General features: G+C 42.9%; 2 protein-coding genes across 5 annotated transcripts; one reads left to right on the plus strand and one right to left on the minus strand.

Annotated features, from left to right (window-relative positions):
- The first annotated feature begins 11,324 nt into the window (after positions 1-11,324).
- LOC307218698 (ferric-chelate reductase 1-like) lies at positions 11,325-46,607 on the plus strand. Of its 3 annotated transcripts, none has more exons than XM_079981417.1 (16): positions 11,325-11,503; positions 25,290-25,488; positions 27,685-27,821; positions 29,469-29,563; positions 31,212-31,359; positions 32,894-33,076; positions 33,732-33,833; positions 36,534-36,681; positions 37,549-37,665; positions 38,448-38,563; positions 38,846-38,932; positions 40,363-40,460; positions 40,732-40,790; positions 41,836-41,979; positions 43,326-43,387; positions 44,981-46,607. In XM_079981417.1, the coding sequence occupies exons 2-16, from the start codon at positions 25,290-25,292 to the stop codon at positions 45,071-45,073; spliced, it is 1,788 nt and encodes a 595-aa protein (XP_079837543.1). In that variant the 5' UTR covers positions 11,325-11,503; the 3' UTR covers positions 45,074-46,607. The 3 variants fall into 3 exon arrangements, with proteins under 3 accessions (XP_079837543.1, XP_079837542.1, XP_079837544.1); XM_079981416.1 differs by lacking the exon at positions 11,325-11,503 and adding an exon at positions 23,392-23,452; XM_079981418.1 differs by lacking the exon at positions 11,325-11,503 and adding an exon at positions 24,391-24,528.
- A 1,977-nt stretch (positions 46,608-48,584) lies between these two features.
- Positions 48,585-102,864, minus strand: PALMD (palmdelphin). 2 transcript variants are annotated; one of them, XM_079981492.1, is made up of 9 exons: positions 102,742-102,864; positions 72,855-72,900; positions 67,085-67,165; positions 60,527-60,657; positions 56,357-56,471; positions 55,751-55,784; positions 55,544-55,657; positions 51,530-52,633; positions 48,585-48,887 (listed from the first exon to the last, which is right to left on the minus strand). In XM_079981492.1, exons 2-9 carry the CDS (start codon positions 72,897-72,899, stop codon positions 48,844-48,846), a joined length of 1,668 nt encoding a protein of 555 aa, XP_079837618.1. In that variant the 5' UTR covers position 72,900; positions 102,742-102,864; the 3' UTR covers positions 48,585-48,843. The 2 variants fall into 2 exon arrangements, with proteins under 2 accessions (XP_079837618.1, XP_079837619.1); XM_079981493.1 differs by lacking the exons at positions 67,085-67,165; positions 72,855-72,900; positions 102,742-102,864 and adding an exon at positions 62,046-62,175.
- Between the last annotated feature and the right edge of the window lie 41,315 nt (positions 102,865-144,179).

The following is a 144,179-nucleotide window of genomic DNA, read 5'->3' on the forward strand; positions in this document are numbered from 1 at the left end:
GTGCATGCAGGTTTGGAAACAAGAGCAGTCAAGAGGTACAGCCATGTTGTTGTTTAGTCATGTCCGACTCTTTGTGACCTCATGGACCAGAGCACACCAGGCACTCCTGTCTTCCACTGCCTCCTGCAGTTTGGTCAAACTCATGCTGGTAGCTTCGAGAACACTGTCCAACCATCTTGTCCTCTGTCGTCCCCTTCTCCTTGTACCCTCCATCTTTCCCAACATCAGGGTCTTTTCCAGGGAGTCTTCTCTTCTCATGAGGTGGCCACAGTATTGGAGCCTCAGCTTCACGATCTGTCCTTCCAGTGAGCACTCAGGGCTGATTTCCTTCAGAATGGATAGGTTTGATCTTTTTGCAGTCCATGGGACTCTCAAGTGTCTCCTCCAGCACCATAATTCAAAAGCATCAATTCTTCGGCAATCAGCCTTCTTTATGGTCCAGCTCTCACTTCCATACATCACTACTGGGAAAACCAGTCATACCTCGGGTTAAATATGCTTCAGGTTGAGTGTTTTCAGGTTACGCTCTGCGGCAACCTGGAAGTAATGGAACGCGTTATTTCCAGGTTTCACCACTCGCGCATGCGCAGATGCTCAAAATGACGTCACGCGCATGTGCAGAAGTGGCGAATCGCAACCCGCGCATGCGCAGACGCGGGTTACATTTTCTTCAGGATGCGAACAGGGCTCCGAAATGGATCCCGTTCGCATCCAGAGGTACCACTGTATTTTGCTACCTGTGACAGAACAGCAAAGGTCAGACTCTCTTCCACACTCAAGGTGCACAGTAAGTAAGGCCGGTCAAGTTATTTGAAACCAGCAGCAGAAAATCCCACAAACACTTCTTAATAAGATAGAAAATACAAATGAAGCAATTCCCTTAGCAACTTCCTTTCATGACACCCCAAAACCAGCTGTCTGAGGCAGCCACCTCACTCTGCCTAACGGTAGAGGCAGCCCTGTGTTGGAAATACATGTCTGAGATGAGGTGCGCTTCCTCACATTAGGTTATAACTACATGGTACAAGAAACATGAGTGCTACTAAATATAGCAACTCTGCATTACACATGGAGAAGCAATTTGGTTTGGTTAGGATTTGTAATGCGAACCTAACAAATTAGCAGTTTTTGAAACAATATGCAAACTGAAACACATCTAGTTCAAAGTTTGCAGGTCTTCACATTATTCCACCTAAATAAATGTGTACAGAAATTTATAAAATATAGAACAGTGTGGCTTAAAATGCATAATCAGTGAGAATAACATAAAATGCTTGCAAAATTGCTTGCAAAAATGTGTATATACATAAAAATATGTATTTTGGGGTTATGTGCTCTAAAATGCTTCAAATTTTCACGAGGAGTGGAATGGATTGCCAACTGATGTAGAAATGTGGAGAACTAAATTTAAGATTGGAAAGGTGAGAAACTGAGTGGAACAAAAATTGGAAATTGTTAGATTTGTCCATCCTTACTTTGTATCTCCCCTGCCTCTGGTTTTCCCATAACATGAACTTTTACAGTATGCATGGTTTTATATTTCCAAACCCTGCTCTTCTTCACCGGAAGCTGCAGGTAGAATGCTGAAAATTGGAGCGTAGCTGCCACACATGTCTGGGCATCTCTTTCTGGGCAAATGATAGTAAAGAATACATTGTAAAATGCAATTGGCATCGACATCCCTAAGACATTTTGGCACCTGAGGCAGAAAATCCACTTGGTGCTCTCCTTGTTGTTCAATTAAAAAGAAAGACGCTTTTAAGTGTGCCCAAATATCTACTGATGGGGCTGCCTCCTTGTAGGGATAGACCCTCCATCTCCTCTGTGATCATCACAAAATTGAGAATGCACCAATAAATGAAGCACAACTGTACAGTGCCTTAATAAAAATACTTTTTCAGAATGATATGGGCACATCAAGCACTTGTATGAATTCTACTGAAGCTGGGTTTTGGGTATCATGTTTATAAAATGAAGCTATTGTATCGGTGGCTGAAGCATGAGCAAGAAATGAACCCAAGGTGTGACCAGGTAAATGAAAGGGAGAATATGTAGAGAAGGATAAGCTCAGTTCGCCAAGACCTTTGCTGACTTCTGTGAGAGAAAGTACACAGGCTGCTACCATGGGAGACTATAGTTGTGGCGACTTGCCCAGCTCCAAACACTTGAGCAATCCATCATACTGGCGTTTTGCTAGCCTATGAGTAAATTTTGCAATCCAGAGAATTATGACTAAATCTGTATATCCAGTAAGGCTTTGCATTTGTATTTCTGAAAAAAAACCAATGCCACCCTTCCCTTTGTTTAAACCTACACATGCACACAAAGATCTTTTAGAACTTGTAAGGGGATTTCAGAAGCTGTATTTGAGAGAGTTGCCTGGATGGTGATTAAGTAGCACTGGGGCTACCAAAACATGTTGAACAAGCTGGAGCAGGCAGTCGTCTGCACTGGCTACGGTTCGGGTGGAGATATGTCGTTGCTACATGCTCAGCCCAGGTTAGATGAGAAAAACCCCATAGCAAAATGGCAGAAGAAGAAAAAAAACACAGCTGTGGTCCAGTGTCCATGGAAACACTGCCAAACAGGGACTGATGGCAATGAGGCTCACATGGAAGGAGTCAATGGAAGCTTGCCAACAGGAACACAACCCCAGGACATCTTCAATAACAAAGGACACCCACACTCCATGAGCTCCTATCGCATAGGGAACAATGACCCTCTCGCCCTGCACTGAATACAAATATTACCTCTGCGTGGTAGGCTGGTTTCTACACGCACTCGCACGCCCCTCTCTATTCTCCATCCAGGCAAGAAAGTGACAGTATCAAGACAAGTTCAAGGGCAAATTCCAGCCAGGAAAAAAACATCGAGGGGGAGAGGCAAAACAGAGCTGGTGAGAAGTGTGGCCTGGGAAAAGGGTGTGTGGCCGAGAGGCTTGAAGGGTTGCAGGACTCCTGCCTTCTGACCTACCTTGCTCAGTAGCACTGTTTTGGAGCACAGCACACAAAGCAAAGAATGGAGAGGCTCCGGGGCCTGTTCTGCTACTAGGTCTCCTGTGGCAGCCACCTCAGGCAGCCAATGCTGGGGTTATATGTTCCACTGGGGCCTGCCCTTTATCCCCAAAGCTACCCTGCTGTCTTCAAGGGCAACAGAAGTCTCTGTCCAAATGCCAACCTTAAAATAAGATTCCAGCTGCAAGTCCAGTCAGTTTCTATGTACATGGAATGGGGGAGGGAGCAACCTCTTGTCCTTTGACTTGGGCCGTTGAATGCCTTATTAGTCTGGCCACACAACATGGCATCCGCAGAGTTCCCGGGGCATCCATTTAGCCAGCATGCAGTTCAGTTCCCATCGCCTCTAATTAAAACAGGTCATTCGCGAGTTTCAAAACGCACAGCACTTGCTACTGTACTGTGACAGAGTTTATTAAACTCAGAAAAAAACAGTGGCACTTTGTGCTGTAATGATTGGAGATGCGCTCCAAAATTTCTTTCTCACTGAGCGCTTGCTGCACAGAATTTGCTCCCCTGGCATTTTTCAGAAACTATGTGCACAGAAGGATTTGCACAATAGAAGTAGGTGGTTTGCATTTCATGAAAACAGGTTTATTTTTGCTCAGGCAACATTTCAACTTAGAGGACTTTGACACTAAGGATAAAAGTTCAGCTGCAAGCCTATGCGAAAGGGGGGGAAATGCCAACTGGAGAATTCAGGTACAGTATAGTGCTTATATTAATTTGTACATTGTACCAGTCAGGCATGTGGAAATATTAAAATGGATTGTTGTTGTAATTTAAAAAAGGACAAAAAGTTATGCTGGGTCCTTTTTCAGTCCTTTAGCTTTGTGACACTTATACTATGCAAGGCACCTCTGCTGCCTTGCAGGCAACTCCTTCTGGCAACTCCTGCAGCCAAACTGTTGCCAAACGTATTGCTCTGCTACCTTTGGACCACATCAGTGAGGCTGAGAGGGGGGTCTTGTCATCTGTGTAGCCCAGGACCTCCATTCACACTGCCCAGGCTTGCACCCTGGAGAGGTCACCTGGGTGCTGAAAATGCAGTGGTTTCACTTCACCTCTAGAGGGGCACTCCATTGTCTCTCGAGGCAGACAACAACAACAGTAACAACGACAACAGCTGCAGTTGACCCATTTTATAAAAGGACAGCATTATGCTTATTTACAACATCTACTTCCCACTTTCCCTCCTTTCCCCCTCTGTTTTATTGTCACAACAACCACATGAAATAGGTTAGGCTAAGGCTGCATCCACACAGCTATAAAAAACCGCTCTGAAAATGCTCTGGGGAAAAAACGTTGTAAAGCTCACAATGGAAAATTTCATAGTGTTCAGCTCTACAGCGCCATCTGGTGTCACAGTGTTATAACACTTTTATATATATATCTTTTACTATTGTAGCTTAGTCCTAAGAGTCAAGGTCACCCAATGGCCAAGTGGGGATTTGGCCGCCAGTGTCCTAGATTGATACTTGAGTAACCACTAGACCTCATAGTACAAGAATACTTGGCTAGTTTAGATGTATTCAAGTCTCCAGGGCCAGATGAACTGTATTAAAAGAACTGGCAGATGTGATCTCAGAACCACTGGCAGTCATCTTTGAGAATTCCTGGAGAACAGGCGAAGTCCCGGCAGACTGGAGGAGGGCAAATGTTGTCCCTATTTTCAAAAAAGGGGAAAAGAGAGGACCCAAATAATCACCACCCAGTCAGTCTGACATCAATACCAGGGAAGATTCTGGAGCAGATCATTAAGCAAACAGTCTGTGAGCACCTAGAAAGGAATACTGTGATCACCAATAGTCAGCATGGATTTCTGAAAAATAAGTCGTGTCAGACTAACCTGATCTCGTTTTTTGACAGAATTACAAGCCTGGTAGATGAAGGGAATGCAGTGGATGTAGCCTACCTTGATTTCAGCAAGGCATTTGACAAGGTGCCCCATGATATTCTTGTAAAGAAGCTGGTAAAATGCGGACTTGACTATGCTACCACTCAGTGGATTTGTAACTGGCTGACTGACCGAACCCAAAGGGTGCTCATCAATGGTTCCTCTTCATCCTGGAGAAGAGTGACTAGTGGGGTGCCACAGGGTTCTGTCTTGGGCCCGGTCTTATTCAACATCTATATCAACGACTTGGATGATGGACTCAAGGGCATCCTGATCAAATTTGCAGATGACACCAAACTGGGAGGGGTGGCTAACACCCCAGAGGACAGGATCACACTTCAAAACGACCTTGACAGATTAGAGAACTGGGCCAAAACAAACAAGATGAATTTTAATAGGGAGAAATGTAAAGTATTGCACTTGGGCAAAAAAAATGAGAGGCACAAATACAAGATGGGTGACACCTGGCTTGAGAGCAGTACATGTGAAAAGGATCTAGGAGTCTTGGTTGACCACAAACTTGACATGAGCCAACAGTGTGACGCGGCAGCTAAAAAAGCCAATGCAATTCTCGGCTGCATCAATAGGAGTATTGCATCTAGATCAAGGGAAGTAATAGTGCCACTGTATTCTGCTCTGGTCAGACCTTACCTGGAGTACTGTTTCCAGGTCTGGGCACCACAGTTCAAGAAGGACACTGACAAACTGGAACATGTCCAGAGGAGGGCAACCAAAATGGTCAAAGGCCTGGAAACGATGACTTATGAAGAACGGCTAAGGGAGCTGGGCATGTTTAGCCTAGAGAAGAGGAGGTTAAGGGGTGATATGATAGCCATGTTCAAATATATAAAAGGATGTCACATAGAGGAGGGAGAAAGGTTGTTTTCTGCTGCTCCAGAGAAGCGGACACGGAGCAATGGTTCCAAACTACAAGAAAAAAGATTCCACCTAAACATTAGGAAGAACTTCCTGACAGTAAGAGCTGCTCGACAGTGGAATTTGCTGCCAAGATGTGTGGTGGAGTCTCCTTCTTTGGAGGTCTTTGAGCAGAGGCTTGACAACCATATGTCAGGAGTGCTCTGATGGTGTTTCCTGCTTGGCAGGGGGATGGACTCGATGGCTCTTGTGGTCTCTTCCAACTCTATGATTCTATGATTCTATGATTCATTGGCTCTAGTTCTAGTCAGAGGCATACCTAGGGTCCCTTGCATGCTTGGCAAAGAGCTGCATTGGTCCCCCCATCACTTCTTCTGCGTTCAATCTTGCTGCAGTAGTGGCTAATGGAGCAATCTGCTTAGCGCTATGTTGAATTCCTCCTTAGGTCATTGTAAGTGCAACTAACTGCTCCTATGACTAGCCACCTCACATGAACAGTACAGCAGGAAGATCACAGCTCTTTTCCAGGGTCAGAAAAACAACAGCAACAATTACTTTTGTATGCAGCAGTGATGCCATGGCTTTGAACAGGATATTTGAACATACTTTCCCCCCAATAAGGACATAAGAAAAGCCTTCTGGAACAGGCCGAAACTTTATTCTAGTTCCAAATCTGTTTGATTTTCTATGTTATCCTCATCTTGCATCTATTCGCTTGTTCCTTTTTATTTCTGTTGACTGGCTTCATTGAAATATAAGGACTTGTTTTATATTGCATTTTGGTACATGTTATATGCAATATAACAGGGTCTTGAAGGTTCATAAATAAAATGAGCTTGATCAGACTTAACAATCTGATATTGTTTGGGATTTGTGGTATATCTATTTTCCAGTACCTACATAATGAGATAGGTCATTGCAGAGCATAATTACAGTTCTGTGTACTGCTAAAATTCTAGGCTTCTGGAAGATATAATTAAAAAGAAGACTGGATAGAAATTACACAGTATCTGATTTGCATTCTCAATATCCAAACCCCATTCATTGTAAATGACCTCTGGACAGTTAAGTCCAGGCAAAGGCGGTTATGGGGTGCAGCACTCATCTCGCTTTTCAGACCGAGGGAACTGGCGTTTGTCTGCAGGCAGCTTTCCGGGTCATGTGACCAGCATGACTAAACCGCTTCTGGTGCAACAGAACACCATTAGTTAAAATGGACAAGGTTCTTCACAAGCTGTTAAGCGCAACAGCGTGCTTTGCAAATATGCCAAGTGATTTGCTTAACTTAAATGTTTTGAGTGTTCCTGTGTTACAGCTCTCAGGACAGTAACAAAATCAGAATGGAATCAATTTTTCTAATGATGTCTTTGTGTCCCACAAAATATTACATTACCTAGTCTGCTTCCTCTACCATCTATAACCCTGAAATGTAAGCTTTGAGTTTTACCTATATGCTGGGATGAACGTAATCTAGCTCACAACTTCAGCATTTGCTAAGTTTTAAGGAGATCAATAGGCCTCTGCTGCACAGGGACGTAATTTCTATTGATCACTTTGCCAGGTGCAAAGGTTGGAAGTTACAAGCAGCTGGAGAAATATTACCGGACTGGAGCGCACATTATAGTTGCCACAAGGATGCTATCCGTACTGAGTGATGCCTGCCATGGCTAGAACAATAAAATGAGTTCCTGAATGGATAGCTTACTAACATTGGTGAGTTTCCACAAGAAACAATGCAAAGATATGGATTCTCAGAGCAAATTAACAGGTACGCCTTTTCCTTCGAAATTATAGGAAGGGCTCTGTATCCCAGCTTCAACATTTCCTTCATTTGGTTCAGGGATTTTATTTCCCATGTAAACAGACTCCATTTCTGCACGTACACCCAAATCCACACACACCACTTTTAATACTTCTCTGAGATACGGAGGGGAGGAAAAAGGAAAACCAGGAAAAAAACAAACTGGGATGGCTTCTGTAATTCCGGGACTGTGCCTGGAAAATCGGGATACTTGGAGGGCATGACATTAGAATTAAAGAGATTGAGCCAAATGTGTGGTTTGGTTTGAATTAGGCAATCAAAGCCCAGCATCCTTACAAAGGATGCCTCCCGGTGGAGCTGAAAACTGATAAAACTGGTTTTGTTGGCTGTATTTTGAAATGTTGTAATTATCACCAGGAAGCCCTTCCCTGTCTGCCAATGATACTTTTACTGTAAATGTCACTACAACTGTTCCAGCTAGTGCAGAAGAGGACATTAACTTGATTGGCTACCCAAAGCTGGCTCGATAAACTCTGCTGAAACTAGATTTGGATGCAGACCTAGTGGTTGTTGTGATGTGTCCAAGGGAACGGGGGCAATTCGCAGGCCCCCAGCTGGCTCCAGCCCACTGGCCGGCAACCGGGCAAACTCCGGTTCTTTGGAACAGCATCAAACAGCGACTCACAGCTTCAGAAGCCTTCAGAAACTTGAGCACGCCTTAACCAGCAGAGCAGAAGTGGCGGACAGAGGCATATGTAAAGCATATTTACAAGCAGTTTATTCAGCATAGTTCAGGACAAAGAAAACATGTCTGCTCTCTTTCATGTCCAAGAGCAGGAAGCAAAAGCAAAAGCTATACACAAACGGAAGTTCCCAGCAAGCTGTGCTGGAATGTAAACAGACATGTGACACACAACAGCTCCACACATCTGTTTAGCTGCAACAGAACATCAATATCCTAACAGAGGTATCCTTCCATCTCACCTCACAGCCATTTACTTCACCACCCTCCCTGTGCTCCAGTAATATTGAAAGTAGTCCTTGGCACACCACACATGCTGGTGTGCACACAGTGCTGAAGGAAACCCAAAGGGACAGGAAAAAGGGGTGGAAATTCTTCCAGCATCCCTGAAACAGGACTTTCAGGAGACATTGAAAGAAATCAGTAGGCACTGGTGAAACTGGCATGACTTTCTCCTCATTTTCGCCAGAGAGAAGAGATGGGGAATTGTGATCAGCCTAAGTGACAAGAAGAAGTGATTTTTTTGCTACTGGTGATATCAAGATATTTATAAGCAATTTCACTTTCAGTACTGCTTGCATCTGCAATGGTTTGGGTGCAGACATACTGCTCCATTTCTTATTGGTACATAGTTATCATGCTTACCATCATTACAGTATTATTATTATTATTATTATTATTATTATTATTATTGCTATTATTATCACCATCATCATTATTAATTAAATCTGTTTACAGTGGTTCCTCAGGTTAAGTACTTAATTCATTCTGGAGGTCCATTCTTAACCTGAAACTGTTCTTAACCTGAAGCACCACTTTAGCTAATGGGGCCTCCTGCTGCTGCCACACCGCCGGAGCACGATTTCTGTTCTCATCCTAAAACAAAGTTCTTAACCCGAGGTACTATTTCTGGGTTAGTGGAGTCTGTAACCTGATGCGTATGTCACCTGAAGCGTATTTAACCCGAGGTACCAGTGTAACCCGAGCGTATGTAACCCGAAGATCTGAAGATCACAGAGCAGTTCACAATATAAAAACACAAAAATAATAACTAACAAAAACAATAATTCCTCCCCTTTAAAAGGCCATATATTGTTTAATTAGCCAAAGTCCTGGGAGAATAAGAAAGACTTTGCCTGGTGACTAAAGATATGCAATGAAGGCGCCAGGAGAGCCTCTCTTGGGAGTGCATACCACAAACATGGAACCATTGCAGAAAAGGCCTGTTCTCGTGTTGCTACCTCTCATGGTGAAGGCACACATAAAAGAGCCTCAGATGGCCTGGGTTGGTGATTTGCTTTAAGCCACTCTCTGTCCTTTCAGTTCAGGGGGAGGTTGAAGCAATAACTGCCACCAGCCATAACAAGATGAGCAGATAAGCAGCACATTGAGAATTACCAAGATTTTCCAAGCACTCTCTTCTCCCAAGCAGTCTGTTCTGCAGTCATCTCAGCTGACAGCTACTCATTATGAGGTAAAACTAATAACATTAATGCGGGTGAGAGGATTTGAAGGGCAGGAGGGGGCTTAGTTTTTCCCTTGCCCACCATGTCCCTTCCATATCCATTCTCTGACCACTTCCCTTCAGCTCCGTTCATCCAATGAGAGTAACAACAGTCTTAAAGGGATACTAGCAGGCCAGGAGAAGGATAAACCAGCATGCTTTGATTTTTTTCTAGCAAATACCCACTTTCCTCCACCCAGTGCTAACATTAACTTGGCTAAAAACATGCAGTCTGCCAAGGCATACTTTCAGAGAGACACTTTCTCACTCTCCTGTCTGAGACCCATAGAAATGCAGTTTTGCAACAGAGAAACGCAGCTGATTCGCAGGAAGTCTTATAACGTCCATTGCCACCAAATCAGAATGAATGCTCAATAAATAGGGCTCATTAACCTCTGGACAAACTTTGTGCAAGCAAATAGCTAAAGGAACATGTCAGCAAATGGAGGAAAGAGGCAATATCAGGACTTTGCTCCCTGATCCTGAGCAGAGGTAAATAGGACTTGGAAATAGAAGTATTTGCAGCTGTTCCAGTGACTCCAAATGAGTGTTTGAGGGGTTAAAGGGAAGAAAGCTAGTGAAATGAATTGCTTCTGCTGCCCTTGCTCTGTAAATACTTAACAAGCATGTAGTGCCATACACAATTTTTTTGTTGCTGTTAAAAAAAGATTCTGAACTTTATGAATGGCTTGAACATTGACCAATTTATGAAATTGCTCTGGTTTTTTCTCTCTTGGAGGGTTTTAAGGTATTGTGAAGTGGAGGGGAGGGAGTTGAGGTGGCGGCAAGACAAGGGGCTGATCCTAAGCCAAATGTGCTTAAGGATGTCTAGTTGATTTCGAATGACTTTTAGCAGTAAGTGAATACAGGATCAGGGCCTCTTCATTATTTGGTTAAAAGGCAGCTGTAAAACTGGGTGCATATTCTTAGCAGGATTCATACTTTCCAGCATTTCTCTGATGAAAATAGGAATGTCCTATTTAATAATAATAATAATAATAATAATAATAATAATAATATATCCCACCCATCTGTTTGGGTTGCCCCAGCCACTCTGAGTGGCTTCCAACATATATACAAACATAATAAAACATTAAACACTACAAAACTTCCCTCCAACATTTCTCCGATGAAAATGGGGGTGTCCTAAGGAAAAGTGAGACATTCTGGGATCAAATCATTCTGAAAGGGTTTCTGTAAAACCCTGGAAAATAGAGACACTTGGAGGGGCTGCAGGAGGGACTAAAGTTCAGTTACTTGGAAGTGGATCCCACAAGCTTCGATGGGTTTTGTTTCCCTTGGGGGTCACTCCCAGATGTATCTATGAAAGGAGCCCAGCAGCCTGAGCCTATGTATTCTTCCTTGATCTGAAAAAGTAAGTCCCGCTGATTCCAGCGGGGTGTTCACCCACCCACCCAATTCTTCCCCAAAGCTGCTTCAAGGACGAGTTTGCTTTCGCCTTAACTTTGCTTGGCTCCACCCACGTCTGCGAGATGCGATACAGCTTGTCAGAAAGCAGGAAGAGCCTCCTGCAAGATAAGAGCGCGTTTCTTCACTGCAGCCTCCATGCTCACAGCAGGGAGTCGGAACGACTTGCTTGCCAGAGAAATGCCCACCCTTTAAAAAGAAAAAAGGGAAAATCCTGTTTGGGTAAAAGGGGGAAGCCCAGCAGCTGCGTTTATGCCGCACGAGCAGCGTGTTCCTTAAGGTAAGAAACAGGTGTCTTATGAATTCCTTTCTTAAGAGGGTGTGTGCGTGTGCATCTTGGGTGTCTATGCTGTGCTTAAGACACTGTGTTCAGTGTGACGCTTATAAGAGGGGACTTTGTGGCTGGCTGTATGTTGGATGGCTTTGCCAAACCTGTGCCTTCTCTCACCCTGTTCTTCTTCTTTAAAAAAACCCCCAATATATATTGCAGAGATTGGTTATGTTAATTAAGGAAAAGCTGAAGGAGCTCTTAAATAGAGTTATTACTTGATCGGATTCTGTACTTATAAACTTTATTGCCTTTGTTTCAATGCAGTGTGTGCTAATGTAACCAAATATTCAAAGTTGTGGGTGGGTATATTTGATGTTATGAGTTTGTGGGAGGGGCAGACTCTCCACAGACTCTCTGAGTGTCCCTATTTTCCAGGGACAATCCTAGATTTACAGAAGCCATTCCAGTTTCTGATTTGACCCTAGAATGTCCTGCTTTTCTGTAGGGCGTCCCTATTTTCAGCAGATGTTGGAGGGTATGGAGTTATGCGGCCCCTGAGCCAAGGAGATAAGTAACCGTACAACCTTTAGAAGACATCTGAAGGCAGCCCTATACAAGGAAGTTTTAAAAAATGTTTAGTTATGTTTCTATATATGTTGGAAGCCACCCGGAGTAACTGGGGCAACCCAGTCAGATGGGCGGGGTATAAATAATAAAATTATTATCGTTATGGAATAGGTCGTCCCTATTTTCATGGAAGTAATGTTGGAGGGTTTGTCTCCATAATCTCTAGGGTCAGTAAAGAGCTAGAATTTGAGTCAACTCGCAAATTCACGAAGTACACAAAGTTTAGTTAATTAAAACTAAGCCAAGCACGGTTTTGTTCAGTTTAGGACCACAAGTCCAGACATCTGCGTACAGCTAGCAAGGGATAAGCCAAGTCTTTAATGTGACAAAAGGTGTTGATGGCCCGTGTTGAGGGGGAATCTTTGGGCCTGGGCAGACAGAGGTTGCCAAGTGATGGGGTGTGCATGCTAGGTGACAGGAAAAGGGTGGGTTTGGGTCTTAGCAAGGTGTGCTGGGAACAAGAAGGGAGAACAAAGAGTGTTTCTGACTGTAGAGGCTGCAACCCAGAGACTGGGGAGCATAGCTGGCTGCTCTGGACTCAAGCTTGCTGAAGCTATGAGAGGAAGAAGGAGAGACACTCTGAAGATGCAATGCTGCGAACTCTATTCGTCTCCATGTAGATCCAGGTGTAAAATGAACCATATATCTTAAAAAGCTACAACCTCTGAATTCTCAACAGAGTGTTTGGAACTTCCCTGAATCTTGCTGCTGCTCAGCAGAGATTGGAGTGGTGTGTACCAATATAGGGCTTGCTGATCGGAAGGTCGGCAGTTCGAATCCCTGCAACGGGGTGAGCTCCCGTTATTCGGTCCCAGCTCCTGCCCACCTAGCAGTTCAAAAGCACATCAAATGCAAGTAGATAAATAGGTACCTCTCCGGCGGGAAGGTAAACGGTGTTTCCATGCGCTGCTCTGGTTCGCCAGAAGCGGCTTAGTCATTCTGGCCACATGACCTGGAAGCTGTCTGCGGACAGACGCTGGCTCCCTCGGCCTATAGAGCGAGATGAGCACACAACCCCAGAGTCGTCCATGACTGGACTTAACAGTCAGGGGTACCTTTACCTTTAGGAGAGGGCACTTGACAGTGGGAAGAAAACGTGTGTTCACTAGATCCATGGTTTTCAATCTTCCTACCTTCAGGGAGTCCTTTCTGTACTGACAGGTAAATCAAGGCACTCCAGAGCTCCAAGGAGGATTCTAGATCCTGTGTGTTGTTGGGTTTGCACTTGGGTTAGGCAAGACATTGGTTGGCCTGACAGGCTGCTCCATTTGTGTAAAATGTGGGTGAACCTTGGAGGACACCCCAACATTTCCCTGCAGTTGTTTGTCACAAGGCAAGATCAGGTGTTGGGAACAAACCTTGTGGGGACGTTAGTTTTCCTTTTACAGATCATCTTATGATTATCTGAGGGTTTCCTGGAATGTAGGGTTAGGGAAATATGAACTTGTATCCTCTTTCAATAGAAAGCAACATGTTAACAAGATATCATGGCTTCTGGGAAGTTATGTATCAATATGGCTAAAATCCCATTTATTGTGAAACAAGAAAGAATAATGGTGTATGGATCGAGGCAACATAGATTAAATTGTTTGCTATTGGGTTCATTAGTAAGATAGTATATGATACATAGTAATTTGCTGGATACTTTTGGTGATTTTCTTGTGACTTATTGTAACAAAACCAGTGGTTACATATATATTTAAACACATGTAAAGTATTTGCATGAAAAATATCATAGTTTGTAAGTTGAGGGGTGTACTTGAGCAGTGAGAAGCATTAAATTATCTTGGCCAGATACGTAGAAGTCAAACAGTGTGGTGGCAATTTCAAACCTTTCTTAAAATAGCCACCAAAATGTAGGAAGTTTCTTAAGCAGAAGTTCCTGGAGAAGGTCATAGGAAAGATGACTCATGGTGGAAGTGGTTACTGAAACAAATGGCTTCTCAAACTGGCAAATCAAAGCTGTCTATATTTCATAACATGGTGAGATTCTCCCAAATTCTTCACTGTAGTTGAATGGGTGGGGACAGGGCTTTTTTCCAGCCGGAACTTGCCAGAACTCCGTTCCGGCACCTCTCAGGTGGGCGCCATTGTAAGAGAATGAGGGAGCTATTCATGGTGAGTTCTGGCACTGAGGAGAAAATATGTGCATCATGTGTACAACTTGTCAAAATGTCTGACTGTGAAGACCTTAAGCGACTGTTCATAGATACAGGCAGTTAAACCCCATTGATGGCAAGGGACAAAAGATCGAACAGATGAGCTGGTGAAAGTCTGGAATGAAAACACAAATATAAGAAGTCACATCTCTGTGCTTCACCAAACATCTTTCCTAAACCTTTGTAGAATGTGCTACTCCTTTCACAGTGTGACTCTTTGCATATTTACTCAGAAGGAAATTCCACTGAGTTCAATGGGACTTACTCTGAGGCAAGTGTGCTTAGTACTGCAGCTGTATAGCTGGAAAAATCTCACTGTGAGAACTTTCTGGGTTGCAAATGCTTTCTAAATCATTCTTGTCCTAGGTGTCACATGTGGTTAGACTAGGTAACTGCTAAAACTTAGCTTTTCCCGGCTATTTATTTACTGAGCTGATCTTATTAATGGCTTTTTAATCTAGCTTGTTAGATAATATTCCATTGGAAACTCTGGGTTTTCAATGCATTTTTCAAACCACAGATGCCTTTTATAAACTGGATTTGTTGCACTCGGGCACTGGAACACAAAAGCTGTGCAAACCTGCAGTTCTGGTATGCAATTATATCCGTCCTGCAAAATACTGACAATCTGGAGGCACCCATACACAGCACTCAGATCCTTTGAGGAAGGTAGTCATATGAATGTGGTGGATGGATAAATGAAGTATTAGATGTCTACTAACAGCCTTGCATTTCATAGTTACTGTGGTTTAATGGCCATGAAAGTTTGGGTCTCAGTAAATCATAACTTGGAAGGCTGAACCTGAACACAAACTGATGCACTTCTTGTGGGGTGTGTGTGTGTGTACCCCTCTACAATAATTTTCTGGTCCACTTTCAGTTAGATCCAAGTTTCTAAAAGGCTCAACTAATAGTGTCTCCTGTTAGTTTCTCCACAGGCTTATCAGGTGTCAAACTTTGCTGTGGCTTATCCTTGAGTATGGAGCTTAGTTTGCAAAGTCCAAACTGGTCATCTTGGTGTTGCAAGAACTGAATAATCTGGATTTGTTGGTAGCAAACAAATGACAGCATTATTTAACATTCTTAATGTGTTACCATTCATTCATTCATTCATTCATTCATTCATTCATTCATAGCACACTGTTGCTTAGCGTTCCTTACAATTATGCCATTCTTTTTTTTCTTTTGTAGTAGAACGAAAAGATTTATTCTAAAGGCAGTTCTCCTTTAATTAAGCATTTAATGCTGGCACATTCAGGCAAAAATCTTGCATAGATGGGAGAACCAAGATAGGTATGGGATTTCCTCTTGCAAATGCCATCAATGAACTCAAGTGACTATACTTTTTTGTGTCAAATCAGGTCCCTAGGATTCTGCCTAGATTTAAGTTACTACTTAGATGATGGGAAAGGACCCTGCTGTTGAAACCCATGCCAAGGTCCTTGCTGCAGTTCTGCAGAGATATGTGAATTTGTGCAGTTACAGTGGTACCTCGGGTTAAGAACTTAATTTGTTCTGGAGGTCCGTTCTTAACCTGAAACTGTTCTTAACCTGAAGCACCACTTTGGCTAATGGGGCCTCCAGCTGCCACCACGCCACTGCAGCACGATTTCTGTTCTCATCCTGAAGCAAAGTTCTTAACCCGAGGTAATATTTCTGCGTTAGGGGAGTCTGTAACCTGAAGCATATGTAACCTGAAGCGTATGTAACCCGAGGTACCACTGTATTAGACTATCACATGGTAATTTTTAAAGTGATAGTTAAACTTCTGTTATTGTTCATTCTTCTAAGGATGTGGTCAGTTTACTTAGAGTGCCCTAGCTGTCCACATCAACATGACTCTCTGGTTGTGTACACACACCAGAAGGTGTTGACATGATGGGGATATCTTAACCCTATGCAAAGGAGTTCACACCCCAGCTAGAGGTGAATTAGGAAAAGCTTAAGCCAGGGTTTCCCAACCTTGGGTCTCCAGTTGTTTTTAGACTACAACTCCCATCATCCCTAGCTAGCAGGACCAGTGCTCAGGGATGATGGGAATTGTAGTCCAAAAGCAGCTGGCGACCCATGTTTGGGAAATCCTGGCCTAAGGACTCCAAAGCTGGTTTGAGAAACAATGCATGAAACTGTGGCACCTTATAACGAAGTACAGGATGCATATGCATGTTAGATCATGTCATGTGAACATGGATTAAAAACTCAGCACGGGAAACACAGTAAGTGTGCTGTTGATGGGAATGTGGACACAGCCTTGGCTTTCTACCTCCAAGTTGATATTCTTATCTAAGCCAGTGTAGGGTGGCATTCAACTAACTTTTACTCAGGGTCGACCCGTTGAAATTAATGTCCATGACTAAGTTGGGTCCAATCATTTCAATGGATCTACCTTGAGGAAAGGTTAGTTGAATGCAACCCATAGCTTCTCTTGATTGCTTCTTCAGGACCAGTTGTACGTGGTTTGCTTCCTTGCTGATTCTCTTCCTTGCATGGGGAATTCCTAAGCCTTGTCTCCCGAGTGACTTTGTTTTTCCACCCTGATGATTTATGTGACAAATAGTTTTTCACATTAATGGCTGTCTTTTGCCATGACAATGTGAGTCCATTCATCTTTTCACAAATCTTTTGGAAAGATTAAATGTGAAACTAAGCTTGACTGTTTGTATCTGTATTTTGAACAAGAATGTCTCTGTGTAAGGGAGAAAAATAATTACCTCAAGGCTTTCAACCAGTGATGCAGCTTGGTAGCTTTAGTCCATGGACTTAATGGTTTGTGTGTATTTTAGACAGCACATTAACATTCCCCTTTTGCCCTCTGCCACCATTACATGCATTTGCAACTGGTTCTACATCCCTGATATACCAGAGGAAAACAAAAGTTTGCTAGTCCTGATAAAAAAGAAAAGAAAAAAAGGAATATCCCTGAGCGTGTGCAGTTTTGCATTTTAAACTTGTGTGAATCATATCACTACTTTGGGGGGTGGGGGCCAGAGAGTGAATTTGCTTCTGCTGTTCTGATCTGAAATATATTTATTTGGGAATACATACCCCATCTTAAAAAGCAGAGACATCACCTTGCCAACAAAGGTCCGTATAGTTAAAGCTATGGTTTTCTCAGTAGTGATGTATGGAAGTGAGAGCTGGACCATAAAGAAGGCTGATTGCCGAAGAATTGATGCTTTTGAATTATGGTGCTGGAGGAGACTCTTGAGAGTCCCATGGACAGCAAGAAGATCAAACCTCTCCATTCTGAAGGAAATCAGCCCTGAATGCTCACTGGAAGGACAGATCGTGAAGCTGAGGCTCCAATACTTTGGCCACCTCATGAGAAGAGAAGACTCCCTGGAAAAGACCCTGATGTTGGGAAAGATGGAGGGCACAAGGAGAAGGGGACGACAGAGGACGAGATGGTTGGACAGTGTTCTTGAAGCTACCAGCATGAGTTTGACCAAACTGCAGGAGGCAGTGGAAGACAGGAGTGCCTGGCGTGCTCTGGTCCATGGGGTCACGAAGAGTCGGACGCGACTAAACGACTAAACAACAACAACCATTCTTTTGTAGAAGAGATTTTTTTAAAGCTTAAAAATAATAAAACAAGCATTCCTAATGCATCTGCCCTATACATTTAAAGCAGTATCATGCTACTTTAAACAGTCATGGCTTCCCTCAAAAGATCCTGGGACTGTTGTTTGTTAAGGGTGCTGCTACCCACGAAGCTACGATTTACAGAGTTCCTACGAAGAGGGATTGATTGTTAAATGCCTCTGTGAATTACAGTTCTGTGAACAGGGGGAGTCTCCTGTTCAACTCTCAGCACTTACAGCTCCCAGGATTCTTTGGGGGGAAGCCAAGGCTGTTTAAATAATGCTTCAAATGTACAGTGCAGATGAGGCCTAAGTGGCTGCTTCCTGACTATAAAGTTGTATTTAAAAATATGAGGGAAGAGTGGCTGCTGTGGTGACCAGGGACGATCATGGTGGGTCATGCGACCATTCTGGCCCAGGTGCATATACTGAGGTTTTCACTGATCTCCCACTACCAGCTCCTCTCTGGGGTCATTTGCCCCCCGCCCCACAGGGCTCAAGGATCCTGTCCTTGGCTTTGAGGTCCAGCCTTAGCTGCACCATGGCCAATGATAACCAAGGTCAAGTGCAGTTTATGAAGCCTGCACATCAAATTCAGCCCATCCATGTTTCATTAATTTGTGACAATTTCAGCTAAAAGGCCGAATGGTAGTCACAGACTGTGTCACTTTTCCCCTGCTAGTGTAAGAGATGAATTGCTCAACAAGGAGTGTGAAACAAGGACTTCCGGAGGCGGCGCGAACGGCAATGGTGGTCCTCTTCCTTTGGTGAAGGGGAAGCTCCGTGGGAAACGGGTCGTCCGCTACGGCGAAGCGGAGACCCACTTCGGAAACCCACAGGCAGTAAAAGCCTGTGGTCTCGGGACCCAGCGGGCGCTGGAAGCAACCCCTGAAACGTTGAAGGAACCCCGTAAGGGGCTCCGGAACGGGGAGGGGGTAGCGGCGCTGTGGGTCGTTCCGCAAGCTACGGAGTGAAGCCGCGCTACTGCTGCCGGTGAGCGCTGACCTTTTTTCCTGAAACTTTCTGATGTGGAAAAGCAACAACCCGTGAGTAAAGAAGGACTTTATTAAATTGGAGACTAAAATCTATTGAATTTGGCTGAAAGCGGAGCGACGAAAAACAGGAAGTCCGTCTTCCGCTGTCATTGAACTTCAAAGCAAAGAGCTGGAGGAGTAGAGGTAAAGAAAGAACTTTTAACCTAATTGATCTGAGCAACCACTGAACCTTTTTTGTAAGCGAATAAGGATTCTAAGCATTTGATCTTATGTTCTATACTTGCTTCGTGATACCTTTCTTCTATTTGGAAATATAATTTGAGTAAGAAACCCAGGTGCTGGAGCTGCCTGAGTAACTGAGCTGTCAGTTTGCAGATTTGGTTACTTTGAATCAAAAATTGCAACAATCTGAGGGAGTTTGGACTTGCTACTTTGAAGCATCATCTGAAATACCAGTATGCTCTGTTTGAAACAATGTGGCGCTAATACTAACTCTGCTTAAAACCTGTTATTGAAGGTTCCTGGACTTAAAACTTGATTTTAACAATTTTACTAGAATTGATCTCTTCCCTAAAGACATTTTAAGCTCCCCCTAGAGGATTTTGGATTTACAGCAGTGACATTATTTTACTTTCCTTTTCCCAGCCTCCTGCTTGACTGTTACCATCTAGGCTGTTGTTTTCTCATGGGAACAACTCCTTGACCTTGACTCTTAGATAACTCTGGAATGAGTGGCGCTAGAAAAAAGGGACCAAGAACCAGACAAACAACTTTAACAACTTTAACCGCAGCCTCCCAGGCACGTAGATCATCTGTACCTACTTTGCCTTCAGAGTAAAAAGTTGCTTCTCTGCCAAAAGCAGGGGAGGAAGAAATTGAGCAATTACAATTGGAAGATATGGCCTCAGGAGCAACTGCTTCTATTTTAGAGAAAAATTATGAAAAATTGGAATCTCTGGATAAGAGAGCGGAATCTTTGGATAAGAAAGCTGATGAGCAAACAGCTAAAATTGATCAAAACACAGAATGTTTAAATAGACTAACTGGACAAGTATCACAGAACGCACAAGCAATTGGAGAATTGACGGGGGCCATAGCAGAAAATCGGAAATTGGCTGAAGATACTAGTCAAAGACTTGGAATTTTGGAACAAGAGGTAAGACCACTCCGCAAACAAGTAGATGAACATCAGACTTATCTTTCTATGACAGAACTGCGGAATCGGGAGAGTAACTTAAGGATAAGGTCGATACCAGAAGTGGAAGAAGGCAACTTAGCTGAGTTTTTGACTAAAGAACTTTCCAAGTTTTGGAACTTAGAGGAAAAGGACTTTAAAATCGTATCAGCTTTTAGGCTTGGAAGACTTATAAAGAAAGAGAAACCCAGAGACTGTTTGATAACATTGAGATCAAAGGAGGAAAGGGATAAGATTTTGGGCCTACACTACGGAAAGTCACTGGACATTTCGGACAAAAGAATTGAAATTTACAAGGATATTCCTAAACAACTGCTGGACCTTAGATCTGGCTACCTCGAATTGGTTAGACTGTTGAGGAGCAATTCAATTATCTTCAGGTGGGAGTTCCCCCAAGGATTATCTTTCACTTTTAGAGGGAAGAAGGTCAAAATCAGAACATTGGAAGATAGAGATAAATTTTTGACTGCATACGGAGAGGACCTTCAAAAAGGAATTGAATCACCCTCTGGGCCTGGAGCACCAGCGGTACCTGCACCCTTGGAACCGGAAGATCCAGCGAATAAGACACCACCCCCAGGAAAATAACCAGATTTATTCAGGATGTCTCTGCAACTTTTGAGTTGGAATATAAATGGCTGTAATATTGCGGAAAAAAGGAGGAAAATTTTCCACATATTAAAAAAGGAACAATTGGATATTATTTGCCTACAAGAAACTCACGTGATTAGGCTCCACAGAAAAGTGTTAATAAATAAAAGACTTGGCCAGGAATTTATATCTTCGGATAGAGTAAACAGATATAAATACAAATGCAGTGTTAATTTTTATAGATGCGGAGAAGGCCTTTGACAATATTTCCTGGAAATTTATGAAGGGAAATTTAAAAGAAATGGGAGTGGGGTGGGGTTTTGAGAATGGGATTGATGCAATATATTCAGAGCAAAAGGCTAAATTGATAGTCAACAATGTGGTTACAGAAGAGTTTAAAATCGAAAAAGGAACACAACAAGGCTGCCCTATTTCCCCTTTGCTATTTATTTCGGTTCTGGAGGTGCTCTTGAATATGATTAGGGGGGACCGGTTGGTGGAAGGAATTCAGGTCGGAGAGAAACAATATAAACTTAAAGCTTTCGCAGATGACCTAGTTTTGACTCTGCAGGAGCCAGAATCTAGTACGAAAAGAGTATTACAATTGATTCAAGATTTTGGTCGGGTGGCGGGATTTAAATTAAACAAACAGAAAACTAAGGTATTGGGAAAAAACTGGACAGATACAGAGTCAGAACGGTTTCAGAAAGAGACAGAACTAAATGTGGTTAAAAAAGTAAAGTACCTAGGGGTAAACATAACAGCAAAAAATCTGAGTCTTTTTAAGGATAATTATGAAAAATGTTGGTCAGAAATTAAGAGAGACTTAGATAGTTGGACAAAATTGAAACTTTCTTTGCTAGGCCGAATTGCTGCTATCAAGATGAATGTATTGCCAAAAATGTTGTTTTTGTTCCAAACATTACAGATTGTGGACAAGACGGAGTGCTTCCGGAAGTGGCAGAGAGATATTTCTAAGTTTGTCTGGCAGGGCAAAAAGCCCAGAATTAAGTTTAAGATATTAACTGATGCGAAAGAAAGAGGGGGCTTTGCCCTGCCAGACCTAAAGTTGTACTATGAGGCCGCAGCTTTCTGCTGGCTAAAAGATTGGCTACTTCTCGAAGACACTGATGTATTGGATCTGGAAGGTTTTAACAATGCTTTTGGTTGGCATGCATATTTATGGTATGACAAGGTTAAGATCAATAAGGCCTTTAAGAACCATATTGTCAGAAAAGCAGTGTTTAATGTCTGGACAAAATATAAAGACTTACTGGAAAATAAAACTCCAAGGTGGCTTTCATCGCTGGAAGCTAAGGCCCGAAAAAGACCCAATATGGAGGCCAAATGGCCAAAATATTGGGAAATATTAGAAAAAGATGGAGACAATTGGAAATTGCAGAGTTTGGAGAAAATTAAGGACAAAGTGCGAGACTGGTTACATTACGCTCAGATTAATGAAGTTTTTAAAAATGACAAAAAGTTAGGGTTCCAGGTGGAGAAATCGAAATTGGAAACAGAACTGTTAGAACCTAAGACTAAGATACTTTCAAGAATGTACAACTTGCTGTTAAAATGGAATACACAAGATGAAATGGTTAAATCGGCCATGATAAAGTGGGCACAGGATATAGGGCATAATATCATGTTTGAGGACTGGGAAAGGTTGTGGACCAACGGGCTGAACTTCACTGCATGTAATGCTTTGAAGGAAAATGTAATGAAAATGATATATAGATGGTACATGACCCCAGTTAAACTTGCCAAAATATACCATTTGTCTGATAACAAATGTTGGAAATGTAAAGAAAATGATGGAACATTCTTTCACCTCTGGTGGACTTGCCCGAGAGTGAAGGCCTTTTGGGAAATGATATATAATGAGTTGAAAAAGGTATTTAAGTATACCTTTACTAAGAAACCAGAGGCCTTCCTTTTGGGTATTGTTGACCAGAAGGTGTTAAAGAAGGACCGAACATTTTTTATGTATGCAACAACGGCAGCAAGGATACTCATCGCTAAGCACTGGAAAACTCAAGATCTACCCACACTGGAAGAGTGGCAGATGCAACTGATAGACTATATGGAACTAGCCGAGATGACCGGCAGAATCCGAGACCTGGGAGAAGAGAAGGTTGAAGAAGATTGGAAGAAATTTAAGACTTACTTAAAAAAGCATTGTAATTTGGTTGAATGTTAAGATGGAGGCTAGATCATAAATAATTGACCACCACTAAATTAGATGCAATTAGGATGATAAGTGAGATTGAGGGAAAACCTTAAACCTTTGGGAGAACCATTAGATTATATTCTAAATGAATGGGACATAAGAATGTAAACAGGATGATAAATTGCGGGCAAGAATTGACAAAGATGCAAGTGGGAGCGGAAGACGTGAGGGAGTCCAAAGAAGTTAAGAAATTATGTTATGATATATGTTACATTGTTTATTATATTTGCATTTATGTTTAAAAATCTTAATAAAAATTGAATAATAAAAAAAAGGAGTGTGAAACAATTGCTAATATTAAAAGGCTGGATGCTTCCAAAGCTTTAATTCCTGGTGTATCACTGATGCTGCAAGACACCGTGAGATTAGCTTTCATTTTGGGTCTCTTAAGGCAGGTTGGATACAGTTTGCTTGTCAGACAGTTGTTTGCTGTTATCCTGAATGCCATATGCCTTGGGAGGAGCAATCGCTAGGGCAGGAGTCTAATCTTCAAAGCTAAGAAGCGTTGACTCCTCTCCATATTTATGCCTCGACTCCATTGGACTAAGTATCCTGACCGATGATGTCTTTGTTTCCTCAGGTATGAGTTGGTACTTCTATCTAAATTGTTCTGAAATTGTTCTCCACAGTCCTTGAGCTTAGGGTTGCAGACCAGCCAATTGGATCTTGAACGAAGGCAAAGAGACTGCTGTATTTACTTTTCTAAGTGGAAAACTTTTTGCTCAATTCTAGAATTCGGAGTGTGCAAATTACTGCACTAATTACTGGTGCAGTAATAGAATTGCGAGTGCACAACAGCAGTTTGGAAGCCCCTCTGTTTCTCAGCTCATTGCCCAGGGCATCTTAGCTCCTTGTTCTTAGTTTCCTCTGATATTTTCCTCACCTGGCTCTCCTGTTCTAAACCTGTTTACCTGTTTAGTATCCTTTCCTGCAAAAAATATTATTATAATTATTATATATTTATTTTACCCTGCCTTTCCCCCCTGACTCAAGGTAGCTTACAGATAAAATAAGAACAGTTAAAAAAAACCCACCTCCTATTCCTGTGTTATGTGTAAGCCTTTTTCTGTCCAAAAGTTCATGTCCCTCACTGTGTATAGAAGCAGCTCTGTAGGGATTTCGTCACTGATACTCTTGCTCAGCAGTTGAAATGTGTGTGAACATTCCATGCCATTGGATTACCTCTGAAAGGGCTTGGAGATAAGGCTTTATAGGTGACACTTTTAGTCTGTTCAGTCTATGTGCTGCATGACATAATTATCAGTACTGGGAGTAGAGAAAACATCGTGCTTAATGGTCACATCCAGATTGTCTCTATTTTGTGGATGGGATTCCATCACATACCTGCATTTTCAAGTTGTACAAATTCAGGATTTAGTGCTCTTGTGCAACAAACCTGCTCCCAACTCGCCCCCCAATAGTAAACAATAGTTGGTTTAAAAACTATCCATGCTCTGAAATATAAATTTTAGTAACTGTGGCATCACTCACTGGAATAGATTCACATGAAATTTGGGTTCCAGTGCACTGGCTTAGTTCCCGAATATTTGGATGAATAACGGATTGTCTTTCAAAATTAAATTAAAATGGAAATGAGAACAGATCTTCCTTTGGAGTATAGCTAATAGACAGAGGAGATAATGCAAGTCAAAACATGTAGGATTGATTGGTTATTGTGCAGCGCCTGTACCTTTTCAAAATTATTACAGGCAACTAAAGAAAACAGCCACTTTAGGTCTCTAAATCTTGAAAGTGTGGGAGGATGGTGGGCAAAGGAATTGAAGAGTCAGTGTAGTGTAGTGTCATGTCTAGAGTAACTCTGGAGGTATAGGTAAAGGGACCCCTGACCATTAGGTCCAGTTGTGGCCGACTTTGGGGTTGCGGCGCTCATCTCGCTTTATTGGCCGAGGGAGCCAGTGTACAGCTTCCGGGTCATGTGGCCAGCATGACTAAGCCGCTTCTGGCGAACCATAGCAGTACATGGAAACGTCGTTTACCTTCCCGCTGGAGCGGTACCTATTTATCTACTTGCACTTTGACGTGCTTTCGAACTGTTAGGTTGGCAGGAGCAGGGACCGAGCAATGGGAGCTCACCCTGTCATGGGGATTCGAACCACCAACCTTCTGATTGGCAAGTCCTAGGCTCTGTGGTTTAACCCACAGCACCAATCCCAGCTCTGCCATGAAGCTCGCCATCCTCAGCCCAACCTACCTCGCAGAGTTGTTGTGAAGATATACAAAGATGCAGAATAGTCTATAGAAAAAGATCTGGTAATGTAGCTGGGCGAAGCTCCTTCCTTTAAAGAGGGGAGGGGTGCACAGCAATGGCCTGTTTCTCCTAGCCATGGCTTTAAAAAATAAATCTGCTGCTTTTGGAAATGTTTCTGGGGGACTAAAACTTTGTTCCTTTTCTGTAGATGGAGTCTCCGGGAGTAGCCTTGATGCTCTGGGTCCTCGCCTGCCTTTCTGGCCCATCAACCGGCTTCCCAAATGGCAAAGTAACAGAGGCGTGCAAGACTATGATGCCCCTACATGGACACTCTTTGCCTCAGCGCTTCCCGAAGCACACCGTTGAAGTAAATGTGACGGAGTTCAAGCCAGGGGACCACGTGAAAGGTACTGTGATCTTCTTGCCTCGCTACCGTCTGCAGCAAGAAGGACATAACGCTCGCTGCTTCTGTGATTGCTGCCACCGCCTTCTTCACATACTTGGGTGTGGTGCTCAGTCCCATCCCCTTGCCAGTGTCATTCTTGCCCATTTGATTTCCTACTTCATCTGGGCCAGTGCCGGAATTACATACAGTGGTGCCTCGGGTTACAGACGCTTCAGGTTACAGACTCCGCTAACCCAGAAATAGTGCTTCAGCTTAAGAACTTTGCTTCAGGATGAGAAGAGAAATCGTGCTCCGGCAGTGCAGTGGCAGCAGCAGGAGGCCCCATTAGCTAAAGTGGTGCTTCAGGTTAAGAAAAGTTTCAGGTTAAGAACAGACCTCCAGAACGAATTAAATTCTTAACCTGAGGTACCACTGTATAAGCTAAACAAGCTACAGCGGACGCTTGGGTTGCGAACTTGATCCGTGTGGGATGCACATTTGCAACCCGCAGCATTCGCAACCCACATCTGCACATATGTGCACGTGCGGGTTGCGATTCGGCGCTTCTGCGCATGCGCAAGGCATGATTTGGCGCTTCTGCGCATGCACAACTGCTGAAACCTGGAAGTAACCCGTTCTGTTACTTCCGGGTTTCGGTGGTTCGTAACCTGAAAAAACACAACCTGAAGCATCTGTAACCCGAGGTATGACTGTAGAGCTTGGGGCCCCCCAAAAAATGTAAAGAAAAAAACTGGATGTACATTTCCAAAATATAAGATAAAAAACAAAATAAAACCTACATACAGCAACAGTATTTTGTGTTCTGTAGGCTCCTATGATGTAAGTAATGGGCCCCACCTGCTAGCCTGCTCCCTAAAATATCACTGGTTAGATATCTGTTAGGTCCATAAATTACCATATAGAATATATTCAACACAAAAACAGCAACAAGTTTTTGTTGACAAAGGACAGTTGGACATATAAAGGGCCCCATTACCTTCAGTAGCTTAGGACCTCATCAAACCTAAATCCAGCCCTGGTCAGGGCCTAATCCATGCCACTCCTTAGGTGGAGAGAGCAAGGTGTATAGAGTCTGCAGCAGGACATGAGTGGTGCTGTGGTCTAAACCACTGAGCCTTTTGGGCTTGCCAATCAGAAGGTCGGTGGTTCGAATCCCCACGACGGAGTGAGCTCCCATTCCTCTGTCCCAGCTCCTGCCAACAGAGCAGTTTGAAAGCACACCAGTGCAAGGAGATAAATAGGTAATGCTGTGGCAGGAAGCTAAATTGCATTTCCGTGTGCTCTGGCTTCCGTCGTGCCAGAAGCGGTTTAGCCATGCTGGCCACATGTCTGGGAAAGCTGTCTGTGGTCAAACACCGGCTCCATCAGCCTGAAAGCGAGATGAGCACTGCAACCCCATAGTAGCCTTTGACTGGACTTAAACACCCAGGGGCCCTTTACCTTTTTTACTTTTTTTGGAGGCTGCAGCTGCTCCTTCCCCTTGCACTTGGCCTTGGCCTTGTTCATAGTGGGCAGAGGAGACACAGTAGACATGAGGAGACAGAGCCACTCAGGAGGAGCAGAGGCAGGGACAGAGGACCGGTGGTGATGTGGGCCTCAGGAGGCATCCAGCCCTACTCACCTGTGACACCAACCCTTCTTGAGTGTGGCCTGGCTGTTGTTTTTCGTAATTATTATATTTCTCACCAGAAGGTGTCAGTAGTGGCCTCAAGAAAACAACTCGCAGCGGCAGAACTACCAGCACGGCTCCCTCAGCTGATGCCTGTGCTGGTTCTATAGAGAAGGAGGCACGTTTTCGTGTATTTGGAGGCCAAGTCATTTAGGGCTTTAAACACAAATGTGAACAGCTTGATTTGGGCTTGGGAGGTACTAGGTAAGCTGTGCAGCTGCTTCTGAACAGGCATTGCCAATTGTATGGCCCCGCCAACAAACCTGGCTTCTGCATCAGTTGTAGCTTCAAGGGAAGCCCCATGCAGAGTGCATTGCGGTAGTCTAGTCTGGAGGTTACAAGAATATGAGGTACTGAAACGTTTACAAGGCATCTTAGACCAGCAACTCACAGTTCTTAACAGCAGGTAGGGAGAAAGGTACGCCCAGTTCCTCCCTTTCCTGGAAACATAGTTAGAGGCAGGTAGGTGCTGGCGACATAACTAGAGCTTATTAATAGCCATCTCTTCCCTCGTTCTCCTGGTTTCAGTTAGTTTGTCCGGACCTGCGTTTGAAGGATTTTTTCTACAAGCCCACAGTGCTGAGAACCTGGAGGGGCCTGCCATTGGCTCCTTTGCCCTAGCTGACAGGAAAAGATCTCAGGTCCTCACCTGTGGGCGTGTTAAGGTAAGAGTCCCTGCATCTTCCAGATGGCTTTGGCAAGCAGGTTTCTCTATTAGTTCCAAGTGGATTAGCCCTCCCCCCCCCAGCAGCAGAATATGCTGTTGCTACTTTTCCCCACCTGCATCTGCTTGGCATAGCAGAAATAAATTGTATGAGTATGAAAATACCCTTTTCTTTCTCTTTTAAGATTTATAAATGAAACTGGCAGAAGTTTGGCTCGGGATGAATGTTCTCCTTTACTGGCAACAATTAAATGTTACTGCTCCCTCTACTGGGGTATCCACGTGAAAGTGTGTTAATGGCTGCTACTAGACTACAATTTCTAAACTTAGCTTTTAGTTTGTCTTTTCCATAGCATATGTAACTAGAGTACCTTAGTGGACCTCAGAGCAAAGTCACTTCTCCTTTGTAATATACATAGCACAGCAGCCCATCTTGTTACAAATGTATTAAAAAACCAAAACAACGAATTTCTAGGTTTCCTTTTTCAGAAGCTGTTCCAGAAACCGCTTCCAAAATTGTTTTCAAACTTTTTCTAACATGGAGCTTCCTTTGGTAACTGGCATATGCCTTGACCACCAAGTAATCATTATTTTCATATGGGAGGACTACACAAAAACAAAAATCTCAAAGTCTACAAATGAAACAACAACAACAAATTAATTATACCTCACCCATCTATCTATAATCTATAAGCACAAACCATTATGGAGGTGATCCAAATGATATAGTATATCTCTCATATATATCTTATCTAAATCCTACATTATGATTCAAAGTGTACCCTAATCAGTGGTCCATAGTCGATGACAACTTCACCAGAGCCACACCCTTATCACCACCTCTGGTAATGCCTCGTATTCTCCAATGTCCACTGCACACTAAATTGTACACTAAAATCCCATGCCTTTGCTTTTCCTTGTATCAAACATGTGGAGAAAGTAATTCTTTCCCCCCTAATATTGCTATACCATATGTTTCCATACTAAGTCTTCAAAGATACATTACGCAGGGTTTTCCCCATGTTGTACTATTGTTTTTCTAGCTGCCACCAATAAGTGCATTATGAAATCCTTAGAACTTATCTTCTTGTTAGATCCTGTAAACATTGATAAAATAAACAACTCTGGAGTAAATCTATCTGTGCTTTTGTGACCCCCCCATTCAACACGAATCTTTTTTTTTGTTTAAAGCGTTTCTCAAGATTTTGTGTCACTTTCGTGAAACACGTATGCCTGAACTGAGCTTATGTGAATGTACTTTCGTGAAACACCTCAAGCCTGAACTGAGCTTATGTGAATGTACTATGAATTAAAATTCATGTGACTCTACTCTGATGTCATGGCTGGATGTGGGGAAACTTTGGTTCAAATCTTGCTTGGATTATAAAGATCCCCAGATGAGCACACCTAGATTTTTCTCCTGCCATTGGTAGCAGTTAGTGTTGGCAGAGAAATATTTTTCTTCTAATCCATACTGAGCTTCATGACCTCTTTAGTATGTGATGTCAATAAGCCTACGATACAAGCCAAATATTAAAATGCAACTTGTGGTAGACTGCTTTAACCATTTAGATGATTCATGAACAGAGTACCGTAGTTTGCATGATCTCACTGCGCAATGCTTAAATGGGGCATTTGTATGTTACAGAATTCAGCTGTCAGCCATACAAGTAAATCCAAGAAAAGCCACCTAGATGCTTATTGGATTGCTCCTAGAGATGCACCAAAGAGAATACAATTTCTGTAAGTACGAATAATAAAGACAAATTCAGCTATAGCTGGAATCTCCTGACCGAGTGTTCTTAGGTTAGTCTCCTTTCAAAACTTATATACAAAAACAGCAATACTGCTATGAAGAAGATGTGACTCAGTGGGAAATCATCTCCTTTGTATGTAGCAATTCAATTCTTCTTCTTCTTCCTCCTCTTCCTCTTCCTCTTCTAATTTTTGTAGCACCCTTCATCTGGAGAGCACAAGGTGCTCTATAATATAAAAAAATCCCCAGGTAGGGTTAAGAGAGAAACCTGTTTGAAATCTTGAGCGCTGCTGTCGGCCAACGTAGACAACAATGATCTGACTCTGTATATAGCAACGAGTGGCGCTGTGGTCTAAACCACTGAGCCTCTTGGGCTTGCCGATCAGAAGATTGGCGGTTCGAATCCTCGTGACAGGGTGAGCTCCTGTTGCTCTATCCTAGCTTCTGCCAACCTAGCAGTTCGAAAGTATGCCAGTGCAAGTAGATAAATAGATACCACTGTGGCAGGAAGGTAAACGGCGTTTCCATGTCCTCTGGTTTCCGTCACGGTGTCCCGGTGCACCAGAAGCGGTTTAGTCATGCTGGCCACATGACCCAGAAAGCTGTCTGTGGACAAACACTGGCTCCCTTGGCCTGAAAGTGAGATGAGCACCACACCCGATAGTTCCCTTTGACTGGAGGTCCTTTACCTTGACCTTTTTAATAGCAACTTCCTATGTTCCTATAAGTCTTGAACATATTTCTGTTCTGAGTAAAGGGCTTCCCTCTTTTAAAAGCCTGCTTCTGATATTCTGTAAAAGGAAATCAATGTAAATATGACTAAAAAAAAGTAACATTACTGTTGTATCACCAAAACCACTGTTGCATCTATATTCCTGGGGCTTTCAAAATATTTATTTTAGACTTCTCTTTCCTGAAAGCTGTCATGTTTCAGATGTTAAGAGATGACTCACTTCCACTTATTCAATGTTTTTATTTGCTTTTGCAGAGAATTAAGCCCATTGGCGATGGGTTTCCCTGCCTGTGTGGCAAGGCTAGTTGAAACCTCTGCATGACAATCTTGTGGCCTTGTTTTGATTTTCTGCAGCAGCCTTCACCAACTTGGTGCTGTCTAGATGCTTTGAACTACAGTTCCTATCAAGCCCAGCCAGCCTGACCACAAAGCATTTTGATGGTGAAAGCTGTTTGACACACAGAGCTTGCTAATATTTGCAGGGAAATGTACCAACCAAGTCTTCACTGTGCACATCTTTCTCCATTGTCCAACTAAACACCTGCTATCTTCTCCACCAATCTGAAACTCTGGGTGACAGGCCCATGCCACCATGACTGGTGGCAACCATTACTCTCTTGCAATTGTATAAGGTCAGAGATTATTTCCTGGTAACTTAACACCTGAATAAATGTGTAGCAGTCTTCCCCAACTTGGGGCACTGCAGACAACTGCTGTCATGCCTGACCATTGGTCATGGTGGCTGGGACTGATGGAAATGGACCCCCAACTACATCTTGAGGGCATCAGGTTAAAGAAAGCTGGTCCAAAACATCTGTTTTGGATTTCAGGAAGGACTTGTTCTATGCAGAAGAGAACAGTACACAATTTTGGTTCAAATCTCGCTTTTGTCTTGTTTTCAGAGTCACTGTTGTAGAAAAATTTAGAGTCTTTTGGGTAAAAATTCCAGGTCCTACAATCTCCCAGCCCAATACACCAACCTTGGCAACACCTGTGGTGACTGAGGTGACTGTTGGAACTTCCCCGCCTATTTCTCATCTAACCCAACCAGTAAGTAGCGCTGAGCTCGTGAACGGAACTGTTTGGATTTTAGTAAAATGTGACTTCATCAGGGAAGATTGCAGCCTGAAAAAGAGTTGGGATATCCAGTCACACACTCCCCTCTCACTGAGTATAAGTGCCTAGGGTTGCCATATTTCCAAAAGTAAAAACCAGGTTACCCCAAAAGCGTTTTTTAGGAAGACCCCAAAGTTGTTGAAAACGCAAAACCCCCACGATTTCTCGGTTTACTTGCCGAAGATCCAGGACAAGCCACTGCCTTCTGGAAATTCCCCCCAAACGTCACTTCCGCCTTTGAAATCCCAATAATGTCCAGGAAATCCCGGACGTATGGCAGCCCTGTAAGTGCCCCTTTGACCCATGCTGAAGGATAGCCCCAGCTGCACTTTGTATAAGCCTTCTCAGCTGACTGCTTGTTGTGTGCTAAGGAATGCATGGATTGGCTCCAAACCACCATAGCCAGATGACTTTTATACCTCCAGATACCTATCTGCATCTTGGTGCATGGTGTCAGAATGCACCATAACTCCTCACTAGATGTGCTTCCAGAGCTATAATTTTGTTCAAACTGCATGCCCCCCTGCCCCCCCCCCCCGGTGGTGGACATGTGCCACTGGAAGGAGTGTGCAATATGACTAGGCCTTATCACATCTTGGTCACACAAATTATATATTGGCTGATAAGATTTCTTGCGTTAAGAATCTTCATGACAAATGGGGCTCAAGGTGATCTGAAGTCTTATGCCCAAGGCTCAGCGTTTTTCCCTGTTCATTGCCTAATCCTTGGCTCAAACGCAAGTGCAGAAATAGATGCCAGCCTTTACACAGATTTTCAAACCATGAAACCACACTTTTAATCCTCTTCATGAATCTATTGCATCAGTCATCTGCTTTCTGTTGAATCTTGTTCGCCTTTTTGGGTAGCAGCTATAGATTAGATTTCCTTTCAGTCTTCTTGTCTCTTGTCAAGTACTGTATTAACCATCATTCCCACCATTTCAAAAACTTAGATGAATCTTGTTGCCTCCAATACTGAACTTTAGGGTAATCTCTTTAAATGATTATTTGCTGCAGAGTGGGGTTTTTTTTTTTTTTGCACTCGGCCTCCTGCAAAATGAACAGACAGTATTTCATTCTTTCTCCTCATTAAAATACATAGGGACCTCCTTTTTAATCTTTACAGAGCTTGTGTAATTATCTGGAGCAGTTTGGTATGATTCAGAAAGCCTTTAATTATACTCCTGCTAATGCAAAGTTTCGAACAATTAACAGAGCTGCCTGACTAAGACAAGAGTGGGATTGTAGTGTGCACCCAAAATTACAGAGTTTGAACGATGTCGATTTGAGGCTTGCAGCTTAATAATGGCCAGAGAAACTAACTGTAATTGCTGGGTAGAAATCTGAGGTTGTGGGAAACGGTTTCCCGTTAAAATCCTGCAATGGTGCGAGTGCATTTTCCAGAATGTCAGCCATTTCTCAAGTAGTAATCTATTAGGTAATGTAATTTGGCTTCTTGTCTCCCTTAGTTCAGTGCATTGGACTGTGGGAGCAACAAATTCTGTGTGAGAAACCCTTCCGACTGTGATCCTGGAGCCCGCGACTGCTTCTTTCTGTCTTTCAAACGAGACCATGTCGATTTGATTGTGGTGGAAATGAGTGGTCCTAGTGATGGCTATATTGCATTTGCACTGTCTCATGACCAGTGGATGGTTCGTAAACATTATTTTCCATTCGGATCCTACTGCCAATCTGGGGAATTTGCATAGACTTCTGGAAATAAGAATGAACCATAAAAAGCCAGAATATACTTGAGCGAGGGAGCTGCAATTAGCTAGAAGTTCCCTTCCATGAGTATCTAGGGCATAAATACATTTCCAACTGCATGACTGCTTGCACCAGTACTGAATAAGTATGAGATGTACAGAGCACATTTCATTGATAATATACTTTATCAAATCTATTTTGCTTTGTATAGCACCCAGGGATTTGGTTGAATGAAGGGCGTTTTACAAGAGTGGCAAATAAAGTCTTCCGACGTGCTATTCTTTGGGTTGGTGGTAGTACGGATCCTGAGAGCTCATTTTTGTATGTGCTCCCAAACTCCTAGGACCTAGGGGCTTGCATCATGTCGCTACCAGAGTTTGCAGCCCCTTACTACTTGTGCAAGTTAAAGCTGAATTGACTCTAGTCCTGGGGTTGTTATAATAGGAACTTCAGTGAACGTGACCTTAAATGGTGAGCCAGTGCTGGATAGACTTTCATGAGCCTCCATTTGTCTTGGCTGTGTAGCCAGGGCCTGTGCAGGCATGGGGTGCTGCCTGCCCTGGGAATGCCATTTAACAATCTCTTTGACATTATTTGCAGGGTGGTGGTGACGTTGCCTATCTCTGCATTAGTGACAGTCACCACGTTGACATCAAGACAGCTTCTTTAACTGGACGTGCTTATCCAGAGTTTGATTCAGAGGTATTTGTGTCTTTATAGATATAATTTTTATTAAATTTTCTGTTTTGCAATTTAAAATACTCATTTTACATCCTTAAGATATCAGTGACTTCCCTTCTTCTCTTTCCATGGTTCATTTTACATATCATAAATCCCTGCATATTTTACAAAAGTTATATCACTCAGTTTTCCATTACTGCATCCATCAAAACCTGTTTACACTGTAGTTTACACGTATGCTCTTCTTGTTCTCTTGTTCTACATGTTAAGTCTGTGAGTTGTGCATATTCTGTCAGTTTAAGTTGCCATTCTTCTTTAGTTGGGACCTAGCTCGTTTTCCATTTTTGGGCTAACAAAACACAGGCCACAGTAGTAGCATACAGAAATAACCTTTTTTTTTTAACACCTGGGAATTTCAGTCTGAATTATCCCCAACGGAAAGGACTCTGGTTTTTTGGGGAAAGTACTCTTAAACATTTTTCCCCCAATTCATTACGGATAATTTCCCAGTACTTTTACCCTTTTACAAGTCCACCACATATGAAAGAACGTCCCCTCCACCTCTTTGCATCTCCAGCAATTATCTGATTCAGACTTATATGTCTTAGCAAGCCTACTCAGAGTTAAACACCACCTGTGAATCATTTTCAAGTAGCTCTCCTTCAAAGAATAGCATGCTGTAAACTTCAAGTCACTTTTCCAGAGTTTTTCCCCAGAGGTTAAAAATCTACCGTATTTTTTGCTCTATAAGACGCACCAGATCATAAGACGCACCTAGTATTTGGAGGAGAAAAACAAGAAAAATTATTCTGAATCCCAGAAGCCAGAACAGCAAGAGGGATCTGGCTTCTGGGATAGCTGCATGAAGCCTCTTGAGGGCAGGGGGAGCCTTTGTCCCGGTGCCCTCAGGACAGCTTATGGGATAGCCGTGCGTAGCCTCTCCCAGGCAGTGGGAGGAAGGCTCCTCCAAGAGCCGTGCTCCCTTTAAAGAGCACACGGAGCGTGTGCTCTTGGGGGCTTTTCCCCAAGGAGGGAGAAGTGCATCTTATAGAGCAAAAAATACGGTATGTTGTGTCCTATATCAATTTCCCAGTTTGCCACTGAGGCTTCAACAAGCTCGTCTTTTCTTTCCCAAAGAGAGGTATTTGTTCCATGGACCCTTTTTTATTTTTTTAATGCAAATTATAGGATTGAATCCATCATGTTCCTTTGATAGACACGTACACTCCTACACATGTTGGCTTATTTGGCTTCCCCCAAAGAATCCTGGGAACTGGTATGTTACTCACAATTCACAGCACCCTTAACCAACTACAGTGTCCAGGATTCTTTGATAACGTTTTAAGGTCGCACCTATACCAGCGTAACTAGCAGAACAACACAGCAAAGCTTTGGGATCTTTGCCCTTTTCTGCTGTCAGTGCGTTTCAGAGTTGATGTTGAAGAAAACTCTTTGCCCACATAGTTCAAAGCAAAGTATTTTATTGCCGCAAATCAACAAGACAATTATTCAAGTGACATACATGCAGTTAGGAGATTCTGGTGCATTGTAACCTAAACACTGCTAACAAACTAAGTATAGCAACCTTGTCTTAGGAAGTTGAGGTAAGAATGGCAAAGAGACTCAAACCGGACAGAGATCCATGCAAGGCTGCTGGTTGCTTCTGGCCATATATATCAGCCAACATACACACATGCACAAACTCACTTCTCCCTCTGGTGAGAAAGGGGAGGGATGAGTCATGCCAGAATCCTGCAGCCTTAAGCTGTTTCAGAAGGCATCCTAACCCTGAACAGAAATCAGACCCAGGGGAAGGGCAACTTGAGAGACAGACCTAAGCACAGTTAATGCAATTAACACCAATATTTAAATTACACTAACCTTCTTTGGGTCAAGTCATGTGCTTTAAATATATGTTCTGTACACAGCCTGAGGCACCTTTGTGGGTGGTGTGGTAGTCATGTGAAACTGGCACATGCATCCAGCTTTTATTTGCCTCTGATCTCCATTGCTTGCAAAGAGTTCCTCTCTCTTTTTGGAATAATTTTTTACTAGATTTTATAAAGAGAGACACAAAGATTATTATCAAATATCTTTCCTGTCCAAACTGAAACATTAATCTAAGTAAAATAAAAACACTGATGCAGAGGAGAAGAAAGAAAGAAAGAAAGAAAGAAAGAAAGAAAGAAAGAAAAGTTAAGAAACTAAGGAACTTCCGATTCTTCATCTGAATAAACATTTTTCAACTCATCCACTCCAATATAAGAGTTTCTTGCCCACAGAGCATGGGTATGGTGGACTCTGAGCTTTCAAAATTGCCTCTGTTCCTCATGGGTCTTGGTAGGGTGATGTTGAGAAATCACTGTGTAGGTACACCAAATTTAGCATTAGAAATACATTGGTTGTCTCAAACGCACTGTGGTTGCTTCCTAAAAGCCAGCCAGTTTGGATCAGGAACATGGGCCATAGCCAAGGAGGAGGCAGGGAGGGGCAACTGCTCCCCCAATCAATAAAAATACATAGCAAACTGATGTTCTGCCCCCCGTGACAAAAATCCTGGCCACGCCCATGATCAGGAATGTTTGTTCTGATAAACCCGGTTGCCTGTAAGCTTTTGATGGCAGCACTAGGCATGTAAAAAAACGAAACAAAACTATATTTGTGGTCATTCAGCTTGGGAGGCAGAAATGTTAAATTGGCATTAATTTATTTTCCCCACAGCCTGCTCTGGATGAAATGTCATGGAGGCTGGCTGACGGACTTATTCAGTGTTCTTTCAGAAGAAGAATTCACTTTCCTGCTCTTCAAGGGAGGTTTAATCTTGATGCAAACTACTATATATTTATGGCAGATGGGGAAGTCAGTGAAGGTAAGTTTGGAACTGAAAGAAAAGTGACAAAAATCCTTAAGGTTCCATTACTGGTTATGGACTTTGGTTAGGCAGTGGAGCCCTCCTGGAGTGACTTGGATTCAAATCTCTCTCTGTATGTGCAATTTTTATTAAGTTTTCTATTCTGCAATTTAAAATATTCATTAAACCTTAAAATATCAATGACTTCCCTTCTTCTCTTTCCATGGTTCAATCGGCATATCATAAATCCCTGCATATTTTACATAAACTAAACCATTCAGTATTCCATTAATACATCCAGCAAGACTTGTTTACACTGCTGAAATTATCTTAATGCTGCCAATGTTTTCAAGTGTACACAGTTTCCCCCATATATTCAGCAAACATTTTCCAGTCTTCTTTAAACGTATGTTCTTCTTCTTCTCTTATTCTATATGTTAGACCCACAAGCTGTGCATATTCCATTAGTTTGAGTTGCCATTCTTCTTTAGATGGGAGCTCGCTCATTTTCCATTTTGGGGCTAACGAAACACGGGTCACAGTAGTGGCATACATAAATAGCCTTTTTTGACACCTGGGAATTTCCATCTGAATTATCCTCTTCCCCCAAAAGGATTCTGGGTTTTTTTTTTGGAAAGTACTTTCAAACATTTTCCCCCCAATTCCTTATAAATTATTTCCCAATACTCTTCTTACCCTTTTACAGGTCCACCAACTTGGATTCAAATCCTTACTTTGCTGCAAAGCTCACTGGGTGATTTTGAGCCAATCACTAACCTCTTATCCAAACCTACCTTGCAGTCCCTGTTCCTTGCAGGGTGCAGATAATTCTCCCCACCCTTCTTTTGCCATTAACATGTTATCTGTTCTTCATCTCTTGCGCAGGAGGTATGATCCATAAACACTACAGGCAGCCTCTGATCACAGATGGAAAGTTTAACGTTACAGGACCGGCAAAGGATATTGGAGGATCCCGCTCCCCACTTCTCATCAAGATCCATGGCAAGCTAATGCTCTGTTTCATGTGCAAGGATGGGCTAGGTCTCCTGTGGTCCAATGACTTGTAGCTGGGGTGGTGGGGTCTTCTTGCAGCATCTGTAACAGGTGAACTTTCAAAGTCTTGTAGTTCTGTATGGGATGCTAGGGGGGACGACAGAATGCACTGGATGGGACCTCTTATAGACAACATCCTGTGTTTTCTACACGAAAGCTTCTCAGAGGAAGAAGGTGTGCAAACTTTCATACCATCTGAAATATACTTGGAGTCGAGAGTGGATTTCATTCTCTTTATTCAGCTCATAGTGGTGAGGAAGAATGGAAGTTCCCCCAGAATGTCTGCTTTATATACATTATTTACACAATGGGTCCCATGTGATTGGCTAATTCCGGGATTCTCCTGTAGGCCAATCAGGTTGCGGATTCACTTCCACCTGGAGCTGGATTGGGTGGCTCCTGTGGACCAATCAGACTGTTGCATTCTGGGTCCTATTGTTCTAGGTCCCATCAGACTGCTGCATTCTGAATCTTATTGTTCTAGGGCCAATCAGACTGCTGCATTTTGGATCCTATTCAACTCCGGACATAATACCATCTTTATAGGAAGCAGTGTAAGAACAGCTTCTGATATTTCAGGCTAGGGATGAAAGAAACCATAATGGCTCGAAAAGCGCTCTTTGAATGTCTGAAGCTATAAAAGTGACCTTTGATTTTATTTTATTTTTAAATCGTGGCTACTTCACAACTTATAGCTCTTTGCAAGAACCTTTTGTGTCTTCCTTTTTCAGGTGCATTAATGTTCGTTGCATGGATGACCACCGTTAGCATTGGTGTGATCGTTGCCCGATTCTTCAAGCCTGTCTGGTCTAATTCATTGCTGTTTGGAGAAGAGATCTGGTTTCAGGTGGGAGGAAAAGCCAGAAGATGGCCATTGTCTCTATTTAAGTGATGTGCTAGGAATCGTAATAGTTGGAAGGCATCTCTAAGGTCCTGCAATCCAACCTTCTGCAAGATTTCCCTCAAATCCTTTTGTGTATTCCTTAAGAGCATAGGTTCCATTTTTATTCTAAACAGATTGATTTTCTGCCACCATGTTCCTTGTTACTAGAATTTTGCATAAGAATGAGTCTCTGGATTCTATTGAACTAAGCTATTTTCTTTAAAATACCTAACTTTTTATCCATAGGTCCATCGTGCCCTAATGGTGATGACAGTGCTGCTTACAGGTGCATCTTCCATTCTTCCATTCTTATACCGGGGAGGCTGGAGCGATGTAAGTGACATTACATAAGCTTGATGCTTTCATTCAACAATGTAACTCCCCATGTGTGGCTATGTTAAAATTTTTGTGTTCTGACACTGTTCTGTCCCGTTACCTATAAAAGAGTCACAAAGTTCAGAACCGAGAGCTATGTTTGTTCTTGATTTGTTATGTAAGACACCTGATGTGGATGACCAAGTGAAAAATCCTGTATTTGCCGTCTGGTCTTGGCAAACTTGTGCTGGGGTGGAAGGTGTGTGTGTGTGTGTGTGTGTGTGTGTGTGTGTGTAGGAGGTAAATTGCTGTGCCAGTCTTCATCCACCCCTCCTCAAAACCTGGTCCAAAGAAGGTTAGGAATGCACCCTAATACAATAGCATAATTGTCTTCAGAATTTGCTCCACAATGAGAGAATTACTGTATTTTTCGCCCTATAGGACGCACCGGCCCATAGGACGCACCTAGGTTTTTTTGGGGGGGGGGGAATAAAGGAAAAAAAAAATTATCCCCCCCCCAGCCGCGGGAACTCCCGCGGGCTCCCCAGGCTTAAGGATAGCTTCCCGAAGCGCGGGGCACACTGACCCCTCTCGCTCTCCAAGTTTCAGCGAAAGCCTGCATTCACCCCATAGGACGCACACACATTTCCCCTTCATTTTTGGAGGGGAAAAAGTGTGTCCTATAGGGCGAAAAATAAGGTATTATGCCATCTCCTAGTAGCTTTGGGGCCTTTTCTTTGTTCTGGAGTCTTTGTGCATGTGTGTGCTTCTATTTGATACTTGGTAAATAATGGTAATTCTTTATAAAATTCTTTTAAAAAATAAAATAAAAGTGTTCTCTCCAAGTCTGGCTTTCTAAGTATGGAAAATGGTCCCTTAAGTGCAGTATTACCTTGGTTCTCAAACTTAATCTGTTCTGGAATTCCGCTCCAAAACCAAAGGGTTCCAAAACCAAGGTGCGCTTTCCCATAGAAAGTAATGCAAAATGGATTAATCTGTTTTACTATCCAACGAGGCCATTGATCCATAAAATGAAAGTAATAAACAATGTACTGCAGTAACACAATCAGTAGCTGAACTGGGTTCCACACAGTCACAAAAACAAAAAGAAAGAGCCGCAAAAACAAAAATGCAAAATAAATAGCAAAAACAGATAGACCTCAGCATAACACTCAAATTGGAAGTGTGGCACTCGAATCAGAAGCGTAACATTCTGAAATGTTACGGCTTCTGAAAAAAGTTCTCAAACCGGAACACTTACTTCTGGGTTTGCAGTATTTGGGTTCCAAGCTGTTTGAGTACCAAGGCATTTGAGAACCAATGTACCACTGTATTCAAGAACTTGCATAGCATATCCATGCAATGACTATATCCTGCTGTGAAGTGTGGTCTTTGTCAAAAAAGCATTGTTGGAGGGTTGTTCATAACCAAACCCATCTTTTATACAGCAAGCAGGCTTCCATCCATATCTTGGCTGTACGGTGATGGCACTGGCAATCTTTCAGCCCATTATGGCAGGCTTCAGACCTCCACCTCAAGCACCAAGGTATTCTTGCATGCTCAAATATATTCCAATGAGAGTGCGAGGGAATTACCAGCCGGGTTAAGAGTTTTAAAGGGCAATGATCCTGTGGTTAATGGGTATGGAAACCCCAGACCTGCGCCCTCTTCCAGAAATTTGTAACCCCCAAGTTTGCAAACTCCAGTTACAGCAACCCTAATGAGTGTGTGGTGATGTAATCATCCTCTTTCTCTTTTCACACTGATGGTGTTTGGAATCATGCACTGACTTTCTTTTCCTTTTTCTTTGGGAACAGAAGAGAAATCTTCAACTGGTTACACTGGAGCACGGGCACAACTGCTAGAATATTAGCAGGTGAGTGAATAATTCATTCTAGCCTTATCTAAAATGTTGACTTTGTAAGATGGCTAGGAAGAATGGGTATTAATTATGCTTTTCTTAAGTTAATTTGTGTGGCTTTCTACAAGTGGCAGTCCAATACTTGCAGATCTTGCATTTTGTGGTAACTTCACTCTGGCATCTTGCTGACTATAGTGGTACTTTGGGTTAAGTACTTAATTCGTTCCGGAGGTCCGTTCTTAACCTGAAACTGTTCTTAACCTGAAGCACCACTTTAGCTAATGGGGCCTCCCGCTGCTGCTGTGCCGTCGCCGTGCGATTTCTGTTCTCATCCTGAAGCAAAGTTCTTAACCCGAGGTATTATTTCCTGGTTAGCGGAGTCTGTAACCTGAAGCATATGTAACCTGAAGCATATGTAACCCGAGGTACCAGTGTACTTGAAATTGCTTTGGTTTCACATGCAATATCAAATAAATGCATGTTGTTCCGTGACCACAATCTGACCATCACTGGGAGTGCATAGACTACAACTGCTAAACGTTGTGTCTGAAGGCTTAAAGCTCCTCTAGATAGCCTGGTTGTTGGGTATTCATCCCAACTTGCTTGTCCAAAGTTTACCTATGTCTGGTCTTTATTGGACACTTGTTCTGATTTGCTTACACCTTTCCATTAGTCATTTGTTCATCCAACATTTGTCAATGCATTTCCCTGTCATTTCCAAACTGCAAAGAGTCAATTAAAAAAAAAAGATGTGTTGTTATGGGTCCACAATGCTCTAAATGCACAAATATAAAATTCAGTGGTCACTTGAATGACTCCTACAAAATGTTCTGGAGGAAACCTTAGTGTCTGTGCATTGGAAACCACAGAGGATATGGAATCTCTTGCTTTATACAAGTGAGCAGGTAGCCTGTAATTATGTGGGACTTTGGGTTGTATTTTTTATCATGTATTTTGTTGCTAACCACACTGCAGCAATAAGTTGCAGTACTGCCGGTTGAAATTACTTGATCTAATTTTGCTTACTCTCTGTTTTTGTAAACCTGGCCCTGTCCTTTAGTGGTGGTAATATTCCTCGGAATGGACTTGCCAGCCCTCAACCTTCCAGATCCATGGGATACATATACGATGATGGGATTTGTAGCTTGGCATGTTGGCACCGATGTTCTCCTGGAGATACATGGCTACTGCCTCATTCACAAAGGTAGCATGACCAATCTCTACTTTAGCTTGCATTGAAGACAATGCAGTTGCAACAAGAGGCAGATATCCTGGCTCACGAAAGAGATTGCTTTTCACTGTCTAAAGACCTGTTTGCATTATCCTTATCTGCTGTCCCCCCCTGCAGTTTTCACAATTGCTGTGAAAGCCCCAGGTACATATTTGAGTGGAGAAATGTAACATGATATACCTGATAAAATAATTTTTATTCAGGAGCAATAATGTGGCAGAAGTGGCTGGAGGGATGCATATCGAAACTAGCCCATCACACAACGCCTTTGCTTATCAGTTTGAAGAGAGATGGGTTTGAAGGGCAAAGAACTTCTGATTGATTTAAGTTATGGAACAGGGTCTGAGGCTGAGATGGTAAATGCTTCTGACACCAGGGGAGTCCATGGATAAACAGGCATTTGAGCTCTGTTCTCCTGGGACCAAATGGAAATATCTGTCCACACTTCTCTCCCCTGCCCTCTTGTGTCTTCCATTGGATGGCCTTCCCCAGCTTGTGGCCTTCCAGCTATTGTTGGACTCCCAACTTCTGTCAATCTCAGCCAGCATGGCCAATGGAGTGTCAAAGCTTCCATATACCTGCTGTAGAGTGTCTTGTACTAGAATAAGTAAAGTGTGTTCCAGAATGGAACTATGTGAAGGACAGGATTCCCACTTCTCCATCAGAATATGCTCATTTCAAACAGTGTCTTCATCTCAAATGAATGAACGGCACCCTCTTTTTTGGGAACTGGTGGATGAAGCTCAAAACAATCTAAAACAGGGGTTCTTAAGCATCTAGCATTGGATTGTGTCTGGTGTCTTTTAAGATAATCTGGTAAATGACCAAAAACATAAAGGGTAGAGTGTAGCTCTAATCTAGATTTGTAGGCACAGTTTTAATTTCAGAATTTGCATTTTGGGGGATTATATAGCGGGTGGTGCTGTGGGTTAAACCACAGAGCCTAGAACTTGCTGATTAGAAGGTCGGCAGTTTGAATCCCCGCGATGGGGTGAGCTCCCGTTGCTCGGTCCCAGCTCCTGCCAACCTAGCAGTTCAAAAGCACATCGAAGTGCAAGTAGATAAATAGGTACCACTCCGGCGGGAAGGTAAACGGTGTTTCCGTGCACTGCTCTGGTTCACCAGAAGCGGCTTAGTCATGCTGGCCACATGACGTCGGCTCCCTCGGCCAATAAAGTGAGATGAGAGCTGCAACCCTAGAGTCAGCCATGACTGGACCTAATGGTCAGGGGTCCCTTTACCTTTATATTTGTATCTTCTACAGTGCTTTGATGGCTTCAGGCTAAATAAAAAATAACTGTGAAACTTTTATTTTGCAGTTCAAGTGTTGGAAGATGACAGGATACAGATTCTGCAGTCCATTACAACAGCAGAGGCACAGGTAAGCATAGAATGCATGCGAGAGCATAAATATATGCATATATATATTTTCTGAGCATGGAGCTGTCAGCATCGCCCTTGAGCCAGTGTCACCAACTGGACTCATGCACTTCAACCCCGACTGGGCTAGGCGAGCTGGGTAGCACTTCCAGAGACCACCAGGTCAAAGTGCTGTGGACTCACAGCTTAGAGTTGTGAGCACCGGATTCACTTCCACAATACAGTCATCGCACAGCAGAGTATAGCAGAGTCTGGCAGTGTATAAACAACTCGGAGAGCAGCTCTGTAGAATATCTCCTTTTATTCTATAACTACAACTATAATACAAAACTATATACAGAGCTAAATAGGTCTAAGCATAAATGAATGCTGCACTGAGTGTCTGCAGCTGCTCTTAGCAGCAACCTTATCTCTACACACGATCTCTAACACTCAGTCTCTCTCTCTCTCCGACACACTAACTGACTGACTGACTTGGTGCTGGAGCTTAATAAGTAGAAAGCAGAACATTGCTCCTCCTCTCTGGAGAATCAGCAGACTCGTCAGAAGATTCTTGGATATGGGAGGGGTGAAATCTCCTCAGGAGCTGCCTCCTAAGAACTATACTACTTTCAGGGCGTAAGGCTAGCTCATTTGAATGCTCCCATGTGCTTTTAAGGGAAAAGCAAACTAATGCAAAAGGTGACTAGCTTTGTGCACAAGCTTCCTTCTTCCATTCCCATCTCCTTGATGTATCATGTACAGAGGGTTTCTCTTTCAATGGGGAAGCGTTTGGAATGTGTCTTCCCCCCATTTGTATCCTGTAGTGGTACATTCCAGAGCAGCCTTTCCTAACCTGTGGCCCTTCAGATGTTGCCAGACCATAATTCCCATTATTCCTGAGTTAGGAATGAAGGGGAAATTAAATCCAGTTCACATTTAAAGCCGAATCTGTCCAATTCACACTTTCTGAAGCAGTGTGTGAACCAAAACGCAGTTATCCTTCAAAATTCACACTTATCCAAAGTCTGTGATGTAGTTGCCTAACCAAACAATGTTTTACAGAAATAAATAGACCGGGGGAAGCTGTGTGTAAAAATGAATATGTTGGTGAAATAACAAAGAAAAATAAATGATATTAAGGGAAATTGATTGCGAAAATGTGTACCGTAAGTTAGTCAAACCTTCATATAAAAATGTGTTTATTAGGAGAAAGTCCTACAAAGATTTTGATAAATTTTCATGAGGGTTTTCAATATATATATATAAAATCAAATTTGTGCCAAATGGGGAAAATTTTAGAGTGGAAAAATGAGAAACTGAGACAACTGGAAATCTTGTCTACCCCTACACCTGACCATTGGCTTTGCTGGCTAGGGCTGATGGAAGTTGGCTTCTGATGGGCCAGAGTTTTCACCATAGCTGTCAACTTTTTCATTTTCTTGTGAGGAATCCTATTCGGAATAAGGGAATTTCCCTTAAAAAAAGGAAAATGTTGACAGCTATGGTTTTCAAATACCTGCCGTATATCCTCTCCACTCCTTACTTTTGCTGAACTGACTCAACATTTTTACAAATGGTTGCATTCCCAGTGTTTCCCTTTCTCTCTTTACAGGGGCATACATTTAAAAAGACAGTACTGTTCATCTACATTAGTGGCAATGTGGCATTTCTCATCACCTTCCTGACAGCAATTGTAAAAGTATGACAAAGAAGAAGCCTTTAATACTCCGAAGAGCTTGCAATAGAACTGTTGGAGACGTGTCTTGCTGAAGTTCATAGCAGAAGGATGATCTGTAACGTAAACACTGCCAATTCGGGATTTAAGAAACCTCATATAAACCTGGTCCTCGTTATACAGCCCTTGCAGGGCAGAATTAGACCTTTCTTGGCAAATACGTTGTCCCAACTTGGTCAGAACTGCCTTGGTCTCCAGCATGACTAAACGCCTCCCTTCAACATTTGTCTATCTGGATCCTGTAGATTCATCGGTCACTTCAAGGCTCAAGGGAGAGCTTCCATTTGAGAAGTTGGCCTTTCTTGTTCCAGGGTTGCCATTGATTTGAACTGGACTGCCTGCCATTGCACTTGATCAGCTGTCTGCCTGTCCATCTAATAGGTCAACATGTTCATGTCACTCCTAGCTAGTCTCCACCTGCAACCACCACCATTATGACATAGGAGCTCCATATGCTCATGGTCTATAGGCTAGCTAGAGGATGGTTAAAGGTCTACATATCTCTCTCCCCAGCCTGCCTCTAACCTCAGCATGGATACAGATAGTCATTGTCTCAGTGTGATGAAGAATTATGGTCTACAACTAAAGGCTTTTGTGGCTGGATTTCAGACTGCAAGGCATTAGTTTTTAAGGATGCCTCATCCATAGGGATTTCAGCAGTTATATTTGGAAACAATTTTGTGAGTCGAGAGGGAATGAGAATGGAAGCCAGTTAGGGGCCAGATATCATTTGGAACAACTTATTTCAGGCATCGGAGATCCCAAGGATTGTGTTTGGCACAAACGTCTTGGATTTGTAGCTCTGTTGGAAGACTATATGGTGTTAAGGGGGGGGGGACAGCTCTGGTGGAGATCTAACTGCCCTTTCTCCTTTGAAGCAACCAGTGTTTTTGTAGATTACATCTCTCCCCTCACTCTGAGTTTCTTTAACAGCTAACTAGTAGCTGTCCCAGAAAGCTCTCTAGAATTAGTGCCAACATTTGTTTAAAGAATGATTGGCACATGTATATCTAAATATGTGTGTATATGAAAAAAACTGTCAACCTGCAGTCTCTGGGTGAAATCCAATTATCCATTGGATGTCACTGAAAACAGCAGAGGCAGGTGGGTGATTTTTTGACAATGCTCTAGATGGTGTGGGTCCCTCAAGAATAGCATGGAAGATGCTGCCGGTGGGAGGGGGAGGTGCAGGATGAGCAAAAATAATCTGTCCTCATCCATTTGCAAAGGCTGCTGCTAGATGAAAAACTCTTCCCACAGGCAAAAGGATGCAATTGGATTCCACCCATTGTGGTTCATGTTGTCTTCCACACTGGATTGAAATAACTGGATTTCTTACTCCCTGTCCCCTTGTGTAGCTTTCCCTACCTGCTACACCCTGCACAAATCAAGTGTGAGACCATCTGCACTGATTTTATAGTTGTGCATTACATTCCAGTGCTTCATTTTTTTTATCCTATTATGAGAGTGTGAATTGCATAAATTAAAAGAGTTGCTTTGTGTACTCTGTGTACTTTTTTCTTGATACTTATATGAAGAAGCCATCTCAGTTTGTCCAGAAGCAAGTGCCATCCACACATGGAATTGTATTTTCAGGTGTCCCTGAATCACTGTCTGAAAGTTAATGAAATGGGCAATTAAAGAGAACCCCTGGCCTCTCACCATAACTATATGTATTACTTATGCATTGAAGCAGGCTAATCTGCTTGCCAAATCTCTCTCTCTCATTGTCTTTGACCTGTTTGTAGGGAAGATGCAGTCTTGCTGCACTTGGCATTTTCATATAAAACTCTTGGATGCACAGCCAAGCCACTGGGACTGCTGAGACACTGTGGGGTGCTCTTGCTCAGAGTTTAATCATGGTTAAGTTTAAATGGTTGCCAACTCAAAGAAATGAAACAGCCCACAAGAACAAATCTAAATGTTTATCAGAATAGAAATCTGTGCTTTGAAAGCACAATGCCCAAACAAAATTTCAACTATTTTAAATATTTTTTTGTACACATACTTCAGCCTGTTGTCTCCAGAAATTCTCCAAATCAGCAAGTCTTGCCCATTCTGTTCTCTGTCCTGTTTGTGGCCCAGGCTGAGTTCTTGTGAAGCAGATAGCTACGTCCTAAAGCAGAGAACTTTCCTTCTAGCAAATCCTTATGCTGGAGCATGAATTGTTGTGATTTTTCTTTTTCTTAACTTCTTCAGAACTTTGGCCATGTCTACCTGTCTGAAAATGTGTATAGCAGAGGCGCTGGAGGAAAAATGACCACAGTGGGGCAGGGAAGCGCTGTTTAATCTGAAGTGGCTAACGGCACAATCCTAACAATGACTACGCAGCAGTAAATCCTATGGAATTCAATGGGGCTTATTCCTAGGTCAGTGGGAGTCTGTAACTATGGAGTGGAAAAGTGACAGATGGATATAAGCATAAGATGGTGGAAAGAAACCACCTAAACCCTGCTTGTCGGTCTCTCTCCCACCCACCCCATAACAGACTTTTGACCCCCCCGCCCCAATTCTGAATGGGGAAATGCGATGCGGTTGACACAATGCAGGATGCATTGAGCATGAGTGCATTAGCAGATAGTGGCAGCGCTTTCCATCTCTAGTAGGTGTTTTACATATGCATGATGCCTTCACTTTTGAAGCTGCAAACACACTTGGGCAAGTACTGTTAACCATATAAATATATTTCTAAAGTCTCTGCTCTTGCCATTTCCGTGGTCCACAGCTGGCAGGCTGGTGATAGTGGGGCCAGGTGGGATTGTACGTAGGTCAAGGCTATTTGTAGTTCACAGAACTGGCTCTGCTACTGTCAGACGTAGAAATCTATCTTCCAGCACCCCTAGTCGCCCTGTGGGAGATGAATGAGGCCTGACAAAAGATGTGGGTTGGAGTATGTACTGTATTTTTTGCTCTATAAGACTCACTTTTTCCCTCCTAAAAAGTAAGGGGAAATGTGTGTGCGTCTTATGGGGCGAATGCAGGCTGCGCAGCTATCCCAGAAGCCATAGCAGCAAGAGGGATTGCTGCTTTCACTGTGCAGCGGATGATCCCTCTTGCTGTTCTGGCTTCTGAGATTCAGAATATTTTTTTCCTTGTTTTCCTCCTTCAAAAACTAGTAGCGTCTTGTGGTCTGGTGCATCTTATAGAGTGAAAAATACAGTACAGTAGTTCATCCTGCCAGGAGTTTCCTTAACAAGAACCAAAAGAACACATGGAGATAATCTCTAGGGAAGATGGTGGGTTTGGGTAGTAGTAAACATCCTGAAGTGTCATAGTCCCACTTCAGATCCCATGATTTATGGGAATGTACAAATCATGTGCTGCGACACTCCATCCACAATTGGTAAGATTAGGAAGATATATTCTTGCTTGTGTGGTTGGGCATAGAGAATGATCTGAATAGGAAACAGCCAACCCTCACTCAATAAATGGGACACTTATGGGTGCTGCCTTGTTAAAGATACTGGCTCTTAGCTTCCAATTACATAGTCATAGTATTTATTAGAAATGTCCCATTTGTTATCAGAAATTTTTGAAGGCACTTGAAGTTAAATTCATATGGATTGGGTTGGATAGCTGGAAGCACAACTTGTGGTCCATTCACTTTCCTGCAGCGTCCCATTATTCTTATGTATGCTTCTTTCGAATAGGCGAAAGCCGTCAAAGTCTGAAATGGAGAAAGCTCTTCTTCTGCTTCACATCACACCAGCAGATACTTAGTATTTATACCACTGCAGCTCCTAAATGACTTTTTTGCCCAGTTTTGCCATTCTCATTCTCAGAGCTGCAACATAAATAAATAAAAAAGTCACAAATTCCATGCGTTATCCCACTTCTAAATCTAACTTTTAAAGAGAATTGCACTTACCTCAAATGGTTAGGTCCAAGAGAGCATTGTTTTAGTAGAGTTAAAAATCAGAAGTTATTAAGGTGCAGAGAGACAACAGCATAGATGGCAGGTGAAGGAAGATTGGGCACTAAAACAGCTTGCACGGCTGTCAAAGTGGTCATTGGTCTGCCCTCTAACCTGCTGGACTCTTGACAGTAAACAATATGCCTTTTAATTTCTCAGTTGAGAATTCTCTTCACTCTGAAAGCAGTGCGCTCCTGCCACTGGTTTGGGAAGTGATGTATGCACAATGCTAGATTCATATGTATCTTGCCATTTCTTATGAAATACTGGATTTTAAGGCATTTGCCCACCAAGCCAACTTCATTCCAAGTCAAGAAAAAGAGTGACCTTGCTGTGTTTTTTAAGCCAGGAAATGTTTCATACAGCCTTTGTTCACTAACTACATGTTGGGCCTTGTAGGATCTACTTTAATAAAAACATCAAAACTCCATAGTTTAGAACCACAATCAGGTGCAAGGAGTTGGGTTTGAAAATGTTTGAAGGCTAAAAACTTCATGGACTAAACTGCAGGAGGCGCCACCATTTCCATTCTGGCCTGTTGACACTTGTGCCTCTTTTCCTTCCTTGGTACGAAACTCTTATTCCACACACACACACACACACACACACACACACACACACAGAAACTGTTACAAAGGCTGCCCCTTTTTGTTGTTTAGATTTTTAAGCGCTCTCTTCCTCCAATGTGAAAGGCATCCAGGAATGCTTCTCTGGACTACTGGGCCTTCCCCTGACATGGCAGGGTGGCACTGACTTCAGGGCTTTTTGTAAGATGGGTTTTGACAAGGAACAAGTAAATAAAATAGATCGGAGAACGCCTCTATTCCCCTCTCACAAGCAGCTCTTTGTTTGTTTGCTACCTTGCCCTACAGCTGGTCTTCCTGGCTTTGTTTTCTTTGGGGGGCAAGCAGGATAATTAGGAGACTGTTTGGGAAAATTACTCATTTCCTAGCATTCTCTGCTTACTCCGTATGTGGTGAGGCACAGTAACAATGCATGGGAAGAGGACCAAAGCAGCAAGAAGAACTACTTGGCTTCAGCAGTGGGCACAAGTTCTGCAGTCAGGGAACAATGTGCTCCAGGCTAGCTTAGATTAATATGAATTCCATTATTCTGCTATGGAACTCATATTTGGAGGGGTACTATTGGCAGGTGGTGAGCGCCTGAGCTGAATGTGCTGCAATACGTTCCAAAATTTTAACACAAAGAGATCACGAAAAGCTGGCTCTGTAAATGCCATTTAAGCTGGAAGACATAAAACAGGCAGGACTCATGACCCCACAACACAACACAATGTCATGTATGGTGGCTCATCTGTGGCTTGATTAATGTTCTGGTTTTGTCAACTGCCTTGAAAACAAAGATGGAGCGAAGAGGGGGGATTTTGTAAAACAGACCGGCAGGCTTCAATACATGTGCAGGCCTGCCTAAGTTCAAAGCCCATTGAAATAAATCTGTTTGGTGCTAAATCCATTTATATTGAAATATACTTTCCTGATTTTTGTTAGTGGGATCTTCTTCTGTGCAACTGCATGCATATTCCCAGTATTAGTCCTAAATTAAGTCAATAGATGTAAACTGTTATAAATCCAAATAATTCAGCTTTACTTCTTTGGGGGATCAGGCCTATATGTTGCAGTCCACGTTGGGTGAACCCAGTCCTTTATTCCCCCAACAGAACTATTACCAGAAGTTTGAAGTACTTGGATTTGAGGCTGTTGTGTTCTAAGAAGCATACAGAATACAAAAAGTTTCTAGCAAGGAGGAGAGTGAAAGCAGAGTGAAAGTAATCATGCAAACAGGTTAGAAAATGTAACACCCTTTTTATTTTAAAGAAGACAGACAGACAGAGGTTAGACAAAAGAATTGGATTTTAGTCATACTTACTATTTTTTTTTAAAAAACCAAACAAACCCACATACATCCAAATCAAGCAGGCTAAGAAAAGATATCAAAACTTGCATAAATACATTTCAAGTGAAGTGGCCAATGTTAAATCAAGGTTAAAGTAAAGCAAACCTGTTCAACCAGCCTTTCTGTGTTAAGGTGCAAGGTACATTATACAGTACAAAGTCGGGAGAACAGAGAGAGGCATGACTGAGCTCCAGAAATGGAGACACAGAATAGGAAGAAAGGCTATTATTTACTACTGAAATGCAACCATTTTTCTCACATGCCATAGGACCAAGGAGATAACATTTTAATCAGTGTTTCCAAGTTGCACTCGAAGTACAAAGATCTGTATCTGATTTATACCAGCCCTATCTGCAGCTTTTAAATTTTTTTTTTTTGCTGCATTGTGCACTTAGGTCCTTCAGTGTAGCATGGTTAACATTGTTAACATTTGAATGAAAGTGTTAGAACATAGGAGAAATGGGTTAGATAGTCTGTATTAGTCAGCTCTGAGGTGTAGAGACGCCAAGAGGAAGCAAGGAAGGAACGAAGGGAGAAACAGAAGTAGTCAGTCTGTCACATGAGAGCGCAACAGTCTTGTGACTTGCCCCTTTTTTTACCTGTTAAGGAGGGATCCTCTGTTCCATCACCTGATAACCGGCCATCGATCTGACCATTGTAGGTAGCACAGCTTAGACTTTCTTCTTGCTCCTTAAGCGATATGGAATTTTTATAAGGCGACACATTTACACCGTCACTCGCGGTTTTGCTGGGGTTTGTCTGTGGAATTGCACTTGTTTGGTTGGGGGTCTGGTAAACCTGGCTAGAAGGACCAACTGGATGATACAAAGGCTTTCCAGCTCGACTCTCCTCCTTGCTGTCCTCTTCTTCGCCGTCATCGTCAATGACGACGAGTTCTGCATGGATAATTCCATCATACCCACAGACAGTTTTATTCAGTTCTTCATCGTCCACATGCTGGTAACCCATGAAAATCATCGTAACGGGTTCGGTATCATCCACGTAACATGGCACAGCTTGGACCACACTATAACTAGAACCTTCATCACTTTCCAGAGTTCCTGAAGGAGGCCTTTCATGGGTACTTACAGAGTTTCTGAATTTTATATCTTGTTGGTTCTCTCCCATCTTCTGATAGGGTTCAACAGCCTCTTGTAGAATTTCTCTTTGAACATTAGTTGCCATCTTGTTTGGGGGGCTAATCTGTGGTGGGCTTCGTGTTCGTTGAAGGACCGGAGAGTGAGAATTGTGCCGATAGCTCTTGGAAGAATCTAGGCCATTTTCTTTAAATGGTTGCTCTTTTTTATAGGCAGGTTCCTTATAAAAACAGTCTAGGCTGTTTGTCTTGTTTTGAAGAGCTCCTTTTTGGCTATTTGGTCCCTGGACTAACTTATCATTCTGGGGAGTTGTGGGCCTGCAAAACTGGTTTGCATATACTGGTTCGTGATATTCAGTGGGAGACTTGGATTGTTTCTCTGTTGCCTGCCTCAAGAGGTCCTCCACTTCGACAGGCGCAAGGTCATCTACTTCCTTGTTTGTGACATTTCCATTGGAACACACTGCATAGACCGACTTTCTGCCGTCATCGTACACTTTCACTCCTGCGCCCTTAAATTCCTCTGATGGTAGTGGTATTGTCGACAAAACTGTGCTTTCTCCAGTCTTCAGGTCTTTTTCAACTTTAATTTCCATAGCGAACAATGCTGCATTGGAAGAAATAAGAGTTCTTTACAAAGCAAAGTAACACAAGTGCTAAAGATATATACAAATGTCAATAGTACAATAAATTAGGGCTCTTTGCAGACGACACCAGACCCCATAAATACAGCAACCTCCATAATCAGAGAACTCAACACATTTGCAATGGTGTCGGGCCTACAGGTAAACTTTGCAAAGTCTGAGGCTGTGTGCCCCATACCCAAAAAGAATTCGCCAACATCACCAAGATAAAACTTTGCCGCACCAAGTTCAGATACCTAGGGGTACAAATAAGCAGAAACCTCAACAAATTATACCTCCAGAACTACAACCCATTGTGGCGACAAATCAAAAAAGACCTGAAGAGATGAAACAACACCAACTTCACTCTCTCAGACAAATGTTAATAATAATAATAATAATAATAATAATAATAATAATAATAATATAGTGGTGCCTCAGGTTAAGTACTTAATTTGTTCCGGAGGTCCGTTCTTAACCTGAAACTGTTCTTAACCTGAAGCATCACTTTAGCTAATGGGGCCTCTTGCTGCCGCTGCGCTGCCGGAGCAGCATTTCTGTTCTCATCCTGAAGCAAAGTTCTTAACCCGAGGTACTATTTCTGGGTTAGCAGAGTCTGTAACCTGAAGCGTATGTAACCTGAAGCATATGTAACCTGAGGTACCACTGTAATAATAATATTATGCTAGGTTACAAGAACTTGCACATGACAGCAGCAGGCGGTTGTGTTAGAACATGGGGCACCAGCAGTTTCCTGTGGAACGTGTCGAATAATTTCAAGCAATGCATGCAGAGTGTGATAGATTCTTCTCCAGCTGCTACTTTTCTTACTTGTATTGCTCTCCCTGCAATTGTTTTTCTCCTGATGGAGCTCGAAGACTGGCGGCAAGCCCTGCTGCTCTTAAAAGCACCTGGGAAGTGTGTTTTTGAGTAGGGAAAGTGCAGGCACGAAGATTGAGCACATCTTTTCCATGCCTTATATTGTTTCTTGTCTGGTTTCAATCACCCTGAGCCTACCTTATGTAAGTCCAGCACAACCCACGCTCCAGGAAATGGCTTTTGCCACTGTCACATGCAGTTAGCCTCTGTGATAACTGGGGTCACAGATGGTTGGAGAAAGACATCAGATATCTTAGGATCCACTGGCAGAATACACTGCTACTCAGGAGGAGATTTTGAGCCCAACGGTGTAAGGATTGGAGGCCCTCAGGAGGAGTTCATGAGGAATAACAGAGGGCTTTCCCTCTCCCTTTTCCAGCCCCCTCCCTATCTTTTCCTCGCTGGTTTGAGCTATATGTCACCTGTCCTTTAAAGACTAGAGAGGCAGCTCTCGGTCTTACTGTTTGGCTACCTGCAATGTTTTAAAGCAAGGATGGGGGTGTGGAATGGAGGTCCACACAAACAGCTGCTGTAATACTGTGCTACCATTTCCCTCTCTGCAAAAAGCCAGAACAGGTTGGTGGGTTGTCTGTGTTCTGGTGGCAATAGGGCTGAGCTTGTAAGTCAGCGTTACAAATAAATTCAAGACAGGAAGTCGTTCTACTAGCCTATCTGAGCACATGTGCACCTCTAAGGCATTGCCTGAAAAACAGAAAGCACCAATTCCTCAGGAAGGACCAAAGCTGTGTAGAGACTGTGCTTTGTGTCCACTATCTCCAGGTTAGGGCAAGAAAAGACCAAAATGCTATTGGCAGTAGTGAAGATAATGCTGAACTAGATGGATCAATTGTCTGACTTGGTTTAAGGCAGCTGGGCTAGATAGGCCTTTTAAGCTGTGCTGCTGAGGAGCCTGCTACACCCATGGCAACGGGTAATAATAATAATAATAATAATAATTTATTATTTATACCCCGCCCATCTGGCTGGGCCTCCCCAGCCACTCTGGGCGGCTTCCATAAAAACCAAAAATACAGTAAAATATCACACGTTAAAAACTTCCCTGAACAGGGCTGCCTTAAGATGTCTTCTGAATGTCAGGGAGTTGTTTATCGCTTTGACATCTGCTGGAAGGGCATTCCACAGTGCGGGGGCCACTACCGAGAAGGCCCTCTGCCTGGTTCCCTGTAGCTTTCCCTGTAGCAGAGCTGAGACAACAATTTCCATTCCTGCTACCGGGATAACGTGCAAGTTTGATATAGCACAATAAAGTTAAGGTAGACAATGACACTCATTGGACCTCATGTTCTTCTGCCAACTTGCAAGGTTTGAGGAAACAAAAGGAGCGATTAAGGGAACATCTTTCAGCTTGTCATTTTGGCTCTCGCTAAAGATCAGCCATGGGGTTGAGCTTGAATTTCTGTGTCGGTATCTGGAAGGCACTGGTTTGTGTTCAGTCTTTGCCAGTGCTCTAGGGCTAGCTCTGGGCATTTCAAAATGTTTGCTAACTAAAAACCTGCCCATCCTCTCCTTTCAGCATTTGAGATATTTGGGAACATGAAACAGAAATAGCTAGCAGTATTCTGGAAACAAGGTGTCTTTGACAAGGAAGAATAGTGTGCTCACCATCACATTCTTTACTTGGCAAACGAAGCACACGCAGAACTCATGCAAAACAAAATAGAACAAACAAAACAACATTGTGTGTAGCCAGTGCCACACATCCTCAAATATATACATATATCTTAAGAGAAAAGTCTGTTTAGAAGTTTAGTCAAATGCATAAAACCCTGGAGAGCACTACAGGTTGAAGTAGACAATACTGAGCTATATGGACTAGAAAAAAAGATTTGTGTCTCTCTGTGTGTTCTATCATCTACCTAATCTAATCTAATCTAATCTATGCATGCATATTTATTTATTTCAAATACACATTTCATTTCCTAAATCTGGAATCATTTTAGATGTACCCCATTATAAGTCTGCACCCTTTCTTCAACTGCATTGCTGAATTTTACCTCTTCGCTTTTCTTCATCGTCCTCTGCTTCTAGATGCCCTGTCCTTTTAAGTGCAGAAGGCCTGAAAGATTTTGGAAGGTCAGGTATGTTGGCATAAATGTAGTCAGGTGGCTCTGTGAAAAGAGAGAATGGTTAATACATAACCATTTTTACCTCTAATGTTAGGCACAAATAATGTAAAATTCTAGGCTTCTGAGTGAACATACCTTCTTTAGTCTCTACTTTTTCCACCTTCACAGACTAAGAAAAAAGAAGCAAGTATTGTAAATAACCACCAGTAGGGGCAATGGATGGCAGTAGCTTCTCTCTACAAAAGTGATTGCATAATACCCCTTTGGGCCTATTTGACTTTCAGGACACGTTGGCAAGCTTGTGTGTTTGTTCAGTCTTTGACTGAAGGGTGAATAAACATAGAGAGCATTTTTTCCTCTCTGAGTTTAGGCTCCCCCCTCCCTCCATATGTTCTTGATACTCTGCCAATGTAGATATACAGTCAACAGTTAACCCTGAGCTATTTTTAATGCTAAAATAATGCTGTAGTTCAGAGCACAAAGTGCAAATATTCCAGTACTAGAGTATAAATGTGATGCAACATTCCTGTGGCAATCTCGACATAACATATCTTGATAAACCCGCATGTTTTGGAGGGGCTTGACCACTGTAAGCTTTAGTCGCTCCTATTTCCCCCTGCCGAACTTCACTTTGGAACTCTGACATTCCCTTGCTTTCATCCTTGCCTCCCCCTCAATTGATTATTTTTGCAAAGCGACAGAGATTACATCAGTAGCAGGACTTTAAAATTAGACGCTGACCTTTATAATATCTTCTGTGGTTCTTTCTACCGATTTAAGCTTCTTCAGTATGGCCTTTTCTTTAGCTGAGATGGCCAGTTCTTCTTTCTCAAGGTCCTCAATTTCTTTTTCAAGTCTGCATTATGTACAATATTTGGAGAAGCAATAGTTAATGGTGCCAGCTGGTGCCAAGATAAAACATACTAAAAGGTAAAGGTAAAGGGATCCCTGACCATTATGTCCAGTCGTGACCGACTCTGGGGTTGCGGCACTCATCTCACTTTATTGGCCGAGGAAGCCGGCATTTGTCTGCAGACAGCTTCCGGGTCATGTGGCCAGCATGACCAAGCTGCTTCTGGCGAACCAGAGCAGTGCACAGAAATGTTGTTTACCTTCCCGCTGGAGCGGTACCTATTTATCTACTTGCACTTTGATGTGCTTTCGAACTGCTAGGTTGGCAGGAGCAGGGACCGAGCAATGGGAGCTCACCCCGTCACAGGGATTCGAACTGCCGACCTTCTGATCAGCAAGCCCTAGGCTCTGTGGTTTAACCCACAGCGCCACCCGTGTCTACGTACCACCTAATCTCCAACAGTGCAACAGTGGTTTGATTTCGAGCCCATCATTACCCCTATTTCTGATGTTCAGGCACAAGAGGGAGGTCTCTGCAGGTCTGAGGGAATCCAAGGTTTGGTAAAGCTATGAAAAATCTCCGAAAATATCCCCAAGAGGACTGAGCATGCTCAGTGACCATGGAATACTGCAGAAAACTATGTGAGAGGAGGAATGAAATGAAGTATCCTGGAGAATGGCACTGAATAAGGAACATGACAGTCTGCCACATTTTGTTGTGGGTCACATCAGCTTGGTTAGATTAGTGACCCTCTAAGTGATGGATGTCAGAAAATTCTGAGTTAAATAGAAAAGGAAGCAGAAATTTCTGCAGTTCGCATGGTTAGTCTGTGGAAACCAGGAACGGAAACCAGTCAAATGAATATGCTCAACATTCAAGCATGTTGTTGTTTAATTCCGCAAATAATATACAATAAGTGGCTTTTTGAACATTGATTTGTTGCTTCTCTTACATTGAAATGAATGAAATTTACATTAGTTACCTAAATAGTTACATAACGTATGTAAAATAGTGGGACAGAAAGGCAGATAACATAGTATTTGACAGAATCCAAACTGCAGTGGAATGGAAACAGTGCTGTTTGTTACGAATGCAGTTTAGAATGGAATTTGCTGCCTTCTTTCATCCCTACTCAGAATGGGAGCTGGGATAATGAAGAGACATTGCCAACTATTCAAACGGCGCATCATCAGATGCAATTGCCACACACTCTATTCCAGAGTTTTCCAAGCTTTTCATGTTTGTGACTCACTTTGCAGACATGCATCATTTCGCAACACGGTAATTCAGTTTTACTAGCAGACCGGAGGTTAAACTAACTCCTTTGTAGCCCCGGGAGGAGAGCAGGAAGCGTTCGCGCGACACACCTACACACTGTAGCCGACACACTAACGTGTCACAACACACAGTTTGGAAAGCTGTGCTCTTGTCTGCCCTGTGTAACACTGAATGGAGCAGTGCGGTGAGGGAGAGGGTTTTTCCATTTTGTATTTTGTACAGCATCTTTTTGTTGGGTTGGTACTTCATAAAAGTTGAATGTCAAGAACAATGTATTATTTCCAGGAGTTGCAGTTCACATTCTCTTGGAAATGGACAGAAATACCTGCACTTAGCTTGGGCATGAATACAGTACTTGTTTTTAGCAGCCAAATCAATCTGAAAATGGATGATTTGACAACGCTGCTTAAGAAAAAAAGATGCACAGCATCGTTGGTGAGAAATAGTACTGAAGAGTTAGCAGTTACTGAGTCACTGTAAATGTGCCAAAAGAGTAGAACAGGGCCTGATGCAATCAGTACTGAGTAAAGTGGTATTTGCTTGTCCCTGTTCCCCCCCATGTAGCATCTAATTTGCTAGATGATTATCTGTATCCAGGAGTTAACGGAATCTCTTTTGTCAGATAACCTTTCTGGTTTTGTACGGATGACATTTGGTTGGGAATCGGTTGGCATCTATTCCAGCAAAAGCCAGGGTGCTTCTTTTTTTTTTGGGGGGGGGGGTATATGCATCAAGACAGACTTTCTGGGAGTGACAACAATTTGGAGGAGTCCTGCGTGTGAAAGGTCAAAATAAAAATAATTAAAAAGGAAAGAGCTGGCAAACAAAGCAAATTATGTTTTAAAAGTCAATAATCTTTCATCCAGGCTTCCCTTCCCCTGGGATGAGGAGGCGAAACAGCACTACACAGAGGAAGGGAGGGGGGTGGTGCCCCTCCCCATTGCCATGCAGAGGCCTCATCCAGGCCTAAATATGTACATGTAAGAAAGGCAACACATGCTCACAACAGGTACACATCTTCTCTTGTTCGTATCATCTACCGGCCACAAATTCCTGCCACGTATATATGTACACGCACAGGACTGAAAATGCATTGTGTAATGTGTGGGGCAACTCCAAATCGCACCAGTGTCGGCCAATGTTGTTTTCAGCTCTGCCTACTGTTATGTGCTGAGCGTTGGATATGATTTGAGGTTTCTAAGGTGCTTGGCTTCTAAAGAATTCTTTTCTAAAGAATTTGCTGAGAAAGTTCAAATAAGACCACAGAGGATCTGAACAGGTGCTGCGGTGTGCTCCTTGGTAACAACATTACAGGGGTTTCTTTTGATGCTAATTCCACGCTCCAAATCCTTCCTACTCACAGCATGTGGGAAACCAGTTTCCATGGTTGCTGAGAGACCTGCGTTGATTGTGAGGTGATTAGGGCACCTCAGGCAGAGAGGCACATTTCAGGCATATAGACCAGGTAGCGCACTCAGAGCTGTAGGAAGGGGGGTGCAGACCTCCCTGGGTGTCATCCTTGAGGGGGGGTGACAATATGGCACAATGTGGGGGGCAGCACTTACCGCAGGGCCTGGCCTGCAGTGCCCCCAAGCCATGCATCTCTTCTGGGAGTGACGTGGTGGCTCGGGCCTCATGCTGCCCGAAACGGCAGCATGGGGCTTGCATCCAGCAGGCGGACTCAGTGGGCAGATTGCCGCGGCACCCCTGTGCGGCACCCCCATGCGCGGATTGCTGCAGCCCCCCCCCCGTGGGCACTTTGCCCCGCCCCATCACTCTGGGTGCAGGAGCAGCTAGCTACACCCCTGAGTGCACTTTAAAGTTGACTGAATGGAATATGGAAAATAACTACAGTGGATGCTTGGGTTGCAAACGTGATCCGTGCGGAATGCACGTTGGCAACCCGCAGTGGCATATCTGCGCATATGCGGATTGCGATTTGGTGCTTCTGCGCATGCGCAAAGCACAAGGTAAAGCTTCTGCGCATGCGTGACTGCTGAAACCCGGAAGTAACCTGTTCCGGTACTTCTGGGTTTCGGCGGCCTGTAACCCAAAAGAGCGCAACGTGAAGCATCTGTAATCTGAGGGATGACTGTACTTCTGCTGAATTCGAAACCAACCACATTCTGTAGAAGAAATATATTTTTTTTTAAAAAAGAACCATTTCAAATTCTTTACTTCAAGATTTGAGCTCTACTCTACCAATATGAATGTCAACACTTTGCGATACCAGCGTTCATACTGAAGTAGGGGTGTTGCAACAGAGGGAATGCAAATATGTCGAAACAGTTTTGGCAACTTTGAGTCCTTGTTTTATTATTGTTAGTTGAACATCAGAATTTTAAAAACCCTGTCCTATCCAAAATGTCACAGGAACATGGGAAGCTGCCTTATATTGAGTCAGAAATTGGCCTATGCAACTCTGCATTCTCTATACTAATGACTAGGCGTGGTTCTACGGGATTTAAAACAGTTGTTCTCAGTCCTACCTGAAGATTCCAGGGACTGAAGTCCCATTTGAAATGTTAAAATGCTCATTTGCTGCCAATTTTAAGTAATGATTTTTAAAAACATGGTGAAATCTCACCCATTTGCAGCCTATCCAGAACATGATATTTTAAAACAAGGTGTTTGGGGGGGGGGGAATTTGGCTGTATTATTGAAACAGCAGAAGGCAAATAGCTGGCCCCAGAGACAACAATCCCCATTAAGAATAGAAAAGTGATCTGATCACATAGCTTTTAATAACCGAGCAATAAAAAGAAGAATTTGTGCTGTACCTGAGGATATTTTGTTCCAGCTCATTCATCCGTTGTTGATCCTCTCGATTCTGGTTTTGCATTTCTTCTTGTTCTTTTGGAGTCAGAGTATTTAATCCATCCCATAGCCATTTCTCACGCAGAGCTTTTTTCTACAGATATTAACATATTTTAAAAGAATCTCATTACCAGTTTCCTTCGACTGCCACACATCTGGCACAAATTCCCATATCAAGCATGCATTGGCTCCACCTTGATGAACAACCAAATTGTTTTACCACAGGCCAGATATGCATCTGCAAGGCTGCAGAAGCAGTGGTTGCTCAGTGGTGACATTCAGAAGTTTCATGTCTCGGCTTAAAAAAGCCTTTTGGCTATGCATACAACCCCTCTGAGCAAGCGAAAAAGCCAGGAAGCCTTCCATTAACGAATAGGTTCCTGTTTCATTCATTTCCACTGGGAAACTGTGGTCAACAGTATGGAACAAATCAGGATATTAACCCATGGTTTGAAGGCTCAGTATCCTGTTCTGATGCCATAGTTTCCTGGTTTGGATAAAATGGGAAACTATGGTTAGAGACTTCCTGGTTTGATTGCCACCTCAAATGAAGGAAGGTTTGAAAGGGCTATGTACATGGCCCAAAGGCTCATATCTTGGCTTCATGAGCAGATCATCTGAATGATTATATTTAATATTCTTGCTCCATGACAAACAATCTGATTTCTGCCATCCTCCTCTTTCCTCCTCCCCTTTCCAGTGTGAGGCTACTTGTACAGAAATAGTCTTAACCGTGGGCTGCTTTTGTAGGAATTTCCTTGGGTGGCCCTCAAACCAGGAATCTAGGGGAACTTGTAAAAAGGAGGTTCAAAAAGAGAGGATGTCTCTCTTATGGAGTGGCTTCTTAGGTGCTGCAAGTATATTATGCCAAACAGAGGCTACTAACACAGTATGATGGGATAAGATTCTCAGAATGGCCTCAGTGATGGCATGCTACATTTGTCTAGCGTAGTTCACATTCCACCATATTATTGGCACTGAGGCATTAGATAGCACAGACCTCTGCCATCAGGCTCCAGGCATGCCTGGAAGCAAATACTTCCCACAATACTTCCTCAGGAGCCAACCGTTTCATAATGTGAAGTAAATGTTGCTTGAAGTTTCACATGTGCCTACAGTGCTTTAAGAGGTAAAGATCTAAAAGGTTCCCTTTTAAGGCTCTAGACAGATTCTTCTGCCCCAACACCAATTTCTTAAAAGAGTCAAGTACATTCCTTTTATGAGCTGGAACTCAATGAGAACATTTTACTCATTAGGTAGGATAAAGGACATAACAAATGAAGAGGACCTGTAAAATATACTGCAAGACCCTCCTGTATGTCATTAAAATGGAGATAGCATCCCTAAGGCCTGTTTCCCACCATCTCCTTTCAGGGATATGTCACCTGGACTTGGCCTGCCATTATAATCACAGATAATTACTTCTTTTTTTGGTTTTTGTTTTCCCTTGCAGCATTGTTCTCTTTTACTAGTGATGCCAACCTGTTCGTGCCAGAGTTTCAGTCCTGGCACAGTTCTCATTTATTTTTAGCAAGCACATATAGGGTTTGCTGGGCAACCAAAGGACATGGTCTCTGAACTGCCCTGAAGGAGTTAAGGAATGCATTCCATAGTTGCATAGCAACTGCAATTCCAGCTCTCTCCACTCTCAAACTGGGGAAAGGTAGCCATGAAAACTGAGGTCTTAATGTAGCATTTAGCTGCCTAACAGAGCCATGGCAGTCAACCAACAACTGGTCTGATAATAATGTTCACCGTTGCCTTCTCATATCCCTGAAATTCATTGGTAAAGAGCTTTGATTGATTGATTGTTCAATTATATATTTTTTGCGATTCCAAAGTGAGTAACAACATTAAAAAGAAACTGCAGTATAATACAACTAAAACAACATACAATAAAACACAATATGAAGCAGCAGCTGAGAGCAATTATCAAAGCCCATTCCCATCAAAATATTGCAGCGAATGTCAAAGCCTTCCTCAACATCATAACAGCACAGTCCCATTAGTTCCCGCTAGAAGTCTGAGAGAATAAAAAAACATATTTCATGGAAATATGGCCAAAGATGATGCCACTTCCATTTCAACTACCCTCATTTACACATTTACACACTGGGTAACCCTCCTTTACAAAACGATATACCTTGGTTGAACAAACGCCTTGTGACTTGAATGTTTTTATATAATAATAATAATAATAATAATAATAATAATAATAATAATAATTTATACCCCGCCCATCTGACTGAGTTTCCCCAGCCACTCTGGGCGGCTCCCAATCAAATGTTAAAAATAGTACAGCATTAAATATTAAAAACTTCCCTGAACGGTGTTTGGCTCCCGAACACCGCAAACTCGGAAGTGAGTGTTCGGGTTTGCGAATGTTCTTTGGAACCTGAACGTCCGATGCAGGGACTTCCTGCAGCCAATTGAAAACTGCACCTTGGCTTCCAAACGTTTTGGAAGTCAAACGGACTTCTGGAACGGATTCTGTTCAACTTCTGAGGTAGCACTGTATATGCGAAAAGACTCCAAGAGCAAAAGGCAAGCAATGCCCTCTCCGTTGTTCTTCTCCTCCCATCTTTTTGTCCCTTTCACAGAGGTCATGTTGGGACTGTGAGCACTAGCAATTGATTATGAACTCCTCCTCTCCTCTTGCTCAGCAACTGACTGTTCCCGATAGCTGACCATATTCTATACCCACTCTAGGGTTTTTCTAGTTCCAGCGACGACACTCCCCTGTGGCTGCAAAGCATCCAAGGAACGTAATTTGCCATTAAAGGAGGCTTAGTTGTATCTGACCAAACTGCGGGAGGCAGTGGAAGACAGGAGTGCCTGGCGTGCTCTGGTCCATGGGGTCACGAAGAGTCGGACACGACTAAACGACTAAACAACAACAAGTTGTATCTCACACCCATTAAATGAGTGCTGCAGTCATTAAGCGTGTTATGTGAATTACCTTATTCCACAAAAGCAAGCATGTTTTCATGTGCTTGGAGACGTCACATGCGAACCTAGCCATGAGATGTGCACTAATGTTGGTGGGAGATTCCTTGTTTCCAGCTTTGCAATCTGTAGGCAAGTAGTTGTGCCCTTTCTTTAGTACGGAGAGCAGCGTGCTCACGAAAACCCTTGCTCCTACAGCGATTCATCACTTTCTAATTACGCCTCTCTCCAGCTTATTTAATTATATTTTCTCAAAATACTGTAATGGAATCTAAATCCCTGTATAATAATTTGCGCAATCATACTTATTAGCAATAACACTATTAAAATTCTCTGTTGGATGGGGGTAAAACAGGAAAGCACGGGAGTGACAGCAATGAGAACCTCATTTAAGAGCGAGAATATGTTAAAATGATGTAATTCTGTCTACTACATAACACAGTCTGGGTCATTAACAGTGGAAGTGATGCAGTAAAAATTGATGAAGCAAGCTTATATGATGGGTATGTTAATTAAACAAGAAGCTGTCCAAAAGAAGTAGTGTACCAGTTTGATGGGACATGCTTCCTGGTTTTTAGAGCTCCAGGGCTCCATGCACCCCTTCTCACTGGTTAAAGATAATGCAGATTCTCAATGGCTTAAGAAAAAGATTCGTCATTGCTCATTTGCACGTGCAACTTAAGGGCTCCCAAACAATCACTCTGCAGCAGGTGTGCCACAGCTATATTAAACCATATCCTGGACCTCTGAGTAGAGGAAGAACAGCTGATCCTTTTGTCCTTGGCAGGACACAACTTCTCTGCTATAAGCACCCATGAATAAGGGGAGGGTAGTGGCTGCTGGATGGTTGTCATAACTGAAAACACAAAGAATTCATTTTCAGGTGTTATGCTATCATTCTTCTACTCTAGGGAAGGGCAACTTCTGGCCCTCAACAGGTCCACCAAGCATTGCCAAAGGTCAGGGGTAATGGGAAGTGTAGTTAAGCAATGTCTGGAGGACACATGTTACCCACTCCTATCCTTTCTAATCTGTACACTGAAATTCGCTGTGCGGTGGACATGTGTGGATAGGGAGCAGCAGGTTCCATCTTTTTCAATCCACCCATGTTTACTGAATGCCTGGATAGGTTCCTTGCATGTCCAGCTGAATGAGCAGAGCGCACTGTCTTCACAGTTGAGATCCCTGCACAGTCAAGGGTTCTAGATTGTCTGCAGATATGCTTCTGGGCATACAGTTCTACGCGGGACCCTTGCTCAGGCATTCAATGTACAGTGGTACCTCGAGTTACATACACTTCAGGTTACATACGCTTCAGGTTACAGACTCCACTAACTCAGAAATAGTACTCGGGTTAAGAACTTTGCTTCAGGATGAGAACAGAAATCGTGTGGCGGCAGCGGGAGGCCCCATTAGCTAAAGTGGTGCTTCAGGTTAAGAACAGTTTCAGGTTAAGAATGGACCTCCAGAACGAATTAAGTACCTAACCCAAGGTACCACTGTATACGTGATGCTGCATACACTCAATGCACCCAGCCATGACAGCCACAGCAGCATCAACCTTTTCACTGCTGAACTGATGGAGAACCTGGAGATCACTTTTGTGACTTCTGCAGTTCTTGCACTTTCTCACTGACCTCGACAACCACGTCCTACTACTGAGCCTCTAGTCAGGACACAATTTGTGCCGAGATTTTTGTGACACTGTTTTGACTACTGTCAACAAATGAGCACTGTGAGTTTTTATTTTTTATTGTTTCGTTCTTCATATGACAAGCAATGTCAAGCTGTCCTTGAAAAGCTCAGCTTTTCACATGAGGCTGGCCATTTGATCCATCGGTAATTGGGATTTTGTACCAAGGAACTTGGCAAGTTTGACATCTGTAGGTGCTTCTGTAGTGCATGGGAAGCAGGGTCAGAACATCTTTTCATGTAGGACCATTAAGTTAATTGACTAAACATTTGGCAGATGCACCAAGTTACTGCCTGAGGATTTTAGAAGAATCTTTTATTTAATGCTTTGGTGAATCCCATTGTTATGGAGTCTATAGTCAATACTAAATTGAAAATGCTTTGCATGTTCAGACCTTTTAACCTCCCCCTTAAATAAATTCAGACAAGACTCAAATTTTTGTTTGGTTTTTGGCAGAATTTAGGCCACAACTTTATTGATTACAGCAAGTGAGTGGTTGCATAGGCTCTGGTTCTTCTAGCTCCCTGCACCATAGCAGGTAGCGCTGACCGAGGGCACCAGCAAAGGTCAGCCTATGGTGAACACCCGTTAGGCAGAAAGCCGGGAACAGGCTATGTCCACCACCCAGATGTCCCCCTGGACTCAGGCATGGGCACAACCCCCTCACAGGGTTGACCAAACCACTGAGTCCCTGGATTCCTTTAACGGAATACCCTTCACATAGGGATGGCAAGAGCCTTCTCCCATCCCTGTCACCTGAACCAGAGCCTATCCGCAAGCTTACAAGTTGCTACGTGGCAGGCGAAACCCAAATGGCAACAGCCAATCAGCCAAGTGGGGAAATTCCTACTGTGCCCCTGTCTCAACGACAGACAACGGCATAGCAAGGTCAAGAGCAACAAGCCCTAAAAGTAGGGAGAGGTGGGCGGGTTTTCCAATGCATGCACCGAAAGAGGAAGTTCTGGGTCACGTGCATAGGTATAAATAGGTCCCTTTATCCATTTAGCCTGCGTCCCATTGGCCTGATTAAACCCAGCATCAACGGACCTACCAATTGGGTATTGTGGCTATCCAATCGTACCCACCCTCAACACAGGGTTTGGTTGCCAGGTCTCACCGCAACACGTGCCCTCTTTAAGGGAGGACCTGATTTGTCTGAAAAACGTGCAGTTGTACTTCTATTAAATAGTTATTTCTGGCCATCACTAAACCATCACTAAACAACTCAAGTCTTTTAAGAAATGCCCAGTGCTGCTATTTATTAATTAAAATTATATATTGCCTTTCCTCTCAAAGGAGCCCAGGTTGACAATTATTAACTAATGCACTCTGTTTTCTAGCTAGTAAAACTCAAAATTCACCTGCACACCTAAATAAAGATGACATTCATACTGCAAAAATTAAAGAAATGTTTAGATTTGTGAAGGAAAGAATGTATGTAACTGGACCTGTATTGATTAGACAGGACACTTGTGTCAGACTGGTTCACACATACATATTTGTCAAGTGATTACTTACATGTGTGAATGGGCCAATATAGATGTGACACCACAAATCAACATACTCCAACCTGATGTCCTCCAGATATTTTGAAATACAAATCTCATCATCCCTGACTATTGGCCGTACTGTCTGGGGCTGATGGGAATTGTAGTCATGTGTGTGTGTGTGTTTGTGTGTTTGTACACCTGCTTGGGGAAAAGCTGCTTTTCAATCAACTCAGGTCAAATATTGAGCTAACAGACATCCAGTGTAGAGAAATCAACACACCTGTATAAGCCAATTGTTGATACTCTTATTAACGACTTCTTACATTTTTAAGCAGTGGATTTCCAAAAAAGAAAAGAAGAAAATTATTTGAGTCTCCTCATGGGCAGGTTACCTTCAAGTGCTGATGTTTTAGTTTTTCTTCCTCAACTTTAAGGCGTTTCTGAGTGATTTCTTCTTGAAGTTTCCTCTTGTCCTGCGAATTACAAAAATCGTAGAAAACCAAAGAGAATAAAATGTACAGTATATCTTGGAATATGAAAACTTTGTGCAGTAAGAAATGAGGTCTTAGATTTTAGAAGCTATTTGAAGTGCTTGAGATGGGCATGTGGGAGTTGTCTGCCTTTTTCTGCTTTCATTTAACAAAGAGAAAAAATGAAAAGGAAAGGAAGTCACTGGGCATATCTACACTACAAACATAACAGTTTTTTAATACCACTTCAATGGTTGTGGATTCCCTCAAGAACCCTGGAGATGGCAGTTTAGTGAGAATTTAGAGAATGCCACCTCACAGAACTGCAACTTCCTGGTTTCCCTAGGAAGAGGAAAGGATTGCTAAAATAATTTTAAATCCATCTCTATCGAGAACAAATCTCAGGGTTCTTCTTCAACATATTTTCTTTTTAGTACATACCAGCTGTGTCTAGTATTAAAGGTTTAGGCATGCAAAACTATTAAACGATTGTTTCCCTTCATTTATCAATCACCAGGGAAACAAATTCAAATTTCAGGAGGCAATTCTTTCAAGTCTCCAAATATGCCTCTGTTTTCTTTACATATTTACAAGCGAGAAACAGCAAGGGTGGTGTTAACTGAGGTAATTTCAGTTACAGAAAATTTAGCAACCAGGTTGGGCTCTGTTCCCATCATTGTCTAGAGACTTGGAATAATCTTCATTGCAGATAGGAGTTATTTCTGGCACACATCCCATAATGCAACTATAAACAGCATTTGGGATGTAAATAGTTTGCTAGCCTGTATTTACATGTATCCTTTATAACGTTTATACTTTTAGCAGGGCCTCCTGCTTCTACTTCCGCATCTTGCTGAGAGAAACAGCTGAACATATCTGAGAGAAGAATGATAGCTGGTGTTGTCGTTCCATTTTTAAACTTTGTTTACTAAGGTACGCCCCCAGTTGCAATTTTGAACGGTTCAGTTAATCCAGATTTCAAGAACATCCTGCTGCCAGTCTCTGAACTTCACGCCTTCCTTTCTTCTGAATGCCACTATATTAAGGGCCTTGAAATAATTTGGCCATGAATTAGGTCATCAAAATGACTTTGTAGATTAAAAGCAAACTCCCAAAGAGAGCACTTTTTCCTAACTCAGAGCATGCCTCCAGATATACCTTCACAGTATCCTGCAAAAGGATCTCAGATTTCCCCCCACTTTTGCTCGAGAAACGAATGGCACATTCTTGGCTCCAAATTCAGGGACAATTTAATTTTTCTCTTTGCTTACCCTCCCGACTCCAGGAAGGCGGGACTTCCCTTCTAAGGAAATTTGGGGTATTTGGTGAGGGGGTGTGGAGGAAGATCACTATGAGGGCCAACCAATCAGAACACTGCACAGCCTCCCCTTTTTTTGGCAAATGGGATTCTCTTGAGCTCAGCACTTAAACTAAGGCGGTACGTCTGACCAAAACAAGGTGAGCTCAATTCCAGAATTAGTTTACTGCACACATAACATAAATTTGGTCCCTCCCAAAGTGAAAAGTAATGGAATAATTGTGGAGTTTTACACTGGAATATATAGCAACATATCACCACTCGTTATTAAGTATATCCGGACATGCCCTAAGTGATAATGAATTAGTAGTGGAGTTTTACACTGGAGTACAATATAGAGAGAGCAGAAGGTGTTCCATCAGGTTTTGTGGGATTTCCGTAAGGTAATGCTACCACTGCTTTGTATTACAGGGACCGTTAAACTTTTTGGGCACTTGGGCTAATTTTCAAACTGGAGAAGCTGTTGTGGGCACCAGACACATACCACAGATGAGCACATAATTCAGTCTAATCTACCGGCTACAACAGAATTCTTCTTTCAAGCCGAATTTCAGTGAGGAGAGAGGCAGTCAAAGGGACTCTGTGGGCTCCAGAGAAAGACATGTGTGCCCACAGGCCCATTAGTGACTCCTGCCATAGAAGTTCACGGCAGTGTGTTGGAGGTGATATTCTTGTTTTTGATTATTCTGGATAAAGGCTTTTAGTATTTTTTTTTTTGCATACTTATGGATATTGTATCATGTAATTTTATATTTTCTTGTAAATAGCTTTGGGACTCCTTTCAGTTGTGTGAAGGGATAAATAATTGAAATAAACTAAACTAAAAAACCCCCTAGTGCCCTGCACATATATATGTTAGGAGCTCGTTCTACTCTCGAGTAGGACCCTGGCAGAGACACATGCCCAACTGGCATGTTCTCGCCTTCCTGGTCGGTTGTTCAGGAGCTTCAAAAGCTTTCTTCTGCCTGAACATCACAGCGACCTATGCCAACAGACACTGGCACACTTAGGGATCCGCAGAGTCTTCATAGCTTGCGTAACAGACCTCAGCAACTCAGCATTTTGGCTAATCTACTTTATTTATATAAAAACACACACGGAGCACTTCAACATGGCTCCCTCTCTCTCAAGCATCAGACAGCAAACAGAAAAAGAACAAAGGACAATAGTCCCACTTCACGGAACACAGTAACACAAATATCCTGTCTCCTTCACTTCCCACTCTGTGGAGTCAAAACATACACCGTCATGTGATAGACAAAAATCCCATGACTGCAATCATGGAGCAGGAATTCTAACAATATATATATATTTGTGGTACCACTGCTGGGAATGGCATGAATGTGTGCATTGGAGCACAGTTTGGGATACTACTTTTCCGAACCTCCAGTTTTACCATTGCAATCTCCTAAAGCAATCCTATTCCCCCTAAGGATCAAACTAGCTACCAGCAACCTAGGCACAATTATTTGAAGAAAATATGTCCTACTGAAACAAGTGGAATTTCCTTCTAATATATTTGTTGTTGTTGTTGTTGTTGAAATAAAAAATCCACATCTCACTACAGTCATTGAAATGACTTGTGGGATCTTATATAGATATGGCTTGTAGTCACAGAAAATTGCAGAAGCATAGTGGGGGTTGTTGTTATTGTTTAATCCAGCCTTTCTTACTAGGAACCTTTCACGAAACAGAAAAATTATATGAAATAGGCCTTTGACAGTGCAGTGAGAGGAAAGGAATTGAGCTTCTTCCAGCAACGAAAGAATTATTATTCAGCTATTAAGTTCCACTAATGCATTAGCCTTTATTCCATCCCCTTTCAATATATGTCAGTTGACACATTTTTAAAGCTTAAAAGCTGTTGCATTTCTCAGCCGGTTTTTTTTTAATTAAAAAAAACTTCATTCATTTCCAGCAAGAAATCTATGTGTTTAATCGAACCACTTTCTATATTAACTTGCATTTATTATCACTAAAGGGCCATATAAGCACAAATCTCTCAAAAGCAGCAAGCTAAATAAGGGTACCAGAACATAGCCAATGTTGAGACTAATAGCTTAGAAAATGTAATAATGTAAGGACCAGCCAGAATCAACAAGCCAACTTCTTATCTGCAGTGGATTGTGGATGAAGATGCCTGGTCAAGCTTCTTGTAGTGAGGTTCCTCAGTTACTTCTAGGGTGCCCGAAAAAGCTCCCCCTCTTTCCCCCAACCAGCTTACCTCCCCTAAAAAAACCCCATACCTTCTTGAGGCCCTCTCTCTTCAAACACACCCAGCTTTCCCATGAAGCCTTTGACACAACTTCAAGTGCCCACATCCTATTGTAACCAAGTCTAAATACATGTAATGGAAACAACCATGCATTCTCCCTCGGTATACCCCTGCCTCCTTTTCCTATACTTTCCCCTATTGTCTCCTCCATATTGAATTTTGGACTGCAAGCTGTCTAAGGCAGGGACCTGTCCTCTTGTATCGTATCAAGCAGCGATGTGTATTGATAGCACTGTATCAACAGTGCTTGACCAACTGAGTTGTCTAGTTCTAGTTACAGGTAGGTAGCTGTGTTGGTCTGCCGTAGTCGAAACAAAATAAAATTCAAAAAAATTCCTTCCAGTAGCACCTTAGAGACCAACTAAGTTTGTTATTGGTATGAGCTTTCATGTGCATGCAAGAAGAAGAAGTGTGCATGTACACAAAAGCTCATACCAATAACAAACTTAGTTGGTCTCTAAGGTGCTACTGGAAGGATTTATTTTGAATTTTGAGTTGTCTAGTGTTGTAGTATTGCTATAGGCTCAAAGCAGGAAGCAACATTTGTCCTTTACATTCCTATGGATGCGGGAAGAAATCCTCTATGTTTCTTGTGAACAACCTTGCAAACAAGCCCATAAAAGTTACTAGCCTGCAAATATTTGCGCACCATGAATTAAGTCACTTGTGGTCTGAAAAGTGGAATGGGGAAGGCTTGACTCTCTTCCATCTTAAAAAAAAGAGGAAGAAAATATTTCCGCAGCAGATCTCTTTATTCATGGGCTACAAAGTGAGTAGCCCGCATCTAGTGCCTTTTTGCAGCAATGGATGTATGGGAAGCAATGGATGTATGACATTAGCCACTATCCTTTATCTATCCTGACATTTCCTATGAAATACTGTGTTTTGATGCATTTTCGCCCCAATCCAGCTTTGATCTGAATTGAGAAAAAGAATGACCAAGTTGTGTTGTAAGTTGGTAATGGGTACATTGCCAGCGGCTGCATTGCAAGCTTGACTATGGAGTCGTTTGATAGTGATGCCAGTTCACCAGCAAGAAGTCTTGCTATTCACGGAGAAACAAAATAAGAGTTTGAACCAAGGGTTGTGAAATAAATAGCTCCTGAAAGTTAAAGAACAGCTGAATTTACTTATTCCGTTCTTTAACCATCAGCTCTTTAGTTGTGTAAGCAAGGGAAGCACTGGGAGCAATGGGAACATGCATGAAACAAAAATGTCAGAAAGAGCTTTCTCATTCTTCCAAAGCATGTTGCGTCTAGCTTTAGTAGCGCTTCAAAGGAACATGATCATTATTGTGCTATGATGCCACCCACAGCCAATCATAGCTCTGCCCTTAAAGAATAGCCAGTGAACTAATCTACCGGCCCAAACCTGTCATGAGATGAGAGAATGAGGGTTAGATCAGATCAATAGGGAGCTAGACGTCAATGCTATTAGTTGTCGTTCTTCCTCTTAAGAATAGCACAGTTCTGAGACAACTTTCTGCAAGCGCTGGGTTCTTTATGAATAAAATATCTCCACCATAGTGTGAACTGAATTGAATTTCCCATATCATACTTCTTTAAAAAACAAACAAACACACAGACACAGAATGTTGGTGTTCCCATGAACTACCAACAAATACTCATTTAATTAAGCAGAAGATTAATTGCCCAGGGTACTTCTTTTCTTTTTAAACAATGGAATTTCCTTGTTCCAGTTCATTCTTAGCTTTCTGACCTGGTGTCCTTCAAATTGATGCACAGATGCACACTCACTGAGCCACTTGGTCTTAATGACAGCATCACATATGCCTGATATAAAACATTACCGGACTCCTACATCTCTGGCATTCAGCGCCTGGGAGCTAATGGTCAAATTTATGTGCCTGCCATAAATGCAAGTCATACGCAGAATTTTGCTGACTGCCCAAAGTTTGTAGTCTACAAAACGGAACAAAATAAGGACAGAAATGAAGGATTTCATACAGAACAGGGAGACGTTCCAGCCACCTAGTAACCTCTAAACAGCTTTGATAATGATTTTCTAAAATATATATTACAAGACAGACACACACACACAAGCACACATAAAGATTGATATAGAGAAGAAGTACTTACGGTTATGGCCTGAAATCTTTCCTTCAGCAGTTCAGCTTCTTCCATTCTAGAAATCAAACAAACACACAGGTTTTGAAATCTACAAAGAAAGACTACATAGGCACAGAGGTTTCCCGTATGGAAGAGGAGGCGGAGGGCGACGAGGCAAATGCTTCTGAAGGGTTATGATCTAATTCCCACAGAGGAGAGAGAATTCCCGACTTATGTGGTGTGTCTCCGAACAGATGAGCAAGTCGGCTCAGACAGACACATGTAATGAGGGTGTGCTAGGGAGGCAGACATCCAGAATACTGGCATGAGTTGACTGACAAGTTTGAACGGCAGAACACAAGCCCTTTTCCTTCTGCAGCTGCCAATTCTTTGTCGTAATCATATGCACACTTGGCATGCCATAGATTAACCGTTAACTGCCCACCCCCCCTCGCCAGCAAATCATATTTGCTGGAGTTCTTTAATGCGCAATGGTAGGAGTTATTTTTAAAGAGGTGAAATGTAAATCCCTGACATCTTTAAGCCATACCCCTCATATAATGTTCATTGAGATGCCGTCATCAGAATAATTAGCAGTTTTGTAGTATTTAAAGCGTTTCCTTTGTAACCCATACAGCTGCCCCTGTAAGGGCAGACTTTATAACTTGTACCCATAATACAGATGAGGGCTCGAGGCTGTGAAGAATTAGCTGGCCAGAGGTCACCTAGATCACAACCTAAATTGTAACAGAGCTCTCTTTTGCTGGCTTCAAACTTTTCCTCAAAGTCCTTAGCTGCTATACTACACCAGATGTTAGCTTAATTAACCACAAACCCTGAAATTTCGAATACTCAGTTGGGGGGGGGCATGTGTTGCAAAATGTGTTTTCTTTGCTATGAAACCCTGCAAAAATTTGTCAGCCGTTTGGAGGGGATCCCAAATTTTGGGCTCCATAATTAACGAAGCTCCAAATGCTGCCGTCCCACAGTGTTGTCTCTGTGTGTAATTTAGAATCATGGAATTAAGTTGGAAGGGGCGCTGAGGATCATTGTCCAAGCCCCCTACAATGCTGGAATATGCAGCTGTCCCGTATGGGGATTGAACCCACAACCTTGGCATTATCAGCACTATGCTCTAACCAACCGACCTAACCACTGAGTTTAAATTTAAATTACTCAAATGTAGGCTTTAAAAACATTTTATAATCTAGTGATAGAAATATACAGTGGTACCTCAGGTTACAGACACTTCAAGTTACAGACACTTCAGGTTACAGACTCCGCTAACCCAGAAATAATACCTCAGGTTAAGAACTTTGCTTCAGGATGAGAACAGAAATCGTGTGGCGGCAGCGGGAGGCCCCATTAGCTAAAGTGGTACCTCAGGTTAAGAACAGTTTCAGGTTAAGAACGGACGTCCAGAACGAATTAAGTTCTTAACCCGAGGTACCACTGTATAGCAGGTTCTTATGGCATTGTACAGTTGTGTACAATGTATGTACCAGCTGTGTGTAGGTGGGGCACCAATTCAGCAGTGGTTACCATTTGGCAGTACAGTGCTAACAGAACCATCCCCTGCCTTGGTTGCCACCCCGTCTCTGTGTGGTGAGGAATTTGGGGTTGGGGTAAGCAAGAAGAGAAGCAGGCAAGTACTGCCAAAGTCATGCCTTGGCCTCTGCAGAGGCAGCATTAAAAGAAAAAGGAGCCCTGGACGGTTAAGTCCAGTCAAAGGTAACGGTGGGGTGCAGTGCTCATCTCACTTTTCAGGCCGAGGGAGCCGGTGTTTGTCCACAGACAGCTTTCTGGGTCATGTGGGCAGCATCACTAAACCGCTTCTGGAGCAATGGGACGTTGTGACGGAAACCAGAGTGCATGGAAACACCGTTTACCTTCCCACCGCAGCGATACCTATTTATCTACTTGAACTGGTGTGCTTTCAAACATCTAGGTTGGCAGGAGCTCAGACAGAGCAACGGGGGCTCAGTCTGTCACGGAAAATGGTTCTCTAGGTCACCAATATGGCAATGCTTTGAGCTGACTATTTGAAATCTGGTGCAAGAATCACTTGCAATATATATAGACCCTAAAGTCCCCCAGTGGTGCGACAATTAAAAAGAAAAACCACCGTACGTTTGCAAAGCTAAGCAGGGTCTGCTATGGTTTCAAATTGGATGGGGGAACCATGCATTGCAGGGGATTGGGCTATAGATGACCCTCAGAAGTTACTTCCAATTCTATGGTTTTATGAAGTTCCATTGTGTATGTGGGGCCATAACCTACTCATAGTGTTCATGTTGTCTTTTGTAAGGTGACCTGGGAGTTTTTAGCATACACTGAAGGGCAGGATATAAATTAAAAGTGTTTAGAAAAGAAAAGAAGAAAGCGTTAATTCAGAATTATTAAGGACCTGATCTTTTCTATACATAGAAAATTAATGTCCCCCCTTTCATTATAGGGGAGTTTCCATACTCTGAAAGTAAAGCTAAGCTTTTTTCAACAACTGTGAAGCTGAATGTGATTTTATACGGCTGAGAACGTTGAGCAAGTTCTTTATCTTCCAAGTTAAAAGGGCAAGCATTCTAAAAATACACACAAAACTTGCAAAACAGGTAGAATGATGAAAAATAATATCTGCTCGTTGCAAAAAGACTGACAAATCTCTTCAACGTGTAATCTGAGTTGGTTTGAAATTGTTCTGTGCCTTTGGTATCATGTAACTGTAACTTCACAATCTCTTCAAATATAGATGAACATGGGAATCAGTCTATGCTTTTTTTTTTTTTGAAAAATGTGCAATGAAGCTGTGCCAGACCCTCCAAGTGTCCCTATTTTCCAGGGACAGTTCCAGATTTACAGAAGCCATCTTGGTTTCTGATTTGATCCTGGAATGTCCAGCTTTTCCTTAGGATGTCCCTATTTTCATTGGAGAAATGTTGAAGGGAATGGAGTTATCTGACCCCTGAGCCGTCTGAAGGGGATCCTGTATAGGGAAGGTTTTTTTTTTTAAAAAAATGTTTCATGTTTTTATGTTGAAAGCAGTCCAGAGTGGCAAACCAGTCAGATGGGTGGGGTATAAATATAAATATAATAATAATGAGGCATCTAATCATAGCCTGCATTTTTATTAAGGCTTGATCAGGGCCTGTATTTTAAAATGAGCTTAAAGATTTTCAAATGTTCATGCCAGGCAGAAGACCAGCTGCCTAAGAACCTTGGCAAGATGTTTATTCTCCTGGACAAGGGGGCCCCCTGATTTATAGCAGAAAACAATTCTCAAAGTCAAAGGGAATTACAGGCTGACAGCCAAGGTTACACTGACCCTACATATTACAGAAGATAAAAAAGGAGATAAACATAATTAAGAGTGGGTAAATAGTAAAATAAAACCATGTGCCTCCCATTAAACTTGAGCCATATTTTCCTAAGGTTGAAAGGTCAAGAGCAGTGAAAAAGGCAACTGGCTTGGCTGGAGAAGAGAGGTTTTTTTCTATCTTATTTTGAGGCTGGAAACTGTTCCTTCCTTTTTTACTTTGAAAAGGTTTATTCTTCTAAAAAGCTATCTATGTTATGTATTAAATATATTGGCTTAAATGTAATTATGCAAAGGAATTAGAAGCTAAGAAATGTTAAATCCTTATGCTAGATTCTTATTTCATATAGTTGGAAGAGATCACAGGGGCCATCAGCCACCAGCCCAGCCCCCCCGCCAAGCAGGAAACATCATTAGAGCACACATATGGTTATTTGTTTAAAGACCTTCAAGAGAAGGAGATCTTTCAATGATGATGTGAATTCAAGATCCTTGACATCTGTTTAAGATAAAAATTTAAGATTAAACCATTTGTTTTGGAGGGCAATAGGGCGAGGTGAGCTGGTAATTAAGGTTCCTTGTTGAGACACATGTAAGATATATTACTACTTATTTGTCATTTATAGATAGAAGAATATATATCTTTTTGTTTCCCATAAAAGGACAAGAGGAAATGGGTGTATCTTTTGTGATTGGTTCTAGCAAACAGCCAATAGGAATTTCAACCAGGCTGATTGGACAGAGGCAGCCACAGGAGGAGCAAGGGGGCTGGATTAAGGAAATATAAGTGCTGGCCAGAATGGCAGGAGGCCAGGCCAGAGCTTGGTAACCATATACCACTGTGCCTCATATTTATTTGTCTGACAAATAAATTATTATTTTAATTTCTCTATTGCTGCGTTGAATATTTCATTCCAGCTAAGCGTTAACCACAAGCAGGGTGCTACAATAATAATAATAATAATAATAATAATAATAATAATAATAATAATAATAGAACAGGACACCCTTATTTTCATCCGAGAAATGTTGGAGGGAATGATATGTTGGAAGAAGCCCAGAGGGGCTGGGGGTATAAATAATAAAATTGTTGTTGTTGTAATGGAATGGGGTGTCCCTATTTTCATCAGAGAAATGTTGAAGGGAATGCAGTGTCACTTGTCCATAGCACATAGATTCTGTGCCTTTATTATCTGAATTACAAGGAGGAATGAACAGGCGAAACATTCCCTCTCATTGTATCTCAGCTTTCCTCAACCTGGTGCCAGCACTGTTATACCACTTTAACAGTTGTGTCTCCCCCCGCAAAGGACCCTGGGAACTGTAGTTTGTTAAGAGTGCTGATGCCTGTTAGGAGGCCACTGTTCACCTCCTATAGAACTACAATTCCCAGAGTGGTTTAACAATAACTCCTTCTTCACAGGAAACTCTGGGAATTGTGGGAGGGGTGGAATTGGGGCCACCTCACAACCCTTAGCAGATCACAGTTCCCAGGATTCTCTAGGGCAATCCGTAAAACTGGCACAACAGGGCTTTAAATTTATTGTGAGAATGTGGCCCCTGTTTACAAAAAGTGACATTCTACATTATTCATCTCAAAGCACTGTGCTGTAGACCTGATATCTTTCCCACAAAGCTGAAATTATGCAGATTGATGACCACAAAGGAAAGATAAGGCAATTTACTACATTATTAGTGTTGTGTTTTATTTTTATGTGTTTAATATTAAAGAGCTGATCAGAAGATGAAATCAAGTTCTAATATTCTAAAGTTTTGTCAGTGGCTGAACAGTTATTTCTAAAGAAGGGAGAGGGCCTTATCGGTAGTGGTGCCCGCCCTGTGGAGTGCCCTCCCATCAGATGTCAAGGAAACAAGCAACTATCTGACTTTTAGAAGACACCTGAAGGCAGCCCTGTTTAGGGAAGTTTTTAATGTTTGATGTTTTATTCTGTTTTTAGTCCTCTGTTGGGAGCCGCCCAGAGTGGCTGGGGAAACCCAACCAGATGGGCGGGGTATGATGATGATGATGATGATGATAATAATTGTTAAGTTAATAATAATAATAATAATAATAATAATAATAATAATAATAATTTATTTGTACCCCGCCCATCTGGCTGGGTTTCCCCAGCCACTCTGGGCGGCTTCCAACAAAGATGAAAAATACACTAAAATGTCACATATTAAAAACTTCCTTGAACTTCAGATGTCTTCTGAATGTCAGGTAGTTGTTTATCGCTTTGACATCTGATGTTGTGGGCGAACATATCAGACGATACAGCGATTCTTCCAAAGCAGCTCTTTATTTGTAAGCTAGAACAGAACTGAACTGAGGAGCTCAGTCAGCCTGCTTATACAGAGCTCCAGAACAATGTAACTGTTGCAACTTTCTAAAACTATCCAATCACTGAACGTCACTTTCGATCCTTCATTTGCATACAAACTATCCAATCACTGAACATCACTTTCGATCCTTCATTTGCATAACTATCTGCAGTATGCCCCTGCTGGCCCAGGGTGAGAACTTCAGTACATAATAATAATAATAATAATAATAATAATAATAATAATAGAGGACCTTACTTGGAAAGGAAGCCTAAAGAGACTTAAAAGGTGGCATCCAACACAGAGCAGACCCACTGAAGTCAATAAACAATGGGTCTACCATGAATGAATGAATGAATTTTGATTTATTATGGTCACAGACCAGAAATACAGACATATGCAACAATAAAAGCGTATAAATATAAATAATTTAAAATTAAACTCTACAAACTAGAACACAGTAAATCAAACAGATATGAGTATGACTTAATCTACCATGAGTATGATTTAGTCGGATACCCAAAATGAATAAAATGAAGTAGAAATGATTGTTTTCCAGCAATCAGTTTTACTTTTTTTACCTAGGTCAAAGTCCTGTTGCAAAATCATGCACAAAGAATTTCCAAATAATTGGCCACACTTGTCCTCCCTGTAACCTGATGCCCAGGCTTTTGGCCTATCCATCTTTGGTCATACTGAACAGCTGGTATTTTATCTTACAAAAGAACTTTTTAAGCATTTGAAGACTCCTGCTTTATCCTCCCTCTAGGGTCTCTGGCTCTGCCAAAGTTAAGTAGCAGAATAGTTTCAGACCTAGCCAGTTTTTTTCTTTAAAAAACAAAAAACAAAACCGCCACCAACAACAACACCCAGCTGTTAAAAGACACAATAACCAGAGGAATTAATATGGTTTGGTATTGCCCTTGTAAAAGGGAGTATGTGAATTGATCACTTTTATAAGGTGTTCCAATTGCTACATGTTGCTTGCAAAATTTCTGTTTTGACTCCATAGCTGATTATATAGCAAGTGAATTGCATAGTGGTGCTAAATCACAGACTATCTGCTTGCCCCTACTTTTGGATAATTATAAATCTTCAGTGAACAAGTCAGCATCTTTTCTTTCCCCATTTTTATGTTATTTGCCTTTCTTTTAAACCAAGCATGGCTGTAAGTATTAGCAAAGTCTTTTAAATAATCCAGACAAGGCCCAGAAAGAGAATAAATTTGATAACACTTGAGTGCAGAAACAAAGAAACAAAAACCCCTGGTGTATAATTTGAGGAGAAAGGAGCAAAGCCTTTCTTACGTTAGGCCTTGCACATAGCAGTGAGGCACTGAACCAAACATGCAGAGGACAGAACTCACTTAGAACTACCCAGCCAATCAGGGCATGTTCTACCTCTGCAAACATCATATCACTCTGCCGGTTGCTAAAGAAGGGATATTTCAGTCCTCACCCATACTTAAGAGGGAGGAGAATCTGTTTTACTGTCAGGTATACATGAGGAAACATAGGCTGAGCGCAAAGTTTGCTTAATAGTTTCAGTAGGTTTTATGTTCAGATTAGTTTGCATAGATATCATTGCAGACTAAGAATAATGTCACTGTTTTTCAAGTGAGTCATGTTGCAAAAATTTCTTCAATAGTTTCCTCACTTGTTGATAGTTGGAGTTTCCCCCCTTCAATCACTACTGTATGTTCTTTCCCCACCATTTAAAAAAAGGTAAAGGACCCCTGACAGTTAAGTCCACTCACGAACGACTCTGGGGTTGCGGCACTCATCTCGCTTTACTGGCTGAGGGAGCTGATGTTTGTCCGCAGACAGTTTTTCCGGGTCATGTGGCCAGCATGACTAAGCCGCTTCTGGCGAAACCAGAGCAACGCACGGAAACGCCGTTTACCTTCCCGCCAGAACGGTACCTATTTATCTACTTGCACTTTGATGTGCTTTTGAACTGCTAGGTTGGCAGGAGCAGGGACCAAGCAACGGGAGCTCACCCCTTTGCAGGGATTCAAACCACCGACGTTCTGATCGGCAAGCCCTAGGCTCAGTAGACTACAGCGCCACTCGCATCCCTTTCCCACCATTTACTTTAATCCAATTCTGAATTGGATTTGCATGGCAAAAGGGAGAAATGGACCAGCTGTCGTTTTGTCTGGCCTTAAGCCCACTTTGTCTATGATGGTGCCATAACCAAGATATCACATACAGATAGCTCAGAAACTTCAACAGGCACGGTCTCTGTAAGATTCCTGGAAGAGAGTTTGTGAGATTTGTGACAATTAAAATAGTTTCCTTTACAGCTATTTTTACCAAGCCTGTTGTCCAAATTGGGAAGCACGATCTACTGAAAACTGTTTCCAACCTTCGTTTCTCTGTAGCAGATACTGAGCAAACGTTTCTTTTGACCTAACGGATGTTGACTTATGAATGCAACATTTGTAGTCAATTTGATCTGGCAGGCTGATTGCATTTTTTTCTGGGGTCCACCCCTCACTGCATGCTTTTTGTATTCAGTTCTATTTCATAATGGATTATTTTTACCGCAGGAGTCTGCTTTCATGATGCATTACCAGAGCAAATAACGAAACAACTGTATTAGGAAGTGGGTGGGGCTCTTGAAGACTAGATAATCTTTTTTTTAAAATAAAAAAAACCCCATAGGAGATTTTCATGGCAACACCAGCAGCTGAACATGAATATGGATATTTTGATCCTAAAGGCAATTTTAAATAACTGCACAGACTGGTACCAGTACATCAGAATTGCACCTGATATCCTACCACCCACAGCTTTCAACATCTTCTAAGACTGCTTCCCCCAATTCTGCAAGCCTGATATAAAACATTATTATTGTTGTATTTTATTTTTACATTTTAATTTTAATTTTAAAGAGCTGATCAGGAGACGAAATCACTTTCATTTTTGAATGGAAATTGGAGGCATGCTTTTATTTATTTATTGCAAGAATTCATATCCTGCCTTTCGGGATATAAATCCTTCCAAGGCGGCATACAAGAAACACCGAGCTGCATTTGAAATACATAAACACACGTGGCCCAGCCTCTGTGTTTCTCCATGAATCACTGTTCTGAGAAAGCCTCCTGGCTTGAGTGGGAGAAAGGAGGTCCAAAGCATGTAGACTAGTGTAGAAATAGCAGAGTGAGCCTCCTCTGATGGCAGATACTTCTGCATCTCCACACCCTCTCCAAGCAGAATACAAGGCCAGGGCAATGAGTCAAGGAGAGATGGAGTGATACACAGTCTCTTCTGTGGGTGGATGCTTTGATTATTATTTATTTTATTTCTAGTGGCATGCAGTCATCAGTTGTCTTGTGGCCCAACCCCATTGAATTCAGCAGGGCTTACTTCTGAGTAGACATAGTTGGGACTACATTGTTAGCCATGGAGCTCACTAGTGGCCCACTCACTTTCTCTCAGTCTAACTTTCTAAGACTCTTGAGATGATGGAACTGTGAGGTAGTGAACCATATTCACTGCCTTGTGAGATCTTTGGAGGAAAAACTGAGGTCCACACAGTTGGAAATGGGACTGCATTTAAAGTGATGGAGAAGGCAAAGGTGAGCAATTGTCTTAAGCAGCGATGGACAATCTGAGGACCATCCGTGCTGACCATTGACCATGCTGGAGCCTTTTCCTCATCACCATTGCAAGGAGGTCTCAGGCCTCAGGAAACAGGAAGCCTGTTGCCTGAGCTCCAAGACCTTCTTATGATGGTACTGAACCAGAGGGAGGAGAGGAGTCGTTGCAACTGTGGGGTGTAAGAATCAGGTGCAGTCAAACACAACATTGCTAGAGTAGACATGATGGTTGTCTCAGTCCTCCAGCCGGAACTTCCTGCTTTCCAGGACTGAGACGAAACTTCCTATGTGTAACTTGAGATGGGTGTGGCCTCTCCTGAAGTAAAAGAGCCAGAATCACAGGCTGGTGACCATCTTGTCTCTCTTGTCTCTATCGATGCCATCTTAACAACAGCACTACTAAGATGCACCCTTGGCTCCAGGCCAAGAGAAGAAAAGGGGGGCTTTCTCCCACAAGGAGATAGTTACCACATTTAAACTATGTTCTAACCTTTTAATAAGTCTGCCTTCTGGGAATCTTTGTGTGAACAGACGATTACTTGTGAGTAAATGTTTTATACTTTACAGAAGACTGTGTAGCGTCTTATTTTAGGAGGGATTAAATGGGGAAAATAAAGGCCCATATAGTTAAAGCTATGGTTTTACCTATAGTGATGTATGGAGGTGAGAGCTGGACCATAAAGAAGGCTGATTGCCGAAGAATTGATGCTTTTGAATTATGGTATTGGAGGAGACTCTTGAGAGTCCCATGGACTGCAAGAAGATCAAACCTCTCCATTCTGAAGGAAATCAGCCCTGAGTGCTCACTGGAAGGACAGATCGTGAAGCTGAGGCTCCAATACTTTGGCCACCTCATGAGAAGAGAAGACTCCCTGGAAAAGACCCTGATGTTGGGAAAGATGGAGGGCACAAGGAGAAGGGGACGACAGAGGATGAGATGGTTGGACAGTGTTCTCGAAGCTACCAGCATGAGTCTGACCAAACTGCAGGAGGCAGTTGAAGACAGGAGTGCCTGGCGTGCTCTGGTCCATGGGGTTACAAAGAGTCGGACACGACTAAACGACTAAACAACAACAACAAAAAATGTGGAAAATACCAGGAAATATTTACAGAGACTCTAACGAGGCTAAGCAAGCTGTCTGCTGTGCGTGTGTTTAAATAAAAGGGGAATGTTAACTCTGCTGATTTTGTTGAACTTGTAAAGACAAGTTGGGATGGGATATCTTAGACAATATATCCTTCCCCGCATCCCTAAACATTCCCACAGCAACATATCCTCCAACACGTCGAGGTGAAAAACTGTGACATGTGTCTTCCAGAAAGGCATTACCATACAAGTCACATGACCTGCATGAGATTGCGGTACTGAAAGACGCACTTTTTGGGAGGCGAGACTGTGGCACCCAAAATGGGCACCAAACTCTTACACAAAAATAAAAATGGGACATGCCAGTTTCACTGCGATAGCTGAGGGGTATGTAAACGGAGGCAGAGACACTTGATTTTGGGAGGGCTGGCGGGCCAGGGATGGACTTGGGGTAATCTTTGGTAACATGACGCCCTGTTCAAGGCCAAAATTTGGTGTCCTCAAATGGATCATCTCAATTTTGCACCAACACTGCCCTAAATCTGGTGCTGGTTGGGCCCTCCATAGCAGGAACCCTACAGCACAACAAGAAGGGTGAACTGCAGTAATACACTAAATTCATGTATTTAATGAGAAAACACCTTAACTTTCATTGTGTTGTGTCTGATTACAAAATGGGTGTATTGGGAGAAAAGCACACTAAAATGCTGACACTTTTTTGAGGACTCTCTCTCTCTTTTTTAATGGCAAGCTGATGTGGAAATGTAACAAATTTAAAACTGAAAAAATGAGAACTGAAATTGACAGATCCTTCCAGCCGTAGTTGTTTTGAGGTCTTTGCCAGAGAAATGATTTTAAAACCTTGGAATAAGTGATTATAGCTCCCTCTGCCTAGTGGGAACATCTCTCTTGACGTTGTCCTTGGACATTTGCTGAGATAATCCTACACCGTAGCAAGTGGCAAACGTTGTTTGTCTTTCTCCCTCGTACAAGAAGTTCCACGCCCTGAACCTCTGGAAGAAAGCTTTCCGTGACTTTGTTCCTCTGGGTGGAACACCCTTCCTATTTCTATTCATAACCACCCTGTTAAACCTTTTAAGTTGAAGAAAAAGGCCTCCTTAGCAGCGTTCTGGTCTGTAAACTGTTCTGGTCTCTGTAAATGGTGACATACTTTAAAAAAACTGTTACTGGCATGTACCAGTCCCATGATGGTCACCTTTGTGTTTTGTGGCAGACTTGTTCCCCTCCTGTCTTTTAAATATAGGATCTTTTATATGTAGTCAACTTTCTTTCTTTCTTTCTTAACTCATTCTCATACAAAAATAAAACAGCAGTCTTGAACGTAAGATATTTTATAATAATAATAATAATAATAATAATAATAATGATTTTTTATTTATATCCCGCCCTCCCCAGCTGAAGTCGAGCTCAGAGTGGCTAACAACAGTAAAAGTAACACAGTTTTCATAAAATCACGATCAATTAATTGAAATACATTCTAAAATCAATTCATTCTAAAATCAATTCAGAATCAAATTAATGGCAACCATTGGGCTAGAGTTCTATGAGGATTACCAAAGGAGGGGGTCAGACTGTGCCTTGGCTGAAGGCCTGGTGGAACAGCTCTGTCTTGCAGGCCCTGTGGAAAGATGTCAAGTCCCACACGGCCCTAGTCTCTTGTGACAGATCGGGGCCACAGCCGAAAAAGCCTTGGCTCTGGTTGAGGCCAGCCTAACCTCCCTGTGGCCTGGGATCTCCAAGATGTTTTTATTTGAAGACCGTAAGGTCCTCCGTGGGACATACCAGGTACATGGGTCCTAGGCCGTATAGGGCTTTAAAGGTCAAAACCAGCACCTGAACCTCATCCTGTACTCCACCGGGATCCAGTGCAGCTGGTATAGCACCGGATGAATGTGATCCCGTGGCGAGGACCCTGTAAGGAGTCTTGCCGCGGCATTCTGCACCCGTTGGAGTTTCTGGGTCAGTCTGGGTCAGGCTTTCTGAGGGTGATCTCTAGGGAGGACAATGTGAGAAGGATGCAGCAGTCATGCGCCATTCGATCCCAGCCCCTCAGGGGAGAGGCTGTGTTTGAAGGCTGCATGGCATCCTTCTCATGCCACCCTCCCCAAGCCGCTTTGAGAGGCTGGGATCTAATCAAATCCCAGCCTGGCAAAGTCACGCAGGCCTGGCTCAGGGAAGAAAAAGCTCCTGGGACAATCGCTCCGGCAATCAAATAGTATTTCGTCAGCAAAAAGACACCACTTACATAAACCCTTGCATGTTAAACACGTACATTTATTGAATTAGTAATCTATTTCCTTGAATCTAATTATCCTCAGAATTTTACAAGCAAAATATTTGACGGCATCTGTGTTCAGCTGGTTTACAATTTGGCATGTCCAGCAAAGCATAACTTAAATGTTTTGTATTATGGTTCTCATACCTGACAACCCGAAATCTATTTGAAAGCTTTTTGCAGTTTCCCCAGATATGTATTGGAAATATTCTCCTCATGGATGGGGTGACACTTTCTTGTAAAATATCATTGCAGGGAAAGGACCAGGGTAATGAATGGGCACTCGATAAGGGGAGTGCACAGGTCCCAAGAATCACTTTGTATCTGTATATACACATTCCCCCCCCCAACAATCTGATCTGTTTTTGAGTCACACTCTGTTCTTTCTGCTTCAGTTTGTGCTCTTGATTCCAAGCCCACCCTGTACAAAATGGGTGCCCTGTTCCCTGCAATGGGAATTCTAAAAATGCATTGTTCCCCACTTTTGGCCAAAATGAAAGAAATTTACAGGCACAGAAGCCCCTCCAGAGTGGATTAAGCCTGCCAAATTGTGGGCAAATAAATCCAGGGCTTTTCATTTAGGGCACCTTGCAACTCTGATTTTTTTTTTTAAAAAACCAACAACAACCCAAGGACAAGCCTATAACACTTTGATTTTTTATTTTTTTGCCAGAATGGCATACAATTTGCAGGCATTGTGAGCTCTTCTGAGGAGATGAAGCCTGCCAAATTTCAGAATGGTGGCTGTAATGATTCTCTCATAAAGGCAAACATTTCGCTGTTGGATGGGGGGGAGGGGTTTCAATAAGAGCCATAGGGGTTAGGGTGTTGGAGGAAAAAGCCTAAATGCCCAGAAGAGACTGAGGTAGGGGGAAGCTAGTATACAAGCTTGGCCCCCACTGAGTGAAGTTCTCCAGCCTTTCAGTTCTGCAAAAAGTTGACAAGGTGGCTTTGCAATATTGAAATAATGGAGTAAAAGTTACAAAACCATCAAAAATACGAATTATCAATATAAAAGAAGAAAAGTAAACAAGAAACAAAAGCTGCATTAAAAAGTCACCATGCAGGCAAATAATAATGTTATCTAAAAACATTCTCTTTGGCCTTGTATCTTTTATTGACTTCCTTTTGTTAAGGCCGATAGGAAATGTCGGGTGCCGATGAATATTAAATGACAAAAACAAAATGGTTGTGTCTCCAACTTTCATTTTAATCTCTGTCTCCCAGTGCTGATATGACCTTAATCTTAGCCTTCTGGACGATGCCCTACATTTCTGCATGGAAGGACAAAATTCTCAGCATATTGCAATGATTTCCAGTGACATTGGCATCATTTAATTGCCGTGGTCACCAAAAGTAGGCCATTCTGACAGAGCGTATATCATTTGCTCATGTAAACAACAGTTCTCAGCACTCTGACCCTTGAATGCCACCCTGTCATTTCACAACTGCTTGTAACATATTTCTGCATTTTTGCTCATGTGCTCCTTTGAAAGGATTCTTGCAGCTTTCTTGGCTTTCCCTGGAGTCTTAAATGTCAATTTCTCTGTTTAATGAGACATCCCTCCTCTCCCCTCCCTTGTAGCCTTAGATGGAGGAAACAGCTGTCTAGGGGCTGACATCCACACACAGTGTTTTTGTGATAAAGAACTGGCAGCTTCTGAAACCAGATTTAATTAAGACTAGCCTTTCTCCTGCAGTCTCATCAGAATAGCACACTCCCCTTGGAATGTCATTACCTTTCCTAACTACCTCAGGAAATAGTATTAGAAGATTATTAATTAAGGGGGAAATGTACAGAGCTCATTATAGATGGCTGCCAGGGAAAGTCAAATACAGTGGTTATCTGGGGCCTTTGTGATATGTTTCTGTTGAGACTGTGATCATGAAAAAAACAACTCCAAAACACTTCTGTTATATTTTACCCTCCCATCCACACAGAAGACGCCCTTATGGGGGAGGCTTAACACTGAAACCTCTTCCGCTTATAACTTAATAGCAGCTTCTGCCAGGAAAATTAAACCAGCAATCAGGTTTTGGGTTTCCCATGTCAGTTTCCTGTTCTGCCTTAGCCAAAGCCCTGGCTGTTACTTCTGGTGTGGGTGGAGGGGATGTTTGTTCCAGTTCTGGCACACTGGCTGGACATTGGCTGCTCCATATCCGTCATGAAATTATTGGTGTTGTTTTGAAGCGTTTGAGCTTTCCCTTGCAGTGTCCAAATGTAAACAGCCTACGGTTGCATGACACCCACCATTCTCTACTTGTCGTAGAGATCCCCTTACGTATTTGAAACAGAAACACACCCCTGGCTCTCTCAGGCTTCTGCCTCACTGTTCCTCTCTGCTCTGTTTAAATGATGCACACCAGTGTGGTGTAGTGGTTAAGAGTGGTGGACTTGTAATCTGGTGAACTGGGTTCGCTTCCCCGCTCCTCCACATGCAGCTGCTGGGTGACCTTGGACTGGTCACACTTCTCTAAAGTCTCTCAGCCTCACTCATCTCACAGAGTGTTTGTTGTGGGGGAGGAAGGGAAAGGAGGTTGTTAGCTGCTTTGAGACTCCTTAAGGGGAGTGAAAGGCGGGATATCAAGTCCAAACTACTTCTTCTTCTTCTTCTTCTTCTTCTTCTTCTTCTTCTTCTTCTTCTTCTTCTTCTTCTCCTCCTACTCCTCCTCCTCCTCCTCCTCCTCCTCCTCTCTGCAGAATAATACACCAAAGTACTGTGCCAAGACCAGCCAGTGTCAAACTATGCTTAGAGTGCTGGACTAGGACCAGAGAGGCCACTGTTAAAAACCACACTAAGCCATGATGCTCCCTGCGTTACTTTGGACCTATCACTGTGTCCCAGCCATAGAAGCCAAAAGTGTGTGCAACCTCCAGCTTCATAAAGTAATATCTAACATCTTTCCCTCCCTCCCTCTGTGAGACCATACATGTACCCAGTGCTTTCCCCCCTAGAAAAATAGGTGCTGGTACACACCATGAAGTTGTTACACTTTTTAACAACAAAAAAGAGGTGCCGGTACTGTGTACTCTTGAGTACGCCCTGAAAAAAGCACTGCATGTACCTATGGATTTCTGCTTAGCATCTTGCTCCATGTTTTACTGATTTTTCCCAAGACCAGCAGTAGTTTTTTATGTGGTGTATGGTTCCCATTATTCTGAGTTTTGAGATGTCAGTTTATAGCGAATGGTGTAGGTGAGCAGTCATCTAGAATTACTAGGTTATATAAGAATGGGACCTGCAACAACATGTGGCAGTGTAGATTCCTCCTGACCCAGAGTTCCAGGATCCTCAGTTCCACCCCTCTTCTCCAGTTTATGCCTCTTGAAAGCTTTGGGTTCCCCGAAGCATGTTGATGCCTCTTTCTTGTGCATGGATGGCACTGTTTTGGCCATATAAGGATTGGCACTGTAGCATATAAGACAGAACTCCTGGGCTTGCTGAAGGTTCAAATGGAGTTATGTATATAAATACTTTTTTATCCACTTGCAGAGTACAGTGGTACCTTGGGTTACAGATGCTTCAGGTTACAGACACTTCAGGTTACAGACTCTGCTAACCCAGAAATAGTACCTCGGGTTAAGAACTTTGCTTCAGGATGAGAACAGAAATTGCACGGCAGTGGTGCGGCAGCAGTGGGAAGCCCCATTAGCTAAAGTGGTACCTCAGGTTAAGAACAGTTTCAGGTTAAGAACAGACCTCCGGAACAAACTAAGTTCTTAACCTGAGGTACAACTGTACTGTACAAAGGAAGTAAAATTCAGGAATCCAGCTTAATTAAATTTTAGATGTGTACTTCTTGAACAGAGGTTTCCTAGAGATGAGGCGTCACGTCTTGGTAGGATGAGATGCTTTGGCCAATACATACTTCACATTCTGATGATGCCATAGAAGCCTGCCCAGCAAAGCAACCCCATTGTGCTGTTTATTCCACCAAGGCCTTCTGCGTTAAATCTGAGATAGTTTAGATGAAGATGAAAGAAGGCCTTTGATGTGCAATATATGTTCCAGACCTTATTGCCCGGAACAAACTAAACATGGACCTGAGGCTTTGTATTAGGAGAAACCTTTCACAGACAACACGATCATCTTCAGATGTATTTGGAAAACATTCTTTTGCATTCAGCAAAAGACCAAGACAAGCTAGTTGGATGCAATTAAACATCAAAGCCCCTGTTGTCTTCTTATTAAGTGGGTGATATGTTTTGATACCGTCTTCTGTCTTCTAATGCATGCTTAATATGAAATAACGGGACATTGTTCAGTGCCAGTGCTTGATGGAGACATGCCCTTAGAAGGGCACGTTTGTAAGATACATATCTTTTAAACACACTAGTTCTAAGTATTCTGTCACGTTATACTGTGACCGTGACAAACAAGGCTTGGATTTGTATCCAACACGAGTGGTGCTCCTCTCATGTAATGGGACTTCCTCTCCTCTGTGTACACATCCCTGGATGGTTTCAGGTAAAAAGATTAAAGAATTGTATGGTGGGGATAAATTTGTCAGTAGCAAATACCCATGGTGACAGCTAAATGGACCCATTGTGTTTGGATGCAGTGTTCCTCTGAGCATCTGATTCCAAGTGGAATTGAAAGGGAAGGCCTGTTGCCTTGACACCTTGCTGGTAAATTTCCTAGGATTTTCTGGGTGGCTGCCGTTTCTATAGGATTCTGAACTAGATGGACATTTCTTCATCCGAAACAAAAGGAAGGGGGACTGCTATCTTATTTGAATGGCACCCCTGTCAAGTTCAGCCATAGCAAGTTCATAACCTCAGCCCAGATATACCTGCTGCAGAACTTAAAACGAAGAAAGTTGCGATCCTGAAACCATAGCCCAGAGAAACCAACACATAGTCCTAATCAGAATTTACTTGAATAGAGGTCCACATTGCTTTTAGTGACCATACCAAGGTGACAAGAAAATGCTAGGAAAGTAATACAGTAAGCCAACAGAATGGTAAATGCATTGGGCAGTCTGGATCTGTCTGGATCTCTGGTACTATCTGTTGAAAATGAGTCAAAGGGAACATTAGCAGCGACAGATTTGACCTGGGAAGTAAGTCCAACACAGATAGGATGCTGAAGAGAGGTGAGTGGTGCTAACAAGGGGGAAAGAGACCCCCAGTTAATAAGATACTGGCTAAGAGTTGTAAAAGAGGAACCTCCTGGGGAAGAAGAAGGTACATAGCTGTGCATTTCTGCATTCTTTACCCACAAATCGCTGGGTTGGCTCCCCTGGCAGCCTGCATAGATGAGCTCTGTCCTCTGACAAATAAAGTGAGTTGCTGGGAAGGCAATAAATTGGAGTGACAGTGGAATCAGGTGCAATAAAGGCAAGGGATTGACAGGCTGAGATTGTTGTTAAACCATTGCCAGAAGCAGCAATGAGACTATAGGACAGATGATTAACTGACCGTGGTTCTGACAGTGACAGAGGAAGCAGTTCTCAAAAGCAGATCTACATTGCCCATGTAGATATGGAACGGTCAGCATTTCACAGCCACCAGTCTCATGATTTGATGCTTTGCAAATTGTGAAAGAACACCATGTGATCCCAAAACTATTTGTTTCACCACTGGTGTGCATCATTTAAACAGGGCTTCATCAACCGTTTCACAGTTTAAAAAAATTCATTCTTGCCAGATTTCTGTAGACTTGTAGAATTGAAAGGAACTGTGGAACTGTCATCTGGCCCAATTCATCTTCCTGCATAGTGCAGGATCTACAGTGCGGGAGTCAACTGCAGCATCCCTGACAAATGGCGCTCCAGTCTTTGCTTTAGCAGCTCAGTGTAAGCACTTTGCATGCAATCCATGCATAACTCTCTGGTCATGGATGGGGTGGCATGCACAGAGGAGGGGAAAGAGGATGGTACACCAGTTCTTCTCTCCTCCAGTGATAGAAACTGGGATATGAAAGCTAGGAGCTAAAAGACACCTCAAACCGAGGTTATGGGCACAACAATGGAATGTCTAGGTGCACTTTTTTATAACAAGAATATGCACAACTGCAGCTAAAATATTGTGTTCATTTTTCACATGGTCTAGTCCTTCCCCTGCCCAAACCCCTAATATTCTTAAGAGGGTCTCTTCTCCAGTCTTCAGAGAGTGGCCGGAAGTGGGGAGGCAGTAAAAGATCCTCCTTTCTTTCCACTCTGCAGTTTTAATCTGAAATCTTAGGCTCAGTACAGCGCCCAGAGCTTAGAAACTGCTCACACAAATGACATTCCCTGTTGCAAAACACTCCAAGAACAATGGGCATTTCGAACACTGCTGACCTCCAAATCTTGTTGCCATAGCATTGCATCTTCTACTGATATCTCATCCCTCTGAATTGACAGCAGTGGATCCAGCTAGTTCATCTTAGAGAACCAGATTTGGGACAAGGGCTTCCAATAATCTATCCTTGGGTAAATATGTTACACAATATGTGTATACAGGCATGCAGAAAAAGTACATGCATGTGCCCACACTTCCCCATCAAACGACCTACACATTGATCCTAGCCCCCATGAAAAAGCATCTCACTTCATAACATGTGAAGTAGCCATGTTCAGTTCTGTGTCACTAACTCGTAGAAATAAGAGCCTAATGCCTGAGCACAAATTACTTCATGTGGGTAGGTATGTAAACATTAAAAGCATAGTCTGGCCACATAATTAAAAAATGATTTTGTAAGATCCTCTTGCAAATTAGATTTTTAGAGGCTTGTCTTATTTATTTAGAACATTCGGCAGCTGCCTTCCCTTCCCAAAGGTATTCAGTACAACGTAATGGCATCTAGGTGTTTGCCCCAAACCAAAACTCAACAGTTGCCAGTCAAACAGCAGCCCACATCATTTTGACAGTGGAAAAAGCATTCCAACATAGAAATGTTTTTATCAGCTGAGAAAAAACAAACCAGGGAGTTGGAGTTCGGGTGGATTTACCTTGGAAGTTTGTTTCAGAAAGTGGGTTTCACAAGGGCCAGGAACAGCCCTACTGTTAGGCAGAAGGGAGGCAGCTCCTGAGGGAAGGAGGGGAGAGCAAGATTTTGGATAATAGAGCTGTGTATGCCTTGTGATCTGCCCTGTGTCCCTTAAGCCAACCTGCTGCCCTCAGGTGCAGTGGAAGACACTGCCCCATGACAGTTGACCTAAGATTGAATTAGTGGTCTGGTCAGCTTTTGTACATGCAATGCGAGAGGAGCCATCTTTGCCTCAGGCAGCAAAATGTCTTGGGCTGGTCCTAACAAGGGGGAAGGAGATTCTATATTAGAGATTCTAGTGGAGCATTGGCTAACAGGCTAAAATAAAAATAAAATAAAATCTCAAGAGTAAGAATGCTGAGAATCACAAGAGACTTTCAGAGATTTCTAATATTGAGGGCTTTTAAAAAACATACGTTGGTCTGTTATTTAGAATGAGTCATACTAAGGTCTGTATGTTTGATTAATGTGTTTATGTGACATTTTGTCCCTTTCTCTGTAATGTAGAACAATATAAATCAGGGGCAGCCAAATCAGTGGTTTGTTTAAACAATGACTATACTATTTCATTTTTTTTTTTTAAAGAGAAAGGCCATTTTGGATTCATGTGATGTTATCAGCAATTTATTATTGCATTCACAGAAGTGTCAGATGTCATGCCAACCTTTACTTGTTACTGCAATCGTAATACATCTTGCTTTTATTTTTGGGAAGGAACTGAACGTATAAATTCCAGGCATAAAGCACAGTCTCCATTGCCGTAAACTCCCCTAAGATTTCATTGACATCACTGGTTTCAGCCTTTTGCCATACAGCCTATTGAACTAAGGAAGACTTGTTTTCAGTGCACTGGAAGATTGGCTCAATATCCAAAGGTCATTGGCTGCATCTAAAGCAGTCAGACTTTACGACAGAGGTGTAGTGGGCAAAGGAAGCAGTTATCTTCCTAACATGCATGCAGATAGGACCTGATTTTCAGGATCAGCTTTTAAGACTTTGTACTGACACATAGGCCTGGAAGCCCTATTATAAAACTGTATTCTATAATTTTCCTTCGGAAGTAGTTTATTTGTTTGTTTGTCTGTTTTTAAAACTAATTTTTATTGCTTCCAATAAACACTATAATAAAACACTACCAAGCAATGTACATCCAAATTGTTATTGCACACAACATATAGCACTGTTATGTCTGTGAGGTAATGCAGGTACTGTATGACGCTGCCCCTGCTCCCAACTAAGATGTTTGCTGGCCAAAGACAAAAGATTGTCTTTAAAAATGTCCACAAGAAGTGGGTGGTGGCCTGATCTATGGTCCTGTAGATGTTGTTCTCAGTGGTTCCTATTAGCCATCAAGACAGATGGTCCAAGATGATGGGACTTGTAGTTTATCAACATTTGGAGGGCTGCAAGCTGGAACTCTCCTCCTCAGAGCAAGAGAACGTCTGCTTTTAGTTGACTGGCGTTGTACATATCATGAAGGTTTGTTTTTCAGATAATGCTCTTTCCCCTTTCTTCGTAGAATCATAGAATCATAGAGTTGGAAGAGACCACAAGGGCCATCGAGTCCAACCCCTGCCAAGCAGGAAACACCATCAGAGCACTCCTGACATATGGTTGTCAAGCCTCTGCTTAAAGACCTCCAAAGAAGGAGACTCCACCACACTCCTTGGCAGCAAATTCCACTGTCGAACAGCTCTTACTGTCAGGAAGTTCTTCCTAATGTTTAGGCGGAATCTTCTTTCATCTTTATAAATACTCAGGCTAAAAACATGCACATATCATTATTAAACACAAAATGCTTTTTCTCATCTCCTTTTGCCCCTCTGTTGGAACTGGTCTTTCTCAGATTTGAGCAAGGAAGGCCCTTGTCTCTCTCTCCCCATTTTGGTTCAGAATTTGGTGTTATTCATAGAATAGATGTCGACAAATTTCGTCGAGTATAAGAAAATTAAAATGCAATGAATTTTAAATGGGAATCCCAAGTGTTCTGGCAATTAATTTGGATGGAACAATAAGAATATGAAGAGAATAGCAATGGATAACTCAGAGATGTAGCTGGCAATAAGCCAAAAGGAAATGTTTTAGAATAAATCAACTGCAAACACAATAGGCTCTTTTGAACGGTGAAAGGAAAATTAAGTCTTTTCAGATTAGACTTCTCAGTCCAGCTGGCTGAGAAGGAGAAGGAGAAGGAGAAGAAGAAGAAGAAGAAGAAGAAGAAGAAGAAGAAGAAGAAGAAGAAATGAGTCTTGTAATCTTGTGTGGATCCTTCTTCAGAAGGCATTCCACATTCTGAGTTGAGTCAATAAGCCTCTTAAACCTCTGCTAGAAGTCCACTTTTCTTTACAGCCAGATCAGTATATTTCACTGGCAAGTCACAAGATTGCTAGACAACAACTTGAACTCCCTCCCCATGCCTGTCCTAGCTTCCCCCCTTTTGCCATTCAGCATGCCCAGACATGTGTGCCTGCTGATGAGAAGAAAGCAAGAGCACTTGATTCTTTTTCTGTATATTGTGGGCCAATGCCTCTTTTGGTCCTACATCAAATCATTACACACCTTTAATTCATTCGTATAGAGACCTGCTTTGTAGAAACATGGTTAGTCAGCAGATCCATTAGTCTCATCAGTTCCTTTCCTCCTACAGGTTGTGATAAACCTGCATACTGCTTTAATCTCAGTGTTCTGATGGGATCTTCCCCTTTGGCTGAGCAGAATGTATTCAATAAAGATAACTAATTAATGTGCTCATAGATCAGTCCTGATTCATACAGGATTCTGGTTATGTAGAAAACCCTTAATCAGCCAAGCTTCCCATGTGTGCCTTTCTATGTTTAAATGCACTTTCTACATGCGCTGCCCCATCTGGGTGTAACATTAGTGTGCCAGCAGTGCATCCTCCAAAATACAACCTTTATGAGTAGCTTATGGTCCCACATACACCATGGAAGTTCATAGAACCATAGAATAATAGAGTTGGAAGGGATCCTGAGTCCAACCCCCTGCAATGCAGGTATCTCAACATGCAGTCCCCCATCCAGCTTGAAACCATACCAGGCCCTGCTTAGCTTTGCAAATGTGCTAGCAGTTTAATTGCTGTGCCACAAGGAGGGGCTGAACATGCATTTGGGCCATAATAGGTACATTGCACAGAAAATAATGGGCGGTGCATGGATCCTTTCAACTGTTTCCTGTATAAATTGGACTTCCCTGGAGCTGTATAAGTCCCAGATGTCCTTCAGTCTTTCCTCACGGCTGCTTGATGTCTGCTTTGAAGAAGAATGGGTGGCTGGCCATTTTTACATCTGTGGGTCCTTAAGTGAAATTCCAGCATGATCTCATTAGCTGCGCATGCTTCTTTAGTCCAACTTGAGCTCAGGCAGCTTATAGGCCAGGTGAGTTGCACATGCAAGCCAAATGCATGACATTCCATTGATGTAGTGTGCAAATATTTACCGGCAAACACAGAACGAGCTACCAAGCAGCGCTCGCACCTGATATCCAGTTGATGTGCAAACCCTCGTCCTCCGAGATTGACAGGAACACACTTGTGACTCTTTCCACGTCTCTCTGCCTTACGTAACAATTGCTGCTATATATTCTGACTCACTGTTTCCTTGGCCCTGACGGCTGACTTTATCTGTTCACGCCCTAATGGAAAGCTTTCTGCTGAATGGAGGCTCTTGTGCTGCCAGTCTGCTCTATGGAAAACACACATAATTACATTCTTCATAGAAAATGAACACAAAGGCTCACCATGAATACAGCCAGCTCTGAAAATTAGGACAGTGTGGATTCCCTACAATTGCTGGGAGCTCACAGAACATCCAGGGCATTTGCATGTGAATGAGCAACACACACATATTTCTGGGAGGGAATTATCTCTCTCGCTTTGCTTCTGTGAGCTCCTCACCACCCAGTAGGCATGAGGCCCTCAGGGGATTTTCCCATGTCCCTGCTGGATGCTAGCACCAACCAGCTGGCTTTAGCTAAAACATGCTACAAAAGCAGGAGGTGAGCATTGTGCCCATGAGAGCCTAACTACCATTTATCACTAGTGAAGACTTAACTACAGTCCCTTTCGGTGGTCTCCAAGAAGTCATTGGAACTGTGCTATTTTTAATCTGTTAAAAGACAGGAATTTAAACATTGGTACGTGTTTTCACCTAAATTCTAAGTCCTAAAAGAATAAATACTTAAAATGAGTGTGCCGAATCTGTGAGCTGGATTGGATTGACGGTGCCAATACATGACACAAAATAACAGCTGATTAGATCTTGGTGGGTTTGTCAGGTTTGTCAGGCACAGTGTAGGAATAGCCAACATGAACTCCCATCAGCACCAACAGGCATGGCAAATACTCAGGGATGAAGGGAGTCATAGTCCAAAAACATCTGGAGGGAGCCACATTGACTACCCCGGCATATGGGAACCTATGGGTGGAGATGATATGGCCTATTTTCAGTCCAGATCACTTCTGCCCAAGTCTGTCCCATTTCTTTTCTATTTCGCATTGTCTTTCTTTCTTTCTTTCTTTCTTTCTTTCTTTCTTTCTTTCTTAAAAAAGTGGTATGGTACCCTGACCTGTGGGGCCAATTAGGCCCCATAGGGACCTAAATTTGGCCCATCAGTTCGTTTTCCCCAAGCTGCACCCATCTACTCCGTAACTGACATAATTTTTGTTGTTGCTGTTGTTTAGTCATTTAGTTGTGTCCGACTCTTCATGACCCCATGGACCAGCACACACCAGGCACTCCTGTCTTCCACTGCGTCCTGCAGTTTGGTCAAACTCATGCTGGTAGCTTCGAGAACACTGTCCAACCACCTTGTCCTCTGTCGTCCCCTTCTCCTTGTGCCCTCCATCTTTCCCAACATCAGGGTCTTTTCCAGGGTGTCTTCTCTTCTCATGAGGTGGCCAAAGTATTGGAGTCTCAGCTTCAGGATCTGTCCTTCCAGTGAGCACTCAGGGCTGATTTCCTTCAGAATGGATAGGTTTGATCTTCTTGCAGTCCATGGGACTCTCAAGAGTCTCCTCCAGCACCATAATTCAAAAGCATCAATTCTTTGGCGATCAGCCTTCTTTATGGTCCAGGTCTCACTTCCATACATCACTACTTGGAAAACCATAGCTTTAACTATACGGACCTTTTTTGGCAAGGTGATGTCTCTGCTTTACATGATGCTATATCCCAATTCTCATATCTCAAGAAATCCCAGTTGTTCCTGGGCAAGCAAGGTCTGCAGTCAGCGTCTTTTAAAGTGTTTCACACCCAATGCAAGCCCTACTGGATTTGGCTCCCCTCAAGAGCTCCCCGAGTGGGCATGCAGCAAACCATGCTTCCTTTGCCCATGAAGCTTGATTTCAAAACTGACAGGCAAGTGAACATCTTCCCTTTGTGGACTGGCTTGAATCGAAGCTGGTCTGCAAAGGGAAAGACTTGGGCTGACATCATGGCGATGTCAGATGATAGACAGGATCTGCTCACCTGTCAAAGTGGCCCATATAGATATTGGGGGAGGGGTATTAGGATTTGGCCCACTGGCTGAAACTCGTTTCCCATCCCTACTTTAAAATCTGAACAAACTGGATTGGAACACTCTTGTTCTTTCTATCTGTGTCATCTACTGGCATATTGCTGTTTTTGATTTTTACATTTGATAGTTTGCTGAAGTTATCATATATATTTTTATGTTGTGAACTGCTCTGAGATCTGTGGGTGAAGGGTTGTATACTTATTTAATAAATAATAAAATAAATAATAATAATAATCAGTGTTATTTTTCTAAAAAAAAGAGGTGTTGGAACTCACTATGAACACCTCCCTTGTTCTCTTATAATGGCAATGGTGCTCATCTGAATTCTTGTTAGTACTGGCTGAAAAAAAAGGCCTGATAATAATATATGGAAGGAGGGAAAGAAATGGAAGCAGTTTTATTGATTTGACTGTTTTCTGACAGCCCCTGCATCTTGTATAGTTTTCCTGTTTGCATTCCATAGAAGTAGCATTTCACAAATGCTTTTGTTAGTATGTGAATGTTCAAAATAGCCATGAATGGAAATACCTGAAAGCACATGGATGGTTCCATGCAGCAAAAATTCAGAGTAGCTCAGGAATTCCCCCCTTTTATTTCACCCATTTGTTTTTATAAGACCATCAGCCCTAGACATCAAATGTTGGCTGTGCCAAAGATCCTTCAGGGAGCCTGTAGCATTTGGAGAACACATGCATAATCCCCCCCCCCATATGCTTTTTCAGATATTCATCTGTTTCTGGTGACTTGAAATGCCTGGATCTATTGGGGCACTTTGTGTTGAAACTGAGAAAAAAAAAATGTGCTACACGCCCCCCCCTCCCAATAAATTTGTGCAGTAGGAATGAACCATTTTGGTCTCGAATCCCACTAGATCTGTGAGCTATGGAGGCAGCATACAAAAAGGTAAAGGTAAAGGTACCCCTGCCCATACGGGCCAGTCTTGACAGACTCTGGGGTTGTGCGCCCATCTCACTTAAGAGGCCAGGGGCCAGCGCTGTCCGGAGACACTTCCGGGTCACGTGGCCAGCGTGACATCGCTGCTCTGGTGAGCCAGAGCCGCACACGGAAACGCCGTTTACCTTCCCGCTGGTAAGCGGTCCCTATTTATCTACTTGCACCCGGAGGTGCTTTCGAACTGCTAGGTTGGCAGGCGCTGGGACCGAGCAGCGGGAGCGCACCCCGCCGCAGGGATTCGAACCGCTGACCTTTCGATCGGCAAGTCCTAGGCGCTGAGGCTTTAACCCACAGCGCCACCTGCGTCCCCCAGCATACAAAAGGCTACTGCTAATAGGCATACTGTTGACAGCAGCTTCTACTCAGGTGGAGCAGGACCCTTCACACTGGTGGAGCTGGGCAGAGGGACACCTCTCCTTCATCAAAGCCACCTCTAGGGTAGTAGATCATGGGGTTGAATTGTTTTGCCCATCAAATAGTATATCAAGAGTTAATCCTCTTTGAAATTATCAGCAATTTAAGTGTGGAACTTCCAAATGGCAGTAGATAAGCAGAACAAAGCGAAAGGAGTCTTCTTACCAGTTAGAAACTTAATGATCACAGCGAGGGAACAAAGAATCCATTTCCTAGGAATGAAGGTGCACCCACTTCCTCCCTAGTCCCCCACATCACTACAGCCTCTTGTAACCTGATCTCTCAACCACTGTGCTTTCCTGTGCTGCCACCTTATCTGGTCTTCTTGACATTGGGCTGAGCGGATGGACACTTCTCTCTCTCTCTCTCTCTCTCTCTCTCTCTCTCTCTCTCTCTCCCCCCTTGCTTCTTCTCTTAGCTGTTCCCCCTCCAGTACAGTGGTACCTCAGGTTAAGAACTTAATTCGTTCCGGAGGTCCGTTCTTAACCTGAAACTGTTCTTAAACTGAAGCACCACTTTAGCTAATGGGGCCTCCTGCTGCTGCCGTGCTGCTGGAGCACGATTTCTGTTCTCATCCTGAAGCAAAGTTCTTAACCCGAGGTACTATTTCTGGGTTAGCGGAGTCTGTAACCTGAAGCGTCTGTAACCCGAGGTACCACTGTACTTCCCAGCTTCTGCCTTCTGAACTATGTCCTTCTGCAAACCACTCTTCCAAATCTATACTGTCCTCCTGCTGGGAAGATTCAGGATCCTGATCAGGAGCAGGGGGAGGGGGAGGGGGAGGCTCCCACCATTCCTCCTCAGTGCAGCCCTCCTCAGCACGGTCCCTGAGAGATATCACTTATGGTGGGGGGTATCTCACATATAGTATCAAATGTACATCCAACTCCCATCCAAGCCATCTCCCATGTGGTGCTCGTAATTGAAGTTCAGGCCATTCCGTTAGTAGTCGGAAGCCTATATAAGGCAATGCTGTTGGATAGGGAGAGCTCTGTTGGTAGAGTTTGAGACTTTTAATCTCAAGGTCATGGGTTCAAGTCCCAGATCAGGCAAAAAGATTCCTGCACTGCAGGGAATGACCTTTGTGGTCCCTTCCAACTCTACAGTTCTACGATTTTATGATTCCAGGAGGGAAAGCGTATTAAATGGCATCCATTTAATAAAAGGAGTGTCTAAATTTACTGTGTTCATGCTCTGTTAACATACCTGAATAATGTAAATTATATTAGAAGATGTTCCTTTATTCCTTCCCCAGTAATCATTATAGATTTGGGGGCAAAACTAATGTACTTCAAAATAATAATAAAGAACCAGAGCAAGGAAGGAAAAAAGAAGGGAAACACAAGAATTCTAAGTATAATCCCATGCCCATCTGATACAACAGATTTATTATAAACCACTCTGAATTTTTCAATTGAAAGTTAAAATTAAAACCTTTTAAGCTAATAAATAAGTAATAAAACAGAGGCCTGCTAAACAGACACAAGTAAAATGGATATTTCTGAGACATATATCATGGTTTAATTTAGATTGCAAAGCAGTTAAATAATCTTTGCCGTAAATGTATTTCATTTCAGTGACTTCACGCCACCTAAAGAAAAAGAGCCCATTAAAGTTCACCATAAATTATGCAGACTCAATTTCAGGTTCTTCTAAGATTGGTTTTCAATTTAACCTGTCCTTTCAGATACTGGCCTTCGTCTTTGTTGAGATTATGCTGTGCAGTCTTCCACAACCTGGTGTCTCTCAGGTGTTGCTGGATTCCAATTCCCATCAGACTCAGCCAGGATGGCCAGTGGGCAGGGATGATGGGAGCTGTGGTCCAAAAATATCTGGAGGGCATCAGGTTGAGGAAAACTTGTGTGATATGTCTTTCAGGTTCCTCCTTCCCTTCCTGTTAACACACGGTGCTCTTGATAGCAGCAGCGATCCCTCCATTGTAAAGCTTTAGGCACTAGATTTCTACATTCCAGCTTCCAGGTGGCATTGAGTCGCTGGCCATTTCCCCTTGACTTGTCAAAAGAAAGCACAGCAAAATTCAGCAGCAGATGCCATATTCTTATTGCAAGGTGGTTAGGGGAAGTATGCATGTTCTTCCTTTTGATGGACAGCCTCCTTCAATCAATGGATAGATGACATGCCAAAGCTTTTGTAACCCATGAACAGATCACTTTCAGATGGAAATTATATATGGACAAATGTAATGATATTTGGAATGTATTTGTCGAAACCATAGTGGCCCATGAATCAGTGTACAGTGGTACCTCAGGTTAAGTACTTAATTCGTTCTGGAGGTCCATTCTTAACTTGAAACTGTTCTTAACCTGAGGCATCACTTTAGCTAATGGGGCCACTTGCTGCCGCCACACAATTTCTGTTTTCATTCTGAAGCAAAGTTCTTAACCCGAGGTACTATTTCTGGGTTAGTGGAGTCTGTAACCTGAAGCGTCTGTAAACTGAAGTATCTGTAACCTGAAGTACCACTGTATTTACTTTTTATTTACCTATGTGTATTTATGCCACAGACATAGGAGCCAACTCCTAGGGGCTGAGATCCCTTCGCTTCCCCCATAAAATATTTGAGGGGGCCAGCCCCCTCCCCCAGTTGATGGGTATTGCTATTCAAATGGTGTGTGTGTGCCGCGTCATGTGATCGATTATGTGGGGTGGGGTTTACCTGTCCCCCCCATATTTTATTCAAGTTGGCACCCCTGCTTACAGATGACACCTGACATGTATGACACCTTCTTTGTGTATCCTGGCTGCATCATCACAAATATAGCTTGGTGTCCCTATATCAGGGATGGGGAACCTGTGGTCCTCCAGCTGTTGTTGGACTCCGTCTCCCATCATTTCTGACCATCAGCTGTGCCGGCTGGAGCTGATGAGAGATGGAATCCAACAATGTCTGGAAGATCACAGGTTCCTGATTTCTGCCCTATATCATTTGCATTAATAGATTGAGAACCTTCACACTCTTATGTAACAGGGGCAGCAGGAAAGCTTGGGTAGACCCCTACTTTGGATGTTTTTTTCTTCCCAGGAAGTATCCAGAGTAGGGGGTCTACCAAAGATTTGCTCTTTGAATGGGCTGTCACAGGTGTGTATGGTGATGATTGCAGAGGCAGCCTATGAGAGCTGGAGTAAAGTCTCGATGAGTTGGGTACATCCTGCTGGTCTTGCACTACCCAACATAGCTGTCAACTTTTCCCTTTTCCTGCAAGGAATCCTATTCAGAATAAGGGAATTTCCCTTAAAAAAAAAAAAAAGGGAGGGGGGAGGGACAGCTATGCTATCCACCCACAACAGAAATGAGAAAACCTCATACAGAGTCATACAGTAGAATTCTCTAGGCAAAAACCTTGTCCATACATCTGTTTCTCTTTTTGCAAATAGCATGAAACACCCCATCTCTTACCTTTGTGCCTTCGTAGAGCAGTGATTAATCCAAGGAATTGCCTTGCACTGCTGCAGCAGTTATTGGTGCCACACTGCAAATGGCATCGGGTCGGAGTGTACGTAGGGAACTTCGAATCTGTAATAATGAAGGCTACCATCTGACTGCTATTGGGTTTTGTTGACGTAAGTATCTAATTTACGGGAGAGGCACCTGCTGGCATAGCAAGCATAATATCACCAATCTGTTATTGATTTCAACATGACAGCTGCACACTAAACCAGATTAGTAAATATTTAACCTCGGTAAATTTAGGGTTTGAATGCAATCATGAACTGACGGGAATGTATGCCTGGGCAAATCTTGAGTCAAGGCTGGTGAACAGCAGGCGAGATGACCCAGGGAAGAAGGGAAGGTTAACATATTGCTTTTGATGTGCAGAAAGTTCTGGCCCATTGCCAAAACAGAAATAACAATGACTCATGGATTTTGAATTTGAGTAGCCTAGTCACTTTTAACCCCAGAGATATCCAACTGCAGCACTGCGAGTTAAGACGCAGCTAAAATCATACCCGACAAATTTGCGACACATGTTTTCAGATGTTTCTTTGGGAAACTAATGAAGTCACATCAAAAGCCCTGTAATTGATACATTCAAAATTCTGGTTGTGCTTCCACAGAAAATCACTGAAGTTTCATTTGAAATGAACAACGCATATCCAGTGAGGTGAAGTCTCCCCCTTGTGGAAAGTGAAAGCTTTCAATGGTGTTTTCTTCAATTGCAGCAGACAAGACTGAGTGCTATGACTTTTGCTGTTGCTGCCTAACCATTGCTTTGTTAGAAGGGTTGCTGTTAATACAGGGGTCAGCAAACTTTTTCAGCAAGGGGCCGGCCCATTGTCTCTCAGACTTTGTGGGGGGCCGGACTCTATTTTGAAAAAAAAAATATGAACAAATTCCTATGCCCCACAAATAACCCAGAGATGCATTTTAAATAAAAGGACACATTCCACTCATGTAAAAACACACTGATTCCCGGACCATCCATGGGCCAGATTTGGAAGGCGATTGGGCCGGATCCAGCTCCCAGGTCTTAGTTTGCCTACCCAAGTGTTAATAGCTCAGGTTGATCGGCTGATGTTTCTTCAACAGGAACTTGTGGTTTGCAGCTGGTCTCCAGATGAACTACGGATTTTACCAGTGCTATTTTTCAAGGAAAAGAGGTGCCAGAGCTCACCACGAACACCTCCCTTGTTCTCTCATAATGACAATGGTGCCAAAGTGAGAGGTGCCCAAACTGAGTTCTGGTGAGTTCTGGCTGAAAAAACACCCTGGATTTCACTTCCCTAAGTTGTAGTGATGGTCACCAACTCTGATGACTTTAAAAGAAGATTTGAGAATAGGTTATCAATAGCTACTACAGTATAATGGCTATGTTTTCTCTCTGCTCTCAGAAGCAAAGTGCCTGAGACTGCCAGTTGCTGGGAATCACAGCTGGGCTATTGTACTTGAATCTTGCTTGCAGCCTTCCTACAGACACCTGGCTGGCTGCTGGGAAAACTGGGTGGTTTGAGCTGTTCAAGGAGGCCTGTTCTTGTGTTCTTTTCTTCTAATGATACTTAGGAATCTTTAAGTTTTTGAAAGATCAGAGCTTTCTCTGATGGTTAACACCACTGGTGCAGCAATGAAAATGCGAGCACATTTGCCAAGCTGAGAAGGGTCCGGTCTGGTTTCAAATTGGATGGGAGACAGCGGGTTGAGATTCCTGCACTGCAGGGGGTTGAACTAGATGGCCCCCAGGACCACTTACAGCTATATGAGCCGAAGAATTGAAGAATTGATGCTTTTGAATTATCTGTGCTGGAGGAGACTCTTGAGAGTCCCATGGACTGCAAGAAGATCAAACCTCTCCATTCTGAAGGAAACCAGCCCTGAGTGCTCACTGGAAGGACAGATCCTGAAGCTGAGGCTCCGGTACTTTGGCCACCTCATGAGAAGAGAAGACTCCCTGGAAAAGACCCTGATGTTGGGAAAGATGGAGGGCACAAGGAGAAGGGGATGACAGAGGACGAGATGGTTGGACAGTGTTCTCGAAGCTACCAGCATGAGTTTGACCCAACTGCGGGAGGCAGTGGAAGACAGGAGTGCCTGGCGTGCTCTGATCCATGGGGTCATGAAGAGTCGGACACGACTAAACGACTAAACAACAACAAAGCTGAGCCACAATTTCCCACCATAGATTTTTTTCCTGAGAGTTCTTTCTTTTTCTTAAGAGAGAGAGAGAGAGAGAGAGAGAGAGAAGGCCACCCTACAGAATTTTCTTTGAATATTCTCCACTGGTTTTGGATTCTTTTTTGTGGGGAGGGGGCAGCAGTTGCCATTTCCCCTCCTCAGTGCCCTGGAACGATGCTACATCTAGAACATCATTGAGGATCTAGCACAATTGCTGTCATCACTGCAGGAAACTCTCTCTCTCTCTCTCTCTCTCTCTCTCTCTCTCTCTCTCGGAAGAAGAGTGGCCAACATGGTGGTACAGGCCTTGCCGTATTTGAGGCAATGTGGGCATTGCAACACTGCTCATCTGACTTCCCAAGGCTGTCCATCACAGCTGGTTACCTAGAGGGAGAGGGGAAGGAGCAAGCAAGGCAGAGAGGAGCTCAGGGCAGTGCAGATGCAGCAGGGGAGCCCATCCCATGTTCCGCCAACTGCTTCCTCCATGAACGGTGAGTGGCAATCTTGAAAAATGGTCACAGAAATTCTCCTCCTTTTGGAGGAATTCAGCAAAACGCTGCTCCCAATCTCTCCCACACACATACAGGACAGAGAGATGCGAGAGGCCATCTGTTTTATTTATTTATTTGCAGAACGTATATCCCACTCTTCATTGGCAAAGGGATTCCAAAGCAGGCCACAAATATTACACACACACCAGTGCTTTTTTCCCCCCCTAAAGGAAAAAAGTGCCAGTACTCACAATGAAATTGTTACAGTAAATGTCACACTTTTGACATTTTTTTTTTTTGGGGGGGGGGGAGATGTCAGTACTGTGTAGCCTTGAGTACCCCCAGAAAAAAGAATTGCTCATAAATGCACTGTAAAATAAAAAAGAACCTTAAAAAGAACATGAAAATAATACAGTTCATTTCATCTGTTCCTTACCAAGACAAACCAGGCAGTTCTGGATAATTACACGCGTCACCTGCCACCCCTATCCTCTCTGTAACCTTCTAACCTTCTCCCAACCCTCTACCAATCTCCTCTTCCTGGCACCCCCCTCAATCTGCTCCAGAGGGAACTCCCCAGAACAGATTTTGAGGTGGGGGTGCACAAGGAGAGTCCCATTGTGCAGGCAGAAGTTCTTGTACTAACAGGACAACTTTGTTGGATCAAATCTTCCTCACACCGATGGATCCTGATGGCCCATTGATATTCCTAGATGACAAACTGAAATGAGCTTGTTGGAGCTCTGTGTGTGAGTGTGTAGCTAGAGAGTGAAAAAGAGGCAGTTTGAACCTGGGTGGAGAAAAGTTCACACACACACACACACACAAACCTTCCCAAGGATAGTGTGAACAACAATGAGCTATTGAAACCTGACTGGAATGGTGCTAACCAAAATTTGATTTTCAGCAATAACCATTCCTTGGATTTGAAAGAAGATGAATAGAATAGCTGCCTGCAGAATCTTTCTATTAATAGCAAGAGCCTGATCAAATTAGAACTGGAAGCAGATTGTTGACAGAGATGGCAATATGAGAGCTACCATGGAAACGTAGAGGTCAGTATTACATCAACAGCTGACGGAAGCTTTTCAGCTACATTAGGAACTAGAGCTGTGAAGAACTAAATAAAGCAAGAGTTTGTCAAGCTGGTTATGTCAGTAAATTAGGGCTGCAATGCTCTACACACTTACCTGGGGGTAAGTGCTATTGGACCAAGTGGAGCTTACTTCTGAGTAGATGTGTTTTGGCTTGCACTGTCAGTTGTTGCTGTCTCTCCCAGCTTTTTATTAGTAAATGATAGCTGATTAGTTGCTACACCTTTAACCAATCAACTCCCCTTTAATAAGTGGATCTTGCTGATTAAATTTAAATGTGCATTTTAGTGATACTGAATGATCAGTTGGGCCTGATTTAGGCTGCAACCCTTTAGCCATTTACTTGGGGGTAAGCCTGATTCTTCAATGCCTGAGTTGGTTTTGCTACTATGTACCTCCAGCTCGCTGACATTAAGAAATGGGTCGATATGCCAACTCATGCGATTTGCTTGTAATTCTAAAACAGTTTGAATGGGTCTTGTTCAAACCTAGTACAAGTGCACATTCCCTGGCTAGCTCAAATGGCCAAAATCTGTTTCTTCAGAACTCATCTCATCATTTAAATTCTGCTTTTCCATTCTCATGGAAGTGAACATAATTGAAGGATGTGTAGGAGAGGTTGAGAAAACTGGAACTGAGCAGGAAGAAGAAACGGTCTCCCATTCATTGTAGAAATTTGATGAGATAGTTACTGACACCTTTTTGTGGTGTTCGCAAGCACTGTATTGGCAATTCCTGAACTACTATGTGACGACCAGTTTAAGGTCATTAGACCTGCCTGAAACTGATAAATGATAATGGTTCCTCGTCATCTTGGGGAAAAAACGACAAGTGGGGTGCCACAGGGTTCTGTCCTGGGCCCGTTGTTGTCTAATGTCTTTATAAATGATTTGAATGAAGAAATTTGCAGATGACACCAAACTGGGAGCTGAAGACAACAGAATCAGGATTCAAGAAGACTGATTTTAACAGATTGAAGGATTGGGCCAAAACAAACAAAATTAATTTCCATAGGGACAAACATACGGTTCTATACTTAGGCAGGAAGAATCAGCTGCAGAAATTTAAGATGGGGGACACCTGGCTTATCAGTAGTATATGTGGAAAGGATTTAGAGGTTTTCGTAGACCACAAGCTACAGACAACAGTGTGATGCAGCCGCAAAAAAAGCTAATGCTATTTTAGGCTGCATCAACAGAAGTAGAGTGTCCTGATCAAAGGTCCTGCTCTGTTCCGCCTTGGTTAGGCCACACCTTGAGCACAATTGAAGGGTATTGACAAGCTGGAATGTGTGCAGAGGAGGGTGCCCAAGATGATCAAGGTCTGGAAACCAAGCCTTATGAGGATCGGTTGAGGGAGTTGGGTATGTTTAGCTTGGAAAAGAGGACACTGAGAGGAGATGTGATAGCCATCTTCCACTATCTAAAGAACTATCACATAGAAAATGGAGCAAGCTTTTCCTTTCCTAATCCAGAGACTAGGATACAAACCCGTGGATTCAAGTTTCAAGAAAGGAGATTCCGACTAAATATCAGGAATATCTTTCCGACAGTAAGAGCTGTTGGACAGTAGAACAGACTCCCTTGGGAAGTGACAGATTCTCCTTCACTGGAGGTTTTCATGCAGAGGTTGGATGCCCATCTGTCATGGATGCTTGAGTTGAGATTCCTGCACTGCATGACCCTCAAGATCCCTTCCAACTCTACAATTCTGTGATTTCTGCCCCTTGATTCTGCCATACATAGTGGCAATAGGAACAAAATAGAAATGTTTCTTTGATTCCAAAAGTGGAAATATCTTATAAGCTTGGAAGAATTTGGAAGAAAGCTAAACAGTTTAAAGTGAACTTTATTAATATTATTAAAGGAACTGTATTAGGCAACTAGATATTTCAGAATTATGCTCCATTAAGAAAGAGTCACTGTGAATATACAGTAAGTGACCCAAAATTATAAATCTCATGCTGCTTGTTGCAGACCAACAAAGAATTTCGAGCTGAGATTTATTAGTTATAACTGTTCTGCTGCCTTTGTTAACCTGCCCAAGATGTGGCTAGCTAAGAGGCCATTTTCTTTCATTATAAATTAAATAGTGGGGTGAAATTAGCTGCCTAGACATCGTGTGAAGGTGTGTAAGGTGCAAATAGAAACTTTCTGGGTGGGGCCTTGATGACATCTATTTTGCTAGCACCCTTAAATTGCTTGTATAATAACAAAATGGAACATTTGGCATGCCTGTTATAAAAACCAAACTATTCTTAAAGGTAAAGGGACCCCTGACCATTAGGTCCAGTTGCGGATGACTCTGGGGTTTCAGCACTCATCTCACTTTACTGGCAGAGGGAGCCGGCGTACAGCTTCCAGGTCATGTGGCCAGCATGACTAAGCCGCTTCTGGAGAACCAGAGCAGCACACGGAAACGCCGTTTACCTTCCCACTGGAGCGGTACCTATTTATCTACTTGCACTTGGATGTGCTTTCAAACTGGTAGGGTGGCAGGATCAGGGACCAAGCAACAGGAGCTCACCCCGTTGCAGGGATTCGAACCGCCGACCTTCTGATCGGCAAGCCTGTCCCTTAAACTATTCTTAGTCTGCCTTAATTGTTATTTTTTATTTTTTTTCATTTAATAGTCAAAACAACATTTAATTTTGATAAAACTGCTTCTGCATTCTGTGAAATGCACAGAGCAAATAGCGATTGACAAGAGGATGAGGGGAAATAAATGCCAGTGTGGGGAAATAGGACATCTTTAAAAGAAATACTCACTTCTTTCATGAGCTTGGGATTGGTTACAGGTGTGCTACAGTGGAGCCATGGACATACGGGAAGCCTTTACAATCCCACGGAATTTCATTGTTTTCTTTTAGGCAATCCAGGATTTAGGAAATGCACATATTTGGCAAAGGCCAGACGGTGGCAGTATAGAATGTACCAGACAGCTTGGCAAGCGTTCATTTGACAGAGGTAAAAATAGATCTCAAATAGACAGAAAAAAATGGCATTAAGACTCATCCATTTCATCATCTGCTTGGCTGAAAGTACTGACTTTTCCCCTCCCTGAAAAGCAAGCAAGCAAGGATGAGTATCTTTGACATATCCAGTCTTGGTGTTATATAGTGCCAAGGCTGCGATTCTGTGCTCACTTAGAGATAGGTGAGAAATCCCTGAATGTCATCCTACCCTAATCTTCATGACGCAATGCATGAAGTGAAACACTCCCACCCTTTTCAAAAAGTTTGAGATGCAGTTTTCCAGCCAAAAAAGTAAAGAAGTGCGCATATGTTTGTATGGGTGAAGGAACGTGCAAGACAAACATGCCTTTCATTAGGGAAACTTCATCGCTGAAATGTGTGTCTTGAGCAAAATCTGCACACACAAAGTTGTACCTGTAAGGAGAAATGCACACTAAAAATGTTGATGGATTTTCATGAGGAGTTTAAAAAATGGAGAAATCAAACTGGTGGAAATATGGTGAGCTAGAGTTAAGCCTGGAACAATGAGGAATGGAGGGAAACCAAAATGGGTGGGTTCTTCAGACCTTAACTGGAGGTAACCAACACAGAACACAGTGGAATTTCATTCTCAGTAAACGTGAGGGCTAGTTCCAGATTTTTTCGGGTTTTTTGTCTGTGGTGAAGGACAATATGGTGTCCCCTCAATGACCATTCCACATACAGAAGTCAGCTGGGCTACTTCAACATCTGAGGCACAACAGTGTCCTCTACCACACCTGAGGGCAGGAGGCCAGCTTAGGAGATGCAGGGTCAGGGGCCTTTGCCTTTGTCGCAATGACTACTCGCCATAATGGCTCCATTCTACCTCCATCTTGGAGACAGTATGTCTCTGAGTTGCAGTTGATGGGAATCCCAGGCAGGGAGAGTGCTGTTGCGGACTTGGGGACTTCCCATGGGCATCTGGTTCACCACTCCAAGAAGTGGACTAGATGGGCCTTTCGCCTGATCCAGTTCTCACCTGTGAAGGTTGTGACGGCAAGACCAGGCCATCAGCAAGCAAACATGGCCGTCATTAGAGTACCAGCCCATTGCTGATGCTTAGGCGGTAAGTGCCAATGCTTAGGTCACTAGAACAGTTATAGATAGGTAGCCGTGTTGGTCTGCCATAGTCAAAACAAAATAAAAAAATTCCTTCCAGTAGCACCTTAAAGACCAACTAACTTAGTTGGTCTTTAAGGTGCTACTGGAAGGAATTTTTTTATTTTGTCACTAGAACAGTGCAGGCCGACCCATGGACAAGAGGGAGGTGAGAGTAGGCTAGGGGGACCATGACCATTTACAAAAATACAGAAAAATACTTAAAAGAAAAGATCTCCCTCCCTCAAAGAGGCAAGTGAGGACCGAGTGTGGTCAAGGGCTACGAAATGCTGAGCAGGATACATTCCACACTGCAACACTGCATTGGAAGTCGTCTTGTGTTTTTCTGATGATTGCATTTTTAACAAGAACATACCTTATGGTTTTTAATTTGGTGATAGGTAGGTGTGGGGAAAACAAATACTGTTGACATTTCCATTCCACCTCAAGGGACAGGCATGTGGAAATGTTGTGTGTCACATGTCTGTTTACATTCCAGCACAGTATGTTGGGAACTTCCGTTTGTGTATAGCTTTTGCTTTTGCTGTTCTGCGACGACATGAGAGAGAGACGACATGTTTCTTTGTCCTGATTTATGATTAATAAATCTGCAGCTATAGTATGACTTCACAAGCCTCACGCCTATTCTGTGTGCGCAGTACTCTCTGCTAATAGCGTGCCCTGGCTTCTCAAGTCCAGGTCGCTGATTTACGTCGGAGCACGGGCCGATGGAAGGAGATTGCCAGCTGGGGCTTGCCAGCTGGCCTCCCAGCCCTCTGCATGTCAACAAATATAGCATCCTTCACCTGGATTAGAGGCTTATGCTACAGAATAGTAGTGGAAAGAGGCACAGGGCTGATATGCTTAGCATGATAATGTAGGTTTTACAGCCATGTCTCTGTTTTTGCAGCACTGATCGCCATTTTCTGCTTATGTGCTGGACTTAAAGTACCACTTCTCTCTCTCCTTGCCCTTTTGCTTGGGAGCCTAAGGTTTTGTTGTGGATGTTAGTTTGCTGCATGAAGCTTAATTCATGTCTGTGTTAATACTCAAGCATCGGCATGGAATCCAGTCCTTCAAAAAAGGCAGGGAGAAATCCTGTACGGATGAAGGTGCGTTAAAAGGAGCTCTCATCAGCTGCTGCTTTAGCAGAGCTAAAAACGGACAGAAAGGTGAGCTCTTTGTTAGAAAGATGCTGCTTACATGCACTCTGGGATTTGATTTAAGTCTATGACAGCAGCAGTGTGCTGGCTGCTCACTCATCGTCCACAGGGGAGGTTTTTTTTTAAATGGTCACTCCTTGCACCAAGGAGCGAGACACAAAGCTGTAAGATGCAGATACACTCAGCACTGAAAGACTCTAATCTCACCAGTTGGATTGGCTAATAGTCTGATGGCCGGTGATTCAGAATAAAATGTCTTCAAAGGGCAGACTTAATGCTTATGAGCATGCTTTAGAGCTGTTGCTCAGTGTGATGGAAAGCTCAGAGGACACACAAGGCAGGGAGCAGCAGGGCAAGTATTTGATTGTCTCTTTCAAGAACGGAAAAGCAGGAGGAAACTCCTGAGTCCATCATAATGCAACCAAGTCCTGTGTCACCTATTGACAATATCCAACTAATAATAATAAGGAGAACAACCACAACAGCAACAACAACACATTCATTCATTCATTCCCTACCCATCTGACTGGGTTGCCCCAGTCACTCTGGGTGGCTTCCAACATACATAAAAACATAATAAAACATTTTTTAAAAAGCTTCCCTTAAGATGTCTTCTGATGGTTGTATAGTTACTTATCACCTTGGCCCCCAAATTTCTCCGATGAAAATAGGGACATCCTAATGAAAAGTGGAACATTCCGGGATCAAATCAGAAACTGGAATGGCTTCTGTAAATCCGGGACTGTCCCTGGAAAATAGGGAAACTGGGAGGGTTTGCTAGTGACAAAACTATATAGTGCCCACAGAGTCACCATGGATCTTGTGTAGTGGGTCTTTGGGTACTCAGTACAGGCACCCTTTTTTCTAGCAGAGAAATCCTGGGATTAAGAGTCTCGTGAGCAGCATTTTAAGGATTTAAGCCACAAATTTCAGCCACTTGCGTCGTTTGTGAAAATTACTAGGAAAAGGTGCCCCAAATAGTTGATTTAAATATATGTATATTTCATATATGCAGCCAAGATATGCATAATGCAGGCAATATATGCAAAATCCTCAATACCTGTTGGTTATTGTGCATACTGACCGGGAAATGTGCACAGTTCCCTCTCCATGGATGCATTCTGCATGAGGTCTGCTGAATGCACATGGTGACTGGTTGCATACGTTAACTGCTCAACTTCTTTTGGCCCTAACATTCTGCTCCATTTATAAACTCTGATCTTGGTCCCCATGCCTGTAGTTCTCCTCTGGATTGCTAAATGGTACCTCTTTTCACCAATTCAAGAGGCAATTTTCTCAGCAAGTCTTTTATTACAATAAAAAAACTTCACAATTCAATCCCATCATTTCCTCTACAGACTGCATTTCTTTGTTTACCTTTCCATTCGAAACATCAACCGAAACAGTGACTTTATAGCACAAAAGGAAATGAGATGACAGCAGCAAAAATACTTTTGAATAAAATCTCTTCCAAATTATATTAGCTTGTGGCACTCAGATGTGCCAAGGGGAAGAAGATCCCAAGGCATGAAGTTTATGATAAACAAAGAGAAATAAACAGTGTGTGCAAGAGGTCTTTTAGCTGTCGATTTCTGGCAGGTCTTTTAGCTGTCAATTTCTGGTCACTGAACTGAGCCCAAGCAACTCCCCTGGGCATCATGTTTGGTGTTTCCTTTTTTCTAAAGCCAGTGTGATATTTAATTAACTGTGCTGCATATCTATCAAGGGCAGATCCCAATATTTTAAATTTGTTTTACACAGCAGGCTGCAGACTCATGTAAATGCATCCCTTGAAATACAGCTGTGCAGGGGACACAGGCATTCCCAACAGATGTTTTAAAAATATGATGAACTAAAGGGATTGGACTGAACACACATATTCACGAGTACGAAGGCTTTTAAGGAAGATAGGGACCTAACTTCTACAGGATTACAGTCATACCTCAGGTTACAGAAACTTCAGATTGCTTTTTTTGGGTTACGGAATGCCGACACCCAGAAGTACCGGAACGGGTTACTTCTGGGTTTCAGCCGTCGTGCATGCTCAGAAGTGCTAAATCGTGCTTTGAACATGTGCAAAAGTGCAGAATCACAACCTGCGCATGCGCAGGTTCACTTTCGGAACCTGAGCGTCCACTGTCAAGCAGCTCCTACCATAAGAAATATCTTCCTGACGTTCAGTTGAAATCTTCTTTCTTGTAACTTGGAGCCATTTGAAGCAATTTGCTCTTGAGGAGCAAACAAGTTTTCTCCATTTCCCAAGTGACAGACCTTGAGATATCTGAAGATGGCTATCATATCTCCTCTCAGTCTCCTCTTTCCCAGGCTAAACATACCCAGCTCCTTCAACCGATCCTCATACGGCTTGGTATCCACACCCTTGACCATTGTTTTGCCTTGCTGGAATGTGTCATTAAACGATGGCCGTGCTTCTCGCTTGCCTGTGCAAAGAAACAAGTCTACTGAAAAGCAAAGTTTAAATTTGTTTCTCTTCCCACTTTTGATTTGGATCTCTCCTGCCATGGGTTCCCGAAGAAGGCTGCTCAGAAGGGAACGCAGGCCTTGGGTGTCACCCACCTCTGTTGTATGGCATCCAGAGTATGCCAAGGATGACAAACCTCTTGTGTCTTTAATAGCTCTGTCAGAAAATGTAAAGAAAAGGAAGGTACCTTTTATCACATGTGGTGGACCTGTCCCAAGGTGAAGGACTTCTGGGAAAAGATTTATAATGAATTTTTTAAAAATGATGAAATATACATTTATAAAGAAACCAGAGGCCTTTCTCCTTGAAATAACAGGTCGTGAATTGCCCAAGAAAGATGTAAAGGTATTTTTGTATGCCACAACTGCTGCTCGAATTTTAATAGCCAAAAAGTGGAAAACACAAGAATTACCAACTGTGGAAGAATGGCAGATGAAGATGATGGAATTTATGGAGCTAGCTGACCTCACTGGAAGAATCCGCGACCAGAAAGAAGAGGAATAACAAGAAGACTGGAAGAAATTTAAAGACTATTTGAATAAATATTGTAACATTAAAAATTAGAAGTTGCCTGAAAGTACTAAATAGGCCTAGGATTAAATCAGGATTTGATTAAATAAATGAGATTTAGAATGTTAAGAAAAGTTAAGAAATTTGACTATAATTGGAATATTTTTGAATAATGATATTGGAAAAATGCTACATTCAGTTACAAGGAAATTCAGATGGGAGGGACTAGAGGAAGTCAAGTAATATGTTTATGAGGTTGGAAGTTTAATTACTTAATTAATTTGTATTGTTCATGTGTGTGTTGTTATATCTTTTGTTGTTACTTGTTTTATTTTCTTTTTTCTTTTTGTTTCATTTGTTTTACAGTATGTGTTATATTTGTATGAAACTTAATAAATATTATTGTAAAAAAAAAAAAAAAAGTTCTGTCAGAAAAAGGATTTCACCAGGCACAGCTGGGCTCTGAGTGGCTAGCTACACCTGTAGAACACCTCCCTTCTACACAGCTATGAAAGGTACAGAAGATCGGACCTCATTCACATCTAGTTATTCCAGTGGGTTTTCTTGTAGGGAGTTCTAATAAATCCTAACAGATTAAAGATGTGGATAAATCCTAACAGATTAAAGATCTGACGTGTCTCATTATTTCTACAATACAAATATATATATTTTTTAAAAACTCTAATTTGCTGATTTATTATTTTTTTAAAGCCCCCACTCCCACCAATGACAACATGAATCGAATTGTTAGAGGGGAAACCTGAGCAGATTTTCAAAGCATTTACAGAACCCTGGGCCCCCTTAGCTTGAGGACTAAATTACCCTTTATGTCACCACACACACGGCTTATCTGTATTTGTCTTGTCTTTGCTGGGAAGGATAATTTTAGATACGAGGAGAACAACTGTTCTCTCAGAACTGCCAGAAGAGACGATGGGTGTGTACAAAAGGCAATGTCCAACATGCATCTCTTTCTGCAACATGCTAATTAATCAGGGGTGCTGTCTAGATTGTCCTCTGTATTTTGGGCATATTATCTTAAGTGCTTTTTCTTTCTCAGTTAAAGATGGAGCCAGATATCATGTTAATTCTCCATGCATGGTGCCAACCCCACTGAACCCTGGTTCAGCAGCTGTCAGCTTCAGGAACACTGGCCACATCTGCATTGCCAAAAAGGAGGAAATGTCTCATTATAAAAGGAGTCAGAAGATAAAGTTGCCATATTTCAAGAAGTAAAAATCTGGGAAATTGATCAACCTCCCCCCCTCCCCCCTGAGAATTCACCAAATAGAAGAGGATTATTTATTTCACTTACTCCTCCTCCTGAACTGATTTTTAAGCTGCGGATGTAATGTATTGGATATTTTTAGTTGGTTCGTGACTGCATTCCCCCCCACGCATTTCTTTCCGAAACCAAAGCCAAAGCCACATATCCCCACCAGGGGGCAGAATCAGCCAAATATTTAGTGAGAGTGGTGCTTGGCAAAAACTTGGGAAAGTATAATGCATTGTCCAGAATCTGTGCAGGTGGCTGGACTCAGTGGGGTCAATGAGGATCTTTGACCCGACTCGCTTCATCTGCTGATTAAAAATGAGCAGTTCTCTGTGGCTGATGTAATTTTCACCCATCCCTTCTTAAGATACCAATACAGTTTTGTTAAGACAGTTAAAGCACAGTGGTGAATATATTACTTTTGTGTATTGACTGTGGATCCATCTTGGCTATAAATGTTGCCATCTCTTGGCTTGCCAAACCAGAATCACACAACAACAACAACAACAACAACAACACTTTGGGTGGCTCCCAACAGATTAAATACAGAATAAAACATGAAACATTAAAAACTTCCCTAAACAGGACTGCCTTCAGATGTCTTCTAAAAGTCAGATAGTTCTTTATTTCCTTGACATCTGATGGGAGGGTGTTCCGCAGGGTGGGCGCCACCACCAAGAAGGCCCTCTGCCTGGTTCTCTGTAACCTCACATCTCGCAGGGAGGGAGCCACCAGAAGGCCCTCGGAGCTGGACCTCAATATCTGGGCAGAACGATGGGGGTTAAAAAGTTTTCCTCAATAGTAAGTTGGGTTTTGTGCTTAAAGCGACCTGTTTCAGGACTGGGGTGCCTCAGGTCTAGGCACTATCCACAGGCTACTGCCCTCACTGGTCTCTGCTTTGCATCCTGATAGAAATTTCAACATGAAAATTCAATATAAAAGTTTCAGTGTCAGAGAAGGAAACCACATTGCTACTGAAAATATACAACAGATAAAAAAAATTTAAAGCCCTGGAAAATGAGCAGGTCTTCATCCTTGCGCTGATAAAGGTAAAAAGTAAAGGGACCCCTGACCATTAGGTCCAGTCGTGGCTGACTCTAGGGTTGTAGCGCTCATCTCGCTTTACTGGTCGAGGGAGCCGGCGTACAGCTTCCAGGTCATGTGGTCAGCATGACTAAGCCGCTTCTGGCAAACCAGAGCAGCACATGGAAACGCAATTTACCTTCCCACCGGAACGGTACCTATTTATCTACTTGCACTTTGACGTGCTTTCGAACTGCAAGGTTGGCAGGAGCTGGGACCGAGCAACGGGAGCTCACCCCGTCGCGGGGATTTGAACCACCAACCTTCTGATCGGCAAGTCCTAGGCTCTGTGGTTTAACCCACAGCGTCACCTGCATCCTTGTGCTGATAGGACCACTCAAAAAAGGTGCCAGGCAAGCCTCTCTGGGGAGATCATTCCACAGATGAGGAGCCACCACTGAGAAGACCATCTGCTGCATCTCACTTGATTGAAAAGGGCCTTAATCTCAGGGTCGAGGTAGATAAACACATAAGAAGTATTGTGCCGAATCAGACCAAAGACTCAAAGGTGTACAACAAGAGGAGAGAATTGTTCAGGGTGCCTAGCTCTAAGGTACTCATGGCTTTGAATCTTAAAACCATCCCTTTGAATTGAGCCCAGAAACAGACTGGAAGTCAGTGTAGATGTCAAAATTACTGGTGAAAAGTGTTCCGTCGTCGTCAAATTGTCCTGGTTATATCCTACTGAAGAGTAGCTGAAGTTTATAGACCATATTTTGTGGTAGTCCAATGTGAAACACATTACAGTGGTGCCTCGGGTAACATACGCTTCAGGTTACAGACTCCGCTAACCCAGAAATAGTGCTTCAGGTTAAGAACTTTGCTTCAGGATGAGAACAGAAATCGTGGTCCGGCGGTGCTGCGGAAGCAGGAGGCCCCATTAGCTAAAGTGGTGCTTTAGGTTAAGAACAGTTTCATGTTAAGAACGGACCTCCGGAACGAATTAAGTACTTAACCTGAGGTACCACTGTGTGTGTGTATATATATATATACCACTGTACCACTGTACAGTAATCCAAAAAGGGGGGTGGGTGGGTCTATGATGGCATGGATGACTTGAAGCAATGCTTTCTGCATCCCAGATAGAGAGCCACAGTTGCTATTGCCCTGATTTAGCAGGCTTTTCTTATTTTCTTAAGATACATGGCATGCTGGCAGCCAGAAAGGAGATTGTGTGTATATAGGTTTTTTTTTAAAAAAAATATATTTAAAAAGGTTTCTTTGCTTGATTGCCTGGAGGTGGTTCTTGCTCACCAGAGGTGATCAGGTTAATGTCTATTTACATGCCAGCACTTTAAACTAGCTCACTGCAAACTTGGAAAACTTCAAAGATATTACAGGTGATTACTACTCGTAATACCGTACACTTCAAAAGGATGTTTTCCTTTGATAAGGGGTAGGTTTTTCTAATAGGGTGAAATAGCCTGGCCGCAGTGAACTACCCTCATTTAGACGTTTGCAACACAAGGCTGTATGTGGCTCTGCCTTTGAAGATGGTACGGAAATCACAGATAGTGGAAGACGCAGAAGCACATTTTTTGGGGTGGGCCCTGCCATGTGGAACCATGTGCTGGTGTATGGCTTCTAAAGTCCTAAATTGCTTGGGAGCAACAAACCTAAAGGACCACCTATCCCTATGGACCCACCCCGTGTTTTTTTTTTTCTGGGGAGACGCAAGGGTACACATACCCCTAAGCATTTTGTGAACCTGAGTTTGGCCTCATTGAGGGGCAGTATTTCAATATGAGTAGGAAAATGGGAGTACCCCTAAACATTTTTTTAGAGGTCCTGCTATGTGCCTTTGTAAAGGCACACTGTCCAACTTTTTCAGACAAAACCAGGTGAGTGTCTTCCAGGATGCACTCCCGGGTGAGTCTAATAATAATAATAATAATAATAATAATAATAATAATAATAATAATTTTTATTTATACCCCGCCTCCTCGTCCAGAGCTGGGCTCAAGGTGGCTAACACCAATAAAATCACAGTAAAAACATAATGGGGGCGGGGAACCAATTTAAAATACAGGCTAAAGTGCAATTTAAAATGCAGCCTCATTTTAAAAGTAGCCGATAGATCAAGACCATAAGGGGAGGGCAGCATAAGGGTCAGACTGAGTCCAAACCAAAGGCTAGGTGGAACAGCTCTGTCTTGCAGGCCCTGCGGAAAGATGTCAACACACCTCACTCTCACCCACACCTCACTCCCCCAAAAGTGCTTTTTTTGAGGACAAGACTGAGGCGCGAAAGCACGCCTGATTGTTGCACCCAAAATGGCCACCGCAATCTCGAGCAAAACAACAGGATGTCCCATTTTCCCCAGGGCACTTGGTAGGTATGTAAAGGTAGGTGGTGATGGGAGACAGGGCCTTCTCAGTTGTGGCACCCCACACTGCTTTCCAACAAAGGCAGTAATACTCCCAAAACCAGTTGCTGGGGAGCATTAGTGAAGAAGAAGAAGAAGAAGAAGAAGAGGAGGAGGAGTTTGGCTTTGATATCCCGCTTTATCACTACCCAAAGGAGTCTTAAAGCAGCTAACAATCTCCTTTCCCTTCCTCCCCCACAACAAACACTCTGTAAGGTGAGTGAAGCTGAGAGACTTCAGAGAAGTGTGACTAGCCCAAGGTCACCCAGCAGCTGCATGTGGAGGAGTGGGGAAGCGAACCCAGTTCACCAGATTACGAGTCCACTGCTCTTAACCACTACACCACACTGGCTCTCTACTAGTGAGGAGGATGCTGCTGGCCTCATGTTTTGTCTGCTAACTGGTTGGCCAATGTGAGAACAGGGTGCTGGATTAGATGGGCCTATGTTTTTACAAGAGGTTCTTCAGGTACTGTCTCTATTATGGATGCTTTAGTTTAGATTCCTGCGTTGCAAGGGGGTTGGACTAGATGGCCCTCAGGGTCTCTTCCAACTCTGCAGTTCCATGGCGCTTCTTTTCCTGATGCCAGTGAAAACCTTTGTATTCTCCCACAGTTTGTATTTTGATTTTGTGCTGGACTTTTTAATCTACCGTTCCCGCAATTTGTCACTGTTGTTTTATTTATAGCACTTGTTGTATATTATATCACAGGCCGTGCACAGTTCCAAGAACCAAGGCTGAAGAGCAGTTAGTAAATGTTACAATAAATCAATAACAAGCACCTGATTTAACACCATGCATGGATGCCAGATCAGGGCATTGTTTACGCTGCTCCACAAACACATTGTGAAAGTCGCCAGGATCTCTTTGCAACGAACGTTTTGCAAGACTGCATGCACCGTGTGTTTATTGATTGTTAAGTTTTTTTGGGGGGGTTGACAGCAAAAGGGTTAATCAGACAAGAACGGTTTTTAAATATTCCTTGGTAGCCTCACATCAAAGGTACCAGACACATCCTTTTCTTAGAAAACTGCAGGCGAACGTGTTTCCATGGGAACTAATTGTTAGACGTCTTCCTTAAGAGTTTTGGATAGGGCAAAAGCAAAGCTCTCTCTCCAGCTCCCAGCTGATGATGATGTAATCCATGTGTCTCTGTGTAAGGAGATGCAACAGACGGTGGTTTTTGCGTTTGAGAAAAAACGAGACCTCTGCATGTCTGCTCAGAAGTCAGTCACACTGAGTTCGGTGGAGATCTCGCAAGTAAGCCGATAGAAGACTGAAGCCAAAGAAAGATGTAGAGATAAGTCCTGTTTGGGGATTTGTACTCATATGCTTAGAGGGATTCAGGTGGCATCGATCAGAAGGTTGGCGGTTCAAATCTCTGTGACAGGGTGAGCCCCCGTTGCTTGGTCCCTGCTCCTGCCAACCTAGCAGTTCGAAAGCACCTCAAAGTGCAAGTAGGTAGACGGCGTTTCCGTGCACTGCTCTGGTTCGCCAGAAGCGGCTTAGTCATGCTGGCCACATGACCCGGAAGCTGTACGCTGGCTCCCTCGGCCAATAAAGCGAGATGAGTGCCACAACCCCCGAGTCGGCCACGACTGGACCTAATGGTCAGGGGTCCTTTTACTCACATGCTTCCTGTTATGTGGCTCTATCCACATATCACTTCCCTCTACGTCTTCTTGACTGCTCGACCAATTATTGGTCCCATCCACTCAATCTACCAGAGCCTGTCTTCACATGCAGGGGAAGTCCATAACTCACCAAAGGTTTAAGACCCATTGACTACCCTCACCTGGTTTAGCTGACCAGTTGGTTGTAAGCCAAAAATGGCTTATCTCCTGAGTTTATGCCAGTATAAATTCAGAATCCTGAGGTGTTAAGAGTCCATCGTGGTTTATTGCAAAGCAATAGGTTACAGTCAGATAGTTACACAAAACTACAACCCCGCCCGATGATTCAGGCAGTGATATTTATAAAGTTTCAATAAAGCATTTCAATTTTCACCAATCATATACATCATTACCTCATTTAATATTTAATACACATGTGCAATAAGCACTGGCAATTTTGCTGATTCCCATCATGATTTGTTACATTGTGTTAGTACAGTCATACCTCATGTTGCGCCTGCTTCAGGTTACATGTTTTCGTGTTGCGTCCCGCAGCAACCCGAATGTGCCAGAAAGGGTTACTTCCGGGTTTCGCCGCTCGCGCATGCGCATAAGTGCTAAAGCGCGCTGTGCGCATGCGCAGACACAATACTTCGGCTTGCATCAGTTCCGTGTTACAGACAGGCCTCCAGAACGGATCCTGTCCATAACACGAGGTTCCACTGTATGCAGTGTTGGGAACCTGTGTTACATTTAACCATTAGTAGCATGTAGCAACTTATGTTCTAGTTTTGAGCTGCATCTTCGTGATTCACATATTAGCTGTATTCCTGCCCCAATTGCTGGGGGGGGGGGGAACTTGCAAAATCATCAGTTTCATAAAGCAACAGGTTACCACAACTTCTCTATTAGAAGCATACTCAAGGATTTCCGGGGTACACATTATCACATTTATTGTGGCCCTTTGGGGTATCACCACATTCCTCCCTTTCTAGCTTAAATGTGTGAGATTACTCGTACCATTCAGCTTGACCCTTAGGTAACTCACCTGGATGCAGGCCTGGCCAGGATGGTCTGGGCTTTACGAGGCATATGACCCTCACCTGAGCCTACTCCACCAGAGGCATCACTCACCTACTTGCCAAGCCACTGAGATTTCCTTTCCTTTCCTCTCACCAAACCATTTTTGGGCAGGTCTGTGATCATCTTGATTCTGGAGCTAAGCGCATACCCCACCCCCCCACAACAGATCCATTATTTTCCAAAATCTTGTGCATACAAAACACCAGCTTTGTGAAGTGCTGATTTGTTGTGATTCAAATTTACATTACAACCATGCTTGGTCATTCATTCTTTCCTGCCCTCAGTTGAATTTCTACCTGCCACCAGACTAGATGCACCTGTAAGGCCTCCATCACCCTAATCAGGAAGGCTGAGGGTGAGTTGCAGAGCCTCAGATCCCACATCACACAAGGGCTGCCTCCAGAAAGGCAATGAACTATTCCATTTGGAATGCCCGGCTTCACTTTAACTGGGGAAAAGAAAGAACTCTGTACATGCTCAGAGATGCGAAAGCCCCAGGTGCTTGGAATCTAGTGAACAAATGTCACAAGAGTGGGAAATTGACAAAGCGCGTTCTCTAATTAAATGAGAGTGTGTGTTGCGGTGTGGGCTGCTGGGCCAGCCCTATGGTTGCCAGGCAGGTTAATAGTTGTTGCCTGGCATTATGATTGGGTAACCGGGTTACTGGGGCAAATTGTATGTTGCAAATTGGGTGGGTGGGACCATAGTCTTTAAATATTGGGGCACTCTGGTTTCTCTTTCTCTTTGCAGAGTGCATCGGATCACCCGCCCGCCCGCCCTCTTTTCCGGTTGACCTTGCTTTGCCTGTCATGGGGTCGTCTGTTTGGGGGCAGGGGCCTAGTAGGAATTTTGCCATTTGGTGATTGGTTTTTGCCTACTACTTAGCAATTCGTCACAACTTGTAAGGTTGCAGTTAGGCATTGGTTATAAAATGCTGGTGTTGGAGGGGTCAGGATAGGCTGTGCCTGCCCCTCCTATTGCGCTGAAGGGAATTCCGTTAAAGGAATCCTGGGGCTTGCCACGATTTCGTCCAATCCCTGTCATGGGACCAGGGCCGGCAAGCCTTGGGGAGCTGCTGGGGTGAGCGGCGTGAGTCCGACACTTAGCTCAAATGATCCCCAAGTTTGTTTTCCCCTTCTACTGGCTACTGATCGGCAGTGGCGTAGCGTGGGGGGTGCAGGGGGGGCCAGCTGCACCAGGCGCAACATTGGGGGGGGGCGCGCTCGCACTCGCAGCTCTCTGCCCCTACCTGGCTCACTCACTCTATCTCACTGCAGTGCTGGCTGTGCGAATCCGATCCGAGCTGCCGGGTCGCTGCCCACTGTGGAGGGGGAGGGTGCCAGGCGTGCGTTGCGGTGCGGAGTGGAGAGAGAGCGAGGGGGGGACTATTTGGGGGAGGGACAGTGCAGTGGCCACCCAGCACAGTGCTGAGCGCCGGAGAGAACCACACCCGACCAGCCCAGGCAGCAGCAAGAAGAAGCTGGCAGCGGCGGCAGGTTAGGGGTTAGGGGTTAGGGGTTAGGGGCGCAAATTACTTGCCTTGCCCCGGGTTAGGGGGCACAAATTACTTGCCTTGCCCCGGGTGCTGACAACCCATGCTACGCCACTGCTGATCGGACCTCGGGATGTCAGTTCTGTCCCAGGCGGGGGGACAGATAGTCATAACCAATGTCTAAACAACCACTCACTGATTTTGTATTTTAATAAAGTTGTGGCCAAAATAGTGCCCAAAAACCAAAACTAAAATTACGTGTTATGTGTGAAATTATTTGAGGGGTGGCCTGGGGACCTACACACGCAAAAGTCAGCCATCCCTTATATCCTCTTTGGACCGCGAGTGGCATGAATGGGGCCATTTTAGCACGTAATGAGGAATGAAATTCAGGTCTGCGCTGCCTATTTCCTGGGCACAAATAGTTGTCTAGAGTGTTCTTTTGAAAGCAGTGCTCTCTGCATGCTTTTTACTCAGCACAGAGAAATATGGAGTGGCATAGCAACCACTTTCCTAGCTTCGCTGGGAACGAGAGATGAAGGGGATAGACTCCACTCGCCTCTGAATTCCCAATCCCAGAGCCCTGGTGTAAAGTTATGTACGAATGTGTAACATGGTATATAAGAAGTCCATCCGTTCTCCGAGACTCAAGGTGCAGCATCCGAGTGGCGACTTAATCTGTGTGAGCTCTTCATTCTTCATTCCTTTCCCTCAGCAGCTTTAACCCCCATTTGTGCCGTGATTTAGAAAAAATAAACACATTTACTATCAGTTTACCGAAGGAAAATGAATAAATAGGAAGGGCAGAAGTCAGATGGAGAGTGGCATAGAGATCTCTCCTGGGTTTGCAGCAATTCTCCTCAGCCCCGTTTCCATGGAAATTATTTATAATGCCTGGAGGGAGTGCACGTTATGGATACATAGAACTACAATATGCTCTCAGCCTATTTAAGTCAAAGCTGACAGCAACACATGGGAAAGTCTGTGAATGGAGCAGACCTGCATTTTTAGGGCTAGGATCTCAAAAGTGGGGGGATGGAGTCATTTAAAGACATGAAATTGCTTAATGAGGTTAGTTTTGACGGAAAATGACAGTCTTGATTTCTTCTGGTTTATCTGTTTAAAACCTATTTAACCTATCTGGTGGTAATGAATTTATTTACTCACAGATTCACGGAGGGTGTATCTGTCAAAATAGCTGTCAGACATGTAGAACCTACAGGTTCAGAGACAGTGTCCTACAGAGTACCAGATATTAGGGCATAGAGCTGAGCCAAAATTTCTTGGAATACATTTTTATGGAGCACATTTCTGATTTTTCGTTTCTTTTTTTCACCATTCCAACAAAGAGGAAGGCCACTTTTGCAGAATTGTGTCCAGATATTCTCCACTGCGGAAGCCACCTTCACCCACGCAAAATGCCTTAGAATGTTCCTAGTTTCCAGGCGTCATGAAGACTTCAAAATGGTGCCCACCAGGCTGTCAACACAGCTGCTACGGCTGCTCACAAAAGAAGCAAAATTATTAATTACTACTACTACTACCTTAAGAGAAAGAAAGGCTGTTGTACTATTTCCACTGCTAATGGTGAACTTCATGCTTCAAAACTGTTGGGAGAATTTCTTCCGTCTCTCTCCTAGCCCATTTCACTCTGACGTTTTCCTTATTTGGCTAGTTTGAGGAGAACATTTGAATTTTTGCAGACACAACGTCTGCAGTGTTGGCGGTTTTTTCTAAGCATCTGAAGGTTGCTGTTATTGTTGTCGTCCATTTGTTAACAATGTGAAAATCAATGAACATACATTTAAAAACAAAACATCCAAATCTCTGAAACATCCAGATTCTCTTAGGAGTTCCTTCCTGCTGTGGTTTGGGCTGCTTCAGAGAGATTCCAAAGTGGCTGTGCTTCAGTTCTTGATTTGGGATTTGTCTGAATATTTTGCATGCAGAACTGGTCAGAAATTCACCTTGTTTCACAGTTCACCATGAAGTGTGATGTTTCTCAAGATTGGGAAATCTAAATGGATGCCCTCTCAGTGATGACATCAGCGTCCCCTGATGATGACATTACTTTTGCTCCATAGAATGAACATGTGTGTGTGTGTGTGTGTGTGTGTGTGAGAGAGAGAGAGAGAGAGAGAGAGAGAGAGAGACTATAGGTTCTTGCTAATTGTCTTGCTACACTTTTGATTTCTTCTCAATATATTGCAATGTGAAGAATGTGTACTCCAAAGAATCTCATGTGCGCTATGATTTTGGCAGGCTGCGGTGTTTCATGGCTCTTCCAATGACATATTTTATGCATTCCGTCTCTTTTAGCACATTCTCTCAGCTGCGGTTATTTCCCAAGGGGCAAATGTATTGTTGGAGCCTCCCCTCCTATTTCATTTCCAAGTTTTGCAGGATTTCATAAAAAGAAAATAGTTTGATTGGGCTTTGTTTTCTCGTGACTTGCAGAGAGGGGAAAACGTAACGGCAGGCAACAGATGATTAAAAGGAAGGGTTAATCTTGTGATTTAAAATATTTACACGAAGAACATTAATATTTCTGATTCTGTCGGCCTACTAGTGGGCTTAGTGCTTTTTGGAGACGATACTCTTTGCTGCATTCGCTCGTTGTCATGAAAAATGTAGACGCAGGGTAAATAAAAGGAGCTGTCCATAAAAGTTTAATCATCAGTCATGCTCCTATAACTAAATGCAGGAGCTTCTAAATACAAATACTGCATGTACACCCTTGCTAGCAGTGGGCACAGTATAGTGAAAATCCCCTTGATTTTAATGGGCGTTTAACTCTCCCACTGAAAGTGCTTACCTTTGGTGAGATTGGACCCAAGGCTTAGCTTGGTGGGTTCCAGCATCTCCTCAAATTCAGCATCATTGGGCATGGTCCAGCACTTATCCAGGGTAATTCATACATTCATCAATGACTTCCAGTTCATGTTATACTAATTCTGCACCAGTTGCAAAGGCTGCCATTATGTTTCTGGTTGTCAACTGGTGACAACCCTGAAAGCTTTAAATCTGGGTTTCCAAAACTTGGGTCTCCCGTTGCTTTTGGATTACAACTCCTGTCCTCCCTAGCTAGCAGGACCAGTGGTCAGGGATGATGGGATTTGTAGTCCCAAAAGAGCTGGAAACCCAAGTTTGGGAAGCCCTGCTTTAAATGGTTTGGGATCAGATTACCTTGGGGATTGGCTGTAGGTTCAGATCTATGATACGGGGATGTCTGTCAGTAAAATAGATTTGGCTAGTAGGTAAAATAAGCAGGGCCTTCTCTGCATTGACCCACTCCTCATGGAATCTGATCCTGGGGGAATTACCTAGGTCAGTGCCCACTCTGACCTTCTTTAAGCAAGCTTTGAAAATAGATCTTTATAGAATAGCTTTTGGAGTTTAAACTGGGAAGCTCAATTACGGGAGCTATTGTCCTGTTTTTAGTCAGTTTGATTGTTAAATGGAACAGGTTTTTATTGCTGCGTTTTGCTGATTTTTATGGATTCAACCTAAAAAGAAGTGTTCTGAATAAATAAAATAATTCAAACACCTGTTGGTTGTGGTGGGAGAGTTTCACACACCTTTTTTCTTCTTAAAAGAAGGCTACAGCCGAAAAGTCATAAGGGTGATACTTCTAAATTTCTACTTCAAAATGGAGGGGAAAGTGTTTATCAGAACAGTAAAGGTACTTCCAGGCTACCCAGGAAACTGGAAATTGACCCATATATAGTTCAACACACACTGTTTGCTAGAAAGATCTTTAAGGGTAAAAATATTAGGCTGCCATCCCATCACAGAGGTAGCCAATGTAATGGAATATTGGTAGGTGGAGGTGGGGAGGAGGGGAGGAACTCTGACAAGAGCACTGGGATTTTATTGGCTTAAAACACAGTTGAGTCACTACCCCCATGCCCTGATTCAAATCTCATCTGCATGTTGTTGTACACCTCAGTATAGCTGGATGCTGTGCTATTTTATTATTGATTGATTGATTGATTGATTGATTGACTGAATGAATTTATACACTGCCCTATACCCAGAGGTCTCAGGATGGTTCACAGAAAAGATCACATTATATAAAATAAAAACAATAACCCAATAACACCCGCCAAAAGAGCCACATTTTAAAAGGGTATAGAATGGCCATCAAGTCAGCCAAAGGCCTGGTTAAAAAGGAATGTTTTTGCCTCGCCTAAAGGTGTATAATGAAGGTGCCAGGCGAACGTCCCTGGGGAGAGCATTCCACAGATGGGGGGCCACTGCAGAGGAGGCCCATTCTCGTGTTGCCAGCCTCTGGACCTCTCATGTAGGAGGCACAGAAAGAAGGGCCTCAGATGATGATTTCAGGGTCTGGGGTGGTTCATATGGAAAGAGGTGGCCCTTGAGGTATTGTGCTCCTGAGCTGTTTAAGGCTTTATAGGTAAAAACCAGCACTTTGAATTGGGCTCAGAAACTACTTGGTAGCCAGTGCAGTCGCACCAGGATCAGTGTAATATGCTCAAACCGTCTTGCTCTGGTGAGCAGCCTATCTAGAAAAAGAGGTGCCAGAACTTGCCATGAACACCTCCCTTGTTCTCTTATAATGGCAATGGTGCTCACCCGAGAGGCTGCAAAATCTGGGCAATGGTGCCCAACTTCTGATCGCAAAAAACCAGTGTTTCTAAGTTGCTTGATATCTGTGCACACCAGTGGGTGGAGAGAGGGCTTGGAGGTCTTTATATTGGCTGACGTTTTCAAAGCTAGTTCAGGGCGAAACACATCACAGTGAAGTTTTTCCCAAGCAACGGCAATATTGATGTGGATTGTGGCTTATGACGTATGTGTGTCTGGAGTGTGTATGCAGCCTGGGATATGCATTTGCAACATTATCTCTTTCGCGTTACCATAGATGCACTCTCAACTTTTAAAATGGAGCAGGACAGCGAAGCAAGGGAATGAAGAGAGTGTTCGTCAGATGGAGCACAGAAACAGCCTTTACCAATGTGCTGTGGAGGTGAGGCCTGGAGAGCAATCCTCAGCACGAGAACAGACGTGCCACTAGTTTGTCCTTAATCTCCTTGGCGAAATGCTGGAGGGTGACCACGGGCCACCCTCTTCCAGCTGTATTTACAGATGGAGGAATTTGGGGATTTATCCGAAATTCCAGTGTTATGTACTGAGTTGAATAGGATCCAAAATGCAGCAGTCTGATTGGTCCTAGAACAATAGGATTCAGAATGCAGCAGTATGATTGGTCCGCAGGAGCCACCCAATCCAGCTCCAGGTGGAAGTGAATCCACAACCTGATTGGCCTACAGGAGAATCCCGGAATTAGCCAATCATGTGCAGCCCATTGTGTAAATAATGTATATAAAGCAGATATTTTGGGGAAACTTTCATTCCTCCTCACCACTATGAGCTGAATAAAGAGCATGAAATCCACTCTCAACTCCGAGTATATTTTAGCCAGGGAAGCTGGCATCAGGAGGAACCATGGTGAAATGGCCATGTTTCTTTAATGGCACTAGGCTATGAAACATTTCCATAAAGAAAGTAGGTCTGGATGAGCTAGTGTCCCCACAAGAGAGGAGACGGGTTTCCAATTGAGTGCCAGGCTTCAGGGAATTCTATCCCTCCCACGGTGGCAGCCAAGAAGCAGATAAACAAGAAGAGTTATTACCAAGTAGTTTATTCAATATTCACAGAGAGAGACAAAGGAATGCGGTCTCTCTTAGATAATGGCGTTGCTCCAAGTAAAGTCTCACTCCCTCAGTCTCTCCTATTCTACGTCATCTCTGTGCCAGCTGATCTGTGCTTTCTGCCTCTGAGCTTTCTGTTCTCTTACTTTCAATGCCCGCCGGGTTTTGGGAGAGGGGGGTTCTGGAATGCTTTCTAAAGACACTAAGTCTGTCAGCTGTCTCTCCCCTATTGCTTCTTCTTCCTGTTGCTCTTCCAATATTTCCCAGCTTCTCCCCTCTGTAGCCTCTGAACTATGACCTTCTGCAAACCACTGTTCTAAATCTATACTGTCCTCCTCTTCTTGGGAAGGTTCAGGAAGAATGGGGGGGGGGCGGTCCCCACAATTCCTCCTCAGTCCAATCCCTGACATCAAGCCATAGTGAATTCTGCAGGCACAGCTAGGAATCCAGTGCCGTATACAATGTGAGCTGCCGTTTGTCTGTTGCGTCTTGTGTATGATTATAGCAAAATTCAGGCATGATTGAAAGACTTGATTTTTTGGGGTTCTAAGATCAGTCAGTCACTGTGGATCTAAAGTTAAATCATATTGTGAGCCTTGGGCCAGGGCAAAAAAGTGGGGCATGTGTGCTTTGGGGAACATTTTCAGCAGTGCTTAAGAGAACCCTCCCTCTCAGTAATTTTTCAGGTATTGCATTGAAAGGGAGTGAAAATGTTCGCCCATTATGTACATAAAGCAAATCAGCTTTGGTTGCCTATGAGACTAATGGGAGGGATTGATCAAACAAGACTGCAACTGAAAAGGCCTTGGTTATAGCTGTATAACCTGGAATGCCTATTGTGAATTTTGCGAGAGCATCAAGGCACTTCTGTGACTAATCGGGAACAAATTATTAAGTGGTCTAGACATTACACTTACCACCTGTAAGCACTTCTATGCAGTAATTTGTGTTTTTTAAAAAATAATATTTATTAAAGTTTCCAGAATAAAAAAGGAAAGAAAGAAAGAAGAAAAGAATAAAGTTTACACTTAATTTCATTGACATCTTTCCAAGACTTCCCCCCTCCCCCTCTTGTATTCCATTTCCATTAAATTAGTTCCACAAATTCTTACCCCAAATTTTAAAGCCTTATTATAATTATAAATAACCCATTTGTTCAAAATTAATTTATCTTATTTAACCATTTCTCCTTGTATTTTTTATGCTTCCCTAAGATCGACCCCAATTCCCTTCCACGAATTCCCCTATTTTTATAAAACAAGAAAAAATAAAAAAAAGAGAAGAAAGAAAAAATATGTAATTTTACAGCCTTTGGATTCCAAATCTCCCTCCCCCCTTTCCCGGTTCCGATCCCCAAAGTTCATCCATCTGTCTACTGCCAGCCTGGAGAACCCACGTCCATGTCTAAATCTCTCTCTCTCTTTTTTTTTTTTTATAAAGATTTTTATTGATTTCCAATTTTTTAACATAAACAAAAAACAACATAAAAACAAACAGAAAAACTCATATTTTCTTAACCTTATTTCCATAACCCTCTTTTCCCGGACTTCCCCATACCTTTCCCTTTTTGCATCCTTAATTTAGTACCATTATTCAGCAACCCTTCTTACCCAATTAAATATAAATTCATCCTCTTTTTCTATTCCACCCTAAAATTAAACACAATTTTCGCTGCAATTCTACGTCTTCTTTTCCCTCAGCATTTTAACACTCCTCAATTTTATAATAATTCTTAAGATACATCTTAAATTTCTTCCAGTCTTCTTCCACAGTCTCTTTCTCTTGGTCGCGGATTCTGCCGGTCATTTCTGCCAGTCCCATAAAGTCAATCACTTTCGCCTGCCATTCCTCCAGCGTGGGTAGCTCTTGTGTCTTCCAATACTTTGCTAGAAGAATCCTTGCTGCCGTAGTAGCGTACAAAAAGAAATTCTTATCCTTCTTCGGCACCAGCTGGCCGACCATACCCAAGAGAAATGCCTCTGGTTTCTTGTTAAAGGTGCACTTAAGCACTTTCTTAATTTCATTATAAATCATTTCCCAGAAGGCCTTAATCTTTGGGCAGGTCCACCAAAGATGGAAAAAGGTACCTTCAGTCTCTTTACATTTCCAACATTTGTTATTGGGCAAATGATAAATCTTCGCAAGCTTGACTGGGGTCATGTACCACCTGTAAATCATTTTCATAATGTTTTCTCGTAGGGCATTACATGCCGTGAATATAATACCTGTGGTCCATAACTGCTCCCAGTCAGCAAACATAATGTCATGACCTATGTCCTGTGCCCATTTAACCATAGCTGACTTCACTGTCTCATCTATTGTATTCCACTTCAACAGCAAGTTGTACATTCTTGATAAATTCTTAGTATTGGGTTCTAACAATTCTGTTTCTAATTTCGATTTCTCCACCTGGAAACCAATTTTCCTGTCTTGTTTGAAAGCCTCCATTATTTGAAAATAATGGAGCCAATCTCGTACCTTGGACTTTATTTTCTCATAACTTTGTAGTTTAAATTCACCACCTTCTTGTTCTAAAATCTCAGAATATTTCGGCCAATTGGTTCTCATATTAAGTTTCTTTACCTCCTTAGCCTCCATAGGTGAAAGCCACCTGGGAGTTCTATTTTCCAATAAATCTTTGTACCGTATCCAAACATTATATAGTGCTTTCCTGACAATGTGATTTTTAAAACCCTTATACACTTTAACCTTGTCATACCAGATATATGCATGCCAACCAAAGTTATTATCAAATCCTTCCAAATCTAGAATGTCTGCATTTTCAAGAAGTAGCCAATCTTTTAACCAGCAGAAAGCTGCCGATTCATAGTAGAGTCTTAAGTCCGGCAGGGCAAACCCCCCTCTTTCTTTAGAATCGGTAAGTATCTTAAACTTAATTCTGGGCTTTTTGCCCTGCCAGACAAATTTAGATATATCTTTCTGCCACTTCTTGAAACAGTCCAGTTTAACAACAATTTGTAATGTCTGAAACAAAAATAACATTCTAGGCAATACATTCATTTTGATTACTGCAATTCGACCTAACAAGGAAAGCTTCAGGTTTGACCATATTTCTAAATCTTTCTTTATCTCAGTCCAGCACTTATCATAGTTGTCCTTAAATAAGTTTACATTCTTAGATGTCATGTTAATCCCCAGGTATTTTACACTCTTTGCCACCACTAACCCAGTTTCCTCTTGGAATCTATCCCTTTCAACATTTGTTAAATTTTTTTCCAGTACCTTAGTTTTTTGTTTATTCAACTTAAATCCTGCGACCTGGCCGAATACTTGAATTAGTTCTAAAGCTCTTTTGGTACTAGTGTCTGGCTCTTGCAAGGTCAATACTAAGTCATCTGCAAAGGCCTTTAATTTGTAATGTCTGGCTCCGACCTGAATCCCTTTTACCAGCTGGTCCCCCCTAATCATATTTAACAGGACCTCCAGGACCGATATAAAAAGTAATGGGGATATTGGGCACCCCTGACGTGTCCCTTTTTCTATAGGTAATTCATCCATAACCACATTATTTACAATTAGCTTTGCCTTTTGCTCAGAATAAATTGCACTTATACCATTTTCAAACCTTTGGCCTACCCCCATCCCGTGGAGATTCTTTTTCATAAATTTCCAAGATATATTGTCAAAGGCTTTCTCCGCGTCCACAAAAATCAAAACTGCCTTCGTATTAATGTTCACTGTCAACATTTCTATAATGTCAATTATATTCCTTACATTGGTAGATATATGCCTACCCGGGAGAAAGCCTGCCTGATCTTTATGGATCTCCTCCACCAGCACCTTCTTTAATCTTTTTGCCAAAATGTCTGCAAAAATTTTGTAATCCACATTAAGTAGTGATATAGGGCGGTAGTTCTTAATCTGTTTTTTATCAACCTCAGTCTTTGGTATAAGTGTGATGAAGGCTTCTTTCCACGTCTCAGGTGCCCTTTTCCCCTCTAATATCTCATTACAAACCTCCTTAAGCGGCTGGATTATCCAATCTTTCAAAGCTTTGTAATATCTGGAGGTTAATCCATCTGGCCCTGGAGATTTCCCCAGTTGCATGTTTTGAATGGCACCCTCAATTTCTTGTTCAGTTATTTTCTCATTTAAAAGCAACATACTTTGTTGCGAAATTTTTTGTAATCCATGTTTCTTAAGAAATTCTTCCATTTCTCTTTCGTTTTCCGGCCCTTGTGCGTACAATCTTCTGAAATAACTCTGAAAGCAGTTGCTGATCTCATTTGGTTTCGAAATGTTCTTTCCATCTACCTCCAAACTTGTGACTGTGTTCAATTTCTGTCTCTTCTTCAATTGCCATGACAGGAGTTTCCCACATTTATCTGCCGATTCAAATGTCTTTTGTCTCATTCGTTTAATTTTCCATTCAATCTCCTGGTTCATCAATTCCATATATTGCTTCTGGTACAGTTTAATTTCTCTCAAGATCTCATGTGACTTTGGGTTGGATCTCAATTTCTTTTCACTGTCTTTTATCTTTTCCAAAATTTTATCTTTTTTCTCCTGTTGTTTCCTCCTTTTCAAGGAGTTCTGCTGTATCAAGAAACCCCTCATCACGGCCTTGCTTGCGTCCCAGATCACTCGTTTCTCCACTTCTGTCCTCAGATTTATCTCAAAATAGTCCTTCAAAGTCTTTTGGGCCTTTTGGTACACCTCTGGATCTTTAAAAAGGGTGTCATTCATTCTCCATCTGAAGGAGCCAGCTGTTGTTATTTTCATTTCCATCTTTACCGCATTATGGTCGGAGCATGTCTTTGGGCAGATTTCCACTTTCTTTATCTTTGGAGCCATTCCACTAGTAATCCATATTTGATCTATTCTTGTCCAGGTCATCTGTGATTCTGAAAAGAATGTTCCCTCCCTCTCGAGGGGGTTTCTTGTTCTCCAAATGTCGATCAGGTCCAAGTTGTCAGTCATTTCAAAGAAAGTCTTAGGTAGTCTCCCGTCCTTGGAGATCACCTGTCTTTGTGCTTTGTCCATATTTGTAGAGACGACACCGTTCATATCGCCTAATAGGATCACCTTATAGTCCAGATAGTTCATTAATGTCTCGTGTAATTTCTTATAAAATTCTGCCTTCCCTTCATTCGGTGCATAAATTCCAAATATCAAAATTTTTTCTCCTTGAATCTGTATCTCAGTTGCCAAGATTCTACCCTGTTCATCTTTAAAAATCTGTCTTGGAGCCAATTTCTCTTTTACATAGATCACCACTCCTCTTTTCTTAACTTTATCTTTGCCGTCTTTTGGTAGCTTTTAATTTCAGAAAGTCCAATCTCGGAGAAACTCTCAGAAAAGATCATTCTTCTTCCATCCAGACCTCTATGTTTAAGAGTATAACTCAAATTCTGTTTCTTGGTCCTTTTAAAGTCTGGATGTCCCAAATGTTCCAACTTCGAGTTTAGTCCAGCTCTTATTTCTCAGGTTTCTTTTCCTGTTCTGCTGCAAAAACCTTCTAATTCAGAAACTTCTTGTTCTCCACAGAGGCTTTATTTATTCAGGAACATAAACTTACGTCAAGTCCCTTCCTTTCTTCAATAGATAAATCCATTGTCTCCTTTAGTGTAGAAACCTCTGTAGATAAAATAATGCTTCGTTTTTGCAGCTTTCCCAAGAGATAACAAATCCTGCTCAATTTCATAGTATTTTTCCACTTGCTGCCACTGTTGCAATGTCCCAACCTCCCTCTAGAATATGGTAACTTAATTTCTTTCCAGATCAGACCCAAAAGTCAAATAACTTGTTGCCTTTATTTCCAGTAATTTATGTCCAAATTGTAACAAATCTAACCAGCAAAGCCATCGTAACAAAGTTCTCTTTTATTTTCCTGCTTTGACAGCTACTTTGACAGCTGTCAAAGTTTCTGTGTCTCTTCACCAGTCTCTCATGACGGATCGCTCCCAGTTCCCAGGGGGTTGCATTTTAGTTCTCACAAACCAATCTTCTCCTCCAGCACAATTATTGTAATTTCCCTTCATGAAATTATTTTTTTTTTCAAATAAACAAATTCATCTCTCGATCTTAGTTGTCAAATCCTTGCGTTAAGACATCTACAACGGGGGGGGGGCGGACTTCCTTTTTGCACCTCCCCCGCTCGCTCCAAATTCATAAATCAAATTTTTCCTTTTAAGTCCGATAAATTTACTCATGGGTTGTTCTTTTTAATCCAAAATTTTCCAAAGAAGAAGTCGTTGCTCTCCGCCGAATGGCATGCGGCTTCGCTAGGCAGGGGAAGCAGTGGACTCATAGCACCACACCCCCCCATCACCCGCTCCGCAGCCTTTAAAAAGGCTCCTTCGCGGGTCGGGGGGCGCAAACGGTGCCCGCCGAGTCACCAAGTCCATGGGCATCACCGCCCATGGTTTTTGAGGGTCCCCGCGTCGCCGGCGCGGCAGGACCCAACCCCTACCCAGCAGGCTCCCTCCGGAGCTCGGAGGGAGTCCGCCATTCGACGATGGCGCCGACCCGGAAGTCCTCTATGCAGTAATTTGTTCCTCGTGAGAACTAGCGTTATGTGATAAGGAACTACATTAGTCAAAAAACAATGTTTTGAATTTGTTATAAACATGCAACACCAGATGGTGCCAGAGAGCAAAAAAATCTAAGCGATTTTTAAAATAGAGTTCTTTTTTTTTTGTTATAACGATTTAATTACTGACTTATTTATAGCGTTTCCTCCCTGTGTGTAGATCCACTCTAGGTAAGACAACTTGAGGGGTGCTGAACTTTATGGTGGTGAAGGGAATCATTGTCACATGGAGGAGTTTCCTACCCATATGGTCTACAACCCTGAGGTCTACTCTGAGTAGGACTAGCTTTGGGCTTTATATGCTAGTTCTAACACATTGAATTGGGCCTGGTAGCTCACTGGCTGCCAGTGCAGCTTGCTTATGTCCAGTGATGGAGCATCCTTTAATAGCTCCCAGAGTGTGCACGCATGCACAGGGCGGGGCACGGGGCATGGGGCACAGAGGGCGAAAGGAGCCCACTGCACGCCAGCCCAACCCTCGCTGCTGGAGCAGCACCAGCCTCAAGCTGCTTTGCAAGGCTGGAATGAGGCTGGGTTAAATAGCAAAGTCTAAGTCGTGACAGAAAAAACTTGTGAAGAGAGTAAGAAAGTATAAGGGATGACAATTAAAGGTAAAGGTAAAGGTAAGGGAGGGGCACGGGTGGCACTGTGGGTTAAACCACAGAGCCTAGGACTTGCCGATCAGAAGGTCGCGGTTCGAATCCCCGCGACGGGGTGAGCTCCCGTTGCTCGGTCCCTGCTCCTGCCAACCTAGCAATTCGAAAGCACCTCAAAGTGCAAGTAGATAAATAGGTACCCCTCCGGCGGGAAGGTAAACGGCGTTTCCGTGCGCTGCTCTGGTTCGCCAGAAGCAGCTTAGTCATGCTGGCCACATGACCCGGAAGCTGTACGCCGGCTCCCTCGGCCAATAAAGCGAGATGAGCACCGCAACCCCAGAGTCAGCCACGACTGGACCTAATGGTCAGGGGTCCCTTTACCTTTTTAAAAGTAAGGGACCCCTGGATGGTTAAATCCAGTCAAAGGTGACTATGGAGTGCAGTGCTTATCTCACTTTCAGGCTGAGGGAGCCGGCATTTGTTCACAGACAGCTTTCCAGGTCATGTGGCCAGCATGACTAAACCACTTCTGGAGCAGCGGGACACCGTGATGGAAACCAGAGTGCATGGAAACGCTGTTTACCTTCCCGCTTCAGCGGTACCTGTTTATCTACTTGCGCTGGTGTGCTTTCAAACTGCTGGGTTGGCAGAAGCTGGGACAGGGCAGCAGGAGCTCACTCCGTCCTGGGGATTTGAACCACCAACCTTCCTATTGGCAATCCCAAGAGGCTCAGTGGTTTAGACTACAGCACCACCCGTGTCCTCACGACTATTAGTGTTATTTGATTGTCAAGTATAGTTCCAGGTTTGCCAGGCTTGTGATGAGGATGGTCTTGAAAATGATGGCTCCCTCGTATATGTAATAAAGAAATGCCAAATGATATAAAAAGTGTCTAGTCCCTGTCAAAAACTCAAATTAAGCACAGTCTCCTCCACTATAGCTATATTCCAGAGTAGAGGCAGTGTTATCTTCTGGAGCTGCCTCTGAATTTACCTGAAAATTGATGCTTGATCTGGATGCTAACGAGTTGCAGAAAATTTGAGGGAAAATAAGAAATAATTTTGATAAGATTAGCCAAATTTCTTAGAGAGGAGGGTTCCTTCCCCATATCTCTAGTTGAATCTTTTCTACGCTGCAATGTAGCCATACATAGCATTATATGGTAGCGACAGGGAACCTATGGTCTTCTAGATAGCATTGGACTTCAACTCCAGCAACCCCATCCAGTATAGTCAACAGGCAGGGATGATGGGAGTTGAAGTCCAGCAACATTTGGAAGGTCACGGGTTCCAATCCACCAAAAAGCTCAGTGCATGCTCCTGGGCCTGCTACAATCTTTTAGAAGACCCCAGCATTTGTGGGGTTGTTGTGAAGATAAGGACCACATTGTGTGGTTCTTTTATCTGCAAGCAGTGAGATAAAATCCCCATGCTTGCAAAAAGGAGTTTTGGCATTAGAAGCATGTTCTAGGTCTCAGTTCTAATTGCTTCTGGCTCAATTAAATTTTATTACATGTCGCCGCCTTTTTCAATAAATAAAAAACCCAGTCAGCTACGCATAGTACGGTACAGAGCGGTGCATCGCTCCCCACTTTTCTTTCTAGGCAGTGAAGCAGAAATGAAGCTCTGGAAATATAAAACACATGCTCTGCTCCATATGGATTTAGCACTGCAAACTTGTTAAAAGCCCCCAAAAGCAGCATTCTGACTAAAACGTTCAAGGATGGCTTAGCAATTTGTATGTTCTCTGTTTACTGTAATGAAATATATTTTTTTTCTAGAGATGGGGGGGGAGGGGAGGGAGTGAATGTGCATGTGTGAGAGAGAGCGCAGACAAGGCTTCATGGGAAGTGATCAGGATAGAACCACCCCCTGAAGAATTAATGCTCATCCTGGTGTAGGCTGGTGACATATGCATGGTAAAAGAGAACACAGATCTAAACAAATGTGGAGATATATATTCACTTACATGTATAGGTGCCATTTCAGAGATGATTGCTGAAGTTTAAATTGCAGCGTTGCACATCTCACTGTAGGGAGCAGGACTGTGGTCAGGAGACTGATGTTCAAGTGCAATCTGCTGATGGGCAGCTTCAAGGCCCCTGTTCTCCATTTTGTATGGCCCTTTAAATTGGATGCAGACCAATTTGTCCTTCAGAGTGAGGACTTCCATCTCTAAAGTAGAACACATGACCCCTCTTGCTGCTGGAGGGTGTTGGAACACCTTCCTTTCCTAGTCACCTGAGCATTTAGATGCTTGACTCCTAGACACTGGACAATTAGAAGGGAAACAAGGACTAGAAAGTTGGCGGAGGTGAGCTAAGGTCAAGAACATCATTTATTGACACTGAACTAGATTGGGCACACACACACACACACACACACATCATATTGATGTAGGAAATTGGGAGCAGATCCATCACAGATGTTCGTGTTTGTGTATGAAACAGGTAGACCTGATTGACAGATGAACAGGAGGACACATGCAAGAGAGAATCCATGTGGTATTTTTGTGTGTGTCTCTGGTGAAGTGGACCATACAGAGAAATTATGTGTGTGGGGTGGTGGTGTTGGGGAACGGTGCATTCTCAAATTTGCAATGATTGCCTTTTGTCTTTGCCAAGCACACCATGTGCATGATGAGACATTCTGTTTTTCACAGCGGAGGAGGACAAGAGGTGTCAGAAAGTGGCCAGGGAAGAAGCATTTAAGCATGGATTTGCCAGGTTGTGGAGCTTCCTGTTGTAGCTGTGAAAATATCAAGGGATTGGGAGACTGTGACACTTTTGCTTATTGAGCCTATTCCTTTTGTCTGCCTTGTTCCCCTCCCCTCCTAAGAATACGAGAGCTCTGTTGGATCATACTAAAAACCCATTCTAGACCAGTATCTGCTTCTCACAGTGACCAGCCAGATCACATGGTACAAAATATTACCAGGCCATCTTGTTGTTGTTGTTTAGTCGTGTCCGACTCTTCATGACCCCATGGACCAGAGTACGCCAGCACTCCTGTCTTCCACTGTCTCCCGCAGTTTGGTCAAACTCATGCTGGTAGCTTCGAGAACACTGTCCAACCATCTCTTCCTCTGTCATCCCCTTCTCCTTGCACCCTTCATCTTTCCCAACATCAGGGTCTTTTCCAGGGAGTCTTCTCTTCTCATGAGGTGGCCAAAGTATTGGAGCCTCAGCTTCAGGATCTTTCCTTCCAGTGAGTGTTCAGGGCTGATTTCCTTAAGAATGGATAGGTTATACAATATACAATATACAATATACAATATACAATATACAACATACAATATACAATATACAATATACAATATACAATATACAATATACAATATACAATATACAATATATGTATATACATATATCTGTATCTATTTATACAATATATGTATATTGCAAATATGCAGCCAGGATATGCATAATGCAGGCAATATATGCAAAATCTTCAATACCTGTTGGTTATTGTGCATATTGACCGGGAAATGCTCACAGTTCCCTCTCCATGGATGCATTCTCCATGAGGTCTGCTGAATGCACATGGTGACTGGTTGCATACGTTAACTGCTCAACTTCTTTTGGCCCTAACATTCTGCTCCATTTATAAACTCTGATCTTGGTCCCCATGCCTGTAGTTCTCCTCTGAATTGTTAAATGGTACCTCTTCTCACCAACTGAAGAGGCAATTTTCTGTCCTTCCAGTGAGCACTCAGGGCTGATTTCCTTAAGAATGGATAGGTTTGATCTTCTTGCAGTCCATGGGACTCTCAAGAGTCTCCTCCAACACTATAATTCAAAAGCATCCATTCTATGGCGATCAGCCTTCTTTATGGTCCAGCTCTGGGCTTATTCACATCTCTCCTCCTTCACCTTTTGCTTGCAGTATTCGCCTGCCTACTCTCCATCTCTTTGTACAGCCTGCACGGCCTCTTCGCCTAAATTTAATCTAGTGCTGTGTCTATATAGGTCTCTGAATAGCTGTGGGGGATATTATCTGCAGAGCGTGAAGGGGGGGAAGGAGAACACTATAGGAGGGCTATAATAAAGAGGATTTTAAAATGGTTGATGGGGCAGTTGAAAGGAACAAGGATGTCATCAGCCTTGTTTGAGATTAAAGGATGCCACTTACCAGCAGACTGTCTCCTAGATTTCCACTCTAAACAATAGCTCAGATGTGTGTGCCTTTGAAATAGCCTTCTGCCAAACACACTGTATTTGGAAGGGAAATTTCCTTGCCAATCGCTATATATTTAGATTGCCCATCATTATCCCTGCCGGCCTTTCTACGGTGATTCTGCATTTTACACACCCACAAAAGAGAAACCAGTTAGATTTCTTCTTTCTGCTTCAAAAGCACCTTGCAAAGTAGTGTAACTGGTGGGAGAAAGGCCACTTCCTCAATCTGGATTGTGTATCACGGATGCAAGATTGGGGGAAGATACCAGCTGAAACTAGCATGCTCTGCACCTCATAAAGGTAAAGGTAAAGGTAAAGGTAAAGGTAAAGGTAAAGGTAAAGGTAAAGGTAAAGGTAAAGGTAAAGGTAAAGGTAAAGGGACCCCTGACCATTAGGTCCAGTTGTGACCGACTCTGGTGTTGCAGTGATCATCTCGATTTACTGGTGTACAGCTTCCGGGTCATGTGGCCAGCATGACTAAGCCACTTCTGGCGAAACCAGAGCAGTGCACGGAAACACCGTTTACCTTCCCGCTGGAGTGGTACCTATTTATCTACTTGCACTTTGATGTGCTTTTGAACTGCTAGGTTGGCAGGAGCAGGAACCGAGCAATGGGAGCTCACCCCATAGCGGGGATTTGAACCGCTGACCTTCTGACAGCAAGTCCTAGGCTCTGTGGTTTAACCCACAGCGCCACACCTCATATAGAGGAACTAATTCAAACAGCTAAAACTGATTCAGCTAGGACCCATGTCACCTGCTGGCAACATGAAACTTTTTTAAAAATATATTATTATTCATGGTAATTCCCTCCCAGTCAAATCATGAATGGGCATTTTTTTAAATAAAAGTGGCTCCTAGCTGCTCTATTAACCTCATAAGGAGGCCAGGTTCCTTATCTCGGGATTAAGGCAAAAGATTTATGGTATATACGAAGAGAAAGCAGAGAAAACGGCTTTTATCCCTTTCCTCTTTAAGTCTTATATGGTTTATTTTGTTCGCATGTTTTTATCTTATGTTGGTCTGGGACTGTAATAAAGTTTGATGATGATGATGATGATGTGAATAAGGCACACTAAAGGTAAAGTAAAGGGACCCCTGACCATTAGGTCCAGTTGTGACTGACTCTGGGGTTGCGGTGCTCATCTCGCTTTATTGGCCGAGGGAGCCAGCGTACAGTTTCCGGGTCATGTGGCCAGCATGACTAAGCCGCTTCTGGTGAACCAGAGCAGTGCACGGAAATGCCATTTACCTTCCTGCTGGAGTGGTACCTGTTAACTTAACAGTACCTATTTATCTACTTGCACTTTGAGGTGCTTTCGAACTGCTAGGTTGGCAGGAGCAGGGAATGAGCAACGGGAGCTCACCCCGTCGTGGGGATTCGAACCACTGACCTTCTGATCGGCAATTCCTAGGCTCTGTGGTTTAACCCAAGGCACACTAGAGGGAACCTAAACCTAGATTGAAAGTTGGTGGATTACTGAGCAGATGTAAATATAGGCACCAGAAGACTCGGGCCTTGTGTGACACATGGACCAAAGTAAGACTGTGCAAGTAGCTGAGAGTAAAAAGTATTTTCATCTTCTCTCCCTCCTATCAGGAATAATTTCTGGTTCACCAGGTAGCAGCAGAGTGATTTTGTGAAAGAATCCTTTGATTTCCATGCAAAAGAGACAGCTTCTTTGCAATGAAGCAAGCGTCGTCTCAAGAGACTCCCTGCTTTGAAATATCAAAATGTGAAACATCTCCAGGCTGACCAAGGAAGGGTTTTCTTTTAAACTGTATTATTTACGAATCCTTGCTGATTTACACCAGGGCCGTAGCTTGCAATTTGCAGGTATGGGGTGGAAAAAACACAAAATCTGAACAGGATTAAAAACCAAAAGAGTTTCCATGGCTTGGAATTTGTCATTCTGTTGACTTCAAATTATAAAGCGCTTGATGTTCCTTTGCATCCGAGTGACCCTAAAGGGTGAATGTTGATTAGAGCAAAACCTCCACTTTCCTTCTCCTGCGGTTTGCTTAGAGCCAGGGCAAAATGGGCCTCAGCATGCACAGAAGGGCAATTTCGGCAGCCCACGATGACAAAAAGAAAATGGGATTCGTGTCATGTGGCTATGAAGTTCTCTCGATGCTCGTGCAATCACCATGGCATTGTCAACATCTCTGAGAAAGGTCTGTTCATTGTGTGGAGCAGCCTGCCAGTGCAATTTTTCTCCTTGTGCTTCATAATGCAGCTAGCCTAATTTATAAGATTGACTCAAAGAGATGTGATTAGAGTTTCCAGATTCAAGACCATGACATGTTTCTGTGACTACCATTTTGGGGGGTGGGGTGGGGTGGGGTGGAGAGAGGGGTTTCAGGAGGAATTGCTTTGGGAGGCAAGGCCAGTTGCTTCCTTCAGGCGCCATGTTTCTGCACAGTTTCTCTGGGTCCCTATTGAACCCAGCAGGCCCACAGCACCCTAACTTTGCTTCCTGTGGAGAGCCAGTGTGGTGTAGTGGTTAAGAGTGATAGACTCATAATCTGGGGAAACGGGTTCGCATCTCTGCTCCTCCACATGCAGCTGCTGGGTGACCTTGGGCTAGTCACACTTCTTTGAAGTATCTCAGCCCCACTCACCTCACAGAGTGTTTGTTGTGGGGGAGGAAAGGAAAGGAGAATGTTAGCTGCTTTGAGACTCCTTAGTGATAAAGCGGGATATCAAATCCAAACTACTACTACTACTACTACTACTACTACTCTTCTTCTTCTTCTTCTTCTTCTTCTTCTTCTTCTTCTTCTTCTTCTTCCTGTCACAGAGGAAGCTGCCTTATACTGAATCAACTCTTGGCCTATCTAGCCCAGTCTTGTCTGCATGGATTAGCAGTGGCTTCCTCCAGAGTGATGGGGAACATTTGCAGTCCTACCTGCCAAAGATTGAGCCTGGGGTACTTTCCAACTGAGCTATGGCCCTTCCTCTTGTTCCTTGCAGCAGTGAATAGAGATGAGAAGAAGATGTAGGGCAGCGAAAAGTATATGGCCAGGGTGCCCTTCAACATCCTATTGATCAAAATGGGAGATCGTTCTTTGGTCCTGAGCTCTCGTAGGAGCCAGCTGACTCTCACCAGATCACCAGACTGAAAAAATGATCCTGGGATCCAACCAGAAGCCAGGATTGCTTCTGTAATTCCAGGATGTCCTGCTTAAGTCAGGATGACTGAGGGGTATGCATTGCAGAGTTGGCCATAACTACCCTTCTTAGCGCTGAGAAGTGATCCCCATTGAAAGGGATTATTGTGTTGTCTTTGTTTTTATTATGTATTTTCTGGTTTTTATGTCACGATTTTATGTTGTGAACTGCCCTAAGATCTATGGGTATAGGGCAGTATACAAATATAATAATAATAATAATAATAATAATAATAATAATAGGATGGCAAAATCCATCCCCCTTCCACAGCTAATCAATGGTCCTCTTCCCTTATCAAAACTGATCTTGTT

The sequence above is a fragment of the Podarcis cretensis genome, assembly GCF_951804945.1.
Source record: "Podarcis cretensis genome assembly, chromosome: 6".
NCBI classification, from domain to species: domain Eukaryota; kingdom Metazoa; phylum Chordata; class Lepidosauria; order Squamata; family Lacertidae; genus Podarcis; species Podarcis cretensis.

What these genes read in the sequence shown, in the direction of transcription:
- PALMD (XM_079981492.1), bottom strand. Translation starts at nt 72,899, where the DNA reads ATGGAAGAAGCTGAACTGCTGAAGGAAAGATTTCAGGCCATAACC. An exon ending in AAAGATTTCAGGCCATAACC is followed by an intron (nt 67,166 to 72,854) that starts GTAAGTACTTCT and finishes TGTAATTCGCAG; the next exon opens with GACAAGAGGAAACTTCAAGA. An exon ending in CCACAGAAGATATTATAAAG is followed by an intron (nt 55,785 to 56,356) that starts GTCAGCGTCTAA and finishes CTTTTTTCTTAG; the next exon opens with TCTGTGAAGGTGGAAAAAGT.
- LOC307218698 (XM_079981416.1), top strand. Translation starts at nt 23,432, where the DNA reads ATGATGTCTTTGTTTCCTCAG. An exon ending in AACTGCTAGAATATTAGCAG is followed by an intron (nt 40,791 to 41,835) that starts GTGAGTGAATAA and finishes CCTGTCCTTTAG; the next exon opens with TGGTGGTAATATTCCTCGGA. An exon ending in CTACTGCCTCATTCACAAAG is followed by an intron (nt 41,980 to 43,325) that starts GTAGCATGACCA and finishes TTTATTTTGCAG; the next exon opens with TTCAAGTGTTGGAAGATGAC.